Genomic DNA, 106,911 nt, shown 5'->3' with positions numbered 1-106,911 from the left:
ATGGCATGGGGGAGATTTATACGAGGCGGAGTCGAATGTTTTTTTGCATTAAAATTAATATTTACGTTTGGGTGTTTTTCTTCAAATATGAATATTTAGCATTGCTCATGTTGTTTTTAAGCGTTTATTGACGCCGATATGTCGTTTGAATTTGATGGTTATTGAAATGTAATTTGTACCAACACCGGTTCGCGAAATGGTCTCGCCCAGGCGCGTCGCTTCGAAATATTCTGGGGGAGGGGGGGGAGAAACGTGATGCGTCACGCGTGCGTGGTGACGTCACGACGTTGCGCGTGACGGCATCACGCACACGCGCCGTCATCCGATGGCACACCCACGTGTATTTAAGCACACGTACTGTACTGTGTATATGGCTTTGTCTCTGCATATACTTCTATGTAATTATGCAATTGTCATATTTGCACTCTTAACAATACTATTGCTTGGGGAGGCCGTCATCCAGCAGTAAATTAATTGATCAATGGCCGAGTATTAATTACACAAGTCAACGGGTGTATACAGTAATTAAATGAGAATACACCAGGAATTACGGATGTGCGGTAATTTTATTCAGCAGGGGATTGACAGCTGAAAATTATCTTGTCATTCAGCAAGCCCTGCCTGACTGCATCTCAAAAATATGTTTGCACCAAGGTCCTGCATTTGGGACGTTTGGCCCAATCCCGTTAATGAGCATTTTGCATCGTAATATTACATCAACGTGTCTGGCAATGTGCAGTGTTAACTGCGTGGTTGACAGAAAAAGAGAGAAACCCTGCAATTTAACACCGTCGCCCCCTGCAGAGCAGACATCACACGGCAACACGCTTAGCTGCCTTTCCCTAGACGTTACATAACTGGACTCGCATGGAGACCTTCCATTGCGCTCGGCAGCACCTCCAGAATTCACGACACCATGTGTGGTGCACTGAAGATGCGGACGTCAAATTGGTGGTAAAGACAACCCCTCTAATTTCTTAAAGTGTCGACACCAATGCACAAGAGAGGGTATTGATTTGTTTTAAATACTCCCCAGGAAAACGTACTTCCAGATTGTATGACCGTGTTTCAGATAGATAACATTCAACAATGTCAATCCAACTGTTCGATGGACTGCCCCCCGCCGCATAGGTTATGGAGACTGACCTTAATCACGCTGCTCAATGTGATTTGGCGAAGAGAGGAGCCCAAGACCGGTTCAGGGGCGCCACGGTGGCGAGATGTTAACTGCCCCGCCTGGTATACAGGAGGTCGAGGCATCGATGCTGACCCTTACGCCTGTATATTTGTTGGGGTTTGCATGTTCTTCCCGTGGTCGCGTGGATTTTTCTCCGGGTCCTCCGGTTTTTCCCTCCACATTTAGAAAAAATGCGTTTCCAGTAATGTTTTTGGCCGCAATACATTTCCACGTGATACGCCATTTCAGAAGACTATAATTTCTGAAAAAGAGCTCTATTGCTCAGCGGGTGTTACCTGGTAAAATAAAAATGAGTAATAAATGTGGCCAGGCCCGGGAATCAAATGCAGTTCACCAGGTTCACAGCGCAGTGTGGGAACCACTGCGCCATTGCTCCACCGCAGGTATAAATACAGCAGGACAAAATGTCTTTTTTTAATCCACGACGGATACAAACTGTCTTGGTTGTCTGCCAGATTACGTCTAACGATGGTGCAGTGAGAAAAGAATATTGAGAATGTTTAATAATGTATTCTAAAAGGCAAAATGGGCAGTGGTGGTGTGGGGTGTGCAAAAGAAATGCCCCGAAAGGCACTGGGTGGGAATCTCTCCGAGATCATTTGTGACATTTCCTATTTCACAGCATTTCACCAGGTTTTTAAGAGTGGATCATAACTTCCAAGGCCTGTGCCCACGAGGAAGACACACGAACTCTTAACCTCTCGCCTAACTCATCGCTTAGCCCCTGAGTAATGCCCACTCCCATTCAAACCTGACATCTTAGTGGCTCAGAAAAAAATGCCCTGCGTCATTAATTGTTTTCTCCCCTTGATCCCAGGGCTTAATTTCGCAATTAATATATTCCGGGTTATTGGTAAACCGGGAGTTTGGCACGTGACTCGCATCCACAGCCGTAGTCAGTGAGATGTATACTGGATGCGGTGTTCCGGGTGAAGATATATTTCCCGGGTCACTTGCTCAGAAAGACCTGGCTGAAATGAAGACTGACATAGCCTTACCATTACTTTTAAGTACCACAATGCAAGTATTTTTTTAAAAATAGATATGGTTTGATCAAAAAAATATACAAAATTAAATTGATAGGATGGAAACAAATGTATAGATCGTTCCTAAATACATATCCTTCTCAAACCCATAATAAAGTACACTTATTCAAATAAATAATAAACCATTTGTCAATCCACTGCTGGATGAAGACATCCCCACAGCATGAAGGGGTTGCTAAACGATACTTCATTACGCTGATCACAACAGGTTTGCGATGGACAACAGCGCCCACGACCAACTTATATTTCACCCGCCACTGATATTAACCGTGCACGGCAATTGAACTCCGGTGGCTAGGTTCATAGTGCGATGCGCTAGTCACTATACCACCTCTTCGTCCAGTTGCATTCAACCCATGTGTATCCAGATGAAGGAATCGTACAGAATTTCAACTAGTGCAGAGATAAGGAATTCCAATTAACTGTTTCACTCGGTTATACAAAGTTCATCTGTCAATCAAACCTGCTTTGTATTCCATTGCAGTGACTGAACGTTGACGCAGGTTGGCCAAGCATTCGGATTTACAGTATTTATCTAATCCATCAATGTCAGTCATTTAATAAAGAGGTATGCACCCCAATGTGCAGCAAAGGCCCCCTAGAGGCTGCTTGCGGAGCACAGGATGGATGAAAAACAATGTAGCGAGGCGAGGTAAGTGATTATATATATGGGCAGGGTAGGTGGGTTGGTAGGCGAGTATTTTAGTTGAGTAACTAGGTTGGTAGAAGGTTAGGTAAGTAGGTATAATAAGTGGGTAGGTAGGTGGGTGGGAAGATACGTAGTTGGTTTGGTGGATATATGTTTAGTGGGTTCTAATCAGGCGCACACTAAGACTGGGAGGCAACACTTCTCTAACACAACCAACACTATTCAATGTTCCAATGTTAACTATGTACATTCCGAGCGACTATGTACATTACAGGTTAACTACAGAAGGTGGTGGCCACCATTCCGAACCACCTAACCACTTGAACGGATTCCCTATATGGTTGAACCAGAACAGCCGACACGCCGTCGCGTACTGAAGAGTGAAGATCGGAGAAGACGACTTCTTCCCGGGTTGAACAGCCACGCTCCCTCTCGGGGCTTGGCTTATATTTGCTGTGGTGTGATCGGGTTCCGCCTCTGGTCACGCCCCCTTCTCGATCCTTCGCGAAGAGTCTGGGTTCACATCACATGGCCTGCTCACCCCCTTCTGGGGGCCCCCGTGCCCTCTAGTGAGCCCATGTGTATAGTACACCCACTGTCGCCATAGAACGGCCCATTTATGTCGTTACATCACCCCCCCCCCCTTCGTTAAATACAGCCGTCCCGGCTGTCAACAATAAGAACGTAACACGAGTGTGCCTCTAACAAAATAACGACAATAAATAACCGCAGGCCGAGAATAAATACAGAATATACAATGCGCAGGAGAGAGAGAGAAGGGAGCGAACAACATCACAGTGCAAAGAGCAAAAAAAAAACGGCAATGTACACAAGCCCGGTTACCCCTCTGACAAAAAAAACCACGTCCCCACGCCTGTGTGTGTGTCTGCACCCCCGAGTACGAGAAGGGCCTGGTTCATCCAATGACCCAACTGACCCTGGAGTGCGACAAGCAGTGAAACGACGTAGGAACATATATTGTGGAAGGGGGTCACTTGAACCGGGCAGTTTTTGAACGAGTCCTTGCAGCCAGCCCCCTAGGCGAGGAGGGCCCACCAGACACGCGCCCCAGCTCGTCAGACTCACCAGACACCCGGCCCTTGGTTACTAGAGATGAGGGGGCATCGCGCATCAGAACAAACGGCTTTAAACGAGCCGGATAGACAAACCACCATAATAAAGGTGTTTGGGTTAGATCGCGTTATTTATAAATGTGTTGCAACTCTCCACCACCCGACACGGCCAATCAGTAAAAAATGTTGACAAAAGACAAATATTTCACTACTTTATCCCCACCGGTGTGTTCAAGAGTGGATCCATAACATTTACAATTTGAGTACGACGCTTCGCTGAAAATTACATCCAGCATCTTTGGGCGATTTGCCAGAATAGTGAAGCCATCCACCTGCTTCCAGTCTTAAATAGTGCAGGATGACGTCATCATTGTTGAATCCCATCAGGATTCGAGATCAGAGGCGGAGGTGGGAGTGTATGCAATTATGTAATAGATCAGTAATCAGCCACTTGGCATGTGACTAACCTGTAAGGAATTGCAATATGTGTTGTGTATTACTTAATAATACGCTTCCAGGCGTATTAATAAGTAATTAAAATTATTTGAATTCTTCTCAATTTCAATTGATTCTCTAACTAATCTCGGCCAGTAATAATTAGTTTTGCATAACACTTCAACGTTATCAAAATAAATTTGATGTCCTTGTTGGCAAGCATGCTCTGCCACTGCTGACAGCTGTGTTTGGGAGAATTTAATGTTCCTTTGGTGTTCTTTTAGTCTCACGCTAATGTTGCATCCCGTCTGTCCAATATAACACTTACGGCATAAGCAATTAATCCGATTCATCTTTAGTACAAGACGCTAGTTTTTGAATTTTGTGTTCCGTATTAAATCACCGTCTGCGACCGAACTGGATACGAACACACTGAGGGCTCATAACTTCCACGCTCTGCACTGGGCCCTGCCATGGTTTGTGGAATTTGGGCGACGTACCCACCGGCACCTGGGGGCAGTGGAGCCACGCTCTGTCACCCGGCATCCACATAGTGACGGATTTGCGGCGGCCAACAAGCCGCTCATTAGCAGCCTGCAGCAATGCCGAATTTCCCCGGGACGCTTCCCGCGTCTCAGATAGCCGTTTAAGAGTGAGGCGCATGGGATCAGTAATATTTTTAACACGCGGCTCCGAGTTCAATTTAACGTCTATAGTGGGGGGGGGGGGGGTCCTGTACTCTCCCGTACATAAGGAAAAATGGGGAGAACCCAGTTGAAGCATGGGGAGCCAATCTGTAAGCAGCCAGAATACCCGGCATGTGTAAGTCCCAGTCGGACTGGTCATCGTTAACTTGTGGGCACAAAATGCAAGTCAGGGTCCTGTGTAGCCTTTCGACCATCCCATCCGTTTGGGGATGATAAGGCGAGGTGCGAACCTTTTTCATGCCCAATAGATCGCAAAATCCCTGCAAGAGTTTAGAAGAACATGTTTCGCCCTGATCGATCAGGAGGCATTCAGGGGCCCTTGTCCAAAACATACCAATGTAAGAAAGCATCTGCGATTGTTGTGGCTGCAGGGTCTGGCAAGGGCCAAGCGTCCGTCATCAGGTGGGAAAGCATGGCCTGCTGCTGAGGCAGTCTGTTTTAAAAGGTTTGAAATGGGTGTAGCCCAAGGGTCATAAAGAAGTGGCCGGGGCTAGTGATGTTAATGTGAGAAATTAGAATGTAACTGTAAGATAGGAGGAGAGCGGCCTCCTGTGTTGCGTCCGAAACGTCGTGATTTATTTTATTTTCCTCCTACGTGACTTTACCGAACGAACCAAAGAGTATGGATTTCTGCAGTCACGAAAGCTTCAAATCAAAATTGAATAATGATTACCTGTCTCGGTAGATAGGCAATGATTATTAATAACCACGTGAGAGCCCCCCCCCCCCCCCCCCTTAGAATCACGCTCGTTTCCTTTGCAGTGGAGACGAGGTGAGCCAAGTGGGTATGGGGCGCGGATCGGGGGCGGGGAGGGAGGGGGGCGCCCCCCCACCAAATGAATATTTAATGACATCTTGGCAGCTGGTCCCTGGAGAATGCCTCTTGAACGCATGGGCAGCGACTCGTTCATTATTGACCAAGGCCCCAGTCCAGCCCTACACATCGGCAATGTTACTACGTATTAACATAAAATTACAATCGCTTTGAATGCACGGCTTTTAGTGGTGCTAATTACACCATTAATACAGTCGTGCATAATGCACGTTTCCGTTGTTATTAACATCAGTACAGCGAACAACGTAATGTGTACACAATTATTTTTTATTCCACTGCAGGATAAAGGCCCCCCCCCTTCGCTCAAGTCGTATCGGGCATGGGCATGGTTGCATGATGATACTTCACCACGCTGGTTAGTGCAGATTGGTGAATAGGATGACCGTAACCGGTTGAGACATTACTAGCCACTAACGTTAGCCATGGTTGGGAAATGAACTCATGCTGCCTGGTTCATTGTGCAATGCACTAATCCCTGTGCCACCACTTCACCAAATAAATACGGCACTGAAAAAATGATGTACAGTGTACAATTTGTGGGTGGTGTGGTGGTGCAGTGGTTCGTGCACTGTGTTATGGACCCCATAACCTAACCTGAGTGGTGAAATATGGGCAAACAACCCCTCATGATTGCCATGGCATGGAGAGGCCCTCAGCAGTGAACTCACAAAGGGCTATGATAATACAAATACTTTGGATTTTTAGTATTGCAAGCTCCAGCAATTCTCTTTAACATTTAGAAACATGGATATCTACAGCAGCTGAATTAAGTTGAGGAACATATCCTGTATTCCTGTAAATAAATTATTCAGATTACATAAAACTAAAAATGTATTAATGCTCTGGCACGTTGGTGTTTAGTTAACATTGTTGAAGCTTTAATATATTTAAATTCTACTCTTCAGGTTTTTGGCCGAAACATTGACTATATATGTGGGTAAGCTCGCAATTCCACAACAGCAAAAATATATATGGGGTGGCATTGGCAAAGTTGTAATTCTTTGCGAGAACCAAATGCTAGAATAAAACTGTCATGGCAAAGAGGGGGTGATGTTTTTTTTAATATGCCAAAACTCTAACTCTACAAATGTTATTGCCTTCGGCTTCAACGTTTATCTGATTTTACATTCCACTCACCTGCCATCGTGCCTCCAAAGACTGATGCACATAATGTCGAAACCCAGACACATTTTGCGTCAACCTCGCTAATATAAATCTTTTTTTTTTACCAAACTTGTAATAAGAATAACAATGTCAATTATTTATCTCGATAAGTGTAACCGCGTCTCATCAATCTTTGTCAGGAGAGTTCTGCATTGGAATGCTTGGCCAATTCGTTTTCGAGTCGTGTATTTTGTATGTGGGAGGAAACTGGAGTGCCCAGAGAACTATTTAAGCGTACCATGACACTAAAAGGTCCGCAAAGGTTGGGTTCACGGACACACTTACAGGGTTAGGAATCTCACAAATCCAGCAGGTTTATCTTTTCTTAGCATTTACAGATGTGTTTATCGTTGGCATTAGTCAAGCTAATGGGCCCCCAGAATGTGGGAGTGGGAACTCCACATTTCAATTTTCCAGAGGCAGACTTTGCAGGCTTGCGCAATGGCAACCACACTTTGCTGATGAGTCCTAAAGGATAAAAGGGTGTCCACAGTTGTCCATCACTGCATCACTGTTTTGCCGGCACATTTACTCAAACGTACTCTCATGGTGACCTATGACAAGGGGACCAACAATGCACTTCTTCAGGAAATGCTGATGTTTTTTTTTGGCATGTGCACAGAGAGGATGTGTGTGTTTTTACACCGTTTGTGTGTTGTTAAAAAACTGCGGTCACCGTGAGGCAGGAGTCATGCGCGACCCCTGGGTGGCGCTCACACTCCTCAGCTTCAGCTTTCACCACCTTGCTTGCCGGGTCGGTCTGGTTGCATGCCGCACGGTAGGGGCCTGTTTGGGTGGGACAAGGCAGGAAAGGGCTTCGATTGGGTCATCTGCACCAACCCCAGGCGGGGTGAGTCCTTGAATTTACCCCAAATTACGACGAGCCACTTAAAAAATAAGTTAACACCTCAGTGGGCTTTGCCTGGTAGGATGGGAATGGTTTGTTTTGTATGTTTTTGGGTGATTCGTTTACCTTTCTTGTACTTTGCACTCTTATCGTGTGTTTGTATTGTTTGTTGTTGTTGTTGTGACGTTCTTACCTGCCCCGACTGGATATCTGTTAACAAGAGCTTTGTAGGTCATCGGATTCCTCCAGCCTAAATAAATATTCTGATTGTGAAATTTGTCTTGGAGGCCCCTACCTCACCGTGTTCACTCCAATTTCATCATGCTCTTGGAAACTAAATTATGTTCGTACAATCCCAATTGTTATTATCAATAATAATACAGTATAGTGCGATAAGGCTGATCTCTATGGCGTGTGCATCATGCGTATTGTTTTTGCGATACGTATTTAGTATTAAAATTTTTAAGGGTTTACTTCTTTTCACGGTTACCCTTCAAAAATGTTTGCGATCTCAATGAGCTGTTGAATTTAAATAACACGCATTTACCTGCTTATATACAAAGCCAATTTACCTGCAGCGTCGCATCAGCAGCCCTTTGTATAGATGTGGAATTTAAATATATTATCTATAAAAAAAACGCTCTTTTAAAGCATTGGGGTAGAGTTTTTTTTAATATGTGGTCTGTACAGTACTGTGTTGTATGCCTCGCTTGGCTCTATGAGCCTCAGGCACGAACCCATGACGTGTAAAGTTTGGAGCTTTGAAGTGATATCTATTTTTTTTTAATAAAATTTATTTTCGTCCGTGTAAACCCATTTCTAATGAATCCTGAGATGTCCCAGGCGTGTTTGGATATTGTGGCCCATCACGTGTAGGTGTTACGTGAGGAAATGGACAATAATGAAACACAAATCCATAAGAGTTTTTTTTGGTTTAAAATGAAACACAAACACTATATCAGCAAATGTTAATCTCAGTATGAGCAGAACAATGTTTTGTTTCCACATCTAAACACAAAATCTTTGTAAGGCTATCAGCCTATTATCATTGGCTTTCCAGATCAATATAATGCCAGCGCGCATTTGTTTAAGCCAATTTCTGATGGACTGGAACGCATGTTCATGTTTATGTGGCGACAAAACAGAGTAATGCTTTGATGTGCTGTTATTCATTACGCTCCACGGCAAGGCATGATGAGTTTACGTATGTTCCCACAATTCATTCCCCCTGCCAAAAAATTCCGATACAGCTTTGGAGGTGATAAATTAGTGCAAATAACAATAACCAAGGACTGCGTATCCAAGGACTATTGCCCGAAACGTCGCTTAATACCACACCCCCCCCCTTAATAAAGCAGTGTTATTGACGATTAATGTGTGTGTAGTTGTGTACGTTACGTATGGTTATACTGTACACTAGGAACTCTGAGTACTGCAAGAATCCACACGATGGTCTGTATAAACACGCCCCAGAACGTGTCTACCGTGTGTGTTACAATGATGGGTGTGTGTGTGTACGTGTATGTTGTGATAATAATTTACTTGCTAAACCAGTCCGGGCGGTGAAACCCACGTCAATGAGCGACGCAAATTGAAACCAACACACACGGAGACGTTTTAATTAAAAAAAAATTGATAAGAAAACACAGGACAGGAAAATAACATTTAACACAATAAGAGTATAGAGCCACAGAAAAAGCCTTAACAGACTGTTGGGGCAAGTGCTGTTAGCGAACACCTATAAAAGCAGGCGACGGGGTGAATGGCCAGCACCACGCCCGGCCGCCTTTGTCTTCCCAGTGCGGTGCGTAAAAACATCGCGACGACTTCACAACGCACCAGGTTACTCATTTGAGGCTGAGTCGGCCTAGGGGGAGGCCCAGGACCGGTTCAGATTTAACGTGAGCCGGAATCGAACTCGGATGTCCCAGGTTCGTAGCACCATTCGCCACTAAGTGGCGTCACCACGGCGCCTGTGCCAGGCTAGGTGCACTTTGAGGCTATCACGTGAAGTGTCGAAGGCTCGCTGCTGCTGGCAGGAGGAGGTCTCGGGACAGACCCAGCAGGTGCCACGAGTTGGCCGACTGAGATGACCGGTAGATGCACCACCAGCTGTACCAACTTGCTGACTGTGCCAACTTGCTGCATTTTATCCGCCCGGCGCTCCGCTCATTGTTGTGAGCGTCGCTCATCTGCCCTCCAGCAGCAGCAGCAGCGTCCTTCACGAGCCTCCTCCTCCTCCACAGAGGCCGATCTTGACACCGCTCATCGGCAAGTCCACTCAGATCCACATCCTCCCGTACCGCATCAGCTCCATCTCTTCTCCAGCCCGTGCCGTGCTCCACCCACACACAACAAAGACGAAGATCCCCTCCTGTGTAGCCTTAACAGACTGTAGGGGCAAGTGCTGTTAGCGAGTGGCACCTATTCAGGCTGGCACGGCACACGAGGGGGTGGGTGGTCAACACCACGCCCGGCCGCCTTTGTCTCCCCAGTGGCGATGTTTTTACACACCGCGCCAGGTACTCATTTAAGGCCGAGTCGACCTAGGAGAGGCCCATGACCGGCTCAGATAATCGTCACCGGTGTTGGCCGTGAGCGGGAATCGAACTCGGGTGACCAGGTTCGTAGCGCAGCGTAGCGCTAACCACTGCGCCACCGCTCCCCACACACACACACGCAGGCACACACACACACAGGCACAGACACACACACACACAGGCACAGACACACACACAGGCACAGACACACACAGAGACACACACACACGCAGGCACACACACAGGCACAGACACACACACACACACAGGCACACACACAGCTACACAAAGGCACACACACACGCACAGGCACACGCAGACACACACGCAGGCACAGGGACACACACAGGCACACACACACACAGGCACACGCAGACACACACGCAGTCACACACACACGCAGACACACACACGCAGGCACAGACACACACACAGGCACACTCACACAGACACACACACACGCAGGAACACACACACACAGGCACACACAACACAGGCACACACACGCACACAGACACACACACACAGACACACACACACAGGCACACACACACACGCAGGCACACACGCAGGCACAGACACACACACAGGCACACACGCACACACACAGGCACACACACGCAGGCACACACACACGCAGGCACTCCCACACGCACACGCAGGCACACACACGCACACAGACACACACACACGCAGGCACACACACACAGACACACACACAGGCACACACTCCCACTTTACACAGCGCCCCCCTCTTACCATCAGCAGTCGCTGTCGGATGCTCACTCCGCAGTCAGCGAGAGGCAAAGCGGAGCCGGTCGGAGCCGATGGTGGCTGCCACACACACACAGAGCACACACAGAGCACACGACGACTCGCATATACCACCGGCAGTGTTGTGGTGTCATTCATTAACGTGTACACATACACACACACATACACACGCACGCGTGCGCAAAGACACGGGCGGCTCGGTCATCCGGACGTAAAGCGAAGGGCCATGGTGGTGGTGGTGTTACACGTCCGCTAAAGAAGAAGAAGACGAAGACGGGGTGGGAGGGGGGGAGTAGCTGTTCACGCCACGTTGAGAAGGCTAACACTCAAGAGAGACGCACAACACACACACACGGCAAGCACCGGGTTACATCACGACACACCATTCGTGTGGTGTCATCACGACAATAGCTAAAGCACCCAACCCACCTCGGCACGCGCACACGACGTGACAGGGTCTAGCAGACACGTCCATAGCAGCAGGAACAGCAGGAACAGCAGGCTGTGAGACGTGGCCCAGCCACCCACACACACACAAACACACATGGTCACATACCCCGTGTGTGTGCGTGGGAAGCCAGCGAACCATCATCATCATCATCCGTCTCATCAGATGCCCGTTCCACGCTGCGCCCACGTGTGATTGACCCCGGGCTTCAACATGGACAATGTCAACACGGAGGACGGTGGCAGTGGCAAGGGTGACGGATCGATAATCTTGGGTCTGGGATCGAACCAGGACAGGGCTACCTCTGCGTCTGCGGGCAGCCTGACCGGCTCTGCCCACGGGGTCTACGGTGGTGCTGGTGGTGGTGCTGGTCGTGGTGATGACGAGGACTGTGCAGACGATGATGACGATCGGAGTTCCGTCGGATCCGACTCGGAGGTGAACGCGCCCAATGGGACGAGGAAGACTGATCGGTTCGGATTCATCGGTGGGACTCAGTACACGGATGCCGTGTGAGTAACCCCCCCAAATGCACACACACAAAACACGCGTGTGTTTTGTGTGTGTGTTGTGTTGTGTGGTGGTGTTGTGTTGTGTATCTTGTTGTGTTGTGTGTGTGTTGTTGTGTTGTGTGTGTGTTGTTGTGTTGTGTGTGGGGGTATTGTGTGTGTGTGGTGTTGTGTTGTGTGTGTGTGGTGTGTGTGGTGTTGTGTGTGTGGGTATTGTGTTGTGTGTGTGTTGTGTGTGTGTTGTTGTGTGTGTATTGTATTGTGTGTGGTGTTGTGTGTGTGTGGGTATTGTGTTGTGTGTGTGGGTGTTGTGTTGTGTGTGTGTGGTGTTTGTGTGTGTGGGTATTGTGCTGTGTGGTGTGTTGTGTTGTGTGTGTGGGTATTGTGTTGTGTGTGTGTGGTACTGTGTTGTGTGTGTGGATGTTGTGTTGTGTGTACACGGGTTTGTATGGGGAGTGGTGGCGCAGTGGGTTAGATCCATAGCACTGCGCTACGAACCCTAGATGGGGCCTCCTCCCCCCCCCTTCCCCTAGGTCGACTCAGCCTTAAATGTGTGTACCCGGTACGATGGATGTGGAACATCGCCACGAGGGTGACACCTCGCACGAGACGGGGCGACAGGATATGCGCGGTTCGACCACCACTGGGGAGACAAAGGCGGCCGGGCGTGGGCTTGACCACCCACCCACTCGTGTGCCGTGCCGGCCTTCATAGGTGCTCGCTAACAGCGCTTGCCCCAGCAGTCTGCGTATCCTGGACCCGATAGACATTTCGTCAGTCCTCTTGTGTGTGTTTGTGCTGTACCGTACCCTGGCAAGTACATACACAGAGTGTGAAGACCCCGATCCTATAGACACATTCCTGTGTGGGTGTGTTTATGCATTGTGATGTATGTCCACTCTCTCGTGTCCACCCCAACTCTACAAACATGACTATGTATGTATGGATGTTGAACCTCTTTCGCACCGTACGTAGATAATCGGAGGTGCGGATGATAGGTGATGTTGTGTTCCACTACTACATCTGTGTACACGTGTGTGTGTGTATCATACCTGTCAACCCATACGGTTGACCCGTATTCTTATACGTGTATACACGTGACATGTACACGGCCCATGTGTTTCTCGTGTGACACAGTTATTTTTGTGACCATATTGGTGACCCTCGGCTCACGATTGCAAATTAGACCATCCTGGCCTCTTGAATTCTTACCTGGTTAAACAAAATCGGCGATGTATAGGCGGGTACCCTCTTGTGCACACGCAGCGATACACAGGTGTGTACATGTGTGTACATGTGTGCAACCAATCGCCGCCACGTGTTGGCCCTATGTGTATTCTCGATCACACAGGGTCGGGTTCTTTAAATCGAACCAGCTGATAGTCCATTGAGACTCGATTACACGACCCGTTTCAACGGAGACCAGGGTTATGAAGGCAGAGAAAAGGCCAAACAAGAAATTAAGTGTTAAATTAAAAAAAGAAAGCTTTATAATCAAAATAATGTGTTAAATCAATCTTATTTTTATTTACATGCTTGTTTCCGTAACTTGGAGGCAAACGATTAACGCATGGACACAATGCGGTACTGTATTGTACAACGACACACCCATTCGTACATGGGGATGTCATTCAGTCCACGCATTATCATTATACTACGTGTTTAATCACCTGGTATGATACAAACATTGATCGCGAGCATGGGAAGTGGCACAAAAAAATGGAGCAACAATAACAAAATGCACAAACAAGGCTGGGGATGTTCCTGCATGGAATTACACCGAGACACAGGAAGAGGAACACGTGGATCGGAGAAAATGTGCAGGTTTACAGACATCATATCGATGGTTAATTAACAAAAAAACAATTCGTGGGCTTGGGCAGGGAACATCTTGACCTCGAAAGAATGATTGTTGGATGGCTAAGGCAGAATGGCAGCCAACGATGGATAGACGTTAGGATGGAGCAGTGAAGCAGGCCATGTGCAGTTACAGCGCTGGGTCAATTGTTGCATTGCGAGGCCCGTGATAGGTAGTGACGGCTTGGGGAGGTCTTGGTTGCTGATGATGATACAATATGCCAACGTTGCAGAAAGTGGTCCATCTTCAGAGCGATTGTTGGCACTGTGTGAGATAAGATTAAAAAAAAACTTGGTATTTTGCCTGCTCAGTGGAAGGTAAATCACTGGCTTTTGTTTTTATTGACAGCCTGGGGCCTGGTATAAGATTGTGTAATTTAATGGCCTGCCTAAGGACAGCTGATAGGAATGTGGGTGTGTGTTGATACCATTGTGGGGTAGCAGTGGTTACCTGAGTTCGATTCCCAACCATGGATAAGATCAATGGGCAAGTTGTTTCCGACACAGCCCATTATTAACCTCATGAGAAAGAGAGACATCCAGACCCCATGTCTGGAATTCAGATTCTCAGCAGTGCTGTCTCGGTGTCTGTGACGCAGCCGTGACGAACAACATTAGGTCCATCCAGACATACACTGACATGCTAAATGGAGTTGTTTTGTCTTTGTTGACAGCTATCGGATCCTATACTGACTGCATGATGGGAACTCTGTAGGCTTTTACTACACGGTACTATGGTTGGCAAAACAAAAATCCCTTTGCCATGCCCTTTGTAGCCTCGTGATAATCACAAGACGACACAGTGCCAGCTGGCTATGTGCAGCATCGTCACCACCATCATCTTTGTCGTGATTACAAGCATCACGGATTACTGCAGTCGTCGTTATGATTTTTAAAGATAGACAGGTGACGATTTGTATTTCTTTGCACTCGGAACCTGGAGTCTGAATTCGATTCCGCACTTAACGGCGTGTTGAAGTATGGTCAAACAACCCCCAGGACTAGCATGGTGTGTGGGGGGAGGCCTTCATCCAGCAGTTGATTGCAAACGGGTTAAATTTCGATTTAAAGCTTTCGTGACTGCAGGGATTCATCTTCTTGGTTCTTTCGGTAAAGTCACGTGACTTTACCGAAAGAACCAAGAAGATGCCAACGGGTTGTTGATTATATATCAATGTTTTATGAGCCCAGTGAGATCAGGAGTTTGTTTTTTTCAACAGAGACCTGGGTTTAACAAGTACATCAGAAAACAAAACGCACTATTCAAAAGCCATCATTAGCAATAGTGTATCCTCTGCTATATGAAGGCCTTATCACACTACATCGCTGATCCACAATTAAATGGGATCACACGGTTAATTACATTTGTTTTCACGTCTCTCATGTAATAAGGGGCCATAAATGGCGAAATTAGCCTCTAACAATCCCTCCAGAGACGATACATTCTGGGGCCTAACAACTGTCTCAGGGTTGGTACGGGAGACCCAAGGAAGCCCTTGCCATCAGCTCGTCCATTTATTAAACCACTGCAACATTTATTAGGGCTGCAAGATTCGTTGAATTTAGTTAACGCAGCTTACGGAACTCGGATGAAATTGGGGGTACCAGAATGGAAGAAATTTTGGTCCCGTGGTTCACCCACCGCCCCCCCCCCCCCCCCCTGGGGTTCATCGTACAGGGGAACTCGAGGATGAAGCCAAAGGGTAAAATCCTGCCGTGCAAGGAAAACCGTGCAGAAAACACCGCCTGAAAAATCCACAACACTCCTGAGAGAAAATATCAAACGAGGACCGTGTTTTGATAACTGGTCGCAGGGAGACGTGTGGTGGATTATGCATAACGTTATACTTTGTGCGTGCCTGTGTCAACTTGGGAAATTGCTTTGGCAAAACACTTCTTGTTTTAAGAAATATCAAAAACGTAGACATCTAAACTGACCACTGGGATGATTTTTTTTTGTTCGTAAGCTGGTTGTGGCTGTACATGTGACCGTACACTCTATAGAGTAATATACATTGAGGTGTACCTAGCCTGGCACGTGCACTACAGTGTCACCGCTGCCTGCTTGTGGAAAAATCGCAGTTGGTGTTGTATATTGTATGTACAGTAAAGTAAACATAGTCGTCTTAATACCGGAATCTTTTTTTGTATTTTGAATGTAAAAAAACTAATTAATTCATAACATAAGTATTTTCCTTCATAAAATGTAAACGAATCCTGTTAAATTACATATATTAGTCCTTAACCAATGTGAGGTAATTGGGGGAGCTACTGCTAGACGTATGATTAATTGACAAGAGGGTGTGGAATGTGGATAAATTTAGATGCATTTGTCACGGGCGTGGTGACGCCAGCTATTTCAACATTTGACGTCACCATTTCAAGGAAGACAGTGGGGTTCTTGTGACGCTTGAGATAGAGATCATACTGGTGGTGATGATGCTTGTGATGATGGTGATGATGATGCTGATGATGCTTGTGATGATGCTGATGATGCTGATGATGCTGGTGATGATGCTGATGATGGTGGTGATGATGCTTGTGATGATGGTGATGATGCTTGTGATGATGGTGATGATGCTTGTGCTGATGGTGATGATGCTTGTGATGATGGTGGTGATGATGCTTGTGATGGTGGTGATGATGATGGTGATGATGCTTGTGATGATGGTGATGATGCTTGTGATGATGGTGATGATGCTTGTGATGGTGGTGATGATGCTTGTGATGATGATGGTGATGATGCTTGTGATGGTGGTGATGATGCTTGTGATGATGCTTGTGATGATGGTGATGATGCTTGTGATGATGGTGATGATGCTTGTGATGATGGTGATGATGCTTGTGATGGTGGTGATGATGGTGATGATGCTTGTGATGGTGGTGATGATGCTTGTGATGATGCTTGTGATGATGGTGATGATGCTGGTGATGATGCTGATGATGCTTGTGATGGTGGTGATGATGCTTTTGATGATGGTGATGATATGAGTGGTGATGGTGGTGGTGGCATTGGTAGTGACGAGACTGTGGTGTAATCATTTTTGTGATGAAAGGGATGATGGTCGTAATGGTGGTGGGCAGTGGTGGTGATGACAATGTTTGTGATGACAATGTTGGTGATGATAGTTGATGATGGTGATGGTCGTGATGATGATACTTTTAATTATGATGTCTTGTGAGAATGGCGGTGGTGGTGATCATGATTCTTGTGGTGATAGTCATCATGATATGTTTTGATTATTATGGTGGTGCTGATTATGATGTTGGTGATGTTGCTGATAGTGGTGATGATGCGTGTGATGCTGGTGATTATGATGACACACAGAGAGAGAATGGCTGAGAAGCTCTAGAAGGAACCACAGTAAAATGGGGAAAGGCAGCCTGGTGGTGAGCCGGTGTCAAGTTATACCCCAAGTTCTGCAGTCCTCAATATATTAAGGCGCTATCGGCCAGCTCATGAATGTTTACGTGCGTCAGGGTGAGGAAACTGAAGCACCCAGAGAAAACCCCACGCGCGCGAGGGGGCAACACTCGATCCCATTACGGATTTGAACGGGTGGAGCCCACATTTCTAGCGTGTACCGCCTTCTCTTGGCAAGCCCCGGGGGTGGTATGCGGCTTTCTCGACGCCCACTACGACGGAGGAGGGAGCTTCACAACGTTTGCGTTGGCGATCCACCGTCCGATCCGCACTCCTCCGCGTCTGCCGGGTCACGTTGCGTGACCCTCAATCACCAGCGCTGGGGGGGTGGGGGCCTGCAGATGACGATTAACGAGGACGGACAGCCGAGGACGCCGCCGCCGCGGTGGCTGAAACGTCTTGGCCCACTCCGCAAGCTTGGCGATGGGCTGGCAAGCTCGGCTTTTTCTAGTAACGGTGGTCAACGGGTCCTGGGTGGCCGAGTGCCACTTCTCTTGTCCGGCGTCGTGATTCCAGAAGGGTGGGTGGGGTCACCGAGCGCTGGTTTTGGTTCTGAATCCCGTCCGTTGTCACTGTGGCCGAGTGATTACTGTGAAGAGTTCGGGGAGCGTGTCGGGTGTTACACAGTGTGGAAGCTGCTTATAAGCGCACCTGGTATAAGGTTATTACTGATATAAGCAACACGTCCTTATATTACGCTGTTGGGGCAGCGGTGGGGGGGGGGGAGATGAAGGGCAACTTCTGATACACTACTTCTGATATAAGCACAGCTGGCCTTGCTCCCATAGGGTCTAAACCCCATCTATACCGTCCGTGTTAGAGATGGGGTTAGCAATAGGGTTAAAGGTGGAGTTAGTGGTACAGCATAATTAAACATGGGAAAAGTCTTATGGTTAGCGGTCGGGTTAGTGTCGTGGTTTAAAGATGGCCGTGGAGTTAGGGTGAGGGTTTGCGGGGAGCGGTGGCGCAGTGGTTAGAGCGCTGCGCCCCAAACCCGGTGACCTGAGTTCGATTCCCACTCATGGCCAACTACGTCTACTCAGCCTCAAATGAGTATCAGGTAAGGGGTGTAAACATCCCTCTGGGGAGACAAAGGCGGCCGGGCGTGGTGCTGGCCACCCACCCCCCTCGTGTGCCTTGTCGGCCTTTAGAGGTGCTACTCGCTAACAGCACTTGCACCAACAGTCTGTTAAGGCTATACGGGGGATCTTTATCTTTGGGGTTATGATGTGGTATTGTGTTAAGAGGGTCAATGTTGAAGTTGGGTCTAAGATAAGTTGACTCAAGGAGCTGGGTTAATACTGAGAGCCATGGTTAGTGGTATACTGTTTGCTGTTCGGTTTCAGAGAATGCTGCGGGGTTGGATTAATATCAGGGTTTAAGTTAAAGCTTGGGTTTACAATGAGGCTCAAGTTAAGATTCAACGCCCAACGTCGCCGCAGTGTTGGGATTTATCCTCGGCAGTGTTTGCCTGCGTCGTGCCAATACTTATCTTTAATTTCTCGTCAACTTAATTCATCGTATTACACAAACAAATTCAAACTTCCAAACATAAAACAAAGTTCAACTTTGCAGCCAGATCTGTGTGGATCTCGGACCCCCCCCCCCCCCCTTGACGTGAGATCGAGAGATAACCAGATGACACACGCTGCTGCTGCGGTTACACCGCATGTTTACTGTTGTAGCTATTATTACTGTTTTGTTCTTAGCTTATGGATGCCTTATCACAACTCTGGCTTGCTGCCTTTGCAAGGCTGACTGCAGCTGCATTGAGCCGCGGCAGCGAGATGTTAACCACCTCGACCGGTATCCAGGGAGTCGTGGGTTCGATCCTGACCCTGTGACGCCGGTGTAAATTTGGAGTTTGCGGTGTCTCTCTCTCTCTCAGTGGTCGCGTGGATTTTTCTTCGGGTCCTCCGGCTCCCCCCTGCCACATTTCGAATCAACATCGTGCGTTTGGAGTATTTTTACTGCTATAAATGTCCACGTGACGATGAGCCACTTGGTTGACCTCTGTCACTTGTGATGGCCCAGGTGGATTCTGACAAAGAGCCACGAAGCAGCTCAGTGGGGCCTGACCTGGTAAAATAAAATCGTGAAATAGAGCCGGTGTGCGGGCTCCACTGATCCTGGGGGCCCGCCTCCGCAGTCCACGTGCGCGGTCACCCTCGGGGTAAAAGTTCGGCGCGGAAATCGACGGCAACAAAAAAACGACGTCCTGTTTACCGCGCCTCTTGCCAGCATCGCGTGCGTGAACGCACACGGACACTGTACACGCGGCATAGGTGCCACTGCCGTAAGCAACTTTTTTATTTGATCGTCGTCATCGCGAGCCATGGTCTATTCACTGCTGGATGAAAGGGCTTCCCCATCCCCATCGCCCCCCCCCGCGCAAGCCATCACGGAGCCCCCGCACAACAGCTGATTTGGTCGTTCTTAAAATGTAGTGGCTGAATACTTGACAGTGTAGCACCCTGCCAAGTCACTCCTGGATGAGCGGCCTGTCTATGCCTTGTCGGTCATGAGGGTTTATTCTTTGGTTCTTTCGGTTAAGTCACGTCTAAAGATAAAATAATAAATTAAATAATAGCATATTACGACGTTTCGATTGCAACACAAGCAATCTACATCAGGCATTAAAGAAATAGCAACAAAAATCTTACTAGAAAAACTATAGATAGACATACAAGCAGACAGTTTTTTCTAGTAAGATTTTTGTTGCTATTTCTTTTATGCCTGATGATGATTGCTTGTGTTGCAATCGAAACGTCGTAATATGCTATTATTTAATTTATTATTTTATCTTTAGACGTGACTTAACCGAAAGAACCAAAGAATAATACCTGCAGTCACGAAAGCTCCAAAATTAAGGTCATGAGGGTTATTTTACCACCGTACATCACCACACTGGTCAGTGCGGGTTGGTGAAGGTAGAGGGCAATGGAAGTTCAGTACAACTTGGGATTTTGCGGCACTGTCCTCTGCTGCCCACAGTGCCTATAGCACCTGTTTTATGCATGGCGGGCACTTATCCAAGTGCTATCCAGGCTCCAGCCTGCTTAGCTTCTTGAGATCTGATGATCGGGTGCAATCCGGCTGATTCTGTCATAGTCTGTTTTGCGTAAATATAGTGCCTTTTAAAATGTAGCCGATTAATAAGTGGCAGTTAATTTAGTTTACAGTCCCATGTGTCAATACGCTGCTGGATGAAGACCTCTCTCTTCGCCATGTCCTTTGATCCTCGGGGTTGTTAGACCGTACTTCCCCATGCTGGTCAGTGTGGGTTGTGAAGGCGGTGACCAGGGCCGGTTCGGAGACCACTTGCTGCTGATTTTAGCCGTGACCAGGAATCAAACTCAGGTTGCCGGGTTCATAGTTTAATGCTTTACCTACACCAACGCCGTTCAATCCCTAACCACCTCTAATTGTAATCGGACTATGCTCAGACTAAAAATAATCTGCCCAAGCCGACTTAAGCTACAGGAAATGTACTGACATTGGTTGATGTTCGTGCAATATTATAGATTTGTCAGTTTTTCCTCTTCTCTGACTTCTATTTGCTTAATTTGGTTTCATTAATGTTATGTGTTTTAACCTGGGCTCATTCTTGCGCATGAGACTACACTGGTCTCTGGAGTTCTCACCTGGTTTCAGCAAAATAAACTTGAAACGTGAAACTAACACGATGATTGTATGTACTTATAACCCAAAGGTCGTAGGTCACTACATATAACAAATCGAGATTGAACACGTAGAATACTGGACCAGTGCCGATTGATAAAAGCGGGCAGAACTAGTGCATAACAGCCATGGGACCTTTTTGCCAGTTTAAAAGTCTGAAAATTAAGAACAGGTTTTACCCTTTCTGGGAATAAAATTGGTGTAAAACCTATTCTTATTTTTCACACTGATACTGGCAAAAGGTCCCATAGATATAACTGCTCAAGCAGAGCTATACATCCTCTGATACTTGCATTGGCGTTTTTTGGTCTATGTATGGCGTAAGCCAATCAATTTAAAAAAAACAATGCATATATTTCTAGATTTGAAGCTTTCGTGACTGCAAGGATTCATATTCTTAGGTTTTTTCAGTAAAGTCACGTAGGTAAAACATTAAAATTAATGAAAGTAAAATAAAATAAAAATCACGACGTTTCGGAGGCAACACAAGTCTCCGTCATCAGGTGGGACCGTCACAGCCAGATTTGCTGCATCAAGTGAATATATTATATTATCAGAGCATGTTTGTTTGCATGTTTTGCCACAATTACGTGTGGTTAATGCAGACTTGATGCCTTTCACAAGGCATCTGTTTCGTGATTTTAACATCTTAACAGCTATTTTATTGACAGAAACGATCAAACGTATTCTTATTTTTCGGTGCATAACACTCGCCACTTTTCAGTTCTTCCACGTGGCAATATGTTCAGGAGCGAAATGCCAATGTCGAGGTCTGATAGCCACGAGAGGGCTTCAGGAGCGAGTTTGTGTAGTTTTGCTATTCCTCCGTTGAAGGATTTGCAGCCTGCAGTGGTTTGCTATATCGTCCATAGTTTGAATTGCTTGGTCACGATCACACTACTGTGTGATCGTGACCAAGCATGAAGGAGAGGTGCGCTGAGGCCTGTTAATGTTCTGATGCATCTGTGAACGTCTGTGGACATCTGTGAAAAACAGCCTCAGAGCTCGTCGGATTTCTCTAGGATAAATAAAAAATTTGATTTTGGTGTCGTTGATGGTTACCACCAGTGGCTTTGAGGAATGTCCAAGCCAGGCGGTGTGATGTTTGTGTCGCGAATTCGGTGTTTATTCTGGACGTCCACTTTGTTTGCCAACCTTCTGAGTGAGAGTCAAGGAACATCACCACCTATGCATTTGTAGACATCCTCTCAGCCACACAGCCTTCTGGGAGTGCATCATTTCCGCAGCATTGGTGCAGCACAAGAAAAACTCTTCACCACTCTCGACATAGTGTTTCACTAACAGTCAGGCCCAGCCAAGACTGTGTTGGTGGACTGCCAGAGGGAGGGAGGGAGCGGGGAGGGAGCGGGGAGGGAGAGGAGAGAAGGGGGAAGGGAGGGAGCATCACAGAGCCCAGAGCCTTGGGCCATGCAGATCCAAGCTGCAGTGACGGGAGGTTGAAGCAACATAACACCGGAACCAAGGAACAGAGCGCATCCCACAGGACGTCGATAGAGGAGATGGAGCGTTGAAATAAATGTGTGTGTAGTGCTCGGCGGATTATTACAGCGCAGGGTTGTGAGAGGCAAAGGTGGCTTGGGGGGGGGGGCATAGGGGGGGCTTCACCCAGCAGTGGATTGATCATGGCTGCTGCTGCTGCTGATGATGATGTTGAAATGTCGATGAATGAACATTCCGAGGTCGAGAATGTGTGCAGCAGCTGCAGTGTGGCTCGCGTTCTGTGCGAGAAGACCCGAGTTCGATTCCCAGCCAAAGCCAATCGTCGGTTCCGTGTGCGAGTGATTCTGGACCAGGTCCGCCCGACCCATCGTCACCGTCCCGAACTGACCAGCGCGGTGAAATAGGGTCAAAGTCGTGCCCCCATGGCCGACACGGCACGGGGATGTTTTCATCTATTAGTGGATTGAGAATGCCCAGAAATTATTATCATTATTAATACTAATTTAACGACATCCAACTGTCTTCTCCCTTTTCCTAAAATTTCCACCGCCACCATCATCACCACCACCACCTCCTCCTTCCTGCTCCCCCCCAACAAAACAACCCATACCGTGCGCGCTCCACCACCCAACCCCCATCCCTCCCGTGCGCTCCTTTGCTCGCAATCTCCCATCGCAGCGCCGCTCACATTTCCTTCTGCATGGCTGGCTGGCCGCTGCCGCTCCGCGTGATTGTCCCGGCTTAAATTGCGCAAAGGCGCGGCGGGCACGGCAGTGAGTGGGGGCAAGCAAGACCGATAGACAGGCGGGACAGACAGACAGACAGGTGGGACAGGCGGATGGGCGCGGAGTTGAACGATACGTTTCATATTCTTGGTTCTTTCGGTAAAGTCACGTAGAAGGGAAATAATAAAACAACAAAAATAAAACGATACAATTCTCACGACGTTTCGATTGCAACACAAGCAATCATCATCAGGTGTGACTTTACCGAAAGAACCAAGAATATGAATCCCTGCAGTCACGAAAGCTTTAAATCGAAATACGTTTCCTGTGACCGATGAAGAGCGATGAATCAGAAATTTCCTTCCCCGGGTAAATGTGATTGGAGATTTCAGTTCTTCTTGAGAGTGATTTAACCGTTCGCTTGCTTTGTCCGAGAGTTGGCGGAGTCGGTTCGTTTGGCAGGCGCTGAAGAGTCCCGATTGTGCCGGGAGTGGTTGCAGCGATGGATGTGTGGGAGAAGGATACGCGGGGAGAGGGGGGCGAGGGCGTTCGAGGCGGGGGGGTGCCGTGGAGTCTTGAGGGTGAGGAAGCTGGTGGACACGTGCGTCGACTTGCAAAGGGGGCAGCTCTTCCCTGCTGGTGCTTTGCGCTGATCCATCGATTAAAAGCGATTGCTGCGCTCGAGATTCGTTTGACGAGTCGTGCGTGGGTGATTCGATTTAAACTGGCATGTGGATTTCCGCACCCAGTATTATGATTCATCGTGTTTTTTTTAGGCCATGGCTACGCGATTGTGTCGCAGGCTGTGCATTACCTAGGCGGTGGCTGTGGTGAGACGCTCCCCACCGCGGCGTTCTGCGTTGACGCAGTGACATCATCGCAAGAGCGCTGCGATGCCTCGCATTTATCCAGGAAAAGCCTCGCTGATTCTCAGTATACTCTGCATTGGCAGTTTCCTGCATTTTGGATGTTTTGGCCGATTCCACTAAACGAGTGTTTCGCATCACGCCGATCCTAGGGGGGGGGGATACCCCCCCCCCCCCCCAATATTCAAATCAGCTCAAAATGCCCCCCCCAATATATCGCTATAAAATAGATTTCTGTTTATATGATTGTGGTTATGGTTGTACTTTATTAATCCCTAATCTCTGCCATTACATACAATGAAACAAGAAAAGGTAAAAAAAACAGAGCAATGTAATACAATACACTATTAGACATGATTGTAAAACATAAATAAAAAGTCCATCCCATGTGTTAGTGAATTTTTTAATATTTTAGGCAGGAAATTCGTTTTCAAATTTAGATATTTTTTTCTGGCGGGGGGGGCCCCCGGACCCCCTGGAAGATTTGGTCCCCCCCAATGTTGACTCCATGGCTACGGCCTTGAATAAATGAGAGCACGCACGCGAGCGAGCGGATAACGCACTGCCCCGTGGTCTACGCAGAATGAGGTCCACCCCGGTGCTCGTTTGTGCAGCATTGCGACAACTGCGGCTGGCGCGTGAATCGTCCGCGGAGGAAATTCACACGCGGCAACGTTTTGCGATGAATGGCTTTCGCAGGGCTCTGAATGCAGCAGTAGCAGCAGCGGCGGCGGCGGCGGCGGCTTTCTTTACGATCATCGTTCTCGCCTTTATCCCAACCCTGGCAGAGGCAGCGGCCGCTGGGGATCGTGCCAGCGTCGAGCTCGTTACCGAGCCCTGGGGGGGTGGTGGATGTTGATGGCGGTGGAGACGTGAGGGGTAGGGGGGCGGTGGGCATCATGCAGGGAACCAGCACTTTTCGGAAGGCGTTGCCCTGCAAACTGCGTCGTTCCGCAGCGCTTCAAGCGGCTCGGTTGGTGGGCTTAAGACGGGTGTAGGTGGAATAAGTAATATTCATTTTTTTTTTAAAACACGCTTTTATGAAATGTACTAGTAATGGAAGAACTCCACGACTCCAGGAAGTGGCCCCGAAGCTTGCCATAACGTAAGGGGCCGTGGTCAATTGCAGCCAACGTCAGTTTACCGTGGACAATTAGACCCAAGCCGAAACATAACGTAGAAAAAAGAGTGTTTAAAAATATATAGTATTGTCATCAGTATGACATAAGTATACCAAGTTTGCAGTCGACACCACATTGGGAAGTGGGTTAAAATTGAGTTACAAGATTTCAGGATACAACGACAACAGAGTGAGTTAAATAAAAGCGTGTAAAATGGCGGTATTCTTGTTTTTAAGATGGTAATGAATAATTAGTTAAAATCGTTACCCAGGAAAGCCTCACTGAGTCTCTCTTTTCCAGAAGGGCCTTGCTCCTGAGTTGGGAGGTTTGACCGCAATTTTGTTCAGGCGAGTTTGGCTTCATATTCTTAGGTTTTTTCGGTAAAGTCACGTAGGTAAAACATTAAAATTAATAAAAGTAAAATAAAATAAAAATCACGACGTTTCGGAGGCAACACAAGCTTCCGTCTTCAGGTGGAACCGTCACAGCCACGACAGCTGTATCAAGTAGCTCTTGCAATCTCTCATTTTCTTGATACAGCTGTCGTGGCTGTGACGGTTCCACCTGAAGACGGAAGCTTGTGTTGCCTCCGAAACGTCGTGATTTTTATTTTATTTTACTTTTATTAATTTTAATGTATTACCTACGTGACTTTACCGAAAAAACCTAAGAATATAAATCTTTGCAGTCACGAAAGCTTCAAATCTAGAGTTTGGCTTCGTGCGGCAGTTACGCGTACATCCGGTAGATCCATCAACGCCGCTTAGCTCATGAGCTCCGACGATGTCGGTTCGTATTTGGGGCCATTTGGCCACGACGTGCGATTGAAGTTGAAGAGCTTTTCCTTTTCACGAATTAAATTATCCACGTATGAAAACATTTCGTGGAAATAAACCAGGGTGCGTTTTTCACTGCCCGTGATCCTGAAATTTGCATATTTTAATCTCGCCCTCATTGATTTTGGAAATCCGAGAAGTGTTTTTTTTCCCATCTCTACAAAAAATCCATAACATTCTCCAATATGAAGAGTCTACGAGTGGATGTCCTTACCCCGCGCGCCCTCGGTCAAGTTCATCCCAGATCATTTGATTTATTTTTTAACACGTAGGCTTGCGCGACCCAATTGTATTCATAATAAAGTTTTTTTTGGGTTAGATCGTGTTAACATAAATTGTCGTTAACCCACGGACCACCCATTAACCGACCACGACCCATCAACCCACCACCACCCGAGAACAGTAAACCCACAACATTTACAATTGACTAGTCAATTTTAAGTGTAGTTTGTTTATCCACACCGATGTGCTGAAGTAATAGCTAATTGGCACGTTTAGTTCACGTGACAACCTGGTGGGTTAATGACACATTTATATTTTCGCAATCTAACCCAAAAACCTTTATTATGAATGATAACATTTGTTCTAAAAAAACATGTACACTTTCCATCAAACACGCTTCGTTCCCTAAAACGGGGGCCCTATCACGTGCCACTCCATTGTCAGTGACTCAGGCCATGTGGAGAAGGGAGAGCCGACGGAAACGTCTGTTTGCGTCCGGAGTATTTGATTGGAGGCAAAGTGTTTTCGCAGTTTATTCGGTGGCTATGCCAGCAATCCTTCGTCCTTCACTTTGACAGAACACCGAAGGGCAGCACAAATGTTTCCGCTTGCTAGATATGCGAGTGACCTCAGGATATTTTTTTTTATTCCAGACTAGCTTTACTACCCGGCTTCGCCCGGGACTTAGATTCACCACGCCCGGCCGCCTTCGTCTCCCCAGTGGCGATGTTCACACACCACACCAGTTACTCGTTTGAGGCTGAGTCGACCTAGGGGAGGCCCAGGACCGGTTCAAATAATCGTCACCGGTGGTGGCCGTGATCGGGAATCGAACTCTGGTCGCCGGGTTCGTAGCGCAGCGCGCGAACCACGACACTACAATGCGTGACGCTTCAACATGCGTGGGTCACATGACAGATTTGACGTCACAGCTCACTTGCCGTGCAAAAAATATATTCATTATTGAGCTCTCCCCCCCCCCCCCCAAAAAAAAGGTGTATTTTTATAATTTTTGCATGGTGTACAGTCTGGAAAGTACCCACATGCCAAATTTAAAGTTTGTTGCATGTCGGGAAGTACGCTGAACAACAGACACACATAATCACAACTTTGCCTTTTATATATATGGAGATAAAGTTGACAGGAGACTGGTCTGTTGGTCGGTCTTTTTGTCCAAAGAACGTCGGCTATAAAACCCTGGCAGCTGCAGAGACAACATCGTGATGAAATGGGGTATGAGGTAGAAAAAAAATAAAGAAATATACAAGGATTAAAAGTGAGGGCATGAGCAGACCTGCCTTCAGAGAGGGCGCACGCCTATTATTTCTAAATTTACCATTTCAAGCACTGCGATTGGACGGCTGCAGGAGGAGAGAACAGGAGTGGCAGAATTTATGAGAAAAAATGAAAATTGCTGTTTTCGCGCTTGTGCTGCCGCGTAGCTCTCCGATGTGTCTCCGGCTTGTGCTGTGTGTCGTAACAGCACGATGTCCGACGTTTCAGTTCAGTTTCCGAAGAAGCCACCAAGCACGTGGCGCGAAGCGTCAGGACAGCGCGCCGAGCTGTGTGCTGCGGTACAACGGGAAAACTCGGCGCAGAGTAAAATAAAATATTAAATATTACCTACTATAAATCACCCAGAAATGTCTGTCCGTCCCGCGCGTGACGTCACTCCACATGAGGCCCAACCCCCCCTAATTAATATTCATGAGTGGGTGGATTTTTACACTGACGCAGAAGGTCGAGCTAAATTAAATCATTTATACTATGGGAACCTCATTTGCCAGTAAAAATATGATAATTGGTTCTTTACCCTTCTATCTGGCAACAAAACTGACACCTTTTTACAAGGAGTCATGTTTGCATAGACCGCAATACCTGCAGTCATAATACAAACAAAAGAACATAACTCTGATAATGTGCACTGTCCTTGAAGTTGATTGGTCCACACCCGAGACAGCTTTCCTTAGAGCCTAGTCTCATATGGGTTGGACCAGATGACGCCAAAAGGCGCACAACCTATGCGCCTTTTGGCGTCATCTGGTCCAACCCATATGAGACTAGGCTCTAAGGAAAGCTGTCTCGGGTGTGGACCAATCAACTTCAAGGACAGTGCACATTATCAGAGTTATGTTCTTTTGTTTGTATTATGACTGCAGGTATTGCGGTCTATGCAAACATGACTCCTTGTAAAAAGGTGTCAGTTTTGTTGCCAGATAGAAGGGTAAAGAACCAATAAATCATTTATTACGCAAAGTCGCTTCAAATGTGACGTTTCTTTATAGAAAGTGACGGTAAATAAATCTACGCAAGCACATTATTACATCAGTGCGTGACGTCACTGCAAGAGAGGCTCCCCCCTTCATTAATATTCATGGCCACGTGGAAATTTACACGATCGCGCGCACTGCACATGCCGCACCCCTCTCATTAACAATCATGATCGGGTGACGTCACCCCACGTGCCGCACCCCTCCCCAATAACCATTATCGGGTAACGTCACTCCACATGGGGCAACCCACCCCCCCCCTCATTAATAATCATGAGCTGAACAATTTTATACTGAATATTTCAGATTTACTGCAATATACACCCGTCCTTGGACGGGCAAAACAAGCTAGTATACAACACCCTTCTGGGTTTAAGTAAAGCCCAGTCCTCTGGTGCCAGGAGAATTGGGGGGGGGGGGGGGACGTTTGACCGGTCGATTTCGGAGGCCTTGTCTAGTTTTGGGGGGAATGAGCGGGGTGCGGTGACTTTGCCCGCTTGCTGTCATTATCACAGCTGTCCGTCGCCCAGGAGACGGGGGCCATAATACCGGTGACACGTACGAGGCTTCCTTCGTATCTTGTTTGTAATTAATCCAACATCAAACGGCGGCGCGCGGGGCACCGCTGCCTGCTGTTCATGACCTCTCGTGGAACTAGCACCGACCTCTTTGAGGTTTATTTAAAGGCTCTCTCGTTCTTTTTCATCCCTTATTTCAGGATTTTCTTTCTCTCCCCAGCAGCCCTAGACGTTGTGCAGCTGCCAGGATGTTATTGCTTGTTCTCTCCGAGTGTTTTTTAAGATGACCGCGCGGTGTCCAACGTTCCGCTCCACGTGCCGGGTGCCTCTTCGACGAAACGTTCAATTTTTTGCACGCGCTGTGGAGAGATTATTCAGGCGCTGAACGCCGTTATTCAACAAGCTCCCGGCATGTGCGGAAAGGTGTCGGATGTCACGCCCCAACAATATGCGGCCCAAACCAAAAATACGTCCCGAGCGCTATACAACACGACCATGAAAACATACGCCATCGAACAAAAACAAACGACACTTATTTCCATGCAGTGCATAGATAGAAAACTAATTTATCTTAAGAACTCATTTTTGTGTTTAGTTTGTGGTCCTTCCCCCCACACCTCTTATGAGTACGGTTGCCTACGTACGGAAGAAGTTCTACACACACACATGCGTTGCTGTTGTTGGGTGATTTCGTCAAATATTTTTGTATCTAAAATCAGCTATAAAGCCTCTTGTGAATCACGTGACTTCTCTGTGTTCAAGTTCAAGTTTATTTATTAGGTATAGCCCTGTGAGCCATTCGGCTCTTGAATCGGGTGCAACCGCAACAAACAAAAAACAAAAACATGAACAAGAAAACATCTTAAAGTGAATATGTGACTAAGTGCAAACAGAAAATCCAAGAAAAGACAGCAAAATATTGCAGAAAAAACACCGTACACCAACGCTGTGTGCAAAAATCCCAGTGGGATGCAAGTCAAACAACAACAACAACAACCACAAGACAACTTAGATTAAGACCATCAGTCTTACTCCGTACTACAACAAACAAACATGGCCAAACCAGTAAACTTTTCGAAATCACCAAAATAATGCAATGAAACAGTGATCATAGGAACTGTGACACCCCCGCTCTAAATTCCTCTCCTCTCCCTGCTGCCCCCTGTGAAAACAGACGCCGCTCCGTGCAGCTCCTTATTTCTCTCCCCTCCCTCTCTTCCCTCCCCTCTCATCATCACCATCACCCTCTCATCCCCTACATCTTGGCCCGGTCATACCTTCTCCCCTGCCTCCCCTTTCTGCCCAGCCTCTCCTCCCTCTCCCTTTCTTCCTGCTGCCCATCATTGAGTCGTGCCGTGTCGCTCTTCGTCCGTCTTGTGGAATTCCGTCCAGGAATCCCTCACTTTTCCCGGTAATCTTGTGCTGTCTGTACTTTTGCACAATTGATTATTTTACTCATCGCGTGGTGCGCCAGGTAGGGGTGGAAAAAAAATTAAATGTTTAATTAAACGATGAACATGGCAACAATTTGCAAGCGCTGCGGACAAGAAATGTATCACCACGTCCGGCGTGAAAACCAACTCGTTGGGCGTTTTTTTTTAAGACGAAAAAATAATAACACGTAGACTTATTTTAAAATTTTCCATTCCACTCTCAAATCGTACAGAGAAGTGAAGTGGAGAGGGATCAGATAAACGTTTGTGGTTTTGCATTTTTGCAAAGCCCGTTGAGTGATATTTTAGTCACACTTGGTTAAGGATTTGGTATTCCCGCACTAAGTTACAGCGCAGAAGAGCGCACGATGTGGCCTGAAGTTGGAAATTTATGGTTGTAACGACGCATCCCATCGTTCATGAATACCGATTCTCTACGCTCACGATACATGCATCGAAACACGCAGGTCAGAATCCACGTATTTTATTATACGCACGTGTCACATACAGTAAGGTCACGTGACCTCTGCAGCTGCTAGTGGCCGCTGTATTTTATATAATTATTTTTTTTAATGTTCAAGGGAGTGAATCCTTACACCACATCATATCTCCGCATCTTAAGCGTTACCCCCTGTATGGTTGGTGAGTTTCCTCCGGCTTTACCAGTTTGCTCCCACACGTAGCCAAACGCTCACGAGCAGCAGCATCGTTCAAACACCCCAGATGTGGCAGGACCCTCCTGCAGGTGACGCCTGAGACTCGGCGAGGCTGTCAGAGATTCCTTGCCAGGTGACCGCGCCCACCTCCCAATAGACACAGACCCGTTGGACCAACCTTCCACGTTCCTTAGCAGGGGGCCAGGCTCTCAAATAAGACAACTACTGTCAACTGTCTACAAAGCGGTACACATTTTATCGTCACCGGAAATGGGAGCTTTGCAACCTTACAATCGCACACGGAGTGTTTCTGGCAGCAGCCCCACCGGGCCGGTGAGTAAAGTATCTCCATTCCTCCCTCCCTCCGTTCAGCCATCCATCGTGTCAGCTGAGGGTTCAGAGGTCGAAGGTCAAGTTACGTCTGCACATTCCCTCTTGATGTTCCTCCGACTAGCACGGTTCGCTACATACCGTGCGAAACAAGTTCAATATACGTACATACATCCCTTGATGGCAAGCCGCCACCACCGCCACCACCGTGTCACCGCGCCACCACGCCTCATCATTGTCTTCCGCCTCTCTTTCCAGACAAAGGCACAAGGTGCACCAAAGAGTAAATCGGAGAGCGTAACTAATTGGTGGGGAGCCTGTACTCGGGGTGGGTTCTCACACCGCGTCACCGGGGAGAGAATGTCACCACACCCATGGGTTCTGCCTCCGCCACGCCGTTTCGCCGGTCTGCTCTGGCTCCTGCCGCCGTTGCCAATGCCGCTGTCAGATGCCGGAGAAACAGGTTCTCTGGTTTTTGTCTCAATGTCTTTTTTCCCCCTTCTTCCTTAAATAGATAGCAACGTGAGCCGTCGCAACAGCAGAAGTGGTTCAGCCCACCCACCCAACTGTGCCCACCCGACCGTGCCCTGCCAGAGTTGTATAAACACGAGGGCTTGGGTCGGGACGGCGCAGATGCGGAAGACAGCACGGAGTTTGAACGCACGGTGCCTTTGACGTTCAAGCTTCTGTAGTGCAACGCCCGAGCATCATGAGTGTTGGGCCCTCCTTGGGCCCTCCACCGTGTGCATCTTGACCAGCGTCGGTGAAGTATGATCAAACAACGGCCACGACACGACGTAGCGTGGAGAGGCCATCATCCAACGGTGGATTGACATAGGAGCTGTAATTTATTGTCTTTACGTGACGTTAAGCAGACCGGTGTTTTATTTAAACTTGGTGAGAGCCCTTTTAGACTAAAAGTCTTTTTTTTCAGGGGATACCTGGATCACTAAAGAAACAGCGCAATATCGAAATCAACAACATTTTTCTATCCACTGCTGGATGAAGCCTTCCCTGTGCCATCACACTCCCACATGGCACACAATAGCACTGTAGTTGAAAGGGAATGCTCACCCCAATAACATCTGGTAAATGCAACATCAGTTTTTTTTTTTTAAACAAACTCGACTCTGCTGATAAGACCCAGACAATTGAAACTGTTCTGGAGTTTATTTGTTCAAAAAAATTCTGCTAATTAATATCAGCTTGGAAGACTGATGCGCAAAAAAATACTTTATTTTGACGTGGAGATAACACATTTCGCGTGGAAATCAAATTATTTACCTAATTCTCAGGACACGGAGAGACACTTCGGCCAACGTCACGAGCAACAGGACCATCCTGCAGAAAGGGTCTCAAGTCGTTCCTGAATCAATAAACGACGGGTTATTGTCGTTGATCGATGTCAACATCGGCCGTGATCAATATCGGTAGAATAAAATGTGTTTTTACCGCCTTGAAGTGGGTTTCTGAATGGCACTCACTTTGTAAAAAAAAAAAAACATTTTTTTTTAAAGAAAGTGCCCTCCGCATGCTTTCTCTGCGCTGCAGTTAAACTGTCGACGTGGTTTTACTCGGAACGGCTCTTATCTGTCACGTCACGTGTTGCTTCATGGCCCACTGCGATTTTGTGGATGAACGATCTCACGATTCGGCAACGAGATTCGATTCGAGAACCCATTATATCTCGTATCCATTCTTGCCGCATATTTTAGATGCTTCTCAATTACGGATGGAACCATGAATGCATTCGTTAAACTAAACTATTTTATTTTACCAGGTAAGGCCCACTTTAGCTGTACAGTGATACCTCGGTTCACGAACTTAATTCGTGAACTGACTCTGGTCGTGAACCGAATTGGTCGTGAACCGAGGCACATTTTCCCACAGGGTTCAATGTAAATCCGGTTAATCCGTTCTGACCTTATTTTTTTGGTTTTTGAAGCACAAAAATATGAAACAAATGACAATACACATTACTGTAGTACTGTACAGTATAGTAATGTATAAAGAGAGAACACTAACCTTGCTTGAGATGACTTCTGGCATGGAGGGAGGCGGGTGGGAGACAGTAAGCACTCAAACGGGTGAACTGTACAATACAGTAAGTACAGTATTGTAGAGTACAGTAGTACAGTACAGTACTGTATGTGCTAAAAAGCACACCAAAAATCAAAGTCACTGAAAGTGTCTTCACAGTACTTCTTTCTGTGTCTCTGCGTCTCTCCACGATCTTCCTACAGGAAGTCACGACCACGTGACAGCCTGAAATTAGCATAAAAATGGCCGCGGCTCCTGTTCGTGAACCGAAGCGGAGTTCGTGAACCGGAGCAGATTTTTATGAACTTTTCTGTTCGTGGACCGAGTTGTTCGTGAACCGAAGCGGAGTTCGTGAACCGGAGCAGATTTTTATGAACTTTTCTGTTCGTGGACCGAGTTGTTCGTGAACCGAAGCGGAGTTCGTGAACCGGAGCAGATTTTTATGAACTTTTCTGTTCGTGGACCGAGTTGTTCGTGAACCGAAGCGGAGTTCGTGAACCGGAGCAGATTTTTATGAACTTTTCTGTTCGTGGACCGAGTTGTTCGTGAACCGAAGCGGAGTTTGTGAACCGGAGCAGATTTTTATGAACTTTTCTGTTCGTGGACCGAGTTGTTCGTGAACCGAAGCGGAGTTCGTGAACCGGAGCAGATTTTTATGAACTTTTCTGTTCGTGGACCGAGTTGTTCGTGAACCGAAGCGGAGTTCGTGAACCGGAGCAGATTTTTATGAACTTTTCTGTTCGTGAACCGAGTTGTTCGTGAACCGAAGCGGAGTTCGTGAACCGGAGCAGATTTTTATGAAATTTTCTGTTCGTGGACCGAGTTGTTCGTGAACCGGAGCGGAGTTCGTGAAGCGGAGCAGATTTTTATGAACTTTTCTGTTCGTGAACCGAGTTGTTCGTGAACCGAAGCGTTCGTGAACCGAGGTATCACTGTATAGCTCTTTTTCAGAAGCGACATGGCCACAAATTATAGCTCAATGAAATAGCAAAACAACATTCCTGCGGAGGGAGCTGGTAGGAACGTTGGGTTGCTCGGTCAATGGCCAGGGTCAATGGCGGCGTGGTGTATTCCGCAAATATGCCCGACTGTGAGGGCGGGCACAAGCCGGCGTGAGTAGGTTAAACGTTGAGTTTTATAAGGGCACCACGGGGTGACCAGCCCCTCCCCACCCAGCCCCACCCCTCCCACCCCCCACCCAGCCCCACCCAGCCCCTCCCCACCCTCCCCACTCAGCCCCTCCCCACCCTCCCCTCCCCACCCAGCCCCACCCTCCCGACCCAGCCCCTCCCCACCCTCCCCTCCCCACCCAGCCCCTCTTTCCCCACACAGCCCCTCCCTGCACGACGGACGGACGGACACAATAATCCCCTGTGGGCTGGTGTAACCAGGAGGTTCCTACCAGTATTATGTGGAAATGTATAGCAGCCAAATACTCTAAACGCACGTTGATTCTAAATGTGGGGGATGAAAACCGGAGGACCCGGAGAAAAATCCAGACGGACACGGGGCGAACATGCAAACTCAAAATATACAGCAGCAGGCGTCAGGTTCGGGATCGAACCCACGATTTCCTGTATACCAGGCGAGGTAGTTAACATCTCCTAGCCACCGCAGCTCTGTCCGTTTGTCTCTCCGTCTGTCTGTAACACGAGGGGGGGGGGGGGGGCACAATAACTGTTGTAAAGTTGGTCCCAAACGAATAAAACGTGAGTGGAAAGTCAAGTCGCCCGGGAGGGACGCACATCCTATTGATTGGTTGATCAAAGTGTTTCCAAGGACCGGCGCAAATATCTAACGTTTGCACGTCTGCAAACAATTATTTTCCGTGACAGTTACCCGTTTGGTTTTCATTCTGCAAATTTTATATTTCTGAGGACAAGCGAATGCTCAGAGCGAGCCTGATATTAATCCATGCATTTGCATTTTCTAGTTTCCTCTTTTTCTGTTTCAATTGGCCCCAATTCTGCTTGTTGCAGTAACCTATTCCGTACCGAACTAATACATTCTAAGGTCGTACTCATTGCACACAAACTGCCTGCCACAAATGAACCGCAATCCCTTACTGATCTAGTCAAGGAGCATAAAACCATCACGCGAACTCCGGTCATCCTCGCAGCGGTTTTTGGCTGGCCATCGAACAAAGACGGCTGCTGCATCGCGCGCTTTCAGATGCGCTTTTGAAGCCGTCTGGAACGCTCTTCCTTGCGATGTTAAGATACCACCGGAGCTATGCACTTTTAAATCTCGACTGTAAACTAATTTCTTTAGGACTGTTTTTCATTTTCAGTTGTTGTTACTCCGCACCTCCGATTAGCACGGTTGGCAATGTACAGCGCAAAAGAAGTTCAACGTACGTACCACTTAGCACAGGATTTACATGAATAGCAAATAATTCATTGTGATTCTCACGTTCGACGCGATATCAATAGCGTTAAAAATAAAAATCGATTTTAAACAACAATTAAATGTACCGTTCGCCTTTCGGTGTTTCTCTGGTCTGACACTGGTGAGACCAGGCCCTTAAAGAAGGCTGTCTCTGGTGTAGGCGAATCAGTTGCAAAGACATTGCAAATATGACATATATTTCGATTTAAAGCTTTCGTGACTGCAGGGATTCATATTCTTGGTTCTTTCGGTAAAGTCACGTAGAAGGGAAATAATAAAATAATATAAATATAAAACAATATGTTTTATATTTATATTACAAAACAATGTTTTATATTTATATATATTTTATTTTATTATTTCCCTTCTACGTGACTTTACCGAAAGAACCAGTAATATTACATATATTATGTTATCAGAGCATGTTTGTTGGCACGGTTACCGCAAGTACCGTGTGTGGTTAATGCACTACTTGATTCCTTGCAAAAGGTTTCTATTTGGTGTCTTGACACATCCTCTTTTATTGCCAGAACAGGGTTAAAGCCTATTCTTATTTTTTCATATGACAACGAAATCGTCATTTTTGATAACCCTCGGCGCCTGAGGTTTTCCAATCTCTGCTTTGAAAACCCAGGGTGCTCGTTCGCAGAAGTCGCCCACGGAGCGGTCAGAAGTCGCCCAACGCTCGTGTTCATTACACGCCTGCTCGACCGGCGCGGTGAAGTGTGCTCAACAGAGATGTTTTTATTTTCGTACGATTGTTAGCGCAGCGGCCTCAATCACGGGAGGCTGTGGGGGATTTTGGAGAGACCTTGCATCGATATGGCCGATGTAGTGTCGCCAAGAGATGCCATTGCCCGAAACAACGACTCTTGTATATTTTGTTGTTGTTTATGCTTGCGCACCAAGCACTTGTGCGTGCGTGCGTGCACACGTCCCTTCGAGCTTCGTAACGTGTGTTCGTTCACCTGGCACTTGAACGTTGCTGCTGCTGCATGAAGCGTGTTGACACGTCGATATTTGTCTGACGCGTGTCACTCCCTGCGTGCCTCTGTGTGTGTGGATCTGTGTGTTTGGAGCAGTGGTGTAGTGGTTAGCGCGCTGCGCTATGAACCTGGCAACCCGGGTTCGATTCCCTTTTCACGGCCAACACCGGTGACGATCATTTGAACCAGTCCCAGGCCTCCCCTAGGTCTACTCAGCCTCAAATGAGTACCTGGTGTGATGTGTAAACATCGCCACTGGGGAGACAAAGGCGGTCAGGTGTTGTGTTGGCCACCCACCCCCCCTCGTGTGCCGTGCCCATCTTCATAGGTGCTCGCTAACAGCACTTGCCCCTACAGTATGTTAAGGCTACACGGGGGACCTTGGTGTTTGTGTCATTGTGTGTGTGTGTGTGCGCGTGGGGTGGCACAGGGGAAGGTGCACTTCACTTTGAACTTAGAGACACGAGCTCAATCCTTGGCCATAACTTTCATATTTTTCTCACCTTGGTTGATGAAATAATCCCAGTGGTGTCGCACGTTCCCGGACAAACGTTACTTTTTTTTTAATCCACTCTGGGATGACGATGATGCATTCAGTTGCACTAACGTGTGCAACCGGTGACTTGCTCCACATATAATCCATGCTATTTAAAGCTACGTGGTAATTACCTTTGAAGTATTATTTTTGAGGATTTCAAAATGTTTCACTCGGCTCGCCACATTTGTGTAACTGCCCGAAAGTTTAGCTTCACCTTGGGTCCGAGCGTGGTTTGTGTTCACGTGTGCGTCTGTGCCCGCTCGCTCGCCCCTCTCGCCCGTGTGTTTGCGGTGCTCACTCACGCGCGTTAGCTGTAGTGCAGAGGTCAGCGCACTGTGCTTGTAACCCGGTGACCCGAGTTCGGTTCCCGCTCACGGCCAATAGCAGTGCGGAGTATTTGAGCCAGTCGTGGGCCTCCTCTCCTCGGTACGCTCAGCCTTGAATGAGTAGCTGAAGAGGGGGTTGGCGACCGAAATAACAAGAAGAGCCATTTTCTTTCGGATTCGGTGAAAAACTCCACATTTCAAGAGCCGCCAATGCACGCTCGTATACGTACGTACACGCGTGTATACCTTACTTCTGAAAGCAGTCCAGAGCTTCAGGTTGCCGACCCCTGGGGTAGCTGGTGTCGTGTGTGTACAAACATCTGGATCGAGAACGCATTCCTTTAGAACGAATTTTTGTGTTTAGTTTGTTGTCCTTCCCCCGCACCTACGTACGGCGCGAAAGGAGTTCAACAGCATACGTACGCAACAGCACTGGCGAGACAAAGATGTCCCGGGTCGTGGCGCTGGCCACCCGCGGCCTCGTGCGTCGTGACGGCCTTCACAGGTGACGCTCGTTAGCCGCACTTGCCCCAACAGCTCTGCATGTCTATATGGGGGATCTTTGTCTTGGGTGGCGCAGGGACACGGCGCTGCCGATGGACGTGGCTCGCCAGCGCGAGATGAAGTGGCTGGAGATGCTGCAGCACTGGGACAGGTGGATGCCCAAGCGATACCAGAAGGTGAGTGAGCAGAGAGGCCGGGCGGCTGGGTTTGCGTTTGCCTTAGGGGTTAGGGTTAAAGGTCAGATTGGGGTTAAAGGTTTTGGTTACAGGTTAAGGTTTAAGCTACGGTTAGTGATTCTAGATTTGAAGCTTTCGTGACTGCAAGGATTCATATTCTTAGGTTTTTTTCGGTAAAGTCACGTAGGTAGAAAATTTAAATTAATAAAAGTAAAATAAAAATAAAATAAAAATCACGACGTTTCGGAGGCAACACAAGCTTCCGTCTTCAGGTGGAACCGTCACAGCACGATAGCTGAATCAAGTGAGAGAAATTCCAAGAACACAGTATTTGTATATATACTGGTTGAGGGTGGGAGGAGCCAAGGTAGGCCCTGAATATTATTTTTGTGAGGTTCGGTGCGGCTGAAGCACGCTGTTAGGAATGAGCCTTTGTTGTGTAAACTAGGTGTGGATGATGTAAAGGTGCGTGTAAAAGGGACTGAGCGGTTAGTGTTCGGGGTCGAGTTGGCTGTTTTAGACACTTGGGTTACAGTTTGGCTGGGCCACCAAAAAGGTTTTTGGAGGCCCGGGGCAAAATGCCGGACGAAGCCTCTTCCTCCTCCTCAAGTGCCCCACCTGAAAACTGCCCCCCCCACCTCCCCGCCCCCCCCACCACCTTCTCAACGGCCCTGTGGTTTTGTCTATGGTTAAGGGTACAGTTCGTGTTTAGGTTGAAGTTCGTTTTACCTGTTAAGAGGCTTGGGTTATAGTTATGGTTGGGTTTAAGTTACCATTACGGCTAGAGTTGGAACAAGGGGATAGGTTTTTAGGTTCGCGCTAAGGCTAGACCTGAACGTTGGGGGTTGAATTTATTGGTTTGGGTTGGTTAGGGTTAAGGTTTAGATCCCAATATCATGCTTGGGTTAGAGTGAGGACAAGGGATAGGTTTGCGGTTAGAGCTAGGGCTAGAATTAGCGTGAGGGCTTTAACGTGAGGGCCAGTTTTAAGTTGACATCTGAAAGAAAGCTACCAAATTCCTGGGAGGCTCAACCGGGACACATCTTGACCGTGTAGTCCCTCCGTCCGTCAGCCGGAATACCGCTGGGACTGTCCCGGCCACGGCAGGATGCTCTGGGTCACCTTGGCTACGTGACCTTTAGGTTTGAGGGTCGTGGACCTCGATTTTTGAAGGGGTGCACGTTTGGGGCGAATGGGCCGAGTGGGAAGGCCCGGGGGGCGGGAGGGGGTCACGAAGAAGTGAAACCGGTCGGGCGAGCACCGGGAAAGAAAGTAACTCGCGGGAAAACAGACGAGACCAGCGGCTGTGAGGCTGCGTGTAGGTGCTCGTGCGCGCGTGCATATACAGTGCGCGTGTTCACATACACCGCGAGCTCACATACCTGACCTCAAATTGGGCATTGTCTCTTTTAGAGGCCCGAGGAAATACACTCAGAGGGGCGAAAGCTCCGCTTGTTTGTTTGTTGTTCACACGGTCGGTCAGTCCGGGAGGAAGTCTCAGGACCCGGCAGCGTTTCAGCAGAGAGAGAGTCGAGCTGTGTTGGTGATAACGATGCCTTTTATTTACCCCGAGGGGAGCTGCGGGGCACCAGTTGGCGCACTGCGCTGTGACCCAGCACGACCCGAGGTCAATTTCCAGCCACGGCTAACATCGGCGGCAAGTGATACCAGAATCCGTCTGACCATCCCGAACCCCTCCCAACAACCGCCCCCACAAACCCCCCACCACCTCCTCCAACCCACCGCTCCCCTTCATCATCTTGCACCGACCAGCGTGGGGAAGTATGGCCAAACGGCTCCCGGGATGGGCATGACGCGTGGGTAAATAATTATTGTTATCATCATTATACTTTTTCAGAGTGGGGTTTCTGCTACATTGGGATGTTTTAGCCAGATCCAATTCACGACTATTTGGCTTTATATTATTAGAGGAAACTGCAGGAGCTGGAGAGAAAATCCACGTTGCGTACAAGGAAGTTGGGGATGGGGTGGGGTGTGGCGACACTCGATGTTCCACACAGATAGATTCAAGAATCCATTGTTGTGCCGCCCATCTCGTCACCACCTCGCAGTCCAAGCCCACAACAGCTGGTATTCAAAGGCGACCCCCCCCCCCTCGTCCAAGTAACTAACCAGGCCCGAGCTTGCTTCACATCTGAGATTCACAAGATCGGGTGGATTCAGGGTGATTTGGTCACAGTAACAATCCAGGACTGCCGGTGTATAGTTAAGCACACATACAAGCAGAAATCCATTCTGTGCCTCCGCATGTAAACAATACATTTGTTTTAGTCCCTCGGTCTGTTGGCTTTTCCAGACCAATAATATCCAGCGGCATTTGTTTAAGCAAGCAAACCCTGCAACCGGGTGTATAGTCGGTGGATGGTCTCGGCTCGGGCACATTTTAGAAGCCATATGAAACCAAGTTGCATCGTAATAAGCTCGTAAAGAATGCGAGTGCTGCTAAGGAACTTTATTTTGTGGTTAATTTACTTTTCCGACGTTTGGTCCTGGGCGTTCCTGTGACGGCTGACATGGGGCGCTCGCTGCACCGAAACATTCCACCGCGGGTGCCACCATGACCCCCACCTCCACCCGCCCACCCGTCCCCCGCCCTCCGGCACGTGCGGCCACAGATATCCATGGCACGGCGGAGCCCGTGGTTCAAAAATATTCCGCTGGAAAATGTGCACTCCCACGCGTAAAAAAACGACGGGGGCCATGCGAAACCCCACCGCTGCGGCTGCGACATTTTGACGGAATATTTTTCCCGGTTACATCTCAGGCCGCGTGGCGTGCGCGCGCACTGGCAGAGGAACACGGGCAAAAAGGAGGTGTGGCCGAGGTTGCCATGACCGTGCCCAGAGACACTGAGCCAACGCCGCGGAGATCCCGGATTTAAAACATTTTGGTTTTAACCGTCCGTGATGAAAAAAAAACGGGTTCTCACGTGTAGGCGGAGAGTTGGTTTTGCCGGTCTTCAAGCCCTGGCCAACAACGTGCGCATTAGGGAGGCTTCGGTCTCAGTTACATGCAGTGATTCATTGCCAGCCCTAAGAATGAAAAACATTTCGCGTGCACATGACAGTTACATTCTTTACAGGGCGCTGTCAGGTGTTGCCGCCAGAGTGTGGATGAAGTCGCCGCTGTTGATGCGAGTGTCGCGAGTTGTTCTGTGACGTCGTCTTCAGGAGGGCTATTTCTTCCGACACGAAGGTGGTGGTGGTGGTGGTGGGTGCGGCAAGCTGCGAGAGCTGCGAATGGAAACGTCTTCATCCTGTGACGTGACGTGACCTTGATCGGGCAAATTTAATCGGGGGGGGGGGGGGTATGGGGGTAGGTGAAAAAAAACCCAGATGAACAATATCAGCTGCAAATAGGCATAGGTGGGAAAGAATGAGTACAACAAAGGCACCAACAAAGCACAGAGGTGCAGCATGCTGACACCCCCTGCTCTCTGCCGCCCTGGCGTCGCGTGCTTCGTACGACACGTCCAGTAAAGTCGCCCCTCGCGCTTCACGTTTACGAGAGAAACGTCTTCGTCGCACTCGGGACGTTTCGCGTGCAGGCGTAGCCGGGCGTCTGGCCGTGTCGCCTAAGCTTGTGGGTTTATATTCTTTTCCTCTTTTTTTTCTTTTTCTGAGCGCCGCCGTGACATCACGAAGGTGCCACCAGACCTGCCGGACGGGATAACCCAACGGCAAAAGAATCGCGCGCCCCCCCCCCCGCCACTGTACGGGCGAGTGGATTATAAAAAAAATGTTTACGTACGTCACGGTCCGATACCGGGGCGCTTTAGGCCACGGGGGAACGGGGCGCCTCTCACGCGACGCTGAGGCCGCGCACGAGCCGGCCCCGGCGAGGCTCGGGAGTCGCCGGCGTTGGGTTTTTTCACCACTTGACGTACGCACGCAACGAACGAGTTGAGACGCGCGTCAACTGACGTCGCACGCAAGGACGAGAATGATCAACCTCAGCCCCGGCCCTGTTTGGTTCCGTGTCGCGACTTCTACGTGGCTCGGCTGGACTAATGGCCGGTGGGGGGAAAACCACCTGTGCCGTGTGGGCTCCTCCACGTTGCCTCGGCTCGGATGTGCCTGGATACCGAACCACTGATCCGGCAAAAACCTCTGGTCCTGAAGAAAGGGGGGCCTGGTGCTCCCATGGAATTGATGGCAACGCGCTCACAGTCTGCGAGCGAGCGCCGAGCGAGCGTTTCAGGAATGCGCAAAACAATAAATCCTTTTTCAGGACGGCTCGCAGCACTGCTGGAAGGAACTTATTAATTTAAATAAAATAAAAACCACACCTCTGCTCGACCATTAAACACGTGGTGTAAGGTGACAGAGGTCAGCCTCGTGTCTCGGTTTATGAAGCTGTGAGGCACGTGCCTCAAGGTTATGATTGCACAAGGGGGCAATTTTGGGACGGTTGTGCACACACGAGCGACGCATCTGCGCCGAGCGACTCTGGACACTTGAACGGAGGAGCTCCGTCGAGGCAACAAAATAACGCGGCACGCCAACCATTTCCGCTGATGGTTGCCCCAATATTGTGCTTGCGTATCGAGGCCTAAGGGGGGGGGGGGGGGGGTAGGACGGCGTGCCGGGCAGACAGAGGCCGCTTGTTAGCAGCAGAAAAAGATCCTGGCACACGCGCTCAGAAGGAGGAGAAGCGCCCCGACTCGCATCCTTGCGTTGTTCCCAGCACATGTTGCAGCTTAACGGTAACGTGAACCGGGCGCGAAGCTTATGGGAAACACCTGCCTCCGTTAATCCCGTCAACAGGGCTCTCCCAGCTGCCCGGCCAGCCCGGTCCCCCCCCCCCCCCCCCTGCTGCCCCCCACGATCGCCTGGCGAAGTCCCGGGGAATTCTCACTGTGCTCCATTCCCGGCAGAAATGCCGACAGATCGGAGAGACGAGAGACGAGAGAACGAGAGCCCGATGATCGAACTTGCGCCTTCACCATCGACCCGAACCCTGCCTGCGCGAGCCGGTTCCGTCCGACATTTCCGCGCCACGAGATATCCTCGTGAAATTCGATGTCGGCTGGTGGGCGGGTGGGCGGGCGGGCGCGGGAGGGCGGCACGCGCCCCAAACGGTGTGGAGCAGCAGCCGCAGCAGCAGCGGCGGCGACGAGGCTGCGACGTCAACTTTACGGCGTCCCGACTGGCACGTGACCCTACCTCCCTCCCTCCCGAGCACACTTTCTCATTCCTCGCTCTCAACAACCGCTGTCAGTTTGCTGCAGCCAGGAGGCAGGCCCACCCCCCCCCCCCCCGTGATCTCCTCCTCATCCATCTCCGCCCGCCAAGGTCAAGAGGTCGTCGTGGAAAAATGCCGCCGATGTCGACCGCACCTAGCTAGCGCAGACTAAAGTCGGCGTGCGACCTCCGACGTCTCCCCTTACAGTGTCCCGGCATCAGGCCTCAGGTATTCGCCCTTGTGGAGAGACCTCCTGGGGTGCCACTCCAATGCTCGTCTCGATACCCCTTGCCCTCCTCCATGCTGCACACAGATCCCCACGCCCGTTGAAGCCGTTGTGCAAAATCTTCCTTCCGCAGGCCAGAATATTCTCCTGGCATGTTCTGCAGCAACCCCCCCGTCGTTGAACGCGGCAGTAGTCGATGCGTTCGTGAAAAGTGCCGCGTGGAGACAAAAACCGCGTTAAGCGAGGAATCGCTGTTTTACTGAAGCGCATTTGCACGGGACAAAGAACTGAGATGGGGGAACTCCGTCGCGCACTGGAGCATTCCGTGTACTGTACCGCTGTACCGCTCAGCCGAGCAGCTCGAGAAAATAGTTCGTCGTCGACGCGCGTACCGCGTTGTGTCAAAAGTGTTTCCAAACAGAACCGCCTTATCAAGAAAACGCGTTGCAGTGCAAACACGCGTGTTGCGTGCATATGTATGCATGTTGAACTTCTTTGGCAACCTTGCTAATCGGAGGTGCTTACCCCTCCTCACACAGGCCTCCCCGATGAATCGCGACGAGCGTTGTGCACGACGTGCGTTTGACCGCGCGCCCCGTCGCCGTCTGTGCGTCTCACGCGTTTGTCTCGCGTGTAGGTGAAACTCCGCTGTCGCAAGGGGATCCCTCCGTCGCTGCGTGCGAGGGCCTGGCAGTACCTCTCCGGCGGGCGCGCGCGCCTGGCGCTCAACAAGGGAAAGTTTGATGTACGTTGCACACACACGAGCACGCGCGCACATTGACCGAGATCTCGTGCACTCTTGGAGAATGCGCCGTTAGCGAGCACCTGTTAAGGGCGGCACTGCGCACAAGGTGGTGACGTCGCCAGCACCGTGCCCGGCCGCCTTTGTCTTCCCAGTGCCGATGTTTACACACCGCACCAAGTACTAAATTTAAGGCTGGGTCGACGTAGGGGAGGCCCACTACCAGCTCATACATTCACCGCCGATGTTGGCCGCGGCCAGGAATCAAACGCGGGTTGCTAGGTTCGTAGGGCAATGCACCGAACACTACGCTACCACTCGCCACACCCAAGCACAACAACCATTCGCCTCTCTCCAATGCGTGTGCTACCCTCTACCCAACACCTTCCCCCCCCCCCCCCCCCCCGCTGTCCACGCAGGAGCTGGACCAGCAGGAAGCTGACCCCAAGTGGGTGGACACGATCGAGAAGGACCTGCACCGCCAGTTCCCCTTCCACGAGATGTTCGCCGCCAGGGGCGGTCACGGGTGAGTCTGACGCAAGCGTGAAAAGCAGCGCCAACGAGCGGCAACGCACACGAGCAAAAATAAAAATGGGGATCGACGGCGCGCGCCGGTGGGGCAATGCCGAGCCCTTTGCGTTGCGATCGTTATGCCCTACGAGTGCTCCGTGGTGAGCGGGTGTCATCGACGCCTTCGCTTTACCCCGGTTTCTCACCGCCAATGTCACCTGCTCGCAGCCGCTGTCAATAGCGAGCGGGTGGCACGGGCAGCGTGGTGGGTAAATTAAAATGTCTACGCGCTGGCGGCAGTGGCGGCGCTAGGGGTGTTGCGCTTCACGCGCAATACGCGGCAATGCGCCGGTCGCACCGCAGTTGAACTGCAATGAACCCCCGCGCGTGAAAGGGGTCCTCCTCCGTCGACGAGATGAAGTGGCGCGAGCGATCCAGATCCACCCCTTGCGCTGCTGGCGCTGGACATTCACCGCCGTCGATGATTAACTCCGGTGGTCAATGATTCCACAGCACGGATCGAAGGGGGCCCGTGAGCACAGTGTGTGTGTGTGCGTGCAGCAGGTGTGGTGCTGGCCATTAACAGCACTCGCCCCAGTAGCCTGTGTAGGCTACCTGAGAAATCTTTGTCTTTGTATGCGTACGGTGGTGCAATAATTACCCACCGACCTGGGTTTGATTCCCAGCCACGGCTAACATCGTTGGGCATGGTGATATCTGAACCGGTTCTGCGCCTATCCCCAGTTCGACTCGGCCTTACATGAGCTACCGTCCACAGCGCGTAAACACACAAGCACTCGGGAGAGAAAGCGGCTGGGGCGCATTGCTCGTCGCCACACAGCGGCCCCTCTTGCACGAACAGCACTTGGCCCCCCGAACTCGCCTGCAAAGTAACGACCTTTGCGAACGTCACCTCTTAAAAATAAAACACAGGGCCCCACGCGAGTATGGAGTCCCCGCGGTGGAATCCCGCTCGTAAAAAAAACACGCGAAAGTTCCGCCCCCTGAGTGACTGTGACAGCGCGGCTCGTGAAAGAGTCCGACCGCGGTGCGCGGAGGTGGCGGCGATAAAAACAAAAAATACAGACCAAGCGGCCGTTCCAGCGAGCTGCGGCACACGCGGCTATTTACACCGCGGTCACTGAACCCCCCCCACCGCCCCCGCTCACGAGTGAGCCGCCGGCGTTTGCCCGATCGCGTTTATTTATTTGTTTATTACGAGCTCGCTGCCGAGACGTGGGCTCAGCCAGTGCGATGGAGTGACGCGATGGTCGGTCGTCTGTGGGTCTACGGCGGCGCCGTTCGTGATCCTCCTTGTTTACCCCAGGGGGGGGGGAGGTGACGTTGAGTCCCGGAGATTTTTCAGGAGGAGGGGGCCCCTGCTCCGTTGGGATGTTTAGCCAACACCAGTTACGTCGCTAATGTGTTCAGCTCTATTATATTGCCAGGTAAGGCCCACTGCGCTACGTAGTTCCGTTTCAGAAGCGACCTCTTTATAAGTGATGGCTCAACGAAGTCACACTCTTGCACTTGAGGACTATATCCTTTGCTCTCGAGTTCTCAGCAGGTTCAACAAAAATTAACTTGAGACAGTGCTGATAAAAGCAACACACGCTTGCATTACACTGGTGGGTGGAGAAGGCAAAAGGTCAACTTCTGAAACGAGCACGCTCATTCGCATATATAAGCACAGCTGTCCCTGGCTCCCAAGTGGTGTGCTTATATCCAGCTCCTACCACTGGGTCGCGATGACCGATGCCGGCGATGATTATTACGTGCGGCTCTCTGACGTTCCTGCGACGACGAAGGGCAAAGATGACGGTGGTGGTGGTGATGATGGTGACGGTTAGAGCCACGGCCACCCCGTGTGACAATGGCCATGGTGATGTGGTGACGATGGCTCGATGGCATTTTGTTTTTAATTGAACAGTCGTCCCGCCCCGGCTAACGAGGCTCAAAAGTCGAAAACCCAGTCTCCCAGGGGTTTCTCTGGTGAAACAGATGTCGTCTGACAGCAATATGAAAACGACATTCCCGCTGTGTGTCGTTTCTGAATACAAACGCATCTCAAGATAATGCTCAAGAGAGGGCCCATGAGCTGGTAAACTATTTTTTTAAATGATTTTACCAGGTAAGGCCCACTGAGCTGTATAGCTCAACGAAAGTGGCTTCTCATCATGCTGGAAATTTATAGCAAATAAATACTCTAAACGCGTGACGTTGATTCTAAATGTGGAGGGATACACCGTAGGACCCAGAGAAAATTCCACGCAACCACGGGGAGAATATGCAAACTCAAAATATGCAGCAGGCGTCAGGGTCGGGATCAAACCCACGACCTTCCTGTATACCAGGCGAGGTTGTTAGCATCTCGCCACCGTAGCGCCCCTTAATAAATGATATTAAAAAACGATTGTGTTGAAAGAGGCCCTTGCCTTTTTATCTAGCATAGCTTTTATATGCTTCATAAAACCAAATTTGCGGTTGTATGACTACAATGATTATAATTGGGGGGGGGGGGGGATGGGTGGTGCAGTGGTAACACTCGCGCCTTTCCAGCAAGAGGAACCTGGGTTCCATTCCCGACTCGGCCCCCTTTTTTTTCTGCGCAAAGTTTTGTGTTTGTGTTCTCTCCCCCTGTCCTGCATGGGTTTCTTTCGGATTTGCTGGTTTTCTCCCATCATGGTTGTTCGCCAAACATCCCAATGTTGCAGGACCCTGATTTTAAAAAATCAAGCGTATCCGGACTCGGTGGGGCTTTCCTCGTTAAATAAGTAATTGTCGTTATTATAACGACGATGAAAATGTGGGCGACTATGATGATGATGATGACGATGATGAAAACAGTGCAGTAATGGTGATGCCATGATGATGACGACAATGATGATGATGATGACGAGTGCAGGCAGCAGGACCTGTTCCGCGTGCTCAAGGCCTACACCGTGTACTGCCCCGAGGAGGGCTACTGTCAGGCCCAGGCTCCCGTTGCTGCTGTGCTGCTCATGCACATGCCCGCCGAGGTCAGCACACGCACCCGGAGCTACAACCAAACAAACGGCGACCACCCCAACAACAACAGCAGCAACCACCTCAACAATGACAAACACCAAAACAACAACAAGCACTCAAACAACGACAACAAACACCCGAACCATAATTTTGCGGCAGACACGGCGGTGATCGTCTTTGGCAAGTGGTATTTTAATATAATAATAATAGCATGATTGGAGAGAGGGCTCTGTGATGATGATGATGATGATAATGATGCCGACGACGATAATACGAATGGCGATGTTTTTTTGTGTTTTCCCGCAGCAAGCATTCTGGTGCTTTGTTCAGATCTGCGAGAAATATCTTCCTGGGTACTACAGTCCCGGCCTGGTGAGTAGCTCAATCCAACAACAACAACAAAAACAACAACAACAACAACAAAATCTCATCGAGTGAAATAATGAAATAGAAAATGATGGCGGCAGAGTGGAGCGCTGGTGTAACGCGGCGTGTGCCTACACAGCAAGAACGGCCTCGGTTGAATTCCCGGCAATGGGCGCCTCTCTGTGTGTGGAGTTTGTATGTTTCTCCCCCTCTGTTCTGCGTTGGGTTTCCACCACCCAGTTTCCTCCCATAAGCTAAAGACAAACACCGCAATGGGTATTGGCCCTTTGTCCTATTTTCTGGCAGAAGAAGAAAAAAAATTACCTGCAAATTACTCCACGGGGGAAAGGAAAACAAACAGAGAGCAGCAACTTGGAAAAACTGCACGTCCCACGAGGTTTGAGACTCGGCAAGACTTTCCTGGGTAAACTAGTGGAGTGATAATAATTATCACATCAGAATAAATACAACCAACCAAGTCGGGCTCAAAATATTTTTTGAGTGCAACTCAAAGCCGAGAACGGCGCTTATTTTTTTTTTGCCAAAATGTTTCCACGTCATTTGTTTACGCCGAGTCTCCAGGCTCTCAGGATTTCTGTGCGTTGGGATGTTTGGCAAATCCACCAGTTTTTTTTTCGTGCGGACGAACCGACGGAAACTGAAATGCCCAGAAATAAACCGACGAGTGTGAAGGGAGGACACTCGGTGATCGACACAGATGGGGTCTGGAAGCCGCTCGCTTGTTACTTCCATCTTCTGGCCACCGGCGGCCCAGCGTATCACAATTCTGCGTGATCCACCAACCCCCCCCCCACCCCCCCCCGGCCTCCACCGTGCTTGGCTCTTCGAGATACATTTTTCCGGAGGTTTTTTGTTCAAAGGAAATAAGTGGGGTGGTGGTGGTGGTGGTGGGTCGGTGTGGCTCGGGAGCGGTGAGATGTATGTGTGTTGAACTTCTTTTGCTAATCGGAGGTGTGGGGAAAGGACCGCGTACTAAGCACAAAAAGCAGTTCTAAAAAAATGAGTTTCAATCTAGATGATTTAAAAGTGCATAAGCTCCAGTGGCTTTCTAATATCGGAAGGAAGAGCGCTCCAGACGGCCGGTGGGGAGATGGGGCGTTTGGGCGGTGTGGAGCAAGAGCGGTGAGATAGTGGGTTGGTGGGAGCGGTGAGGAGGTGGGTAGATGGGGAGGTGGGAGCGGTGGGGGGAGTGGTGTGGCGGCGGGGGTTGTGTGGCTGCGGTGGCGGCGGTGGCGGCGGCGGTGCGGGTGCGTGTGAATGAGCGCCTGGCGACTCCCGCAACAACGTGACCGCCCGTGTTGGTCGTCGCGTCGGCAGGAGGGAGTGCAGCTGGACGGGGAGACTCTGTCGGCGGTGCTGAAGAAGTCGTGCACCCTGGCCTACCGCCACCTCAAGAAGCACAAGGTGGACCCCATCCTCTACATGACCGAGTGGTTCATGTGCGTCTTCTCCCGCACGCTGCCCTGGGCCTCTGTACTCCGAGTCTGGGACATCTTCTTCTGCGAGGGTGAGGGTCTCCACACAACGCTGCCGCCGCCTTCACTGTTACGACCGCCACTACGGCTACCGTCGCGAGCACCACCGCCATCGCTACGATCACAATACTGTTACTATTGCTGCCACCACAACCACTACAATTACCGTCGACACCACCACCATCGTCACCACCACCGCCACCACAATTATTATCACCAATATTGCCACCGGAGTAACCATCACCACCAACGCCACGACAGCCACCGTCATCACGGCTACCACAATCACCGCTGCCACGTACACCGCCGCCGCCACCACCATCACAATCGCCACCTCCACTGCCAGCACTTGCTTGCTTTGTGACGGAGCTATTTCCAATATATTTATAGATTTATTATACAAGACGAAAGGCACCAAAGCCGTAGCATGAACATCGAATGAAATGAAAAATGATTCCTGGAAATGCTAGGCCCGAAGATGGAAAATAATACCATCTCAAAGTTCGTCAGGTCACGTGCGGGGAGAAGTTTTTGGACGTAAGGATGTGGGCTGTATGCAGGCCACTTCTCTCCCACTGCCCCGTGTAACGTACCGCACTTGAACTTTGTGCGAGCGGCCTGCTCTCACCACCTGGCCAGAGTGTGGTTGTAAACAGCGGGTCCCGGGCACACCATCGTCGCGTCGATCGTCATCGATGCCTCGACGCCTCAGGGTTGCAGCGATGGGAGCGCAGCGGGTAGCTCGCTGTGATGCGAATCCGGCGACGTGAGTTTGATTTCCGGCACACAGCTGACATCAGTGGCGAGCGATATCCGAATCGGTCTTGGGCACGCCGCCCCTCCCCCGTTCACCAACTCGCACTGACCAGCGTGGTGAAGTATGGTCAAACAACATCCCATTACTGACATGGCATGGGGAGGCCTTTATCCTGCAGTGGTTTGACAAAGGGCTTTAAATGATGATGATGATGATTTTAAATGTAATTAGTTTAGAAATAATTTATGTTTTCCAATTCGTATATACATATTTGCCATACTGGGGTGACTTGATCACTGTAGGAACTTGTGGCCCGTCCTTTCAGCACAAAGTTGGAAGAGAGAATTGATCCTTGAATTGCTTGATTGTTGAACTTCTTTCGCACTGTACGTAGCCAATCGTGCTAATCGGAGGAATTGAATGCATTGATGACTCGTTGAATACATTTCACCAGCATTCACTCAGAAATGATTCTGGAGATCCACACCGATGGATATTTCTGGTCAACATTGCAGGCCACTGGTACTGGTTTTTTTATTAACCATAACTGGCCGTTTAATTGCGAGAGGGTGAGAGAAATTTCTCCTGGAATTCCACGTTATTTAAAAACTGTCGTGAAAAAAAAACAGCTTTCAGCAGCGGCACCACCAAGTGCTCGCCCGCAACGAAAATATCGTTCAGAAAATGGCTGCGAAAAATTGGCTCGGCATCGTCGAGAAAAAAGAACGCCGCCACCTCGTGCCACCGTCGCTGCTGCAACCTCCACTCCTCTCCCCCACCGTGCCCCCCCGCCCCACCACTGCCCCCCCCCCCCAACGACGCAAGTCCCAGCAGCCCTTGGCAGGCAGTGGCGTTCACGCATCGGCAGAAACCGAACACGTCCACTCCATCTTTATTATTATTTTTCTCGCGTCAACACAAAACCTAAAAAAAAAATGCTATTTACTTAATCGGCGTGGAGTGCGACTCCAGGGGACTCGAGGGGAATGCACGCTCCGTGCAATTACGGCGAGATTGCATCTCCCGCGAGCTAGCGAACGAACAAGCGAGTGAGTGAGCACGCTCCGGGAGAGCGGGCGGGCGGGCGGCCGGGCGGTTTGGCCAGCGGGCGACAGGGCCACTGGCAGCAGGCCTAATTGTTCCGTAAACCGCCACGGGGAGGGGAGCTGTGCCAACCCCTGCCAAGTGTTCCGTTTGTACCCCGACCCAGATGCCTGAGACGGATTGAGAAACTTCCTCGGGGGAGGGAGGCCATTTTAATGATTTGAAGAGGTAGGGGGGGGGAGGGAAGATCCCACCCCCCCCCTCCCCTTTGATCTGCCACTACTTGCCGGTGGTAGCGCTGCTGGGTTGCTGAGAGTGCTGATGGTGCTAATGGTGATAATACCCTTGGTGCTGCTGACGAAGATGCTGGTTCTGATGATGCAGCTGCTGTTGCGGATCCTAGTGTCGTTGCTGCTGATGCTGCTGCTGCGGTTGCTGGTGCCGATGTCATTAGAATAACCTTCGTCGAGGAATAATATTGCATTTCAAGCAAACTATTAAAAATGCATATCTTCCGTTGCTCAGCTCAGCCTGAAATGGAGTTTTCATGTTCTCGTGAACACAAGCCACTTGGTTCAAATAATAACGGCGACACTGCCCTTTATTTAACCGTGATGTTCGCTTTAACGGCGCTAAGTAGGCGGACGTCCATCGTCCCCTCGTAGTGATGATGTCACCTTTATTCTATTTAAGACCGGAAGCAAGGAAGACATCCTCACAATTGTGGCAGATTCGACAAATGTAGCCGGTTGTAATCTCCGGCGAAACGTCGCACTCCAAATTGTTAATGTCGTGGGTTTACTGTCCAACACACCGGTGTGCTGAAGTCGTAACTGTAATTATCACGTTTTCTTTACGTGACAAACATCGCTAATCGGCTGTATCGGGTGGTGGCGGGATTAACGACACATTTATATTTACGTGGTCTAACCAAAAAAAATCCTTTATTATGGATAATATCGGTCACGAAAGCCTACTTACGCATTAAACCGTCGGTCGCCCTCGTCTCGCCAGGCTTGAAGGTGGCGAGTTAACGACACATTACGAATAATATCGGTCGCGAAAGTCTACTTACTCATTAAACCGTCGGTCCACCCTCGTCTCGCCAGGCGTGAAGGTGGTGTTCCGTGTGGCCATCTCCCTCGTGCGCAACACCATCGGCAGCTCGGACAAACTGCGCGATTGCCAGGGCCTCTACGAGACGATGGAGAAGCTGCGCAACATCCCCGCCGAGTACATGCACGAGGACAGGCTCATGCACGAGGTGACCACCCCATCCCCCCGCCAAACGAAACTAAACTGTTAAACTACAATTTAACATTTTTCCTTACCAGGTGAGGCCGACTGAGCCGTTTCGCAAATTTTTTCAGAAGCGACCTGGCCATCGCAAACGATAGCCCAACGAAGCGGCTTGTCGCGTGGAAATTTATAGCAGCAGCAGCAGCCAAATACTCTGAAACACGTGACGTTCATTCTAGACGTGGAGGGAAAACCCGGAGGACCCGGAGAAATATCCACGTGACCACGGGGAGAGAGAGAGACTCGCAAACTCCAAGTGCACAGCAGGCGTCAGGCCGGGGGGATTGAACCCACGACCTCTTGTAAACCAGGCGAGGGAGTTAACATCTCACCGCCGTGGCAAGCCATGGATCCGTACGGATCTTGTAACGCTTTCAAACATGCGTTTTGCCCCCCTCGGGAGTCATTCATTGGCGATAATTGTGACGGTAAAGTGCGCGTGTGCCAGGCTCACAGGAAGCGGTACGTCGGTAGGCCGCGATGGGACAACGGGTCTCGCATAGCGGATCTGCCCGGGCAAGGCGCGGGGGCTACCATTTTTGTCCATTATCCCACATCAATGAGAAATAGATGATTTTGACTAACGACTGATGTTTCATGTTTGGCAGGGCCACGTTACGACGCTCCATAAAGTCTCATTGTTATGAATATCAACGCTTTGGTCAATCTGGCTGTATTTCTCTGGGGTGCATCCCTAACAGCAGCATAGCTTTAGCCTAAAGTTGAGTCCGCATGGGATCATCTTCACGATCCCCCCCCCCCATCCTCCGTTTCAGACGGACGAACATACGGCCAGAGCCAACGCGTGATTAATAACTAATCTTTAGAAGGCGCCCTTAAACAGCGAATCTCAGAGCGAGTGCCGTGCATGTAAAGGAGGATTATAAGTGAAAAATAACCGGGGGAGAGAAAAAGACTTGAGGGACTAGATCGGGAACTCGAGAGAGAGAGAGGGAAGGACGTTTTCAACAGGTAGTTGGTGACTTCATCCGAGACTTTTAGAAGTTTGCATCGACTGCGAGTTCATGACCACCAAGGTGGGACAGGGAATCCCAGAGCCTGGGCGCTGTGTTGACAAATAAACCCGGTTGGGGACTCCGGGTTCGGAGCCTGGAGTGCGGTTACGTGGAGTTTAGGGGGGGTGGAGGGGCACGATGGCTGTGGATCTCAGAGACTTATCTCAGTGCAGGAATGTGTGGCTGAATCACCATCTGGATGTATGATGGAGTAAGCCCATTTAAAGCCTCGAACACAAGTCGGTGAATCTGAAACTCATGTAGTGTGTACGTTGAACCTCTTTCGCGCCGTACGTAGCCAACCGTGCTAATCGGAGCTTGCTTTCAACTCCACAATCCTCCCCGCTTGGCTTCCGAGATCTGACGAGTTGATTGGGTAACGGGGCAGACGCGTGCCTTTACACGAGTGCCCCCCGAACGCTGGAGAATGGTTGTAAAGAACGAGGTGGGAACGCCGGCGGTGGGGTCCGACCGGCGGTTCAAAGTTCAGACAGTACGTGGAGTGATAACGATTCGAAAGTGCACGGTGCCTTACACGGGGCGATTTCGCGTGAAACATAAACGGGGAGGTGGGGGGGGGGGAAACAATGAACACACGAGAATCAAAACAAAGGGTTACGGGGTTACGTAAAAAGTCGCGCAAATTGGACCAGCGGGCGCAATGGCGCGCAGATTATAGCGGAACCGAGAAGCTTTGATCAACGGCAGTGATCCACCTCGACCACCGCAACAACCTCCACTTTGACGTTGATTGTCAATGTCAATATGTAAACGGCAGACAAGTGCTACGGATCTTCTTTTTTACTACACATAGTTGGAGGAGCACATACCAGGGGGGGGGCGGGTGGGGTGAGTACAAATGGGGCAGAGTACATGTGAGACGTTGCAATGATGCAAACAAATTTGTACAGGCAGCACACGAACAGGACAGTACGGATGGGAGACGCTACAAACGAGGCAGAACAGAATCGACGCTTAGATCATCTTAAAATCGTGACCCCTCCCCAAATCGTGACAATTTCTTGAACGGGCGGGTTCGGGGGAGAGTGCGGTGGAGTCTGTGTGGGGGGCGGGTAGAGGGTCAATTGTTCACGAGCCTAAACATCTGTAGCGTGTGCTGTGTTGGGAGTGTTGTGGTTTTGAATGGGGGTGTGTGGGGGGAGGGAGGTGGGGGGGGATCGTCTGGGATAAACATCCTCGCTCCTCCACGCGCGTTCGCCTAAAACTGGCAACCGAGAGAGGGCGACCCAAATCGCAGAACTTGGCTTCGAGTAACGCGTGTCAAAATCGGGGGGCCAAATTTTTTTTTTAAACGTTCCCAGATGTGAGCCTCGGGCCTCGCGAGCGTGTCGAGCGTTGACCGGGTCCACCGGCCGCCCACCGAACTTGCCAGCGGTCTTTGCCACGTTCATCGGAAAACATTTTTCATGTTTTCGAGGCGGCTAGGAGAGAAGAGAGTGGGAAGGGAGCGCGGTATTTTTCTCTTGGTCACCGTGCCGAGCTGAACAGCTTCTTCTCCTCCAACCCCGCCCCCCCCTCCCTTCTCACGCCAACTCATCAGGTGCTGGAGTTGGAGGTGACAGAGAGCCAGATCGAGACGGAGCGTCAGAAGCAGATCGGCAAGTGGAAGGAGCAGAAGGGCAGCCTGTATCCGGCTTCGTCGGTGCACCGGCTGTACGGCACGCGCGCCGTGCACGACGACAGCAAGGGCGCGCCGGTGCCGGCTCCCTCCGACTTCACGCCGCCTTCGCCCTCCTCCACCGCGACGATCGCACGCGCTCCGCTGTCACCCACGGGCAGCATGGCGAGCATCAGGCCGGGCAAGGATGACACGAGGATGAAGAAGAAGGCCGACAAGGAGCGGGAGAGGCTGAGGAAGGAGGAGGAGAAGAACAGGGCCCTGGAGGAGAAGGAGAGGCTCAAGATGGAGAAGAAGAAAAAGAAACGGAGCGGCAGCGAGAAGGGTGACCGCTTGGCCAACGGCCACCAGGACTCGAAGAACGGGAAGGCCGAGGCGGATCTCGGCGAGGGCCACTCGCTCGCCGACCCCGACATGAACCCGGAAGTTAAGCGCTCGACTCTGAGCATCCTGTCCGAGCTGTCTCTGGAGGAGACGTATCTCTGATGGGTTGGGGACGGCCGTGCACATGCGCTAACGATTTCGAATTCACAGTTGGGTGGCAGGGGGGGGGGGGGAGTTGGAAGGGAGTGGAGGGGGGGGAGGGTGGGTGAGAGGAGGAGGGGAGGAGGGAGAGTCGGAAATACAAATAATTCCTTGGTCGTTATGTAAAGTAAAATACAACACTGATTTTTTTTTTGTATAAACCCATCAGGGCTGGACATTACGTTGAATTGCTGGGAGGGGTAGCGGGGGGGGGGTATGGGATCCGGGCTGAGAGACGGCGAGAGAAAGGCATTTCACGGGATCGTGCGTGCCGTGGGATAGGACGGGAAGTTTTTCCGAATCCCAAACGCCGCCACGAGAAATGAGCGACCCCCTTTTGCCGACGGAATCCCGTCAGGGGGGCGGCGGTGCGAGCCGCTCCCGCACGGAGGCCACTCGCGAGTCCCGCTGCACTTTGTTTACCCGCCGTGTTTTGACCACTTGGGGTGGTTACCGAGAATCCCGATTTCGCGTGGCCCCCCCGGGGTCTTGCTTCCCTCTCCCTCGCGCTGTTCCACGCCGCGTCGTCGCACCGCAGGCGTTCGCGGGCGGGCGGGCGGGCGGGCGGGCAATCTCGTCGGCGAGCGACGAGATTGCCTGTGTGGGGGTGGGGGGGGGGGGAGCGTCTTCGACTGGAAAATGTAAACTTTTTAAAAGCGCGGCTGCTCGCACCTCCGGACGATGGAGCGTGCAGCCGCCGCCGCCGTCCGCGAGGGAAACGGAGAAGTCTTCCTCGGTCGTTCCTCCCCGCCGGCGTCCCAGTGCCGACGGAGAGAATCCGAATGCCGGAGCTTTGCGAGCGTGGGGGCCTCCACCTCCCCAAAAGCGGGGGATGCCTTCGCGCCACGGCGTCGGCCGCACGTCCGTTGGCTCTCGGTCGCAATGTTGGGCCGCCGCGGCTAAGCTCGACGTGCCGACTTTACGGACACGACTTCCACCCCCCCCATCTCTCCGCCTTCACAACTTCGTCTTCGAAATGTTCACGTTGCCCGTTTTGCCACACCCTTTTCCCCCTTTTTTTTTTGGTCATAATATCATGTTAACTGTTACAGTTCCGCAGCAGATTTGTATTAACTGATGTAAGCAATCGTGTAAAAGAATATAATACGACTACTTGCGGTATAGGAAATTGAATATAATTTAAGCAAATGTTGTTTTTGCACCGTAAAGGGCAAAAGAAAATCACGTTCAAGTTTACCGCATTCATGGTATTGAATTACGCGCGTATTGCCCTCGACGGCTAGATCACTAAACTGGGAAAATCGCTTTTAGTTAGACAAGACGCTAAACACACGCAAGCACGCACGTGCGCGCGTGCAGATGGACGGATGGACTCATCGAAACGTTTAACGCGTAGGGGGCCGGGCGCGACCGATGCGATGTCACGCGGTTGTGACGACGCAACAAGTTGGGGGGGCGAGGGGGCCGTGCTTTGAACCCCCTCCCCCAGTTCCCCCCCCCCCCCCCTCTCTGTACGTTTACACGAGGGACTTGGCGCTTACCACCCTTGACTCCGTCGTATCTCGGGCGTCACCGCTTCGGCTCAAGATCGCCCGCACATCGCCCCAGCCTGTCGCGGGGGTGCAGCATCTCTTCCGAAATTCTGAAATCGCACAGAACACTTCCATCGGTTGGCTCGATTGACCAACTTTTATAATCGAAAAGCGTAAGGCAATAATAATAATGATGTAGTGCGATGAGGAGGGGGGGGGGGGGTTATATGTGTATTGTTTTGTTTCCTTTGTCGATGTACAATCACCGTAGAAGAGCAATGCGCCTCCCCAAGGAGCGCACCCCATGTCAAGGGGCGTTGATTGAAGCGTCTCCAATCACGAGCATTTGCTTCAGTCCGAGGCAAGAGGATTATAGGACCTGCAAATAAGGCACTTTTGTAAATTGTCAATGTGCAGTCGGAGTCAAGCTAACGATTAAAGTCGCATTCGTTGCATACGGGATTTGTTGTCCTCTCGTGCTGACGTTTTGTAATTTTTTTTTTTCGGGACGACTTCCATCTCCTTGAGTGCGAGAGACCCGGGGGGGGGGGGCGGTATCGACATCCACGTCGCCCGTCTCTCTCGCGCCAGAGGTCGCAAACGGGTTTTGATTCCTTACCCGTACCCATACCCGGCCGCACCAGGGTCGCAAACGGGTACCCGTACCCTACCCGATACCCATACCCTACCTGTACCCGGCTGGGTACGGGTAGGGTACGGGCTACCCGTACCCGGCCGCACCAGGGTCGCAAACGGGTACCCGTACCCTACCCGATACCCGTACCCTACCCGTACCCTACCCGTACCCTACCCGTACCCTACCCGTACCCGGCCGGCTACGGGTAGGGTACGGGTATCGGGTACCTGATTGCGACCTCTGGGATGAAGCCATGTTGCAGGCGCGTGTGGGTTTATTCTAGGAACTTGAATTGTGAGAAGAGACAAGACGTTGGGAAATGAGTGACAAACGGTGACTCACCAATGACTCACGGCCTACCCGTACCCGGCCACACCAGGGTCGCAAACGGGTACCCGTACCCGGCTGGGTACGGGTAGGCGGGTATCGGGTAGGGTACGGGTATCGGGTACCCGGTTGCGACCTCTGTCTCACGCCCACAAAAAGCGGCACCGCCGCAAGCGACCGCCGAGATTGGATGAGGCAGGGCGCAGGGAGTCTGGGCAGGGCGCAGGGAGTCTGGGCAGGGCGCAGGGAGTCTGGGCAGGGCGCAGGGAGTCTGGGCAGGGCGCAGGCAGTCTGGGCAGGGCTCCGGCTGGGACTCCCCTCCGAACGCCCCGGACCGGTGCTCGTCATGGCCACTGGGAGCCCATGGTGGTGGCCTTCAGTGCGGTCCCTGATGATGTGACCCCCCCCCGCCTCCCCCCAAAGACAACACACAGAATGAAGGCAACTCACCACCATCATCATCACCGTGCTGCTGTCACAACCCCCCCCCCCCCCCCCTCAATGGTTTCAAATGTGTGGCGGCCCCTCTCACACACTGCTGGTGACTTCTTATCGGGCGAATGTGCCCACCACCACACCGCCCAACCCACACCTCGTGACAATGAGTGGAGGACCACTGCCCTCGACTCTTTCTCTCTCGCGACGTTCAGAGCCACCTGCTGGTCCCTGCAGGGTAACGCACAGCACGCACGGTAGTAGGTCAAGCCGTGCGTGGTCCACGTGTGCTCGACTATACCTGGCTGTCACATGCACAAGCCAGTGCCGGATTAAGCTCGTGCGTGGCCTGTGGCGTTTGTTATAAAGAGGCCCTAAATAAAAAAAAAGGAAAAATATTAAAACACATGTTTCACTTGCATAGGAAAGTCAATTGTATTTTTTCATTTGCTATACAGCCAGATAATACGACAAATCGCTAACATTAAACACCCAGTCGTTCATAATAGTTAAAGGCGGTATAGTACTATAGTGATAGAGCAAGTGCAGAATCACTCATCTGGAATTGATAGCTTGAAAGCATTTAGCGCGGGGCCCTTGAAAGTGCGGGGCCCAGAACATTTGTAGCTACTTTTGCTACTAGGGTAATCCGGCACTGTGCATACCGTGTCAACCCATACGGGTTTACCCCGTATTCTTACACAGGGAAATTGAGTTTTCAGGTCCATACGGCGTATAGCCGTTTCAACATGGTAAGTGTACTAGTGGTGAGTGTAGGAGTGGTGAAGATTGTCTATTTGTGTTTCTCCCTTGTGATGGGATTTTGTAGGATGAACGTTGAGATGTATAAGGGCACGGGGGGGTGGCCAATAAGGTCTGAATTGGGCTGTAATAAGGTAGGGTACTGATAAGGGGTTCACAGGTATGCAAATGAAAGCTCAACGAAGCGGCTTATCGTCGTGTGGAATTTTATAGTGGCAGCCAAACACCCTAAACGCGTGTTGATTCCAAAGAGTAGTTGAACCCACCATGAGCGTGACTCCTAAATCACCCAGAATTCGCCGCCAGGCGACCCGCATCAGACCGCTCGGACTGGTGTGGTGGGACGGGCAATCGTGCCGCATAAAACATTGCGTTATATGTTGTTGCCGGCTATTCATCTGCAGAGGGCAAGTGTCGCAACAACCGTTACGTGCCTGCGCGATGCCACAACAGACGATGCATGCCCGTATGTATACGTTAGACCGTACAGTCGAACCTCTTTCGCCACCGTACGTAGCCATCCGTGCCAATCGGAGGCCCCAGCGTGTTCCAACTACCGCGCACAGGACGGTCAAAAAAAACATCTTCCACGACCCACAACCCGCTTTGGGAGCGCCTCATCCAGCAGTGGATCGGAAAATGGACCGTGTGCAACTACAGACGGTTCGGTATCAAAATCATTCAAGACTGCAGTACAGTAATCAAGAATGCTCGGCACAACTGTAGGCGAGTTATAACAAGCCTCTTTGAGCGATGTGCTGACATTGTCACTTAAGGATTAATCACCACGTACACTAATACCGCCGCTGTGGTGAGATTAACTACTTCGCCTGGTGTACAGGTCGTGGGTTCAACCCTGAAGCCTGCTGCTGTATATATTTAGAGTTTGTCTCTCTCCCCGTGGTCGCGTGGATTCTTCTCCGGGTCTTCCTGGTTTTCCCTCCACATTTAGAATCAATGTCACGCGTTTAGAGTGTTTAAGCTGCCATAAATGTCCACGTGATGATAAGCCACTTCGTTGAGCAATCATTTGTGGCCAGGTCGTTTCTGAAAAAGAGCGATAATAGCTCAGTGGGCCTTACCTGGTAACATAAAAAGTTTAATAATACAATGTTTTAGTTTAGTTTACACTTTATAAAAAAATCTGGCCAACTACATTGATAAAGGTGCAGTCATGTAATTGCAGTAACGGTTCTTAAACCTGTGTGCGGACCCCTTTTCAATATTAAACAAACCACCACCACACGCTAAAGGTAATCATTTGAAATTGCACCCTTCCTTGAGGACGTTATTCTACTGGACGTCTGTGAAAAAAAGAGCTTCATAGCTCATCGGATTTCTCTAGTATAAACATTCAGATTCCTGTAGTTTTTTTCCACGAACCCCTCTGTAGTAAGCCTCGTGGACCACCAGGGGGTCCGCGCACCACAGGTTTGGTGCCCCGCTGTTGTAGAGGGTAACTTGCTCACGCCCTGGCGTAAGAGCATCCACTAGAATCAGGGGTGGGGAACGTCCGGCCCGCGGGCCGTTTAAGGCCCCGCGAAATCATTTGGTGTGGCCCTGCCAAGGCAACCGCAGGTGGGACTCGAAATTCAATCAATCTAGGAGCAAACCTGGAAAAGCAGTTGCGAAGTAGCAACATCATCAATACCAGCTAACATCACACACCTCACCAAAGAGAAGCAGTTCCAGCCATCACATTGGCGGTGAGTTAATTAAATGTTTGACCAAATATAACAGGCTAATTTTTAAGTTGATAATTTTGTATGGCCCGCGGATGTTATAAATATCCAAATGGCCCTTGGCAGAAAAAAGGTTCCCCACCCCTGCTTGACGAGATGGAGCACCAGAGAGCTCCTCTCGAAAAATGTTTTTCCTGCCTCTGCCATGCTGGCCAAACTTTGGTTTTGGGAAGAGGTGGGAAGGTGCTCACACTTCACCGCACACGTGACCTGCCGCTCGACTAACAGCGTTGACGCTGTTTATTTCACCAGGTCAGGCCCTCTGCAAGCTGGACAGCTCTTTTTCAGAAGCAACCCGGCGATCACGAATGACAGCGCAACGAAGCGGCTTATCATCTTGTGGAAATTTATAGCAGCCCAAATACTCCGAACGCATGTTGATTCTAAATGTGGAGGGAAAAACGGGAGGCCCCGGAGAAAAATCCACAACCACGGGGAGAACATGCACACTCCAAATATACAGGTGTCAGGGTCAAGATTTAACCCACAACCTCCTGTATACCAGGCGAGGTAGTTAACATCTCCTAGCCACCGTGGCACCCATTGTACTGTGCTGCTCGGTGGGCAGACGCGTGGGTTTATAAGAAACTTTCGCCATTTTTACGACTTGCCAAGCAGACAGATCAGATCGGTGACTTGATTGCAAGTCCCTTGTACACACCATCACACGACGGCAAAGTCCAGTAAAAATGTATCAAAGTACATTTCAATAAAAGTTTATTTCAACTGCTCCTGAAATGAAAGAACAATGATGATGGTGGGGGGGGGGGGTGTGATACGATTTTGCAACAAATAACGAGTTCCCACTTTGGCATTTGGCGCCAACAATCCAGCATCGCCTGGCATCTGTTCTGTGAAATGGGATGTTCATTGTTCTGCGACGTGCACAAAAAGAATCGAGGGAAACAGAAAAAAGAGCGACTGCCCTAATTCTAAATTAACTGGTGGAATGTTTTTTTTCGGGGCACGGAGAGAAAAACGACAACAAATACGACGGCGCTCCTTTTGACGAGGATAAGTTGCAGAAAATGAATCCACGTTATGGGAATAACACGCATTTGTCTTCATTGCATTCTAAATAAACGAGTTAAATCAATTGTCCTGGATTCTTTAGAAGTTGGTAGAACTTTGTACTCATCCTTTCAGATTTCCAAACAATGTTTACTCCTTTACAAAAGAGTCCCCCCCCCCCGCCCCAATCAATTTACTCGAGACATCTTTGCCGCTTGTTAAAAAGTTTCACTTATTAGTACAAGTGCTGAAGACAGCACTTGTTCTAATAGAACGCACATTGGCAACCCAGTCAATGCAACCCAGAGTGACTGCTGGCATATCCAGGACATTCTTGTACATGAGACAACCTGGTCTTTTCGACTTCTCACTAGAAAAATAAACTGATATATCTGGCAGCTTTTATTGGAGTCCGCTAATATGCCAATGCAATACGACAACTGGATGTGGACTATGCAAATCCCTTTGGATGAGTGAATGTTGTCTATTGGTTTGGCTTACCCGAGTTTTTCCTGCCAGACCCAATAAAAAAAAAATCTGCCACCTCTGCTGTAAAAAGCAACGCAAGATAACTAACTTTAAGAAAATACCTCCATCGGCACATCCTGCCATCATCGGGAAGCACGACCAGTTTAACGAAACTGTTCGTATCAAAATGATTTCCCCGCAAAAATATGAAACGGTGAAGCAGTCCCAGAAATAAAATCCCACTGTCACATTTAGGGTTCACCTCTCGCACTAAAACCCACGGGGAGGTTCCATCGAGAACCCGTGACCTCTCGCACGGTACACGCAACGCTCATCGGTCACAAAAAAAAATAACCAAAGACCTGACGCATCCCGAACCACGCGGCCCGAAAGGGCCACTACTTTTTGCGACCGCCTCTCTCCTTGAGGGCCAGGTGAATGACCGACCCGTTGAGCATATTGTAATAGGCCAACGAGTTGGAGTCCTTGATGAAAATACCCTGCAAGACAGAACACACGCACGCGCGCACACACACACGGTCAACTTGAGGATCACAGCTCTGTTTTTACAAGCACCTCAACGGGTTGTCAATGAGCAGCAACGCCAAGTAAATAGGGGCCATGGTTTATTTAGGTTTAATATTTCACCCGAAGGGCACCTGCTGACATTACACAGCAAACCTCCACCCCCCCCCACTGTTTTTTTTAATGAGTAGCCCAACATTTTTTTGTTTAAGGCGCAGGGAACGTACTTTGTGTGGCTCAAGGGGCTGGTCACAGAGCTGGCAGTTATGAGAACCACCTGGACATCTGTACTTTATATAGCTCATCGGATTCCTCCAGTATAGACAAATATTCCGATTTAAATCTAAGTTTCCGCCACCTGTGATGAAGTGTAGAGTTTATTGTCTCAGCCCAGTGAACCAATGACTGCAGAAAAAAAACCCCATCATGTCGGTTTTTCGCTTAATTGGCCTCGGGTTGACTACCATGTGACTTTTATTTCACTGCCGTGTGACTTTTATTTGACTGCCACGTGAAAAACGAACATTCCTCTGGCAAGTGTGTAGGGAAGTATGGCTGCCCTACTGTGGATTCAAAGTACTTTAAGGGAACACCAGAAGCCGCTTTATGATATCACCTTTCCCCGGGCCAATCTCTAACACACTGGGTGATGCACTGCTCGGTGTGATGTGGAAAGCAGACTTCAGGACATTTTTTAAGACAAAAAGAATTCAAAAATCACCACCCTTAACCTCATGTAAAAAAAAAGCACAGCTGTAACATTCCACCAGTGTCAGTGTCAGTTGCATTACCTCAAACTGCAACTTCTGTTTTCCAGCCGGCATGCCCGTGCTCTCATGTATCTTAGCCTTGATGACGGACACCTGGAAGGGGCAGATGAGAAAAACACAACGATCGGTAAAAATCACCCTTTCCCATTCCGAGACGACTGCAAGTTTCAGGGTGGGCGTCTTGTTCGCCGGCGAATCTCAGAACGCGCAAACGGTTTGGCGTTAATTGTATTTAGAGAGGCGTAGCACCGTTAGTTTTAAAGACGTTGTACTCACCGCAGAGAACTGTAGCGACACGACCGCACTCTACGATAGCCGATGCCAAACTGTGCCACGCCCTCCCGCATGGACTTGTGGGAGCCTCGGTACCGATGAAGTTATTTTATTTTTTCTTTCCGGTTCCATACCGATGACATAAACATAGGAACCCAGCAGAGACCCGAGTTCGATTCCCGCTCATGGCCAACACCAGTGACGATTTTCTGACACGGCCCTGGGCCTCCCCAAGGTTGACTCGGCCTCAAATGAGTTCCTGGTACAATGTGCAAACATCGCCACTCCCTTCGTGTGCTGTGCCGGCCGTCATTAACAGACTTCCCCAACAGTCTGTTAATGGCTACACAGGGGATGCTTGTCTGTATGTCCGGCTGAATTGTGACCAACATTTCAGTTTAAGTGTTCAACCAGAGCTATCAATCATCTACTGAATCAGTCTCCACTGTTTATCCCCCTCCTCACCATCCTATAGCTCCACCCCAATGGGCAGTCCTAGTAAGGGGACACATCCACCACCCAGATTATTGCCCAGACGGCAGAGAGGAAAGCAAGGCGGTGAAACGTGGCGCAGAGGCCATGCTATTTTTTTTTACGATTAAATTTTGCAGCAGTCCCGTGAGTTTATTAATAAACTCTATCATACAAAGAGTAGAGCTTATTAATACTTTACCGAAAGAACCAAAGAGTATGGATTCCTGCAGTCACGAAAGCTTCAAATCAAGATTTCCACCATCCAGTTTGGGCTCCATTTCCAGATCCTCTTTTGGACACCGTACTACGCCAAGTAATTCGCGCCAAGGGTGGATTTTTCTCCGGGTCGTCTGGTTTTTCCCTCCATGTTTAGAATCAACGTGCGTTTAGGGTATTTGGCTGCTATAAACTTCCACGTGATGAGCCACTTCGTTGAGCTATCATTTGTGGCTTCTGACAAAAGAGCAACGCAGCTCAGTGGGGCCTTTCCTGGTAAAATAAAAAAGTTTATAGTTTTTTTATATATAGGAGCACCAGTGATGGTGGCCTCACCTGGTCGGTAAGCGGGAGGTTGAAACTCAGAGTCTGTCCGTTCAGCTTCCATTCCGACTTGTCCTGCATGTTGGGGACCTGAACCTTGAAGGACACGGCACCCTGCGGCAGAGAGACAACAAAACACATTCAGTGTCGCCGCCTCGAGCGCGCGGATTGGTAATACAGGACACGGACGAGTACGGTGTAAAATAAGTTCAACATACGTACATACAAGCGTGTGAAACAAACTGGCATGTACTGCACTTTACCAGCGCCTTTCGTCACTCTACTGCTGGACGAATGGTTTCCCTTCACTTTGCAGGATGTGAGGGGCTATTTAACCACACTTCACCATGCTGGTCCGTGCAGGTTGGTCGGCGATAGGTGACAACAATGGATTTTGCTGCACTGCCCTCTGCTGCATGCTACGTAGCCTCCCAGCAGCAGCAGCCTATGACAACCACTTTGATACACGCTGGGTCGCCCGTCCAAGCACTATCCACAGGCTCAACTCCCGCATAGCATCTAAGTTCTCGCGCGATCTGACAAAATCGAGCGTGTTCCGGGCGACTCGGTCAGTGGCTACAAGATGACGAGAACCGTTTTGAGCACGGGTGAACTTTGCCTTCGACCGGCAGTAGACGGATCCCAGCTAATGACGACGATGATTACGCGATGCTCAGGTTACGCGTGAGGCAGTCGCCCCCCGCCCGACCATCCTCAACACCCACGCACCCGGTGGCGCCGTAGGAACTCCTCCTCGGGAATGAGGTTGTCCTCCGTCTTGAGTTTCTTGGAGGCCGGCTCGTCGTCCTGCTGGGAGGGCGCGTTGTGGTGGGGGAGCATTCGGCCCCCTCCCGGGCCTGACGGGGGGCCCACCTGGGTGGCCACAAACACTGTCGCGCGCACAAACACACGGTACAGCCAGGACAACAACGACGACGTCGGCGGGTGTGTTTTGAATTGCGAGTGTCTGAGACATTTCCATCTTCAACATAACTCACACAAACGTCAGTTGTGTTGAGATGTAAGTGTGATTTATGCACGTGGAAAGTGAGGTGACTGGGTAAGCTTCGATCTCGGGTAGCTCCATAATATAAGCGTCAAAATGCAGTCACTAATCGGCAAATGAAAAAAAGTTCTTTAGCATTAACTTGAGCAGGGGTATGGAGTCGAAGGCAGGAATGGCTGAGGCGAGAGAGTTCTAAATTATGGGGGCAGCACTGGGACTGTGGCTGCCGAGATCTTGGGATTCAAAACACGTGCAACCGTAACCCACGATTGGACTAGATTCTTAAATGCGGAGTAAGACAATCTCCGCCCAGTCACCGATTACTGCACAAGACACAGCCACCACCACCGTAGTGGAATAGAATTCTCAGTTAGTACTCAACTGCAATTGCAGAGTGCATTTCTGAATTAAATTAATCGCAGCCTAGGTTCCGGGGGACAGAATGTTCAATTTCACAATATATCTCCAAAAGAGGACGTAGGAGCCGAACCGTGCGTCGAATAAGTGACACGAGAGACACTGATGTAATTATAAAGTGGCTCAGCAGTGAAGCCGGCGGCTCGCAATTGGAAGGTTGCGAGTTGAAATCCTGGTTGGGGGTTGACTCAGCCCACCACCCCTCCGGGGTCAATAAAAAAAAATTGTATCACTTTGTGGGCAAGTCAACAGTGCTTGGACTACGGATCGACTCGTCCCTGCAACAGGAACGAGGAATTTCCAACATGGCTATGCAGGGCTGTACACAAGAGACGAGCATCGCCTGCATGCTCGTTCGAGCAGAAAAATCTAAATCGCTTTCACTTCCGACTTGAAAAACCCACGCACGAACAACAACACAAAATTTCGATTTAAAGCTTTCGTGACTGCATGGATTCATCTTTTTGGTTCTTTCGGTAAAGTCACGTAGAAGGGAAGTAATAAAATAATAAAAATAAAACATAATAAAATAATTCTCACGACGTTTCGGCCACAACGTCTGACGCTGTCTCCCCGACAGACCTGGTCTTCACCTGAGGACGGCTGCTTACGTTGTGGCCGAAACGTCGTGAGAATTGTATTTTCTTATGTTTTATTTTAATTATTTTATTACTTCCCTTCTACGTGACTTTACCGAAAGAACCAAGAAGAAGAACAACACAAAAGGTAAAGAAAATAACGGCAACGGCGAGGAGAGGAGAGGGAGAGGTGGCGTTACCGGTGGGCACGCCCATGGGCGGGGGCCGCGAGGGCATGCCCGGCGGGGGCATGGGTAGCACGGAGATGCGTGAGGGCCCGGGCAGCATCTGCGGGGGCAGCTGCGTGGTGAGGACAGGCGTGGGCGCCAGGCGAAGCATGGGCGGCATGGGAGGTCGGGGCAGCAGAGGTACCGCCTGCACCACCGTGGTGCGCATCGGCTGCGCTATCTGCACAACGGGAGGCACCGGCACGCACGCGCGTCAGACAAGTCAGGAACCCCCCCCCCCCCCCGGGCTCGAGCCCTCACCAAACACAAACCGTATCCCTAACCGTGACGCTCACCCAAACTCTAGCGCCCGACCAAAATGGTGTCCTAATATTAATAATAAATGCAAACACCCAAACTCGAACAACCAACCTGAACCATGTCTTATATAAATTAACGATAATAATAAAACAATATAATTCTAAATTTCGATTTAAAGCTTTCGTGACTGCAGGGATTCATCTTCTTGGTTCTTTCGAAAGAACCAAGAATATAATTCTAGCCCTATCTCTAAACCCCAAAAATGACAAATCTAAACCGTAATGCCAATCCCAATGCTAGACCCTAGACCCCCAACGCAAATCGCAGCCCAGCTCTACAAGCGGAATCAACCCTAGCTTTAATCCTCATATTAAGCAAACCACCCTGCCCCCCCTTAATCTAAGAACGCATTGGCATACATTTGCATACTGTATTGGTGAAGGTTTTGTTAAGCAAACTGTGCTAAGGTTGGAATTTATCATCTGGGTGCCAAAACTCACACCGTCATAGCTGGTCAACACACACACACACACTTTTGATTTCTTGGGCCCAGTTCCCAGGACTCGAGAAAAAAAAGGACTCACGGGGTGCAAAATGTTCTTATTGTACGCACACATCAGTGGAGAGGAAAAGAAAAACACCGATTGAATCCTTTTCACAGATTGCTAACGAATTTCACACAAGCACCGCATTCCCCATTCAAATTAACAGCAGCGTCGGAGACTCGTTTAAAACATTTTGCCGCGATCCTCCCTAAAAGTAAAAAGACAAAACATCCGCCTGAACCCGCGACGCACAACGTCAAGGAGCTTTGGGCTGAAGACCTAAACAACTGCAAAAATATAATTCCGCTAAATCAATTCCTCGGGGGAAGCAGTGGCAGCACAGTGGTGTGGCTGACTGCGCCATGAACCCGGTGATCTTGAATTCGATTCAAGGCCACCACTAAAACGCACCCACACTACCTCCTTTCTGAAATCCGTACTAACCGGCGTGACTATTGTTTAACAAAAAAAAGAGACACCCATGTCTACACATTGTGTGTGGAGGCCTTCATCTAGCAGTGGATTGACAAAGAGCTGTAATATAAAGCAAAATGCCCACCACTGACTAATGAACACATGAATGGGACCAACGGTACATTTTCTTTTAGCGAGATCTACTGATGCAATCTGTGTACGAACTCTATATTGTGACCTGTTAATTGAGTGTGTTGTCCCCACTTACACTGCTGGGTGGACATGATGGGGGATAATAAGCTTGATAAGCAAATTTGCCCACTTTAAAAACATCCAATTCTTTCACGTGACTAGACGCATGAATCGCGAGCCTTAAAAAAAAATCTAGATTAAAAAGCGACGAATTAAAACGTCATTAACACCTCCGAATGTTATCTCCTAACCGCACCGCGACCGAAATTAGCGGAATTCTCCCATTTTTTTCCCGATGCGATCGCTTACGCACCAGCGGTGGGCGCGAGCTGGGCAGCATGCTGTTGGACATGGACTGCGAGTTGGAGGTGGCCGAGTTGGAGCGTGGAGGTCCGGGCGGGGGACCCGGCGGCGGGCCGGAGCGACCCGACACCACGGGCTTGGGCCCGATCTTCTCCTTGGCCTCGTCCTCACCCACGAGGCCCTTGGCCTTGTGGATGGCCTCGATCTGCTCCTGCAGGCTGATGTTGGCCTGCGCCGCCTGCTGCGTGCGCGCCATGCTCGCCGTGTGGCCATCCCACGTCACCTGCGGGAGAGGAGTTGGAACACGGTGGCGAGATGTTAAGTACCTTGCATGGTTGTACAGGCGGTCGTGGGTTCGATACCCGACCCCGACGCCTGCTGCTGTATATATTTAGAGTTTGTGTGTCTCTCTCTCCGTGGTCGCGTAGATTTTTCTCCGGGTCCTACTCAGGTATTTCCCTCCACATTTAGACACAAATGCGTTTAAAAGTATTCGGCTGCTATACATTTCCACATAAGCCACTTCATTGGGCTATCATTTGTGGCCAGGTCGCATCTGAAAAAGAGTTAAATAGCTCAATGGGTCTTACCTGGTAAAATAATAAATTTAAATAGTTCAGAGTGTGGTAGCAAGGGAAGCTTAGACGAATGACAGTAGTAGCTTGATTCCGCAAACAGAAATATTTGCTCTTCACCTAGCCTAGGTCATGCGTGTTCACGCCAACACGAAGCAATGCACGCGGAAGGCTAAAGAGGATGTTGCAGACGCTGCAAAGCAGCGCAACGTCAAAAGAACAGATTTGAAGTTTTCGTGACTGCAAGGATCCATACGCTTTGGTTTTTTCAGTAAAGTCACATAGGTAAAAAATAAAATAAATAAAAATGAAAACAACTAAATTAAAACCTAAATGAAAACAACTAAATTTAAACTTTATTTAGTTGTTTTAATTTTAATTTATTTTATTTTTTACCAACGTGACTTTACCCAAAAAACCAAAGAGCATCAAAACAACAGACCCAAGAAAAAAAGGAGCCGAGTCAAATCAGGGAAGCAGAAGCAACCGTCCAGAAAAGGACTTCGAGGCAGTGACGCACCGAGGCAGCGAGGGAATAAGCAAGAATCGTAACGGTTGCAAAGACCAACGGAACGAGGAACAAAACATTACGGGAGCAGGGTCCAGCAGAGGAGAACGAGCTTGCCCATCCCAACCGACGAGACGAAGCTCTCTCTCTCTCACCTTATCCTCGGGCTTCTGGATCTCCTCTTCCCCAATCTTCTTGCCGATAGCCGTCTCCTCCACACCGAAGATATCGGTACGGCGCTCAGCCAGCTGCTTCAGGCTGCTCTCGATGTCCAGGCCTAGGAGGGCACGTGACAAGTCGTGTCAGTGCCGTACAGTCGACACCGCAGGCTTTGTCCCATCTCGTTTTCCTAATCGGTGCTGTCCCACTGTGAACTTCGCAAGCTTATTTAAGAGTGGCGCACCTTGGCTTACTTAATTTTGAGAGGTTCTACAGAGACATTTTTATAAACAATGCGAACTATAAAGTTTTGCCTCTGTCCAGAGTACTTCTCACAAGCCCTGGATGTGCCACTCAAATGTATAATATTCAACCGGATTGTGGCCGTGAAAAGTGCAATTATATGCAGCCCTCACTTAAAAAAAAAGTTACCCCAACCCTGCTGTAAACTTTACAATTTCAGTCTCTCCGCCAATTAAAAAAAAAACGGAGAAGCAACAACGATGCATGTATGCACGTTGAACTTCTTTCGCACCGCACGTAGCCAACCGTGCTAAATCGGAGGTTCGGGGGGGGGAAGGACTGCAAACACTAAAACACAAAAGGCAGTTCTCAAAGAAGCATGACGACCGGCAGGCGAAGGCAACGCAAGCACCAACGGCGCCACTGACCGTGGGCGTAGACCTCCTCCTGGTTCTGCCGCTCGCGGATGGAACGCTCCTGCTCCTGGATCCAGCGCGGGTCCAGTAGACCGATGCGCATGTGCTCCTGCATCTTGCTGGCGGGGATGCGCTCGCCCGTGATGGGAGAGACGAGGAACTCGTCCTGCGTGGGCGCCGGTGCCGTGGGCCGCACCGCTGCCCGTCGAAGAAACAAACAAGGTTGGTTGGTCGGTCTGGTTCAGAGTCGTGAAAGTTTATATCGGCGATAGCTTTGTTAAAACAAAAACTAAAAAGACGTGGATTTTATACAACCTCCGTGTGTATGTGTGTGATCGCATGTCAAGATGCTAAACAGAAACGGTGAGCGTTGTTGTTTTATAGAGGTATAGTCATAAACAGAAGATAAATAAATAAAAAAGTCTTGAGCCTGGACTTAAACAGGGGCAGGGAGTCAACAGAATGGATTGGCTGGAGGTAGGGAGTTAAGAGATACTAAAAGCGCTGATTTAAATGGGTGAACTACCAACAGACGTCCTTTGCACTATGAGACATCTCCTTTACCAGTGGCAAAATATAGTAATAGGTTTTTACCCTTTCAACTGGTACAAAAACTGACACCTTTATACAAGGCATCATGTTTGCAATAACCACAACACAAGCAGTCAAAATGCAAACAAAAAGAAACAACTCTGATGATGATAATGATATGCACTGTCCTTGAAGTTGATTGGTCCACACCCGAGACAGCTTTTCTTAGAGCCTAGTCTCCATTGGTGTTGGACCAGATGACGCCAAAAGGCGTACAACTCAAAGACAGCGCACTATCAGAGTATTGAGAGCTCGGGGTAAGCATTTTTGCATTTTGACTGCTTGTGTTGTGGTTATTGCAAACATGATGCCTTGTATAAAGGTGTCAGTTTTTGTACCAGTTGAAAGGGTAAAAACCTATTACTAGACGTCCTTTGCTCACACCACAATGGAGAACAACAAAGTGGTGTAGCCGAGGACGAAGGACGCGCACCTTTGGGGTCGTAATCCTTGCGGATGATCACTTGGTCAAGGGCGGGAGGAAGAGGCGGCGGCATTGGCAACTCGGGCAGCGGCGGAGCGGGCATATCATCCTCGTCGTCCGATCCCTAAACGTGCGCACACACCCACACGCGCACAAAGCCCATCAATGTTGATGCACCCTTCAGATTCTCTCGGCTAATTCTGTCAGTAGATCGTCACATCTTGTCAAGGCTCTCAGAGAAGGCACGGCAGTGACTACTTCTAGTGCCTATCATCAGAGCCTCTCGGCGAGATTACACGGTGATCCTTTCACGCTCTGTTAAAGAGAGGGTTTGCCGCACGTCAATCATACAATTCAAATATACAATTACTTTCAATTCATATACAGGACTCTTTTACACCGGTACTGAAATGTTAAAACGATTATGGACTTGCGTTGTTAACCCTGGACGTCACATCGTAACAATTTGTTGGATCGTGACGAGAGTGAATCGCTGCGTCACTATCAAGTGGCGGCCGACTCGGCCGCTATGAATCCCTCCATAAGTATTCCAGGCCACCGTTCCGGCTTTCATTTTTCTTCGTTATCTTTCACTCCGATCAGAGTGACGATCTAAGAGTCATGCCATGAGATGAAAACATTTCAATTTACAAGCTCTTGTAGCAAACTCCCTGTGTCAAAGAATGGCCCCTAGAAACTACATTTGAATTTGCTCTCCAGTGTGTTGTACGAATGGACGTTGAACTTCTTTCGTAGCCAAACGTGCTCATCGGAGGTGCAGGGGAAGGACAACAAACTAAACACATCTAAACCATCGTAATACATTTTAAATTTGAATAGCTCCTAACAGTTCGTGAAAGCCATTTTAATCACATAAAGAATACAACGTTGTTTTATAACGGCATCACTACATAAACGGCATCTCAAAATGCCATTTCATTTGTGACACGCACCGTTGTTGCACGGAGGTGCGGATAAACCGCAGACAGGTGGGAAGGGCGCCCAGAACCGGCACCAACAATTGCCCAAGCTCTGGGGTCCTATATCGGGATGTTTGGCACACTCAAATGTGAATGAACACGTCACTGAGCCACGTCACCTCGTCCATGTCCTGCACTTGGGTGTCCTGGTCCGTGGGCTGAGAGGAGGAGGCACCACCGCGCTGCCTATCGTCCCTGCGCTGCCGATCGTCGCGCTCGGGCTCGCTCTCGCTGCCCTGGTCGTCGTCGTCTTGGCGATTGCCGTCGTCCGAGTCGCCCTCGTGGTCCGACTCCACCTCCATCTCCACCTCCTCGCTCTCCCCGTACTTCTCGTAGCGCTCCTGCGCCAGGATGCGTGCCCCCAGTTCTTCGGGCGTTGTTGGCGGAGGGAGGTTTCCTGCGCGGACACCGGGGGGGGGGGGGGTGGGAAAAACCCGATGACGTGTGGTGGACGTCGTCTTTTAACGTTTCTCAGCCGCTTATTCATTAGAGCTGGGCTCCATCGGTAGGTTTATTTTTTCTTTAACAACGTGGATGTCGCCAAACGCGACATTCGATGTTAAAATGAGCGGACTGCGACCCCCCACACAGTAGACACCAGCACCGCTCTTCATCAGTGAGCAGTGGGGTGAGAGTGGGCAGACCCAGGTGAGGTTATCGAACAAGCTCAAGGTATGTGGGACACACACACACATATATACCTTGTACACGACTCGGACGTACGTCATGGTCGTTCTACGTACAAAGACCTGAACACCAGTATGGACGTGTGGACACCCCAACTTATTGACAGTGATGCGACACTCTAACCTGAACTTAATCAGAAATGTACCACTCACCAGTCATCTACTGACCTGGCCCTCATCACTTACGTGTTTACACAATACAGCAGAATGCAGCAAACTGTGGTGGCACTCCTGAAATACACTTTTGAAGTGTTGTTGTTTTTATCCCCTTCTTATTTACGAAATTTAACAAAAAATGCTCTCTAAAAGTCCAGATCCACAGCATGAACCATATAGCTGCCAACTAAAAACCCACTCGCTTCGTTGCCTCCCTGGAAATCGTTGAGCGAGCGAACGAGAGAGAGAGAGCGCGAGAGGTGAGGCTGCCTGCCTTGCTCGTTGGGCTGGAAGTCCACGGTCTCCACCACCACGAAGTCGTGCCAGTCCACCTGGGCGTACGCAACCCTCTCCCGCTCGCGCTCCTCTTCCTCCTTCCTTCGCTCGCGCTCCTGGAACTTTGCCCACTCCACGCGGTACTTCACCTGAAACGACAAAAAAACGTCGAGGGCGTTTGTAAATACACAGGCAACCCTCAGATCTCGCTCTTCACGGGACATGCAGGATGTTCTCAGACATTCTGATTTACATCTTTACAGAGCTTTCGAGTATCTAGATAATAATCGGGTTAAAATGTATGTCTGAAAGTTTGTTTCCAGAAGCCTTCCTATGCCACGCCACCATTATCGGTGAATGAGGTGTCATATTAAAGCTTCAGAAAAGATATGACCCATGACCCAATAACTCGGCTAAATCAGCTTATTGGCTATAACACTTAGCCCCTCTATCATGTGCAATAGTCCAGAACCTAATGGGAGCCCTGTTTAAAATACAAAAAAAGATAAGCACGTGGTGTTGGGGAGGATTGTGTGCAAGATTTGGGGGAGCTGTTGAATCTCAAACATGCTTCCCACGTGTAAGTTAGAATAGTTATCGCTGTAAACTGGTTATATGTTTGCATTTAAAAGTTATTTCATTTATATGTCTTCATATCGTCTCGCCTTTAAAGGGATCGTTCCACATTGTGAACGTTTTCAAAAGCGTATGAAGAGTGCACTTTTGTCCATCCCCCTCCAAAAAAAGTGGATTGAAATATTGATGCTTTGCAGAAACATCGTGACACACATTGTGTTTTTGAAAAGTGTAAGTTACGCCGAAAACCACTCCACGCAGGGCATGCTTTGTGTGCTGTTGATGTTTAACGATCCCTAAATGACCAATGGTGTTCAGTATCTCCAAGTCAGATTACCACGTATTATCCAAGTTACCTGATCCAAAATATCCTTGGGGTTTTCAGCTTGCTTCTTAAGTTTTTGCAACAGGCCTTTTGGAGGAATCAGGATCTAATTAAAAAGAAAAGCATAAAGCATCACATGAGGGTTAAAGATAACATCACGACGGTAATATACAATCTCTATTCAGTCCTGTGTTTCAACAGACACTAGTTTTTTTGTTATTTATGCATCCTTTCTTGTTTTTACAATTACAAAGTCAAACAAATATTGAACACACTATAAAAAATTAATACCCTTACGATTTCTAATCGATGTACCCTCGCTGCCCAACATACCTTGTGTAGCGCTCCCCATTTTGGCGGGTCAACCTTAGCATACTGCTGCCCTCTCTCCACCCCATAATGCACCTGAGCTTACTGCTGCCCTCTCTCCACCCCATAATGCACCTGAGCTTACTGCTGCCCTCTCTCCATGGACACATTAGTTGATTGCTCCTCACTGCCTGACAGGTCCACATTCGTCTACTGCTCCCCTCTCTGCCTGGCCAGCCAACCTTGGTATACTGCTCCACCAGCTTGGTGAAGTAGTGGAAGAGGCTGTGCTGTGGCCGCAGGAAGTCGAAGGTGTAGTTGCGCTGCTCCTTGGCCATGAGCTGCGTGAGGAAACTGCGCCCATTGCGTGCCACGAACTGCGCCGTCAGCTTCACCACGTCCAGGTCGAAGTACGAGATGGACGGCGCGTCCGCCATGAACTCGAAGTCCGGCGGTGCCTCCTTCGGCACGATGGTCTCCTGCATCACCTGGGCCTGCACCTGCGCTCACACCGAAGAGACATCACAACCGCGAGAGTGTATCGTGTGCCGGAATATTGAGGTTCGAGAGGGATCTGTTTGCATGTGGCACGGCAACGTGGCCTAACGGTGGCCGGTGGTGGCTTAAGAAGCTAAATGTCAGACACGCTGAGTCGGCATTGCCGGCTTCGATTTGAAATTCTAGCAACCCTTGATTATAACTGTGGTCAAGTAATTTAACCGCACCGTGTCTCATGACAAGATGCCGACAGAATAGCGGAAATACAATTTGCACAACTGAGAAGATGGGATCAATTACGGGTTTCAGCCACACTTGATACAAATGGGGTCGAGCAGTGGAGAAGCGGCTAAACTGGCGTTATACATCTCATGACACGATGCCAAGAGTGTAACTGAAATCCACCTGGGAGAGGAAAGCATGTGCCGCCTGATACGTTTGCAGTGGAGACGAGGAAGGTCTAGTCCGGCCTGTATGTATGTTGAACTTCTTTCGCACCGTACTTAGCCAACCGTGCTCATCAGAGGTGCGGGGGAAGGACAACAAACTAAAAGCAGTTCGAAATAAATTCATCTTCAATTCAGATTGAAAATTGCACAGCTCCAGTGGCTTCCTAATATCGTAAGAAAGAGCGTTCCAGACGGCCGCAGAAGCGCATCTGAAAGCGCTCGATGCAGTGACCGTCCTTGTTCGATGCAAGCACCGAGGCCCAGCAGAGTTCCCACTGGCCTTGGAAGCGCGAGCACACCTTCTGTGAGATGAGCAACTGCTGTTGCATGATCTTGGGAACAGCGGCTGACGGCTCCTGCCCACGCCCTTCGCGGAACTCGGTGACCTTGTGGCGGTAGTAGGCATGGTACGGGTCTGTGCTCGTGAGGAAGTTGAACTTGGGGTTGTTGATCTCGTTCTGACGGATGCGAGCTTCGAACTCCGGGCCGTTCCTGAGAGATTGTCAAAAATACATTATAATCAAGTGTCAGCTTTCTCACTTGCCAAAGCTAAGCAGCATCGAGCCGGGTTCGTATTTTGATGGGCGATTGCATTCCACCTGATGACGGACGCTTGTGTTGCGCCCGAAAAGTCGTGATTTATTTTCTACCTACGTGACTTTACCGAAAGAACCAAAGAGTATGTATTCCTGCAGTCACGAAAGCTTCAAATCAAGATTGATTGCATGGTATTAACAGATGTTGTAGGTTGCTAAGAGATCCTAGCACATTACCTGCTCCTACTGGAAATCTGTGAAAAAGGATCTTTATAGCTCATCGGATTCCTCCAGCACAAATACATATTCTGATTCTACTGGTTCAATCTATCTATGCTGAGATTTCCTTCATCCAGCGGTGAGTTAAAGATATACAATTTCAGCACAGCCTATACGTGTTACCCATCGTCCCTCCCCGAAATTCGTGCCACCACGCCGCCGCGTGCAGGTTAAGCACCTGGCCACGAAGCTCGCGGTCTTGTCCACGATGTTCCGCACCTCCGGCGGCGGGTAAATGATACCCACCGCGGGCTTGGCAGCTTCATCTTTTGCTTCATCTGCGGCCTACACACACCACACATACACACCACACACACAAATATAACATACACACAACAACACCCGCCATTTGCCCCTAAGTTGGCGGTCACGTCACCACGGTGCCTGTGCCAGGCTAGGTTCACTTTGAGGCTGCGTGAAGTCGTCGAATGCCCGCTGACAGGAGGTCGCGGGACAGACCCAAGTGCCATTCGTTGGCTGACTGAGATGACTGGCAGTTGCACAACACACACACATATATTACATACATACACCCATACACAAACAAGATGGATCAGTGGCAAGTGTGATACGCAGTTAACCCGGCGATCTGATTTTCATTTCCGACCGCGGCCAACATGAGTAGAGAGTTGATGTATGAACAAGGTCTCGGATCTCCCGCCTCACTCTACCACAGCCGCACTGATCAGAGTGCAGAGAGGCATGAAGTACAAGTATGGTCAAACGACTACCCCCCCCCCACCCCATCAATAACAGTGTGTAGAAGGGCTTCAACCAGCAGTAGATTAACACACGGGCTGTAAAACAACGGCGTTTCCCCGTGGGATGCTTCGTATCTCTTTCACCATCAATTGCCAGGGGCGCTAATTCCACATTCCTATGACGGAGACGAGTGAATCCACGCAAAGGGCAATGTTAACAACCACAATATGGTACTCACTGTATCGACCGGAGAGTACGTTAGTGCATATATAACACAGGCGATGTATTGCTAGACGTGATACTTTATCATTTAATTAAAAGTCGGTTTACTTTTTAGCTGCACAACACAGCCTTTGAATGTTACTCAACGGAGGCCTAGTAACCTGTATACCCCCGCTAAATCTAGACACTTCAAACGCCGTGGCTAAACTCCAACATCACATTCCCATTGCAGTGACTTTAGCAATCCCACTGACCGCACGAAACAACGTAATTACGACGCAAATTCGCGAATTGCAAATCCTCATTTGACCATCGCCGGTGCTAGGCCCGAGTCGACCAAGAAGCCTGCGACTAGGCCTCATGACGGCAAACCTCGACATTCAACGCAGAGCCGCGCGCGAGAGAGAGAACAGCTCGGACGACGTTTAACTCGTTTCGTTTACTGCTGTTGTTGATGTTGTTAACTAATCGCCGCCCGCCCGCTCGCTCGCCCGAACCCACCTTTGTATCTCCGTGAGCGGGAGAGACGAGTTGCAGGGGCCCGACCGGCATGGCTACGGCGGGCATGGCAGCGTTGGGGGGGGGGGTGTCAGGTCAGAGGGGAAAAAACCTTCAGGCTGTCGGCGTCGGGATCTGAATCTGAATGCCGGGGGGTGTGGGGGGGGAGGGCACTCCTCGACTTACGAACGGGTTGGGTTCCAAAGCGGTGGTGGTGGTTCAAGTTGATTTATTAGGTAGAGCCCTGTGAGCCATTCGGCTCTTGAATCGGGTGCAACAAATAAAAAACTAAAACATGAACAAGAAAACATCTTAAAGTGAATATGTGACTAAGTGCAAACAGAAAATCCAAGAAAAGACAGCAAAATATTGCTGAAAAAACACCGTACACCAACGCTGTGTGCAAAAATCCCAGTGGGATGCAAGTCAAACAACAACAACAACCACAAGACAACTTAAATTAAAGCCATTAGTCTAACTCTGTACTACAACAAACAAACATGGCTAAATCAATAAACTTTTTGAAATCACCAAAATAAAGCCACGAAAGCAATGAAACAGTGATCATAGGAACGGTCGGAATTTTCACAATAAATGACATAAACAACATGTACTACCAAAACCCTGCAGCCATAGCTGGCTGCATGAGTCGTGGGGTTGTTATTCGTAAGTCGATTAAAGTGTTCGTGTAAAGCACAACTCCGTGGTGTAGGTGGTTTTTAAATCCTTTATATTAAGTTCGCTTGCTTGCGCGCTTACGACCGTGCAAATCTTTCGGTCGTTTTTTTAACCCACTTCCCGTGATCCAATCGAGCTGACATTTTCCACACAGACTCGTTGTGCGTGACAATTAATGTTCGTGAAAATTGTTTTCCAAAACTTTACCCTTTTTAGGACAAAAATATTATATTTTATTACCAATTGCTTAATGGTGCAATGCAATCATCTGACCCATAGGTGGCAGCCATCTCAAGCCAGAGGACGAGAGGACTCTAGCCGCCACGCATATAAAGGATTTATAGTGAAAAACTTTGTTTTTACGGGTTATACTTGTTTGTGGTTGTTGTTTGGGTTAGATCGCGTAAATATAAATGCGTCGTTAAACCCGCCACCTGGCGAAACGTCGTACTCAGATTGTAAATGTTGCAGCTTTGTTCTCCAACACATCAGTGCGCTGTACGAGAAACGAATTGGCACGCTCTGTTTACGTGACACAACTTACTAATTGGCTGTCGGGTAGTGGCGGGTTTAACAACACATTTATATTTACTTGATTTAACCCACAAAAACCCTATATTTTGGATGATATTGGTAGCGAAAACCTACGTGTTAAACTAAAGCTTACCTGTAAACCACCTTATTGCAGACCAATTGAGACCTTATTTGTCACCCCGTGGTGCCCTTGTAAATCTCAACGTTCATCCTACAGAGTCCCATCGCAAGGGAGAAACACAAAAAATAGACAAAACACTTTTTTTACTCAATTTCCATGTACAAGAATACGGGTAAACCGTATATGTGTTGATAGGTATGCGTAAGTCCCAACTTTACTCCTGTCGATTCCAAACACGTTGTTCGGCGTCTACACTGAACACGGGGAATGGCTTTAAACGTTCCTGTAGATGTAGATGCCGCCAGTTCTTCATGTTCTACAGATATAGATGCCGCCGGTTCTTCATGTTCTGCAGATGTAGATGCCGCCGGTTCTTCACGTTCTGCAGATGTAGATGCCGCTGGTTCTTCACGTTCTACAGATGTAAATGCCACTGGTTCTTCACGTTCTGCAGTTGTAGATGCCGCTGATTCTTCACGTTCTACAGATGTAGATGCTACTGGTTCTTCGCGTTCTGCAAATGTAGATGCCACCACCGCCACTACACTCGGTACTTATCTTCTGAAGCACTTATATTTAAAGAGCTTTACAAGGGTTATTGGTGATACAATTAGGGTAACTACAAGTGATGTGGTGAATAGGAATGGGGTATGGAGAGGGCGGTTAGTGGATGGGCCAGGGAGAAGAGGGAGGAGCGGAAACTGGACAGGGAGGGTTGCTTGCTTCATATGGAGGGGAAGTTTGTACCCGAGTCGTGGGATGGGGGTGGGGATGCAAGATCGGTTCAGATACAATTCTCCACTGATATTATCCATGGACTAAAATTGAACCCTGGTCGCTGGGTGGGTTCGTAAGTGCATTGCGGTAATCAGTGTACCACTGCTCCTCCTTCTTTGGACTTTGAACACATCCATACACACACACGCAGACATGGCAGAAATATAAATTTTTATTCGTAAATCGCCATTATTATATAGAACACTACATCCATAACCGAAAAAATAAATCTTACTCACCCGAGATGATAAAACGCGGAAACCACTTCGTTGGACGCAAACAGCGGATATTATTATTATGATTATACGTTTGCAAGGACCACTCTCCATGATGTGCAATTAGTACGGCTAGTTTGAATTTTGGGACGAAATGACTGTATTTGTTGTTGTTGTAAATTTAGTGAGTGCTTTTCGTAATTAAAATCAAGTTACCGTTATTATAGTGCTTTTTGTAACACTCTGAAGTGCAGCATATTTATAAATATTAACACACAAATGCAAAACACAAACTTGTTTAATTGCATTTTTTCAGTTTCATTTATTTGCCCCAAGAGTAATGCATCCTATTGTTAACCAATAACTTTGCATTGCTTCGGAATAATACGTTACACAAGGATCCCCCATATAGCCTTTCACGGACTGTTGTGTCAAGATGCTGTTAGCGAGTGTCTACGAAGGCCACCACGTGTCGCGAGGAGGGGCGAGTGGCCAATAACACTGCTCCCAGCCGCCTTTGTCTCACCCAATGCTGATGTCTACATGCCGTGCCAGGTACTCATTTGAGGCTGAGTTGAACCAGAGGGGAGCTCCACGACCGGTGCAGATGTTCGTCGTCGATGTTGGCCGTGAGCGGGTAATCGAACTCGGGTCCGTCAAGTTTTAAGTGCAATTCCACTGCGCACCCCTCCACACCAATACGTTACACAACATGCGCATGGACACACACACCTCAATTACTTATACTATGATAGAACAAACTGAGCGCGCTCATATTAGAAACACAGTGCTTGTTAAATTTCGATTTAAAGCTTTCGTGACTACAGGGATTCATCTTCTTGGTTATTTCGGTAAAGTCACGTAGAAGGGAAGTAATAAAATAATAAAAATAAAACGTAATAAAATAAATCTCACGACGTTTCGGCCACAACGCAAGCGACCGTCCTCAGGTGAAGGCCAGGTCTGTTGGGGAGACAGCGTCTGAATGACACACCCCAGGCTTGGAGCGTATATTTAAGCTGGGTTGGAGGGGGAAGAGCGCCTTGACAGCGTCTGACAGACCTGTTCTCCACCTGAGGAAGGCTGCTTGCGTTGTGGAAATAATAAAATAATAAAAATAAAACATAAAATAATATCATAAAACATTTTATTTTTATTATTTTATTATTTCCATTCTACGTGACTTTATCGAAAGAACCAATAAGACAGTGCTTGTTCTTGCCAGCTTCAAAATATTCCCTCTCTAGTACCAGATTAGCGTGGCTATTATGCTCGCGGTGATTGATACATGTTGTGTCGGGGTCACTTTTTCGAAGTGGTGGGCGTCGCGTGGCCGTGGACTGCATGACACGAAGGGCTCGCTTCACTCTTGTAGCTTTCTTTGACCTCAGACTGTTTTTCACGATGCATTTGCGGGGAATGTTGATTTCTACTCGAGTCACTTTCAACTGGGGACGAAACAGGAGAGAAATGCAAACCATACGTGTGAAGATGAAAGATGCGCAAATAAGCGTGAGCAATCTACTTGGTGTACTGTCTCAACACTCCTTCATGACGTTTTTGTTTGGGTTAGATCGCGTAAATATAAATGTGTTGTTAATTCCGCCACCACCCGACACAGCAAAGTAGGAAGGTTTGTCACGTAAACATGCCAATTAGTTACGAGTACAGCACACCGGTGTGTTGGAGAGTACACATTTGGTGGCGGGTTTAACGACACATTCATATTCATATTTGTGCGATATAGCCCCAAAAAAAACTTTTCTTATGGATAAAATTGCTCACGAAAGCCTACGTGTCCAACTCTCTCAACGATACCTCTTTTCTGAGCCACTGACGTGCAAAATAAAGAAACTGGAATGGTTTTGTTCCTTCCCCAATTGTATCCCGATTTTGCTGTCGGTCGTAGTTTCACGAGACCAAAAACCCATGTAGAACTCCTGCAGATCGGTGCCGACTCTTCGTGTTGCTAGAAAGCGGTCCGTGGAATTGGCATCACAGAACTACATCTGAAATCCCTTCTTAAGACAGTTATGATTCGCACACTAGGGGGCAGCACTTTTCCCACCTGCCTTGCTCGAGTAAATATTTGTCGCAAGGACCGGCTGCGCATGTTAAAGGTTGTTTTGGGTTAGACCGCGGAAATATAAATGTGTCGTTAACCCTCCACCACCCGACAAAGCCAATTAAGTAAAAAAATACGTAAACAAAACGTGTCAATTAGTTACTATTTCACCGGTGTGTTGGAGAGTAAACCCACAACATTTACACTTTGACTACGGCGTTTCGCCGGTGATTACAACCAGCTTTATCAGACGGTTTTGCCAGAACTGTGAAAGAAGTTTTCCCGTTTCGGTCCTAAATTCATATCTACGTGATCTAACCCAAAAGAAAACCTTCATTACGGATATTGGTCGCGAAAGCCTACGTGGTTAAACAAGCTGCACATCAAACTTTTTGCCCTCCCCACGGCGAACTGGGAGCAGAAAGCCAGGATGGTCCATCGCTGAGACGGCGTACATAAAGGAGTGCAGATAGTGGAGGAGAGCCTTGGTGCCAGGCTCAGGCGACATGAGCCATCGTCATCTAAACTTACAAAAACTATTAAACTACAATAAGCTATTTTTTATTTTACCGGGTAAGGCCCCATAGCGATGTAGCTGTTTTTTTAAATCCTTTATATTAAGTTCGCTTGCTTGCTTGCTTGCGTGCTTGCTTGCTTGCGTGCTTGCTTGCTTGCTTACGACCGTGCAAATCTTTCGGTCGTTTTTTAACCCACTTCCCGTGATCCAATCGAGCTGACATTTTCCACACAGACTCGTTGTGCGAGACAATTAATGTTCGTGAAAAAAAATTCCAAAAATTTTACACTGTTTAGGGAAAACAAATTAAATATTTAATTACCAATTGCTTAATACAATCATCTGACCCATAGGTGGCAGCCATCTCAAGCCAGAGGACGAGAAGACTCTAGCCGCCACGCATATAAAGGATTTATAGTGAAAAACTTTGTTTTTACGGGTTAATTTTTTAGAAGCGACCTGGCCTTCATAAATGTTATCAAGCTCAACAAAGTGGCGTTTTCATCGCGTGGAAATTAATCGCAGCCAAATAGTCTTAAATGCGTGACGTTGATTCTAAATGTGGGAGGAAAACAACCGGAGGACCCGGAGAAAAATCCACGTGACCACGGGAAGAGACAGAGACATGCAAACTCCAAATGTACAGCATGCGTCAGGTTCGGGTTCGAACCCACGACCTCCTGTATACCAGGCGAGGTAGTTAACATCTCTAGATTTGAATTTACAGCAACCGCACCTTTACATCAGCCGCACCTTAACAACTCTTGGAACCTCCCATTTCAACGAGTCTACACAACAAAGGCTCATTCCTAGCAGCGTGCTTCAGCCGCACCGAACCTCACAATGGCTCCTCCCACCCTCAACCAGTATATATACAAGGACTGTTTTCTTGGAATTTCTCTTACTTCATGCAGCAGTCGTGCTGTGACGGTTCCACCTGAAGACGGAAGCTTGTGTTGCCTCCGAAACGTCGTGATTTTTATTTAATTTTAATTTTACTTTTATTAATTTTAATTTTTTACCTACGTGACTTTACCGAAAAAACCTAAGAATATAGTTAACATCTCGCCACTGCGGCGCCCAGAGAAGTCTATGATGTCCCGAGTAGTGACGGGATTCTGGCCGCTGCGAAGGCCAGGTTGGCTGATCAGCCATCAGCGGGGAAGCGCCCCCCGACGCACCGGTCAACGACGATGGCGATAGTCGTCATCGTCGTGTCATAGGATGGATGGCGAGACGGCGAACGTTCATTCGCTCGGTGTGACATCCGACAAACGGATATTTTAAATCTTCTTGGTTCTTTCGGTAAAGTCACGTAGAATGGAAATAATAAAATAATAAAAATGAAACATAATAAAATAATTCTCACGACGTTTCGGCCACAACGCAAGCAGCCGTCCTCAGGTGGAAAACAGGTCTGTCGAGAATACAGAGTCTGAAACGTCTTCTCGACAGACCTGTTCTCCACCTGAGGACGGCTGCTTGCGTTGTGGCCGAAACGTCGTGAGAATTATTTGATTATGCTTAATTTTTATTATTTTATTATTTCCATTCTACGTGACTTTACCGAAAGAACCAAGAAGATGAATCCCTGCAGTCACGAAAGCTTTAAATCGAGATATTTTAAAATGACAATTGCCTGGGGGAAAAGGTCATAAATAATACACGGATTCCTCTACTTACGAACGAGTTAGGTTCCAGAGGTCTGTTCGTCGTAAGTCGATTTGTTCATAAGTCCAACTTTACTCCTGTCGAGGCAAAACGTGTTGTACGGCACATACACTAAACACGGGGAATGGCTTTAAAAGTTGAATAATCTCCTGTAGATGTAGATGCCACTGGTTCTTCACATTCTGCAGATGTAGATACCACTGGTTCTTCACTTTCTGCAGATGTAGATGCCACTGGTTCTTCACTTTCTGCAGATGTAGATGCCACTGGTTCTTCACTTTCTGCAGATGTAGATGCCACTGGTTCTTCACGTTCTGCAGATGTAGATGCCACTGGTTCTTCACGTTCTGCAGATGTAGATGCCACTGGTTCTTCACGTTCTGTAGATGTAGATGCCACTGGTTCTTCACGTTCTGCAGATGTAGATGCCACTGGTTCTTCACGTTCTGCAGATGTCGATGCCACTGGTTCTTCACGTTCTGCAGATGTAGATGCCACTGGTTCTTCGCGTTCTGCAGATGTCGATGCCACCACCGCCATCTATTGCGCGGTGGTTGAACTTAACGACTCTCGGTCTGAACAAGAAACTGGGCATACCGACAGGTTTGTTCGTATCTCTGAAAGTTCGTAAGTCGAATGCTCGTAAATAGAAGAGTCTCTGTAATACGAACTAATTTTTGTCCACTGCATTAGCCTAAATGTATCACGAGCATAGCGTTTGATTGTAAGTTGTATTAATTGCAAGTAAGTGGGTCCTACATGCACAATGCGATGCACATATCATGAGTGTAATAATCAATCTTAGACTATGTATGTTGAACTTATCTCCCACTGTATGTAGCCAACCGTACTAATCGGTGAGTCATTGCATTGTTAGGTGCCTAAATTCTACATAGTCATCGACAATATAACTTGCTTCATATGACCATACATCATTGGTATCTACAAAGCCCCTGATTGTCTGGCCTACTCTGCCATGCTGGCCAGACGTATGTCGCAGCTCTTTCGCACCATATGTAGCCAACCGTGCTAATAGAACTATCCACATTTGACCACAAATTGTAAAAAATATTAAACATTGCTGCATTAGCCATTGTGAGTTATTTGACCGAACCTCACCATGAAGTGATCTTAGAAGTACAATAGACTCTCGATTATCCGCGCTGAAGACGGGGAGGACGGCCGCGGATAATTAAAAAATATAACCATTTTCCGCGGATCTCTACGCCAAAAACCACATTTGCCTATGCAGAAGACTTTGCTCACTAAGAGGATGATAGCAGAGCCACGCCAATCAAAATCAATCAAACTCTGCCCACTGTTGTAAATATATGCAACTTCTGTACTGTACAGGCGATCACGTGTATTTCGGATTAACCGGGCCAAAAATGTGTTCGATTTAAGGACGTGACTTGTAATACACATTTCCAAGAATGACAATGTCTAACTGTTTTTAGATTATTAATTTGGGCTTAAGGGAAAATCCACGAGCTATTAATTTATGTTAAACTCTCAGGTGCTCGGTTAATCCGCAAATCGAATAAACCGCGCGCGGATAAATCGAGAGTCTACTCTAGTTCTGTCATGTCTGCTTACAGGGACCACTCTCTGACGTGGGCCCTGAAATTTCGGGGACCGCCCCATTGTCAAGTTTCTTGATCCTCCTTTGCCTCGGGGCGGTCAGACCTTTACGAACCGACTCCGCTTCTCCTTGTATGTACGTTGAACTTCTTTCACACGGCACAAAACCAACCGTGCAGATCGAAGAGGTGCGGGAAATTGCCACGCTCACGCGCACGCACACACACACACAAACAAAGGCAAACATGCCCCCGTGTAGCCTTAACAGACTGTTGGGGCAAGTGCTGTTAGCGAACACCGATGAAGGCCAGGAAGGCACACGAGGGAGTGGGTGGCCAACACCACGCCCGACCGCCTTTGTCTCCCCAGTGGCGATGTTTACACATCGCACCAGGTGCTCATTTGAGGCTGATTCGACCTCGATTCAGATAATCGTCACTGGGTGTTGGCCGTGAGCGGGAATCGAACCCGGGTGGCCAGGTTCGTAGCGCGGCGTAGCGCTGACCACCACAGCACCGGCCGCGTGCGCGTCCCCGTCACCACTGCAGCAGCTGCGTGAGCCGCACCCACAGCTTGGTGATCCACAGGTTGGCCCCCAGCTCGCTCATGTACTGCAGCTCGGGCGTGAGCATGCGGCGGCACGCCCGCCGCGTCGCGCCCCGCGGGATGCCGCGCCTCAGGTTGTAGCCCATGATGGGCTGCGAGCCGATCGGCCTCCACGGCCTGAGGGCCGGGTCGCGCACCGCCGACGCGTCGACGGCACCCCCTTCCTCGGTGCACTCGAGCGCAAGCGCAGCGTTGCGTCGGCGCAGCGACGCCACGGCGGCGCGCATTCGCCCCTCGCCGAAGCGCGCCACCTCGCGCCACAGGCTGCGGTTGAAGTGCTCGTAGAGGAGCGAGTCGAGGCGGTTCCAGCGGCGTGCGCGGCGGTACGTGTCCGGGTCCATGCGCGGCGCGTCCGCCGTCGCCGCCGCCGCCGAGGCTCCAGCGGCTTCATCAGCGCCGTCATTTCCTCCGGGGTTACGGCCAAGGCCGTCGCTTCTCCCATCGTCGCCTCCGGTATCCGCTTCGGTCCCACGTCCCCCGTCGCCTTCGCCGGTGCGACTTCCTCCAGCGCCAGGAGTGTGTCTTCCACCGGTTCCGCGAGAAGCACCTCCGCTGGCACCGCCTCCACCACCACCAGCAGCGCCACCACCTCCTCCTCCCTCTCCTCGGCTCGCCGTGGACGTGGAGCGCGCGTTGAGCCTGAAGTAGGTGATGTCCTCTTCGTCCAGGCACAGCAGCTCCTTGAGCAGAACAAGCGACTCGTCAAAGTGCTCCGAGATCATGACGAGCGAGAAGGTGTCCTCTGCCTCCCGGATCATGCGCCGGACAATGTCCTCCTCCTCCTCCTGCCGATCGCCAACCGCGCCGCCACCGCCACCGCCGTCGTCCCGCGACAGCACCGCGTTGTTGTCGAAGCCCATGTCGAAGGCCTGCAGGTTCTTGAGGTAGTGCGAGTTGACGCTCGCCGGGTCGTAGTAGCCACGGGGATCGCGCAGGAACTCCCGCAAGGGGTCGTCGCCCCGGACCCTCCACGAGCTGGGCACCACGGCGCGGTAGTAGTGGAACGACGACTCGAAGACGCGCGCCGGGTCGCGCATGATGGTGAAGAAGGCGGCGTCGGGCGGCAGCAGGGGCGCCAGCTCGGCACGGCTGAAGCGCATGTGGCTGCAGACGACGTCGTAGCAGCGGCCCGGCGAGTAGCCCGCCACGCGGTAGCGGGAGAACGGCGAGGGATAGTCGAAGTCGTTCTTGCCGTTGGGAAAGGCGAAGCGCAGGCGACGCTTCTCGCCCAGGCGGAAGAGGATGTTGAGCACGGTGCTGCTCGCCGTCTTGTGCGTCTTCAGGAACACGATGCCGTCCCGCGGCGCGCACGACCCGCGGGATCCGCCGTCTTGATGCCGCTGCTGCTGCCGCCCTCCGTCGAGAGGGGGACGCCGACTCGTGCCGCCGTGCGGCCCTCCCGCGGCCGGCTGCGCCGAGCACGAGACAGGCGGTGCCGTCCTGCGAACGTGAACGCGCGCGCGGCCACGGTTATACCAGGGTGTTTTAAAACAGTATATTTCACGATGGCAACATGTTACAATTACACAAAAAGTTACAAACGGTTTAATGAGTTTTCAAGTTTTACTAGCCATTTTATAAATGCTCTATGTGCCCTCCACCTCCTGTACGGACAACATCGGGACGATAGTTGAATTCGTCCCAAACGCCTCTCAAAGTGTCTTCTTCCACTGAAGTCACCGCTGCCGTGATTCTGTTTTTGAGTTCATCCAGATTAGTCGCTAACGGTGGCACAAAAACACGGTCTTTGACGTATCCCCACAAGAAAAAGTCACAGGGTGTGATGTCTGGGGATCTTGGGGGCCAAGAGTGTAGCGCCAAGTCTTGGGGTCCCGTGCGACCTATCCAACGTTGAGGCAGTGTGCCTTGCGAATGACTGAGGCTAGGGGCTGTTTGTGCGCTGGGAGAGGCATCCAGCGGTAATCATTTGAAACGCTATGCCACGCCCTCTCTATGCCCCGCCCTCTCTATGCCCCGCCCTCTCTATGCCCCGCCCTCTCTATGCCCCGCCCTCTCTATGCCCCGCCCTTTCAAGTGGTAAGAGTTTCATTCATGGGCGGTTCGTGGTTGCAGAGATAAAGTGATTTCAAATCGGGTCCATCATTTTAAAACACCGCTCACAAGGGATCGTGATGACGCCTTGCGATAGGCGTCAGTTTTATTGCCAGATGAAGGAAAATCTAATTATTTTTCTGGCTTCATTTTGATGCTGGAAAAAAGGTCCCAAAGACACCGCGGCTCGGCCGGTGGAGCGAACTCGCCCGCAACCGGCAGATCGCGAGCACCGATGAAGGCCGGCACTGTGGCACACAAGGGAGGTGGGTGGCCAGCACCACGCCCGGCCGCCTTAGTCTCCCGAGTGGCGATGTTTACTACACACCATCACCAGGTACTCATTTGAGGCCGAGGCGACCTGGGGGAGGCCCAGGACCGGCTCAAATAATCGTCGTCGGCGTCGGCCTTGAGCGGGAATCGAACTCGGGTCTGCCGGGTTTGTGGCGCGGCGTGCTAACCGCTGCACCGCCGCTCCCCACACACATGCACGTGCACGTGTGTGCACGTGTGTAGACACACTTACGCACGCGCACCTCCACTCACACGCCGGGCCTCCTCCCGCTATCGGCGCAAATCGCTCGGTCAACATCACGGGGAAAACGTGGAACGGTTGCCGTGTTACCTCTGGGAAAAGTGTAGGGAGGCAGCAGGGAGACGGGTAGACGGGTAGGGTAGGGAGGTGGGTAGTGAGGGATGTAGGCAGGGAGATAGGTGGTGAGGGATTGAGGTCGTGAGGGAGTGATGGGAAGTAGTGAGGGAGGGAGGCAGTGAGGCAGGTAGTTAAGGCAGGTAGGTGGTTGAGGGAGGTAGGCAGGGAGATAGGTAGGTAGGGAGGTAGGTAGCGGCGTAGCTAGGAAGGCATGTGAATGAGGGACAGAGTTGTAGGTTGGTATATTAGGCAGTGTAGGTAGAATCAACATAACGCGTTCAGTGTATTTGGCTGCTGCTATACATTGCCACACGATAAGCCACTTGGTTGAGCTATCATTTGTGGCCCGGTCGCTTCTTAAACATCGGTATATAGCTGAGTGGGGCCTTACCTGGTAACATTAAACATAGTCTTTAGTTTAAGCAATTGCAGGGCTGCCACCGTTCACCTTTTTATTTTACAATACGGAATTGGCCAAAGACGCTGACACTCCTCATTCAGCTTTCTTAGATTAAACAAACCCATCATATACTACCATATTTGAGGGGGGGTCTGACTTTTTGTGACGCCGTGTGACGAAGCGGGGGGGGGGGGAGTCAAAAATCGTCCAAAATCGCGTGACGTCATTTATGGACGGCCCCTAAGATGTCGTGGAGGAGGTGGCTGCTACACCCCACCACCACCACCCCCGCCACGACTCTTCCCCGCAAAAAGTCACCCGCCGATAAAAGAAAGTCGCTCATTCATTGGAGTAAAATGTCAACAGAATGTATTCAATGGGAACCTCATTTGCCAGTAAAAATATGATAATTGGTTCTTTACCCTTCTATCTGACACCTTTTTACAAGGAGTCATGTTTGCATAGTCTATGCAAACATGACTCCTTGTAAAAAGGTGTCAGTTTTGTTGCCAGATAGAAGGGTAAAGAACCAATTATCAGAATGTATTCACTTAGTGCCCTGTTGTATGAAGTGCAATTTGCATTTGACGTACATCATTTTCTTCGAACGCGTCGGCTTTCGCGACCAATATGAAATCCACGCGTTTGTGGATTTACTCTGCAGCACACCGTGGAGCTGAAGTCGCAACTAATTGGCGCGTTTTGTTGACGCGACAAACTCCTTACTCGCTGCGTCGGGTGGTGGAGGGTTACGACACATTTATACTTCACGCCGTCTAACCCAAAACATTAATCATGAACATCCTTCTCTGCTTACATATTCATCATCCTAATGACGTGCCATGCTTCTGTCACTTAATTTTGTCATTGCGCAAATGATGAGTTCAACAAGCATCTGACATCGAGTTACGCTTTTTGCAATATTTTCGATTTTCCTCCCGTGACGGCGCTGTTGGCTTTGTGCTGATTTATATTTGCTTAACTGCTGTACTTTATTTTATTAGGTCGGCTTTCGTCATGCTACTGGTAACCCAGGCCACTCTTGCAAATGAGACTCATCCCGATCCCGTGCGTTCTCGCCAGCTGGTCAAACAAAATAAACTTGACTTTGTGCGTACGCTGAACTTCTTTCGCACTGCACGTAGCCAGCCGTGCCAAGCGGAGGTGCGGGGGAAGGATAAAAACAACAGCAAGGACTTTGAAGGCCCCTCCATCACACGACGTCGTGGACATGGTTTGATCGTACTTTATCACACTGGCCGGTGTGGATTAGCGAATGGCGCTCAAGACCAGTTTCCGATACTGATGTTAGCCGTGGCTGGGAGCCAAACATCGGATAATTCTAGATTTGAAGTTTTCGTGACTGCAAGGATCCATACTCTTTGGTCCTTTCGGTAAAGTCACGTAGTTAAAAAAAATAAATGAAAAAACAAATAAATTAAATAACGACGTTTCGGAGGCAACACAAGCTTCCGTCTTCAGATGGAACCATCACAGCAAAATTACTGGGACCTGAAAACGGAAGCTTGTGTTGCCTCCGAAACGTCGTAATTTAATTTAGTTGTTTTTTCATTTATTTTAATTTTAAAAAAATTAACTACGTGACTTTACCGAAAAACCCATAGAGTAGAAATGTTTTGCTCGAATTCGCTCATCAGCTCAATATTTCAAGAGCCGCCAATGCAACGTGAATAACGCCACAGAGCAATCCTGAAAGAGTCGCATGCGGCCTCCAGATGCGCAGGCCCTTAATTTTTTTTACAAAAAAACGTATCCCATTCCCAAACAGGAATACAAATTTACACAGTTTTTGTCCATGAATTTAGGGGACGTGGTGAATTAACTTTGAGGGCCCTCTTGAGGAAGAGGCTTGGGACTCACTGAGGCTCTCCTGGATACACAAAGGTGGCGTAATTGTTACACATTACGAATAGTTCTCTAGACTCTACTTCTAAAGTAGTACACTTAACACCTTAGCCTCAGTAAGCATGTTTACAATGTTGGTGTACACGTGTCATTCGTGTTTGCTGTGTGTGTCAGCTAACACCCTGGACACCCTTGCAAACTACATGTTCCATCTCAGTGTGTTTGTTCAGGTGAAATATTGACGTAAAAATAAATATGTTTTAGAGTCTGTGCTATAGGCAGTTACTCTAATTATTTATTTATTTCGAGTGTTTGTTTGACGGTAAAACGAAAGTATGTCATCTTGGTAAATATATCTATTTATTGACAAATTATCCCACCACACAAAACCATATTTTTTGTTATACAAATTAATATGACTCGTCACCACATTACCGTCACCATCATTGGTACATTTGGCGTTCTTGCCATTCTTATAGTGCAAGGCTGTCACGAAGCCGCTGTGTTTCACAGGCGGGTAGAATTTATAGTCGTTTTAGCGTGGTTGTAGTGCGAGTGGGGGAGTTGATTTTGCTGCTGCTGCTGCGTGGTTTATTACCCCAATCGAGTAATGTGCGAGTCATCCGATTTTCTTTTTAAATCTGCACCATGACTCCGGCACAGATGGCCCGCTCTCTCTTTTCCGAATGACGTCCACGGGACGGTTGAAACTCACCGCGAATTTTCTGGTTATAATTCTCGTTTGTGGAACGCGCCACCACGAATTTCTGCAAGAAGCGACCCCATCCTGCTACCTGACCCCCTCCTCCCCTCTGGGCCACGTCGTTGAGTCGGTTCCCACAAGCGGTCGGTCGTATCGGATACATAGTTTTTGGTACGGCTGGTTAACAAACAAAAAAGTTTTAAAGAAAGACATTGGGGTGTAGAGTACCCATACTCTTTGGTTCTTTCGGTAAAGTCACGTAGTTAGAAATAAAATAAAACAAATCACGACGTTTCAATCGCAACACAAACAGTCGTCGTCAGGCCTGATCAGGCCGCTTGTGTTGCGATCGAAACGTCGTGATTTGTTTTATTTAATTTTCTACCTACGTGACTTTACCGAAAGAACCAGCGATTATGTATTGCTGCAGTCATGAAAGCTTCAAATCAAGATTGTAGAGTACCCTGTTATTTAATCCAATCTTTAAGTTTCACTTTTCCAACAACATTCTTTTTTTAGATAATGAGCGTACAAGAATCGCAAACTCGTTTAATGTATAAAACGTGTAAAACGTTTAAAACGCAGCAAAAAGCATCGTAAATGCGTGGCCTTTGGTTTATTTTTTTTATTTTATAAAGGTCATAAAATAATTCGCGTTAAAACACGTGCTGCCATAAAATGAACGCGAACTCAAGGGACGGATGTCCTCCGTCGAATAGCCTCCCACGACAGCACTGATATGTGCGGATCTACAAGATTTTTTTTAATTAACCCCCGATGTTGGACGACTGGACACCAGGCCCCGGCGGGTCGTTGCGACGTTGGCGGAGCAAGGACGAGGGCGTAGAAAGAACAGCACGACAGTCGATTTGCTCCACTCCGCTCTCTTCGGCCCGTGCAACTCGCTCGCCACGTCACCGGCGAGAATGAGAGACGGTGGCGTGGGGCCACCGTTGCAATCCAAGTTGCGCGTCGTCGTCGTCGTCGTCCCCACGTTCCTTGCACGTTGAGCTGCGAAAGCCGCGCTTCTCTGCGTTTGCTGTCGACAAAGTGTCGAGGCAGATTTTGCATAATAGAGGTGTTTTTGGGTTAGATCGCGTAAATGTGTCGTTGAAACCCGCCACCACCCGGCACAGCCAACTAGTAAGGGTAGGCACGTAAACAGAACGTGGCCATCTTCTTGGTTCTTTCGGTAAAGTCAGGTAGAAGGGAAGTAATACAATAATAAAAATAAAACATAATAAAATAATTCTCACGACGTTTCGGCCACAACGCAAGCAGCCGTCCTCAGGGGGAGAACAGGTCTGTCGGAAAGACAGCGTCATTCAGACTCAAGCAGCCGTCTGAATGACTCTGGGGTGCGAGTGGACGATTCCCTCGAGGCCCCAAGGGGATGCTGATGGAACTACCCACTTCATCTAGGAGACCTGTCGGTTCTTGTCGATTCACTGTAAGTTTTTACAACAATGCCCGGTACGACTCAAAATCCACATCGGAGAGATAAGGTGACAATAAAAAACGATACAACCTGAGCGGGGGGGCGGGTTTATTTTATTTCTTCAGCTTTCTTTATTGTGTATCTCAGCGGGTTATGGTTTTCTATCGTCGTGGGGGTCGGTCTAACTTTTTTGTAAAGGGCCAGAGGACTTTTTTGGGTGAAAGGAATTTAGAAGTCATTGACGGCGTATCCAACCGTGCTTTGTGAGATGCTGCGGTGACCCGTTGGAGTGACGTTACATTTGATGGTGTGAGGGATCTTTGGTTGTGGCCCTTATATAAATGCATTTTTTAGTAAATATTATAAGCGTTATACGGCCCAGAGCTAATGAACATACTCACGCTATGAACTAATAACGCTCGCCTTACATTTTTAAAAATAATAATAATAATAATAATTGACATTTATAAGGCGCAATTCATCCAGGAATCTGAGTGCGCCATACACGAAATTAACCATCTTTTTAAAATCAACGTTCAATAAATACTTTACGTAAATAATAGAAAATAAAGAATTTGCGTTTGTATTATTCACCATCACCAGCAGCCATGATCAATCCACTGCTAGATGAAGGCCTCTTCAAGGAGTCACACCCCCCCCCTTCCCGCCGCACGTCGCTGCGATGTATTCGATCCAACCGAGCACGAGGATCAATGATTTCACCGTTCCATCTCCACGGTTGTTCCCCCCTTGGCTCGCCACTTTTAGTCTCAGCCACCAGCCATCACTTCCTTCAAGGCGTGCATAACGCAGAATCAGACTCGGAATCATTATTTGTACTGGGAGGAGGAAAATCCGATGAGCTATAAAAAAAACACTTTATCAGAGATGTCCAGTATGGGTGGGTTCCGCATGTCACAACAGCAATGCAAGCCCAGCTACTTTTATTAACAGTCCACGTGAAGTCTGTAACTTGCGCATTCTTGTTTTTGTTGTCTGCCAAAAAGGTTGGGGACCGGTTTCTTGGAAGACAATTTTTTTCACGGACCAGTGGGGGGGGGGGGGGGTCATCATTGGGTCTTTCCCCCTTTTCAAAGAAGATCTCCAGCGACGTTTGTTTTTGACTCATGTTGGCTAGGGGTTAGCTGCTTGTGGGCGAACCAAAACTGTGACTGAGACCACTCACCTCCTGCTGTGCGGCCTGGTTCCTAACAGGCCACGGACCAGTCACCGGTCCACGGCCAGGCGGTTGGGGACCCCTGGTCTACGGGACCTTTTGGCCAGTGTTAAAAACTATGTAAATAAGAAGAGAGTTTACCCCATCTGGCTAATAAAACAGCAGTTGTGTTAAGATGTTTAAATGCCACTTAGAGTCATTTTCGCGAGGGACCATTCTGCGCTAAACACACACTTGTGAAAAAAATATGCAAACAAAGTGCTCTGGTAATATGTGCAATGTCTTTGAAACTGATTGACCTACACCGCCAGCGGCGTTTTACCTGTGGCACACCACCACGGCAAGGGGAGTAGAGTCAAGGATACAATATGTACGAAAACATAAAAAGAATGGGAAAGGAAAGAGATAAAATCGCAAAAAAACGGAAAATAAGTGGAAAAGGAATGGGGTTAAAAAAAAACGAGACCCAAAGGGCCAGGAAAGACGGGAGGGGAGGAAGAGGTTAAAATATAAAGGCCTCAACGTTCCCACATGGAACGGCGTCTGTTTTCACAGGGGGTGGTCACACAGAAGTCACGTGATTTAGACAGAGAGAGAGGTTGTTTGTCGTTATATCCCTCGGCATAATCACAAACATGCGTTGCCACGATTTTTTTATTCAACCTTTTTCATTAAAATGTTTTACAATTTTTGATGAGTAAAAATATGCAATCTTAGATTCTTGTACTGGTTTGTGATGGGTTACAATGCTTTTTTTTATATGTATGCAGGAAGTGACTGAGTGTATTTTATGATGTTTTAATGTGGAAATATACGGCAGGTCAAGTACTCTTAACACATGTTTCTAAATGTAGAGGGATTGGCGTCAGGGTTCAGGATCGAACCTACGTCCTCCTGTATACAAGGACGAGGTAGTTAACATCTCGCCACCGTTGGGCCCTTAACTGTGGTGGTGGTGTACCCATTTACACTGCTGGATGGAACAGAGGCAGACATTTCAGAAACGGGCACCCTCGTGTCAACTGCTGACAAGTTTTGAAGGTTCAAGATCCAGTGACGCCATTATACGCCATGGTTCACGTTCGTACAATTGAACACTTTAAAAGAAGTAAAAAAATATTCCAAAAATTGTCTTTCAAAATTATTCAATTTGAAATGAGACACCATAGCAGCAACAGCAGCAATATCACCCACCCCCTCTCTACTCTGAGACGACTACCGAACTCTGTAGACAACAACAACAACCGCCATTCGCCACTAAGTGGCGGTGACGTCACCACGACGCTTGTGCCAGGCCATGTGCACCTTGAGGTCACGTGAAGTGTCGAACGCCCGCTGTCAGGAGGTCACGGGGCAGACCCAGCAGGTGCCACGGGTCGACTGACCGAGATGAACTAGATGACTGGCTGATGCACCACCTGTGCCCCCTACTGTACCAACTTGCTGTGCTTTAGACAGTACCAATACCACATGCACTAAATGACCATTCTTCATGAGTACTATTAATACCTAAACATCGCATGCCATGGATGTATAACATGCATAAAGACACCGGTACCCCCAACCCCCCACCCGTGTATCATGCATCGCCCTTAACAGACTGCGAGTAGCACCACCTATCGGGCTGAACGATTAATCGATTTCAAATCGAAATCGCTATTTGAAACAATGCGATTAGCAAATCGCAAAGGCTGCGATATTTTGTCGATTTGTCCTATTGGAGTTTTCTTTTTTATTATTAAAACTTTCTTTATTTAACTTAACAATTGTTCTATGTTTCATTGTTCTATTTCAATTAAAACATTTTAATAAATACATGTTGGAAGCAATTCATATCTTTTAAGTTCTCATCCTTGCATTAGAATATATAGAGCAGTTCATATTTTTATGGTATCATGTGCTAATGCTCCATCACGTGTTTTAAATCTATTACACGGTGAATATTGAACTGAAGCCTGACTTTTAAAAATGTAATTGCAAATCAAATCGCAAATATCTGTTAGAAAAATCGCAATTAGATATTTTCCCCAAATCGTTCAGCCCTATAGCCACCTATGAAGGCCGGCACGGCGCTTACGAGCGGGCGGGGAGGCCGCCTTTGTCTCCCCAATGCCGATGCATGCACACAGTACCGCAACAAGTGCCCTTGTAAGGCTGAGTCGACCTACGGGAGGCCCCAGGATCGGTTCAAATATTCGCTGCCACTGTTATTGGTAGTGGCCGGGTATCGAACTCGGTGGTCCGGTTCGTAGCGCCACCGCTCCCCACATCACAGCTGCCGTTCGCCACTAAGTGGTGCTGACGTCAACACGGGGCTTGTACCAGGCTAGGTGCACATTAAGGCCACGCGAAGTGTGGAAGGCTCGCTGATGGCAGGAGGTCACGGGACAGACCGAGGTGCCATGGGTCGACCGACTGAGATGACTGGCGGATGCACCACCACACGAGCTCCCTACAATGCGCTTTATCCGCCCGGCACTCCGCTCGTTGTTGTGAGCGTCGCTCCTCTGCCCTCCTCCGCTGTTGTTGGAGGGCGACAGCCTCCAATTGCCAAGTAGCGTCCCGCACCATCCTCCTCCTCCTCCTGCACAGAGGCCGATCTTCACATACCGCGCACACACGCACACGGCACTCACCTGGTATCTGTGTGATTCTCCAGTCCTCTGTCCCTGCTGCTGCTGTACAGGTAGCCGAGGGTACCGACAACGGCTCCGACCAGCAGCCACCTGTGTACGGAGCCCCTAATCAAACGATAGCCCCACATCCCTGCCACTCACTGCCCTCCTCCGTGTGCGTGTGTCTGTGTGCGTCCCGAGTATTCGGTTATATTAGCACGGGAAGATTGCATGTGGGCTGTGTGGGTGTGTGTGTGTACGTGTGCCTGTGTGAGTTGGCCCGTTTTTATGTTCGCTAACAGCGCTTTTCCCCAACAGGCTGTTAAGGCTATACGGGGGATCTTTGTTTTTTTGTGTGCGGGTTTCGGCCAGCCGTGGTACCGGCCACACCAACAATTAACCTCCGTGGCCGTACCTTAATAGGTGGTTCGCTAAGGACTAACAACAGCACCTGTTAAGGCTACACGGGTGATCTTTGTCTGTGTGACTGCGCGCGTGGCGTGGCGTGCGTGCGAACTGCGTGTGTACACTTGTATGTGAGTGTGTGTGTGCGTTACAATGATTGTTAAATTGACTCCTAGAAAAACGTGGAAAATGATGTGTGTGACGTTGTTCGTGAAAGTATGCAACTTTTGTGGTGATGAAATTACGTGCGATCGCGTGTACGTGTGTGAAATTAGGTGGGTCAAAGTGTGCGCGTGTGTAACTGTGAATGTGTGTGTGAAATTGTGTTATGTGTGCACGCGTGTTTTCGGAATTGCTCTCTATACTGCTACCCCTAGCACCCCCCTCTCTCGTACACCCTATAGCAGGCGGCCTTAATAGGCGCTCGCTAACGGCAAGCACCTTGTTCCACCAACACCCGAACAACAAGAACTCGGTCACAATGGTGCGGCCGGCTACACACGGGTAGGGAGAGACGAGGTGCCCCAAAACACGCGTGGGTGGACGGAGCGAGCAGCCTCGCGAGGGATGTTGGTGGCTGCTGCTGCTGCGTCAGTAACAGTCACCACCTCCTCCTCCTCGACCTTCCTCCTCCTCCTCCATCTCTCTGGGCGGGAGTGGGCAGGGATTGAAGTGAGAGAGGTGGTTGGGGTTGGTCTCGACGCGTGTGTTTGTGTGCGGGCTTCAATGTGCTCGCTCACAACACGTGCCCCCTTCAGTCTATTTTAAGGCTATACGGGGTGTACTCTTAGGTTTTTTCGGTAAAGTCACGTAGGTAAAAATACAAATAAATAATAAAAATGATAATATAAACAAAATCATTAATTTTACCTACGTGACTTTACCGAAAAAACCTAAGAGTGTGAATCCTTGCAGTCACGAAAGCTTCAAATCTAGAATATATAAGGGTGTCTTTGGCCCTTCATAGGTGCTCGCGAACACCCATTGCCCCTACAGTCTATTTTAAGGCAATACGGAGCAGGGGTGTATTTGGCCTGAGATGTTGGTATTTGGCCTGCAGAGGTGCTCGCTAACAGCACTTGCCCCAAAAGGCTGTTAAGGCTACACGGTGGATATTTGTTTTTGTATACGTATGCATATTTGGGGAGCGGTAGTCTAGCGGTTTGCGCGCTGCTCTACAAACCCGGCGACCCGAGTGACGATTTTCACGGCCAGTGACCTTGATCTGAGCCAGTCCTGAGCCTCCCCGAGCTAAGCATCGCCCCTGGGGAGACAAAGGCGGCCGGCAACCCCACCCTCTCGTGAGCTGTTCTGGTCTTGATGCATGCTCACTAACACCACCCGCCCCAACAGTCTGTTAAGGTTATGCGGGGAATCTTTGTGCGCATATTACCTGGGTCTGGCCCGTGACCTCCTGTCAGCGAGCCATCGACACTTCACGTGGCCCTCCGCACTATTTCCCCCAAGTTCTGATAACCTTGTTCAACTCGAGAAACCTGTTAAACTCTCACCTGATGTTCCACTTCAGTCGTGCTGTCTGTTGCTGGCCACTTGACGTTTTTTTGTGCTCAGCGACGGTGAAAAAACCCCACAAATTGAGGACGCAATTTTAACTTTTATTTATTTAAGGGGTGCCACGGTGGTGAGATGTCATCTTCATCGCCTGCTATGCAGGAGGTCGAGGGTTCGATCGCGATCCTGACGCCTGTAGATTTTCGCCGTGGCCGCGTGGATTTTTTCTCCGGGTCCTCTGGTTTTTCGCTCCACATTGAGATTATTTAGATTATGTTTGCGCTACAAATGTCCAAATGATGGGCGACTTTAATGAGTTATCATTTGTGGCCAGGTCGCTTTTGAAAAACAAGTTAATACCTCAGTGGGCTTTGCCTAGTAGGATGGGGATTGTTTAGTTTAATTTGTATGTGTTTGGGTGATATGTTTATCTTTCTTGTATTTTGCACTACCATTGTGTTTTTGTATCGTGGACATCTGTGAAAAAAGAGCTTTATAGCTCATAGGATTCCTCCAGTATAACTAAATATTCTAATTCTGATACATATCTGGTGACAAATGTAGCCTCTGCACGTGGGTAAGAAGTGACCCGAATATAAAGCGACGCGTGTCCTTGGCTGCTCGAAAGAAGGGCGCTTTCACAATTAGGAAAAATAATTATTTTTTGCAACTGAAGGTTGGTTGTTATTCTTCGCTTTAAAAGAATAATAATAATAAAATAATAATGCCTCTGGCTCGCATTCCCACACCACAATATTCACACGTGGTGTGATTAACCAGCTCACGCACTCCGCACACGACAACAACTGATTTTTCTGGGACGATCATTTCAGTACAATACCATTTATATTCACTGTATCATCAGCGGTCATGATCTATCCACTGCTGGATTAAGGTATCGACCAACGGGTCATTATCTCTGACGGTCTTGCGATGCAACAAACCATCTCGCTCCTGTCGCGCGAGCCGATTTTGTCGCTCCATCTCCACGTGTGAACGTCACTCTCCCGGGCGTGTTCGCTCCCTTTGGCTGCCTTGCACCTCCGATTACTACAGCTGGCTACGTGCGGAGCAAAAGAAGTTCAACGTGCATACATACATACACACATACATACACACAAAAATAAAGATCCCCTATATAGCCTTAACAGACTGTAGGGGCAAGTGCTGTTAGCGAGCACCTATGAAGGCCGGAACGGTACACGAGGGGGTGGGTGGCCAGCACCACGCCCGACCGCCTTTGTCTCCCTAGCGGCGATGTTTACACACCGCACCAGGTACTCATTTGAGGCTGAGTCGACCTAGGGGAGGCCCAGGACCGGTTCAGATAATCGTCACTGGTGTTTACCGTGAGCGGGAATCGAACCCGGGTCGCCAAGTTCGTAGTGCAGCGCGCTAACCGCTACACTACCGCTCCCCACACACACATACATACACACATACATACATACACACACACATACACACATACATACATACACACATACATACATCCACACACATCCACACATACATACACACATACATACACACACACATACATACACACATACATATATACACATACATATATACACACACACATACACACATACATACATACACACATGCATACATACACACATACATACACACATACATACATACACACACATCCACACATACATACACACATACATACATACACACACATACATACACACACACACATACACACATACATACACACATACACACATACATACACACATACATATACACATACATACACACATACATACATACACACACATACATACACACACACACATACACACATACATACACACATACACACATACATACACACACTCCGTCGTTAGTCTCGACCACAGGCCATGATCACGTCCAGTGAGTGACGCGTCCCGTTCACATCCACCTGTACCTCTCTTTAACAGTCAATATGATGTCTCGATAATGCAGGTTTTATTGGTTATATCGCGTAAATATATAAATGTGTCATTAAACCAGCCACCACCCGACACAGCCAACTAGTAAGGGTTGTCACGTAAACAAAACGTGGCCAATTCGTCACTAGTACAGCACACCGGTGTGTTGGAGAGCCAAGCCACAACATTTACAATCTGAGTACGACGTTTCGCCAGTAATTACAACCAGCTTCATCAGGCGACAACCCTTACTAATTGGCTGTGTCGAGTGGTTGCGGGTTTAACGACACGTGTATATATTTACGCGATCTAACCACAAAAAACACCCTGTACTGTGGATGATATTGGTCGCGACATCTCTACTACGTGTTCAAATTACGTCTCAAAAACTAACATTGGTCTCCTGGTTAGTTCCACAGCACCTTTGAATCCACCAGCCAAGGCGTCGGTTGGAATGGTGACGGAGAAGATGGTGTGATCACGGGATCACGGGATATAAACGGAGACACCGTCAAAATCTGACCGACAATGCAGGAATCGAATCTGCTTGGAACTGTGAGCGGGGATTGGCAGACACAAAGTGTTGGATTCTTCGGTGGTAGTGAGAAGGCATTCGGGGAATCGGTGAAATTGAAATAGCGGCGAACCTTCTTGCGCAATATTTCATTCCGGTCGAATGATCGCAGTGTCGCGGTCCCATTAAGAGCGGCAATATTGTCCGGAGCTAATTTCCAGACAACTGCGACTGCGGTTAAATCCCTGTTGACGATGAATCTGACAACACTGACAGGGATCGAGGAAGGACAGATGTCTGAGATTGGAAATTGGGACGTTCTTTTGGCAACACGGGCCAAAGAGCTCATCTGTTCGGCGTGATGTGGCGCGCTTTGGCGTTTGAAGCCCTGTGTGCTTCAGTATAAAATGAGCAAATGAACGGCTGACGATGCAATAAAAATTAATCCCGTAAAAAATGTGGATTCATCACCAACAAAACGTGGTCGTTCCACTGCTGCAAGAAGGCCTCCCCATGCCATAATCTCACGATTCTAGAACTGATTTAAGATTTACAGTATTCGAATGAGCTGAACTATTTCTTGTACATTTGTGCCATTTCAGTCCAGGCTGCAATATGTGAACAGGTGACAGATCTCACGGACACGTGACACAAACTCTTTTTGTTGTTGTTGTTGCATTGAACGGGGTCCCACAGCGTATACGGAGTGTTAATGCCAATAACAAACATCTGGTAATCCAACAACGTATGTTTAACAAAGTCTGACACTGCTGATGAGAAAATGAATGCCAAAAGCGGTCCCGAGTTTGCTGATGTTAAATAAAACATTTTTGCGGAATGCATTGAAGGCCGTGCGGCACGATGGGATGTAAAAAAAAAAACTTGAACTTTTTTTGTGCAAAGCCAAATATGGGAAGGAGGTGTTATGTCCACATTTTTCTGCTTACATTCGCTTTTACCTCTGACGCACTGTGTGTGTTTTGTATAAGGGCCAATGCCACTTCGTGCCAGTCCCCTCCGCGTGCCTGCGCCCCTGATGTCTGACACCGCCACCCAATCACCACTCCCCCAACCACCGACAAAGATCCCCCGTGTAGCCTTCAACAGACCGTTGGGGCAAGTGCCGTTAACCAGTGCCGGATTAAGTTAGTGCGGGGCCTGTAGCATATGTTATAAAGCGGCCCTAAATAAAATAAAAACACGTAAATATAAAAACACAAATGTTTAACTTGCACAGTAAAGTAATTGGTTTTTTTTTCATTTGCTATACAGACAGATAATACGACAAATCGCTAACCTTAAACACCCAGTCGTTCATAAAAGTCGAAGGCAGTATAGTACTATAATATAGAGCAAGTGCAGATTTACTGAACCGGAATTGATAGCTTAAAAGCATTTAGCGTGGGGTCCTTGAAAGTGCGGTGCCCATAGCATATGTAGCTACTTTTGCTACTAAGATGATCCGGCACTGCCGTTAACGAGCACCTATGAAGGCCAGAACGGCACAAGCGGGGGCGGGTGGTCAACACCACGCTCGGCCGCCTTTGTCTCCCCAGTGCCGATATTCACACACCACACCAGGCACTGGCTTGAGAATGAGTCGACCTAAGTGAGGCCCATCACCGGTTAAAATATTCGCCGCTGTTGTTGGTCGCGAGCGGGAATCCAACAGTTCGTCGGGTTCTTAGTGCAGTGCGCGCTAACCACTTGCACCACCGCTCCCCACTGCCCCCCCTAACCATGCCATGCGTGCGTGGGTCTACACAGAGGTGATGTCACGATGGGCTTTTTTTTATATCGTCCAAAGATCACCGTTTCAAGCGGTGCCAGTGTGAGCCACTCCCTCCCCTCCTCCACCAACCCCTGGCACGAATTACAAGCGCGCTGTATACGTGATCCCCCTCCAATGCGTCCTAACCAGGGATGACAAAGAAAATTCTGGCCAGAGCTCTCTCTCTCTCTTTTTTTAACAATCAGAGGAAACCAGAAGATGCTCGGTGTAGTCGAAACTTTGCCTCGTTCATCATTTTTTTCAATGAATTGCTTTATGTGCCTCCCCCCCACCCCCGTTTAAGGATTTCTCTCTCTCGCTCTCTCTAAACGGAGCCCACGTTCACCCACAGTTTCAACGATCGAGGCGTGCCAAGGCTGTACCTTTATTCCGTTATTGCAAGCGCGTTGCCGATGCCTCCAGCTCCGGATGAGAGAGGAACGCGACGTGGTGCCACTCGCGCGGGGGCGTTGGCGAGGTCAAATTCCAGCCGAGTTCGAAGATCCATTATCAGTCGTTGCTATTGTCGTTATTGTCGTCATCTGCCATTGTGAATTTGGGGTTAATCTAATTTTAGAAATCACGATTGTCATAGTCAGCATCATCCATCGTTCATTTGGGATTTCTTCCACTGATCAGCATTATTCATTTGCTCCTCATTATTCACTGTCATCATCATTTATATCCATTGGTCATTCGATTTTCATCCAGTGTTCATCATCATCATCATTTGTTCATTGCGTATTTGAGTGTCATCATCGTCGTCATCATCAGAGCAAAATGAGCATCTCCCGGCGAGTGCCTTGTCGTCGATGTGTTTGTCACGTGGCAATTCAACCAAAGCGATGTTTAGCCCTCAGAGGTGGATTTCGCCGCATCAAAATAAAACGGAGGGTGTAGCGGTGGCACGGTAATTCTATGTACCTGGCGACCTGAGTTCGATTCCCGGCCACGGTTAACATCAGCGGTGAGTGATATCTGAACACCATCTCGGGTCCCCATCAACATCAGTTCGCGTGCAGGAGTGAGATGGCTTGTGGGATCCCAGCACCACAAGAGATGATGATGATGATGATGACGATGATCTTGAATAGAACAGTGGACAAAACATGGCCTAGGACGATTATGACTATTTAATCCTTCATATTCTTGGGTTTTTTCGGTAAAGTCACGTAGGTAAAAAAATAAATTCAAATTAATAAAAGTAAAATAAAATTAAAAAAATCACGACGTTTCGGAGGCAACACAAGCTTCCGTCTTCAGGTGAAACCGTCACAGCACGCTTTCTGTATCAAGTATTTTATTTTACTTTTATAAATTTTAATTTTTTACCTACGTGACTTTACGGAAAAAACCCAAAAATATGAATCCTTGCAGTCACGAAAGCTTCAAATCTAGTATTTAATCCTTCCTTCGTTTCTCAGTCCGCTGGTCCTGGTGAGGGTCGCGGTGAAGGTGGTCCAGACCTCCCTTTTCCTGGCGACAGACTCTAGCTCTTCCTGGGAGATTCCCAGGCGTTCCCAGGCCAGCCGAGCGACATCGTCCCGACAGCGTGACCTGGGTAATTGTTCAATTATTTTGCTGAACTTGTGGGGTGTGCGGTGGTGCAGTGGTTCGCTCACGTGCGCGATGAACCCCGCGACTCGCAGCCACGGTCATCATAATTGGCCAGTGTGATATCTGAACTGGTCCTGGGCTTCCCACCCCACAATTAATGACACTGACCATCAGTTGGTCAATTTGGTCGTGGCTTTGGGTCGGCACGCTGGCGATGCTAAGGCACCGCGCAAGGTGAGACCCCCCCAACACACCCCACCGTGCAGCCCACCGCAGTGCCATTTGGTATCACCGCCGGCATGGCACGGGTTAATGAATAAGTTATCCGGGT

At 49.1% G+C, this 106,911-nt stretch overlaps 3 protein-coding genes across 3 annotated transcripts; 1 reads left to right on the top strand and 2 right to left on the bottom strand.

Moving 5' to 3' along the window:
- Positions 1-11,709: 11,709 nt before the first annotated feature.
- On the top strand, positions 11,710-56,419 carry TBC1D10A (TBC1 domain family member 10A). The gene is made up of 9 exons (XM_078595271.1): positions 11,710-12,228; positions 38,484-38,583; positions 44,652-44,759; positions 45,176-45,282; positions 48,172-48,286; positions 48,582-48,647; positions 49,980-50,169; positions 53,048-53,202; positions 55,815-56,419. The coding sequence occupies exons 1-9, from the start codon at positions 11,930-11,932 to the stop codon at positions 56,376-56,378; spliced, it is 1,704 nt and encodes a 567-aa protein (XP_078451397.1). The 5' UTR covers positions 11,710-11,929; the 3' UTR covers positions 56,379-56,419.
- Positions 56,420-62,492: 6,073 nt separating this feature from the next.
- On the bottom strand, positions 62,493-79,314 carry SF3A1 (splicing factor 3a subunit 1). The gene is made up of 16 exons (XM_078595270.1): positions 79,229-79,314; positions 77,982-78,088; positions 77,288-77,480; positions 76,284-76,541; positions 75,764-75,838; positions 74,830-74,980; positions 73,833-74,110; positions 72,743-72,857; positions 71,731-71,916; positions 71,056-71,177; positions 69,828-70,100; positions 68,076-68,283; positions 66,604-66,764; positions 65,887-65,988; positions 64,609-64,680; positions 62,493-63,792 (listed from the first exon to the last, which is right to left on the bottom strand). The coding sequence occupies exons 1-16, from the start codon at positions 79,292-79,294 to the stop codon at positions 63,691-63,693; spliced, it is 2,469 nt and encodes an 822-aa protein (XP_078451396.1). The 5' UTR covers positions 79,295-79,314; the 3' UTR covers positions 62,493-63,690.
- Positions 79,315-85,632: 6,318 nt separating this feature from the next.
- On the bottom strand, positions 85,633-100,010 carry LOC144719396 (galactosylceramide sulfotransferase-like). Its single transcript, XM_078595268.1, has 2 exons — positions 98,915-100,010; positions 85,633-89,430 (listed from the first exon to the last, which is right to left on the bottom strand). The coding sequence occupies exons 1-2, from the start codon at positions 99,040-99,042 to the stop codon at positions 87,921-87,923; spliced, it is 1,638 nt and encodes a 545-aa protein (XP_078451394.1). The 5' UTR covers positions 99,043-100,010; the 3' UTR covers positions 85,633-87,920.
- Between the last annotated feature and the right edge of the window lie 6,901 nt (positions 100,011-106,911).

Source organism: Lampetra planeri, chromosome 6, assembly GCF_965212315.1.
Source record: "Lampetra planeri chromosome 6, kcLamPlan1.2.h2, whole genome shotgun sequence".
In the NCBI taxonomy this organism is placed as follows: domain Eukaryota; kingdom Metazoa; phylum Chordata; class Hyperoartia; order Petromyzontiformes; family Petromyzontidae; genus Lampetra; species Lampetra planeri.
This window is presented reverse-complemented; position numbering and strand designations above follow the sequence as displayed.

Coding starts and splice junctions, on each gene's coding strand:
- TBC1D10A (XM_078595271.1), top strand. CDS start 11,930: ATGGACAATGTCAACACGGAGGACGGTGGCAGTGGCAAGGGTGACGGA. Junction 38,584..44,651: donor TGCCCAAGCGATACCAGAAG/GTGAGTGAGCAG, acceptor TCTCGCGTGTAG/GTGAAACTCCGCTGTCGCAA. Junction 44,760..45,175: donor TCAACAAGGGAAAGTTTGAT/GTACGTTGCACA, acceptor CTGTCCACGCAG/GAGCTGGACCAGCAGGAAGC.
- SF3A1 (XM_078595270.1), bottom strand. CDS start 79,294: ATGCCCGCCGTAGCCATGCCGGTCGGGCCCCTGCAACTCGTCTCTCCC. Junction 68,284..69,827: donor CCAGCTCGCGCCCACCGCTG/GTGCGTAAGCGA, acceptor CCCGTTGTGCAG/ATAGCGCAGCCGATGCGCAC. Junction 66,765..68,075: donor GCCCATGGGCGTGCCCACCG/GTAACGCCACCT, acceptor TGCGCGCGACAG/TGTTTGTGGCCACCCAGGTG.
- LOC144719396 (XM_078595268.1), bottom strand. CDS start 99,042: ATGTGGGGCTATCGTTTGATTAGGGGCTCCGTACACAGGTGGCTGCTG. Junction 89,431..98,914: donor GAGAATCACACAGATACCAG/GTGAGTGCCGTG, acceptor TCACGTTCGCAG/GACGGCACCGCCTGTCTCGT.